Source organism: Diplotaxodon limnothrissa, linkage group LG10 (assembly GCF_057381915.1).
Source record: "Diplotaxodon limnothrissa isolate DT_005_m linkage group LG10, D_limnothrissa_male_GT1.1, whole genome shotgun sequence".
Lineage (NCBI taxonomy): Eukaryota > Metazoa > Chordata > Actinopteri > Cichliformes > Cichlidae > Diplotaxodon > Diplotaxodon limnothrissa.
Genome location: NC_140605.1, coordinates 27,025,106 through 27,140,801, shown reverse-complemented (window position 1 = coordinate 27,140,801; position 115,696 = coordinate 27,025,106). Strand labels below are relative to the sequence as shown.

Here is a 115,696-nt window from a genome sequence, read left to right as displayed (position 1 = left end):
GCCTTTTCCTTTTTTGTTTTCTTTAGGTCACGAGCAGTTGTCCAAGCATTTCACTACATATCGTACTGTGTATGACTGTGTACGTGACAAATAAAATTTGAATTTGAATTTGAATTTGAAAGCACATCTTGTTATTATCAAAATAACTCAAATTAAATTTAAAAAATTTTTTTTTTAATTTAGTCTTTGGTCACTAACAGCACTAGGAGAGTTTGCGGTGAATGTTTAATAAGACTAATAAGTCTATTTTCTATTTAACTTCTTAAGTCTTAGGATCCTACAAAGAGCATCCGTACGATGATAAAGAAAACCTAAACTACTGAAAAACTGTTGTGACGAATAAGTACGAATCAGGTGGGCTTAACATCTTAGACTTTTCTACTTTAAATAACACTTTCAAAATTAATTGGGCTAAACATTTTCTTAAAAACCCTACCTCTATCTGGAACTTTATACCATATCATATTTTCTCTCGTTTTGGTGGCTTTAATTTTATTTTAAATTGTAATTACAATGTTGAGAAACTCCCTGTAAAGCTTTCATCCTTCCATAAGCAAGTCCTCTTAGCGTGGACCCTCATTTATAAACACAACTTCTCACCTCACAAATACCTTATCTGGAACAACAGAGATATTTTATATAAAAATAAATCACTTTTCCTGGTCCAAAATGGGATCCTATTGGTGGCTCAGCTGGTTAACAAAGAGGGACAACTACTTACTTACAACGACTTTATTGCACTATATAATTTTCCAATCAGTGTTCAGGAATTCTCAATGGTGCTTGGTGCCATACCGTCAGGGACTTTAATGTTATATAAAAACACTGACAGCTCAATATCTACCTCAGTCACTCTCCCTGATCCAGCTGAGTCACCAATAGGAAAAATCTGCTTTTCACAGGAACTTGGTAACAGCAATAAGAGAATACGTAGTTTATTCCAAGAAGATATCGTCTCTCTCCCATATATAATATCTTATTGGAACCGATACGTTCCAGATATCAAGTGGAAGACAGTCTGGATGATCCCCCATAAATATTTGATTGTAAATAAGGTGAAAGAAGTCTCATTTAAAATTCTACATAAATGTTATCCAGCCAGTCACTACATGGTAAAATTTAAAAGGGACATAATTGTACTTTCTGTGGGGATCATCCAGAAACTGTGACACATCTTTTTTGGTACTGTTCTCTTACACAGAGATTCAGGAAGGAATTTAGCAGGTTTGTTATTGTCCATATTTTAAGGAAGTTTTCTTTACGATGGGAAAATGTTTTATTCTGTTTCTTTAAGTTCCCCAAGAAGTATGATAAATGTGTTTTTATGATAAATTTGTTAATACTTTTAGCTAAATTTTTTATCCATAAATGTAAGTTTACTAACAAAACACCATATTTCTGTCATTTTTTAAGGATGTGGAAATGTACATACAATCAATATCAGACCCCACCAACAAAAAGGCTCTCAAAACAATATATGTATGTGAATTGTTGCGTGTATTCTTATAATTGTTATTTTTTTCTTTTACCCCTGCCTTTTGGTGTTCATGTTCTGTTGTTTTGTATACTTCATCTGTTCGTATTATGTATACTCATTGTTTGTTAAATAAAGTAAAAAAAAAAAAACTACTGTCTTCTTCTTTCTTTAGCAGCTCCTTTTTAGTGGATCGTCTTCCTCCTGGTATGCTCCCATCCTAGGACAATAGCTGAAACCGAACAAATAAAATAAAATAAAATAAAATAAAATAAAATAAACCCACAATTTAATAACTCTGTGACACAAACTGTGGTTTAAATTGGGAAGAGGAACGTTGAAGCTAATGCTGCACTGACTCGGACATTTTAGTACAAGGAACCGGAAATGATAGGGGAAAAGAGTCCGGGGTTGTTTTCATTCCCCTGGTTTTCAACATGAAGGAAGCAAACATGGCTCGTCCCGTCAGTGTGGGGGATCTACTACAAGCGGAGCTCTTAGAGGACGCTGCTTACCGGGAAGAGGGGCTGTGTGTGGTCGGTATTTTCGGTAAAAGCAACATGCAGCCCGGCGCGCTGAAGGAATCTCTGATCAACACACTGGCGGACAAACACCTTTTCTTGATGTTCGGCGGACCGGAGGACGGCGGCACGCCTAGCAGCCACATCCAGGCTTTTTACGACCAGGAGAACCGGGTGCTGTACCTCCTGCTCTCCTCCGTCTGCGACAGCCGACAGCTACTGCGAGCCTGCCTGTCTCTGGACACCGGGAACGGACACTCGGACGCCCACGACTTCTGGAAGGGCCTGGAGCGGCAGCACTGCCTCCACCTGCTCTACATGTTCTCCGTGTGTCACGTCCTGTTGCTCGTCCACCCCAACCAGACCTTCGACGTGACCTACGACCGGCTCTTCCGAGCTCTGGACGCTCTGCGGCAGAAGGTTCTGCCTCTGATCCGGGCTGCCATCAAAGACTCCCCGGTATCTAAAGAGTGGAAGCTGAACTGCCGGCCCTGCCCTCCACGGCTCCTCTTCGTCTTCCAGATGAACGTCACTCTGAAGGTCTGCTCTCTAACAAGTCCTTATTCGCTCTCATTCATATATGCACTTTATATTAAAACTGAAATATTGATATATGTTTTAGTATAGTTACAGTGCTTTGAAAAAATCGTTTCCCCTTTCCTGATTTCTTTGGGGGTGGTTTTGGCATATTTGTCACACTTACATGCTTCAGATCATTTAAAAAATGAACATTAGATAAAGATAACCCGAGTTGACACAAAATGCCGTTTTAAAGTTATGATTTCATTTATAAGGGGGAAAAAAGTTATCCAAACCTACATAGGCCTTGTGTGATAAAGGAATTGCTCCCTAAACCTAATAACTAATGTGCAAACCTTTGCAGCAAGAACGGCAATCAAGCATTTATGATAACTGGCAATGAGTCTTTAATTGTTTTCATTGTTCAGCAGTGTTTTTCTCCTTTGAAGCCCTCCATGAATGCTATTTTTGCCCAGTCTCTTTCCTACTGTTGAATCATTAACTCTGACCTTAAATGAGGTAAGTGAGGCCTGCAGTTCTTTAGTTGTTGTTCTGGGTTCTTTTGGGACCTGCTGGAAGATTCATTGATGTGTTCTTGGATTCATTTTGGTAGATTCAACACGCCTGGGAAGTCCACCCAGGACTCCCAAAGCCTTAACTCTTTTCAGACAGATAGCCGTCAATGACTTTGTTTCTCAGCTGTTTCTTTAGATTTTGGCATAACATGTTGCTTTTTGAGATCTTTTAGCCTGCTTATTTTTTTGTCAGACAGGTTCTGGTCTGGCAGTAATTCAGCCTGAGTGTGGCTGAAAATGTGGCTAATTGCAGTTAATTAATGAGTCAACAAGGGACAATTACTTTTCCCTTAATAACTGAAATCATGATTTAAGAACTGCATTTTGTCTTTACTTGAGTTATCTAATGACCAATTATAAAACCATTTGTTTGATCTGAAACATTTCAGTGTGACAAACATGCAAAAAACAGAAAATCAGGTCAATATGTTTTGATGGAACTGTTTTATTTTTTCTTTTAACACAGAATCTGGACTTTAAGTAAAATAATGACAGTTCAGTCCATAGGAAATTTTGCAAAAATATTTCAGAAACTGTCAAATCTTTCTTTAATAAATGGTCACGCCATATAAGAACTCAGGGTAGCCATATGAATACAAATGATGTTGTCTTTGTTTGTTATTCTAAAGGTTTCTGCAAACGGCTTAGAGTCAAATCCTGACAAACCAAAGAAGCACTCCCCCAGGCGGAGGCTTCAACACGCCTTGGAAGACCAGATTTATCGCATCTTCCGTAAAAGCCGAGTTCTCACCAACCAGAGTAGCAACTGCTTGTTCACGGTGCCCGCCAACCAAGCATTTGTGTACGTGATCCCAGCACTAGATGAGGACCCCTTAGGTGCATTACTCGGTCAGCTGCGGTCCAACTGCATGTTGTCTGAGCAGGACTCCTCCGTGCCCGTGTCGGGGCCGAGGCGCTATCAGCAGATGCGGCATTCATCTCGGCACCCCAGCAGCAGCAGAGACTCAGGCAGCATATCGATAGGCAGTCAGCTGGTGGACTGCAGCTTAAAGGAATTCCTCTGGCAGCATGTCGACCTGGTGCTCACCAAAAAAGGTTTTGATGACAGCGTCGGCCGCAACCCGCAGCCTTCGCACTTTGAGCTGCCGACCTACACCAAATGGGTCCAGGTCGCCTCCAGACTCCACCAAGTCCTCATCAAAAACACAGATGAAGAAATGGCTGAGCTAGCCACAAAAGTGCAAAGCCAGGTGAAGGTTTTGGAGGGTTTTCTTGACGCTGACACAAAGTTCTCTGAGAACAGGTGCCAAAAAGCGCTGCCTCTGGCTCACAGCGCCTACCAGTCCAACCTCCCCCATAACTACACCACCACGGTCCATAAAAACCAGTTGGCTCACGCTCTGCGGGTGTACAGCCAGCACGCTCGAGGAGTGGCTTTCCAACGCTACGCTTTACAGCTTCACGAGGACTGCTACAACTTTTGGAGCAACGGACACCAGCTGTGTGAGGAGCGAAGTCTGACTGACCAGCACTGTGTTCACAAGTTCCACCTGCTGCCTCAGCCAGGTGAGCGCATCATCTTCCTCTGCACAAGTTTGAGGAGGGCCCCTTTAATGCAATTTTTTTCATTGACTATTTCACATAATTGTCGTAGCTCTAACACTGAAATAAAATAAAAGCCAAAAGTGTGAAATCTGACACTTAATTCCACAGGAGAGAAGCCTGACATGGATCACAACCCACCAATCATGAATCACAACAGTAGAGGGCGCTCCACCAGCTCCTGTAACTGTGGACGGAAGCAAGCTCCCCGTGAGGATCCTTTTGACATCCAGGCAGCAAATTACGACTTCTACCAGGTCAGGATTTACTCCACATGGGTCCTGCTGAGGACCACAGAGGGGCACAGGCTCTCTGCTCTGTCAGTATTTCTACATACAGCTGTGAAAGACTCAGTCAGACACAAAATTTTGAGGGAAATGTCTCACTCTGTAGCTGATAACAGCTCCTTTATCAGCTCAGGTAGTACGCTGTGCCCTTTTAGAGATTTTCTTATTGAAAATTGTCAAAAATGCCTCTAAGAGCCACGAGAGTGAAGCAAAAACAGAAATGTCATCCGGTTGCAGATTTATGGTTCTTCACTACGAGATTATCCCTCCACATTGTTCAGTTTTCTCGCGTCATTATAAAAACACTGTGTTTTTAAATTGTATATCTAAAACACAACATCTAATCACTCACAAGTATTTGCTTGTTAACTGTCTTTTTCCTGAGTAGATGCTGGAGGAGAAATGCTGTGGGAAGCTGGAGAGGATTGAGTTTCCAGTGTTCCAGCCCAGCACTCCTGACCCGGCCCCGGCAAACCAGGCTCAGAGAAACCCCTGTGAGGCTTCAGGATCGGGTGATGCAGAGAGGTTGAAGGAGCCCAGCACTGCCCAGAGCCACACGCCTGGAGACACCAGCCTTAGCCTCGCTCTTAGTCTAGGCCAGTCTACAGACAGCCTGGGGCCCTACGGGGACGGAGACGGAGCCGAAACACAAGTCCAGCAAAAGAGGCCGAGCCTTGTTGACCGGCAGCCTTCCACTGTGGAGTACCTTCCTGGAATGATGCACTCTGGCTGCCCTAAAGGTCTCCTCCCTAAATTCTCCAGCTGGTCACTGGTGAAACTTGGCCCAGCAAAGTCGTATAACTGCCACACGGGCCTGGAGCAGCCAGGTTTCCTCCCTGGCTCCTCATTCCTCTTGCCGTGGGACTTGGTGATTCGCTCCCGATCGGAGGAAGATACAGGACTAACGGAGCCTTTGGACGGAGGCACGTCCTCGTGGCCAGTGCCCAACAAGACCCTTGTGGGAAAGCGAGGCAGCACCGGTGGGCTCGGTAGGAGTCGCAGGAGGGAAGACATGGCTCGCATCTTCGTGGGGTTCGAGTATGAAGACGGCAGGGGGAGACGCTTCATCAGCTGCGGGCCTGATAAAGTAGTGAAGGTGCTGGGGCCGGGGGGTGCTAAAGATCCTGCCACCAGGGTGCTAAACACCGACATGCCGCTGCACATCCCTTCTCCCTCCCAGGGCCGTGGCCTGAAGCCCCACTTCGCCCAGTTGACTCGCCTTTTTGTTGTAGTGCCTGACGCCCCGCTGGAGGTGACCCTCAACCCACAGGTAAGCAGCAGGAGGAGACTCCAAGTCATCTCCAAACAGGGGTGCACCTGATGATGATTTAATGGACTCTTATCTACTGTTTATTTTCTCAGATGTTTTTCAGCGACGTAAACAAAAACTCTTTTAAAAAGGGGGATTCATTTTCTGTCTGTTTTCAGTGAGTCAGCTAATTCTTTCAGCAATATGTCCATGATCACTATGTCTGGGACTCTGTAAAAGCTAAAGTTACAGTTCAAAGCTAAACTTTTAATCTTTTTTTTCCCCGCCTGGAAAAGGTTGGAGTGTGCAATCTAAGTCGGGGACAAATTGCCACGAAAAGTGGAGGAGTTTAGGTGTCTCAGGGTCTTATTCCCAAATGAGTGAAGCATTAGATTGACAGACGGATTGGAGCTCTGCCGGTCCGTTGTAGTCTAGAGAGAGCTGAGTGTAACCTATAGTTGCGAGCGCTGGGTAGAGACAGAAAAAATGAGGTCGCAGATACAAGGCGTGGAAATGAGTTTCCTTTGAAGGGTGACTGGGGTTTCCCTTAAAGACCCAAACCAAGCAAGAACCTATTGCACTGTTCAGTTCATTGTTCAACAACAGGAATGTATCACAAAATGTGCAAAGAAAAGGTTAAGATATCTGCAGCATGTCACTATTTAGGCAAGTATGAAAACTAAAATGAGCATGTCACAGTTTTAACAAAGACAAACCTTCAGACTTGGCTGTAGTTGCAGATTCTGTTGCCCTTTAACACATATATGGTGCATATATATAACAAAGAGGAGTGAAATCTGCCAAATGATTAATAAAGGCAACTCAAGCTGCTCTGCATCATACACTAAATTGCCTCATCCATCCATCCTGCTCTTATCTGAGGTCAGGCTGCAGGTCATTCCAGGCATCCTCAGCTGTACTTTCCACTTTCTTCTGGGTGATCCTAGGCTTTCCCGGCCAAGATCTTAGTAAGTTCTGGGTCTGCATCAGGGTTTCCTCCCAGTTAGGAGGCATCCTAAGCAGATGCCTAAACCACCTCAGCTGGTTTCTTTTGACACAGCTCTACTCCAAGCCCAGACACTCAAGTGAATAAACAACTTTACTCTTTTGGTCACTACATGCCTCATTCTTGACCAAAAAAGCAGCAAAATTTCCCATCTCTCCATTGCTGCCTCCTGTTTGAACCTCTCCACTACCCCAGTATCCACCTGTAACCTGTCAAAGTGACAATCTTGAAGCCTAGATTTTCAGTTGTGTGGCTAAATTATTAGGGTTCAGCACTGAATAACATCGTCTTTTGTCCTCTGCTGTGATTTCAGGTACAGCCAGGCCCTCCTCCCTGTCCGATCTTCCACCCAGAGCAGACTGAAATATCGTTGCCATCTGATGGCCTTTGGGTGCTGCGGTTTCCTTATTCCTACGCCACAGAACGTGGTCCCTGTTACCCCCCCAAAGAGAACCAGCCCCTCAACAACTACAAGGTGCTGCGAGGCATCCTGAAAGCCACCACCGCCACCTCTCCACAACAATAACCCTTAAGGTTTTATTCAAGACTCCACCTTCGCAGACCCTCCCAGTGTTGTTTCTGTACATTCTGTATATTTGCAGACACTGCAAATATTTCCTTTTTTGTTGACATCTTTTACTCTGGATTTCAATGAAATGACATGCGGGCGTGCATGGTCTCCACAGATAAGCATTTGCACACATGCTCTGGTGTATGTGAGACCGTATTAGCTGCTCTCTAAACCATGTTTAGTGTCAAATCCATTCATGCAATACTGTGTTGCATTTACCTCTCCCAGTGCAGACGCAAATGCTGGTGTGGTCGAATGTTTCCTCACCAAAACCACAGAGAAAGTTTGTGTTGAAGTGGGCTATTTCCCAAGTGTGAAAAATAATTAGATCTGTCTCAAGTGAATATGTGACAACAGCTTTGTACACCTACAGATTTGGACCACTGGTTCTCAGACTGTGAGGCACATTTAAGCACAGAAAAAAAAGCCTTTAAATTAAGACTTGGATTATTTTATATTTTTATCAGTAAACAAAAATTGCAAAATGTGATTTAAAATAACTTATTTTCACTTTTTTTTTGCTCCCCAGAAGACAGATCAATGTTGCAGTGACATTAATCTTCACATTTCAAGCTTGAGCACAATAATAGCACCAGGAAAAACTTCCTTCAAAGTTAACATGAGGGGGCGTGGATCCTGTGGTAGCTGTTTGCAGCTAAGCTACGCTAAATTTCCAGTACCAGCATCCCTGCACATTCACGCTGGCAGGCTTTAATAATGATGTAAATTTTCCTGTCACTGGTCAAACAGTGAAGCTCTCATTAGAGCAGAGACTAGAGTCGACTGTGTACGTCTGAACTTGTGTTTCTTTTGTTTCAGTTTGTAAAGATATCACAACACACACTATTGCTCACAAACAAAGATTTAATACACTCGAACTAAACCGAAAGACGTTTTTTGTTTTTTCTGTGTAAATAAAAGCGACTCGGACATTCTGTTTCATGTTATTGGAGGTGATTTTTTTTTCCTCAGTGTTGTAGATGTCAAGAAAGCAAGTGCAAAAAAAAAATCCTCAGTTACACTTTGAGAAGTATTAATTTCCTCTTTTGATGTCAAAACAGAACTTCTTGAGTCACCTGTAACTTCTTTACAATTCACCAGGAAAATAGGTGAAAACATTCTAAAGGAATTAAATAAGGTAAAACAGAATCTGTCTAAATTCTAAGATTGAACGTCAGTGTTTGTAATGACCACATTTATTCTTCAACACAGCCTGAACTTTCTTAGGGAAGCTTTCCTGTAATTCCTTTAAGCAGTCTTCAGGAATAGTTCTCCAGGCTTCTTGAAGGACATTCAAAGCTCTTCTTTGAATTTTGGCTGCCTTTTGTTGGCTTCTCCAGCCCCCCTGGCGACCCTGAAAAGGATAAGCAGAAGAGAATAAATGGATGAACGGATTCATCACTCCATCAGAGCTGTTGCTGCTGATTTTCAGTCCAGCTCTTGTGTAAATTCGCATACCTCAGACTTTCCCTGTTTCCCTTTCTTAAGAATGGCTTCTTGACAGCCACCCTTCCACTGAGACCATTTCTGATGAGGCTTCAGTGAACAGTTGATGGATCAGCTAAAGGGCCAGATGTATCTCTCAGGTCCTGTGTGAGGTCTTTGTTGGATTCTTTTTCCTGTTTCAAAAGAACACGACTTTCAGACACTGTTCATTTTAAGCTTGCCACTTCTTTTTTTGGTCCTCCACTTTTCCCATTTCTTCAAATTCTTTAAGGACACAGTGCACACCATGCCGAGATATGGAACATTTTAACGCTTTCCCTCATAAAAATGACACTTGACAACCTCAGTATTATGTCAAAGGGAAGTGCATTAGATCACAATATTAGAATAGTTTCTGGGTTTTTACAATGTTAGCTGCATAGGCAGAGACCACCCTCACTAACTTCTGATACTTCATTTTGTTTTATAAGCAGGTCTGAAATATAACAGAAACCTGACAGAAAGCTCAGAAAGGAGCTTCAAAGATGACTCCTAGCTGGCTTTCAAGGGGTAAAGAGTATTAAATTGATGAGAAAGGCTGTCTCCACGGAAGCAAAATATAAAGAAATTAGACTTTTGCACACTACTGATATGATAGATCATGTCAGGAATACCACTAAGACTAACATCTTTAGAAGAGAAGCTTAATTTTCCAGGTAGGTTGTGTTTGGTTTCATGAATAGCAGTACACTTTACGTCCACTAGGTGGAGCTGGATTCTTTGGGACATATTTTCACTTAACTGTAGGTTCCCACACATTAAAAAAAAGCGACTTGGACAATTTATGTGCTTCATCTTACAGAAGAATTTAGGACGTCAAATCCATAATTTTCTTCAATATACGTTTCTTTATACTTTTAACTATGTTTTTTTCCACACAGTTCAAACTTTACAAAAAGAAAACACGATGTGCTTATAAAACAGAGACAGCACACTAGTATAATCAGACCACTCGGCTTCACAAAAATCAGTGCATAGTTTGTGTCCTTCAACACATTTTATATGTTTGTGAGTTGGTAGTTGTCAGAATGCCTTTTAAATGTTTCAAGTGGTTTAATTTAAATCACTCCCAGACACTCGGACAAAAGTACGAAAACAGGTTTGTTAATTAGTACTTAGAATTTTCTTTTTTCTTTTCCCAGTAATCATCACACAACCTCTGAAAATGATCTCATGGCCCTTTAGGGCATCATGCTGTAGTCTGGTGGACACAGAAGTAGCAGTAAAAAAAGCTTCTTAAAGACAGTTTTACATGTGTTTCTGACAATATTTCTGTATTTAAACTTCACAGAAAGAATGCAGGTGCATGCAGATGACAGGTTAAAAACAGTAGTTTTCTTTGTGTGTGGGAATCTCATCTGCATTTGAACACACTTTGATTCTCAGATTTTCTCTTGGATAACAGAGAACCAGGAAGTTAATGGGCGATCTAGCTCACACACATAACCTTCAGGAATGTGCACACTAACAGGGAGGTTAATAATAAAGCCAAAGACGCTGATTCAAGGTCATAAAGACTCAAGGGAACACTCAAATCTGACCACTTCAGTTCAGTTAAATTTTACATTCACTGACACATTAACAGATTTTTACATTTCAAGTGACTCTTAAATTTTTTTGCTACTTTTAACAGTACCTTTTAAACTCATCTCACTGATAACACATCAATTGAAACTAAACACAATTTTACTTTTTCTCTCTTTAACCGACACCTAACAACCTTTCAGGACTTTCTCTGTCCTTCTGCTGTCTCACTTTTTAACTCACACTTCACCTGCTTGAATTTTGATTGGCTATTAGGTCATAACAAAGTCAGTCACCTGAACTTTTCTTTTGATGCAGAGTCAGGCCTGTGAGTATTTTGCTTTTGATTCATGTCATGCCTAAACAGCAGAAGTCTGGTTTCCTTTAGCTCAGTTAACCAGACTAGTGATGTGGTCCCTCAATCCTAAAACTTAAAGAAGCATCCACAGTTTTTCTGATGTCTTCTCCTTTTTCCATATGAGTATGAGAACAGTTGGTCCATCACAGCTGGTCGAATTTAGTGGAAGTGAAGAATATTTCCAAAGCATTTTGATCCATCAAAACAAGACTTGGTACGTGGAGCACATAGACTGTATATAAAAGATAGAAGTGTACGTGGCAGTGCCTTGAAACTGCATTCTTTCTGATGGCCAGCAGGGGGCAACTCCTCTGCTCACAAAAGGGCATCAAGTTGTATCCAAGTCTATAGGTTCCTTTGACTCTCTTACTCTGTGACCTCATTAAACTCAAATGCGATGAGTTTATGATCTTAATCATTAGTTTCAGGTCCTTATTGAGTACAGTATGATGGTTTTTTAGTAAATTATTATGAAAACGTCATAATTTACTACAAAAACGCTCAGCTTGAATGCTTTACTGTGCTTTATCAGTGCGTGACGTGACAGATGCCATCTTTTGTACACAGTCTATGGCATGAAGTCTGGCTCCCATTTATTGAGAAATATAAAATAAATAGATAAATAACTGACCATGAGGATGTGCTACAATGAATAAAATGCCACTATGGCATACTAATTGAAGCTATCGCAGTATGTTTACCTTTAGAAGGATTTAAATTTTTTGAGGGTCAAAAACATTTTTATACAGATTTTTTATAAATTGTATGAAAACGATTTTTGCATCCATATGTTGACATTTCAGATTATGGTTTCAATTTTGAGTCTTTTTTTTTTCAGAACTTTAAGTTGTATATCAGTTGTATTTATGTCAGACATTTGATCAGGAATTGCAGCTAGATGCTGAGACATCCAACATTTACTTTCCATAACCACTGACAGTGTGAGGTGTTCTGCAGTAAACTGGACAAACCAACATAACTGACTCCGAGGCATCAGCATTGCACTTTTTAAAAGTGTGTTTTCTAAAATGTCTTTCATGCTTGATTATAAATTAAAAGTCAGTGCTGTAGTGCAGACATTAGCTCTGCTGCTTTGAATGTACTGTTATTAAAATGTGCAGCAGACACCTGACGATGAGTCACTGAAATGACTTTTATGGAAAACACAAAAAAGCCATTGTATCTGCCAAATCATTAACTAACATTACTGTTGCTGTACTTTTATTATGAGTATTATACTGTAGGAGTAACAAGCTGGAGGTCTTTTACAGTCTATAAAATTCACTTACTATTTGATTCTGTCTCAAATGGCCACCAGTGGAACTGCAGTCTAAGTCTAAAATATATAAGTTTTTATATATTTATATATAAATTTGTGAAGGGAAAAAAGTTAAAACTCATTTTTTAATGTTAGAAAATGTCCACAAGGGGGCACTGATCCATCCCAGGCTGACATGTTTAAAGGTTTACTGACTCAACAGGTGCAAACATTTGTAACAGTTGGATTTGTTTTTGTGTTGCACTACAAAGGATGCGGCATTGGGTTAATAAAGTGACAACAATGTACAACAGTTTTCGCTTTGACGAGAGTATTACTTATTTGACAGCCACTTATTATTAATTGTTTGCAGTATTTTGACATTTCTGCACTGTTTTAACACAAGCTGATTTGGTGTCAAATTTCCTTAGCACTATTTATTTTCAGTTACAGCCTGAGGGCTGGATTTAGACAGACCACCTTTTATTCGTTTTAACTGAAAATGTCTTTCAGAGAAGTTCTGCGAGCAGTAAATCTGGGTATGTGTGTAAAGCAACAACATACATAAAAGCAGCAAAACAAACTTGAATGTTGTCCTTACCTGCGGACAGGTAGAGGAGGCGGACGAGGGGGAAAGGAAAAGCCAGCCCACATTCAGATCACAGTTAACAGCCAAGCTTTGTCTCCCATTTCTGTTCTATCACTGAAAACCACTGTGCCAAAGTTCAGATCTCACAGGTGGGCACAATAGGCGAAAGAAGACACTGAACTACATGTTCTCGGGCAGCTTCATCTTGCAGATTGTGTCAGAGACAAGTGAAAGCAAATATCTGGGACTATTCAACAAGGCAAGACAAAAGGATGTGAGTAAAATACAGATTTATGAAGTAATTAATGATTATTTAAAGTTATGGCAGGTGCTCTCTGGCTTCTGTAATGGTTTACTACCAAGTTAACTTTCAACCTTGTCTAGCAGTACTCTGTAATAGCAGCATATTATTATACATCATGTGGGGTTTTAAAAAATATATGTGTATTCCATTCATTAAATGATTATTTTGTCACATTGTTGGATTGTACTCTACTGTGAATACAAATTATGCTTAACTTTCAAAGAGCATACCAGGGTTTTTACATGCTTTGCCTTATGAGACTAACTGAGTCCATTAATTAATGTAAAACTGTATATTTTTGAGGAACTGGAGTGTTTTTGTTATATTCTCCTGTATTTCACAGCTACTCTTTCATTTTTACACTTGTCATGAGACTGTTTTAAATATCTAACACTTCCTTAATGATTAATTATGTAATTTTCCCATTGAGACTGACCTCTATTCAGACTAGCTTTCAGCTTTAAAGTAGTTAAATTAAAACCAGTCTTCGCAATCTGTTTACCTTTGACTCTTAATACAACATCCATTGATAGATCTACTTCATTTATGACTTGATTAGGTTCGTCTGCTATTGTTACGTGACTTTTTCCACTTCAGTCGGCTATTCTTTTCCCTAATTTATACTTATATAGATAAAAAAATATCTTTTAGGATAAGGGTTTCAAACAATAGGACCAATCTGGCCCATTTGATGGCATTAAAACTGTGAAGGAGGGAGTAGTCTTTTGACTTTTAACTATATTTTTATAGTTTTACAGCTTTCGCTTCTGATAAAGATCATCCCCATGGCCATCCATATTGCACCAAATAAATTATATAATAGATGAAATAACAGAACACTTCCTTTTTTCTTCTTTCTTGAATTACTACAGTAAAAAAAAAAAACAGCACTGTGAATTAACAAAAACGTTGTGTTATTATTACATTCTGGACAAAAACTATGATATACTACTGACATTGCACTTCTTTTCCTTACATTAATATACTATCTCAGGGATTAGTTGTGCAGTTAAACATCTTTACACTGATACAGAGTCGCCTGGTCCAGTCAAAGTGGGCTGTATGTGGCTCACAATGAAAAAAGTTATCTTTACATTTTCTTCAGAATGAAAAAAAAACTAGATGTGATCAATGATCCAAGTCAGTTCTTTGCCTGCAAATTATTTTTTAAGAATAAGCAAATGACTATAATTCTGTGTCTGATTCTTTTTGCCTAGAATTAGGGCTGATAACAGCTTCTTATTTGAATGCTAAATAGATAGTTAGCCTAGCGGAGAAACAGTTACCTATCTCTATCTAAACGTAAAAAAACAAACAAGAAAAAAATATTAAAATCAACACATAAGATTCTTATACAATCTGGAACATGAACTATCTATGCTATATTTACTTAGACTTGGGTAAAAAGCTGTGAGTTTCATATCTATATGCGACACATAGCCATAGCTTAGCTTAGCTGGGATTCAGGAAACTGAAAAAAGCTATCTGGTTACTATTTTACTGTTAAAAAAGTCATTTTGATTATTAAATAAAAAGATAAAAGGTGATGAATTACTTAAAAGTTACATATATCTAATTATCTTATTTCTGAGTAAGTTCAAATTTTAAGTTCATAAATAGAAATTTAAAGATGCGTAACTTGTATCTGAAATTTTTAATGTAATAAGTTTCTAATCCAACTTTTTTGGATAAAAGCTTGAAATAAATGGCTTCACCTTTAGCGGTTAATTATTTACATTTCATATTTGTGTTATTTTACTATAACTCCAAACATAGGCTTGCAGATCAATTTTATTTTATCTGCAGTAAAGTTAGGGTGTTAAGTAGCATGAAATTAAAATTAAAGTACCTCAATTATACTTACAAGTACTTTACCAAATGCACTTACTGGCTGTACCACAACTAGATAGTACTGAATGTGTTCCCTAACTATATCAACAGACCACAGTGAAGGGATAATTTCTTTTGGAGTTTTATGTTAGTTGATACTTAAAATATTAAATGTTTAAATCATAAATGGATATTTGTTCTTTAATCAGTTCCAGTCAAAACCTGGTGACCTGTACAGAAAGAACACTGTGTTATTTTTAGCGAAACTTAGAAGTACCAACAGAGGCCATAAACTCATTAAGAAAGTGTGTGCTAAGGCCATAAAACAACTAGAAGATAGAACCGTTCTATCATAGACTTCAATACAAGCAGACTTTACATTGGCCTCGCTTTTCAGACCTGGAAGCTATGTCAACCTTTTATATACTGTCAGTGATAACACAATTGGTAAAGTATAGCTCATAAAAAAGTATAGACATAAAATCTCAAAAGCTTTACAGTTGCTTTGATAACAACTCTGTACACCTTATTATCAAGTTCTAACACATAAGCGACCATCAGATCGCTATGATACTCCCTCTAAATCTAAATAAAACTGAACTGAAAAATTATTTCAGTTGGGTTTTGCGCCGTTCGAATTTCCTTGTGCACACTGCTGCAGCCAATGCATCTCACAAGGCACAACTTTTTACTTTGAAGGAAAACATTCTCTATTTCCAGTTTTACTACTGCTCAACATCTTTTTGCAGACAAGTCGGTGTCTTACGTGCTAATTATGGGTAACTGTGGCAATCTCCTCGCAAACAAAGGAGTATTGAATATCCCTTCAGGATTTTACAGCAACCACTCTCTAGCTTGTCAGAGAACACACTTTTGCCTAGCAACCAGGTTGCCAGAGCATCACTGAAAGGTCCAAAGGCTTGCTTGAATGGAGCACTAATGGTGACTACCAGAATACTCTAGCAACCACTTGCTAGCTGGTTAAGGAATACACATTTTTCCCTTGTGAATGGTAGATGTTAGATGGTTGCCAACTGGTCTTTAGGCTTTTGTAACTGAGGAGTAAGACTCACCTGTTAACTCAAAGCTGTTCTAGGTGCCACTTTCATGAGGCAGATTAGGGCAAGAGGTCAAGACAACCTGGCTGCTTTAACAAGCCTTCAGGGGTTTTTACCACATTACAGAAAATAGTATAAATAAGTAAAAGCCCTTGAATTGGTTGCCATCTCCACTGATTTGACTGGTGCTACAGCTCAAAGTGAGATATTAATTAATATCTTTTATCTCTTTTGCCAGACCTTCAATTGGCAATGCCAAACTAAAACCTCAGACGTGACCTTCAGTTTGAATTGACCCAGAGCATCATGGCTAAAGGGAATAAAGATTTCCAGCGAAGGATTGTGTCCAAGGATGGGCACAACATGGTAAGGATCGATAACGTGGAGGGCATGGTCAAGCTGTACCTGCACGACATTTGGACGACTGTGGTGGACATGAAATGGCGCTACAAACTCACCTTATTTGCCTCCACCTTTGTCATGACTTGGTTCATCTTTGGGGTCATCTTTTACTTCATTGGAATGGGCAATGGTGACTTTGAGCCAGATTTAAATTCTACCCACACTCCATGCCTGATGAACGTGGAAACGCTCACTGGAGCCTTCCTCTTCTCTCTAGAGTCACAGACCACCATTGGTTATGGTTTTCGTTACATCTCTGAAGAATGCCCTCTGGCCATCTTTACTCTGGTGGCTCAGCTTGTCATCACTGGACTGGCTGAGATCTTCGTTACCGGTGCCTTTCTGGCCAAACTAGCTAGACCCAAGAAGCGAGCAGAGACCATCAAGTTCAGCCAGGTGGCGGTGATCTGCAAGCACCAAGGAAAGCTGTGTCTGATGGTGAGGGTGGCCAACATGAGGAAGAGCCTCCTGATCCAGTGCCAGCTAACAGGAAAGCTCCTGCAACCCTACGCGACTGAGGAGGGCGAGAAGACGCAAGTCCATCAGAGCTCTGTTGATTTCAACATGTACTCCGGTGGCGAGTGCCCCTTCCTTATCCTCCCTCTCACCTTCTATCACGTCCTAGACCAGCACAGCCCGCTGGCAGGACTGACGGCAGAAAACCTCGAAACGCGTAGGTTTGAGTTGCTCATCACCCTCAATGCCACCATGGAGTCGACGGCAGCCACGTGTCAGAGACGTACCTCTTACATCCCTGACGAGATCCTGTGGGGTTATGAGTTCAAACCGGTGCTGTATAGCACCCCCAGTGGACGCTTTGTGGCAGACTTCAACTTTTTTGACAAGGTGCAAAAGAGCAGTGATCCAGACATCCACAGCGACAGTTCAGAAAAGCTGAAACTCGAGAGGGAATTCAGGGAGGAATAGAGGATCTTAATTACTGTTAATTGACCTGAGGCTCAGCCACTGTGTTAATGTCCCTTACAGCTATGACCTTTGATTTAAACACGTAAAACGTTTATTTTGAATCATATAAAAGTGATTTTTTATCTACACTTTTAAGAAGACTAGAAACCTGACATGTGTTCACTGTAAAATTCTGTTTATTCGTTTAATCATTATGATGTTTTTTTGTATTAATATTCAAGTTAAATTAATTAAATGTAGGGGAGACCGGGGATAGTTGTAACGTGGGTCAGTTGTAACACTTCCAATTTCTCCAATCAGGGCTAAGTTTCAAATGATGTGACTCATCCTGTGCATGCCCAACTCAGTTCTGCTATCACATGTGAAAAATCAGCACATTTTGTCAAACACAGACAATTTAACATGAAAAAAAGTAATTTGTATGCCAAAAAGTAAGTTTTTCTACTTTATTTCAATTTCTAATAACATCATCTGCTTTGCAGTTAAACTCATCAAATTTAAATGATGTTATTTGTATGTCTATGGGGATATATTCTGCGTAGGTCTTTAGTGCTAATGTTTTAGCCGTTGGCTGTAATGTTAGCTAGTTCGTGGCTATAGGAGTCTGGGTCAGTTGTAACAGCAACAGTCTGGGTTAGTTGTAACAATAATGCAGATGTTGCAACTTACCACACTATTACTTTAACTTATATTAAACAAGTTGGGGCAATGACATCAGCAGAGAGAGGTTCACTGGTCGCATTTGTATATGCGGTTAATGCCATTGGCAACACAATTCCTCCACTGTTTGTGTTCCCACACATACATTATGCAGACCACTGTGTCAGAGATGGACCAGTAGGAAGTACTGGTAGTGGAAATAAATCAGGATGGGTGCAAGAAACAGATTTCCTCATCTTTCTGAAGCACTTTGCAAACCACACCAAGGTAAGCCATGATAAAAAGTAATGGAATTGCGATGCTGGTGAACAACTACATTTTTTCAGCTTCATTGTTATGTTCAAAATTGGTGCAAGAGTTGTAGGCTATAATGCCCACTGAGCCAATGAGGCCAAACTCAAGGAAGACCAACCAAAATTAATGAAATATTCAGTTGCAGAAAATTCCATAACTTGTCTTTTTTGGGGGGGGGGGTTGGAATATGTTCAAAAGCTAGATTTCTGCATTCTGTCACACACACACACACACACACACACACACACACACACACACACACACACACACCTACATAAATGGATGTAAATGCATTCATGTGTTGAATAAACAAAGATTACATGTTAATGTTTTGTTAGTACCCTTTTTTCATTGTGTTACATTTTACCCCAGGATATGTTACAACTAACCCAGACTATGGGGTTAATTGTAACATTTCACTCTTCGTGTTTGAGACCATACCATGCAATGGGTAATTGTGCTGCAGAGAAAATAGCTGCACTATTTAATAGCAGAGACATGTAAATACTTTGCATTACATTTTGAATCCACTACCTTAAAAGAGCTTCAATTTACAGACAGAAATGTCAAAAATGTTACAACTATCCCCGGTCTCCCCTACCAGAATGAAGGGCTAACAGCCCTGTATGATTCTTTCATTTGGGTTTTAATAATGGGAGCAGAGATGGGCAGTAACGCGTTACAAGTAACTGTAATCTGATTATTTTTTCAAGTAATGAGTAACGTAAGGGATTACTATTGCAAAAAAGGTAATTAGATTACCATTACGTTCCCGTAAGAACGCTGCGTTACTGCGTTACTAAAACCGTGATTCTTTTGTGAGTGTCTCATGACAATGATGTAAGCAAGTGCCACGTTCCTGGCAACAGCTGTGTGCAGATCAAGAATGAATAATATAATGAGTACGGGAGAGAGTATGAGCATGCAACGTTTAAAGCGTGGAAGTACTGACCTTACTTTGAGTTTGATTCCTTAAAAAGTGACAAAAACATTAGCGTCCGCTGTTCACTGCATGGGAATAAAAAATTTTGCAGCAAAAAACCCCTTAACTTCCCAGCAAGCACCGAGTACGCTACGATGTAATGGGAAATTCACAGAGAAACTCGCGGATTCTTCCACTGACCGCTGCGGCACACCTGCACCAGAGCAAATCTCCGCCTACCCCACTCCTGCTATACAGGTGAAAATAGAGCGACTGGACCACTAGTCTTTGATTTTATTTATTTTCTGCTGTGTTTTACTTGCATCTATTTGAAAGACTGAGTGTAAACACAAAAACCTATTTTATTTTATGTGCAGGATTGTGCAGAAAATAGGTAATTAGTTACTGATTACTTTTTTCAAGTAACTTGAACAACACTGAATGGATCTCTTTATAAATGCTTTTGAAGACCTTTTTAGAATGAATAGAATGTTAAGTTATACACCGATAAAGTAAGAGTTTAGTATTTAAAGACGTGTTTTGGAGAATTATTTTATTATTAAGATTTAGATGAAGTAACTGATACTTCTTTCTGAGCTGTACTTAAATATGAAGCTAGAATAAGCCATTGCTTAGCTTAGTTGAGATGGAAAAAACAGTGCTCAAGTAGTCCTGTCAAAATATTTCTCTAAACATCACTACTAACACTTTACAGCTTGCTTTCTAATCGCTCCCAAAAAGCGAGGTGTAAAGATGTAAAATATCCCAGATTGTTCACTTGTGATTAAAACATTTCCTGCAGCGCCCCCTAAAGATCATGGCAAGAGTTTTCACTTGCAGGACTAGTGATGACACAAACAGCTCATAGTGTTTGCGCATTTCATCTGAACAACAGTAGATCCGAACAAATTTTTTAGTGGAAAACCACAAAGACTCTCATATGATAAGCTTTTTACGTAACCACCAATCGATAATTGCTTGTTTCAAGTTTTATTTTTAAAATTGTTGTTACACATAACAGATGTTTTTAAAATTCAGAAGACATTTACAACTCAGTTTAGAAATTTTGCAAGCATTGAGAAATAGTTCCACAAAACAGTAGTTACTGAATATAGCTCGTGTTCTATGAATGTAGGCCCTCCTAACAGGCTTTCAGCACTGGGCTGATCAGACCTTCCTGTGAGACCAGATACAATGAAAGTGACTGAGCTGGATATTAGTGCCACAATTTAGACTGATCCACTCATTCTAAGCATACCAGGCAAAGATACATAGAATAAAGCAGAGATTTTCAAAGTGTGGTCCTAGTGGCCTGTGAAGGTACTACATGTAGCCGTGCAAGAAATTAAAAAAATAATAAAAAATTAAACCAATATGATACCAAAGAAAAATTTACTTTTATATTCAGGGCAGGGTGACCCCCAGATTTTCTGATTTTAAAATGGCTCAAATAAAGGGATGTAAGTGAGTGTGAATCTGGCTTGTAGTATAAAAATGAGTTGAGTGGTGTATCAATACTAGTCTGTTTACCACAGTAAATGTGCCTGCTTTGGTACAAATCTTTGAATCCTACTGCTGTGCACCATCTCTCTCGCTGACACCTGCTGCAGAATTGTATTTATATCATTATGGTGACACATCAGTTTAAGTTATTATTGGCTCAAAAACATAAATATGGGCTCTACAGTGTATCTGGCACTATAGTGCCACATGTATTTAAACACAGCAGTAGGTGAAGAAGAATTAGTCCTAAATGCTTCATGTAACGTTTCAGTTTCCATAATATCTGCAGGGTTTCGATGTTGTGGCCGTCAATACATAACTGGATTAGACAAACACCACCAAAATAAATTTCAAAGAAAACTTGCTGTGATCTTTAGTCGGCGCTATGATTTCTTCTTTAAATAAGGAGTTCCTCTGCAGCTTGAGTAATATTGCACCTGCCAGAGGATATTTCTACATATGTTTGAATCATCAGAAAAATGTTAAAGCTTATTACACATTTACAGTTGTTAGTGTATTCGTATGACTAATGTTGATTGTGTTATTCTTGGAAAAAAACAAATGTTACCTTTAGTTGTTGTGTTTTAGACATAAATATCATTATGGTATCATAATAATAAATCAGGGATTGTGATACAGGGGTATGTTATGTAAAAAGTAATAAAAACGAATCCCTTTTGTTAGTGTGTTTCTTTTTAGCTAAAAACAAAGTGTTGTGTTTAAATCATCCACTGCTTTCACCTCCCCCCAGCCGCTGTCCTCCCCCATGGTGGAATAGTGGAAAGTATATTTACTCATTCAGTACACTGTAAAAAAAAAAAACGTTGCTAAAACTTAAAAACTCAAGGCAACCGACTGCATTTACGTTTTTAGGTTCTGATGGATAACTTATAATTTCAAGTTTAGGAGATAAGTTGCTTTAGCTAATGTTTTTGTGTTGACAAAATTAATAATTGTCCTTTTTCTCAACTCATATTTTATTGTTTTTGCAACGTATTTCCTAAAGTTTACACAAGGTATTAGTTTTAGTTTCGGCAACGTATTTCCTAAAGTTTACACAAGGTATTAGTTTTAGTTTCGGCAACGTATTTCCTAAAGTTTACACAAGGTATTAGTTTTAGTTTCGGCAACGTATTTCCTAAAGTTTACACAACATATTTTTTTTGTTTTGCCAATCAATTTCCTAAAGTTTAGAAAAAGTATCTTTCATAGTTTTCATGAGGTGCTCCCTGTTGTACCAATGAATGTTTACACAGTTGATTTTCAAATAACTTTGTGTTCAAACACAACTGCACCACTGACAATGTTGACTTTTGAGATCAGCCATTTTTAACATACTGACAACATTCAGCCACAAATAAAGTCCTTCCAAAAACACAAAAAAAATTTTGTAACAAATGTTACTCATCCAATTTTAAAGGTGGTGTTGTCAGACAGAATATCAAACCTATCTTGATAGATAGTCACTAACAAACAGATTCAAAACATCAGATGGCAGGATGTGAACAACTTCTATCTGGTTTCTTAGCCCTGTTGTGTGATCTGCTGAGGTGAGACTTCAATGCCCCTCGTGTCCTGAACGAACAGACGCAGTCACTGTAAACACAGGGCAAATGAAATCCTCTTCTATGTCGTAGCTGGTGATGTCTTAAGAGTACTTCTTGGCTTGAACAGACAAAAGAGCAGAACTGGCACTGCATACAAAAGCTATAATGAGAAGAGAGGAGAGGACAGTGTCAACAATTCAAAAGAAACCTGAATTAATCTCAAATTACCAAAGTTACATTACCTGATAATGTGTTTGGGGCGGGGGGGCAGGCACTCCTGTTCTGATTCCTCTCCTTACCAACTCCTCATCAGTCCCTCATAAATCAGGACAAGCAGTGGTCTGGAGTTGGCTTTTAATTCTCTAAATAAATAAAAATAGCAATTAGTTTTAAAATAAAATGCCAGCTTCCTGACATTACTTAAGAATTTTTTTCTCCTGTCCTAATTTTTTTGGCTCACTAAAGTGAGCTGATTCTGCCTTGTAAAATGCCATGTGAAACACAGTAAAACAAATAATTTACAAAACATACATTACATCAAATGTTTAATTTATTTAATTTATTATTAACAAATTGTATTCTACATGGAATGCACCAACAGTATACTGGGATGTATTATGTAAGCAAAGGATAATTTTGTGTGATTGGTTTTACAACTTAGAATGACAAACATTGGATTGAGAGTATGAGTGGGATAAAACTCCTGAAGCATCTGTTTAAATTATCAGTGCATTTATTAATGGTGCTCCATAAATAAACCAAAACAATGTTGTTTTGTGCATAACAAAAAGCTCACAATTGTGCAGTCAAAATGTAAAATAAAAGATGCTGAGCATAATAACAAAGACAGATTTTGCAGCTGCTCTGTTTCCAAGTTCTACTGCGCAACTGACAGCCTGGAGTTTGAAATCCTCTTTGTAACCGTGTCTCTTACAGGTGCCATTTATGGTCCTTACACACATAATATGGTAATATTACGTTGAAGCAGAGTACGTATCACTCGTATCAGCCGTAATGCTCCAACAATCCATCAAGCAGTGCAGCTTCATAGCTTACCAAAGTCGTACCAAAACATTTGACATATTTTTTTAAGCTGTGTACCACATAAAATTGGTTCGAGGTCAGTAAGCACAACCAGAATTCATGCATAAGGCAGACTGTCGATTTTTGAGATGAAAGGATTTTAGGCCGTGCGTCAACGCGTTAGCCCGGTTAGCTCACTAACGCCACCCAGCCCCACGCACGGGGTGATCCGCGGTAACTAGTTAACGGAGATTTGCCCCGTTAATGCAGTTATGGCATTAACTTTACGCTGACAGCACTAAAATAGTAATCTTCAAATGTTTTCTTTTTACCGACCAGCTCCTCTTTGATAGCTGCCGTGTCCATCTTGTCGTTGCCTGCAGGTGAAGCGATGGGGGAGGGGGAGTTGTGTTCAGTGAAGGAGAGAGGCGGAGTAACACAGCGTAGAGACAAAAGTGGACGAAAGAGAGGCAAACTTGCGGCTCCACGAGTATAATTATAATGTAACATAGACTATATCGATATAAACGATATTGTCACATCTCATATTTCATTTAGTGGAGCTCGCTGGCCATGAGGACTCCACCACCCCGTTCACACAGAAACTAAAGCACACATTTTATTGGCTAGATGTGATTCGAACAAATTAAACGACATGGCAGCAGGCGCCCCCGAATTTTATTTTATTTTATTTTATTTAAATAGTGGCGGGGGGTTGCTGCCGTTGGTCATGAGTGAGCCAGCCTATTTTGTTTCGTTAGGTGGTATGGCGGCCACAGACTGCACTTCATGAAATACGCATAGGGGGTGTCGCGGAGGCTTGTCAGATATGAGCGCGCCTCTTTAGTAGCGAAGTTTGTCGGATTTTCATTGTTTTGTGACATGGCACGTAGTTTGTGACATGGAATCTTAAATGATATAGTAAACACATACCCATAAGCCACAAGGCCTCTTAGCCAAGAAAGTAATGCTATGCTAAGTTTCGGAAAAATACGAAGAACTTCAGTTGTGATATTTCTAAAAGACAAATTGAGACTGTTCAAACATATACTGTCTGATATAATAAAAGAAACATTACTTGCCTTTAGAAACTTGAGATGAACGATCTATCCAGCTCCTGGTATAAAAAGCCTCACGTTCTAAGGCAGACGGCCAGGTGGCTTTCAGTCCTTGCAAAAGCGCAAAGTAGACCCCGTAGCATCCAAAAATATGAGATGCACATGCGTACTCAGGCACAGAAAGGCGCCAATAGCTTCAACTCATGTAAAACTTGAATTCATTCATTTTGCCAGCAATAAATTTCATCTGAGACCAACTTTTGCTCCAAAACGTTAAATGATTAGTTGAAACCCTTAATGTATTTGAGTTTATGGGCCAACTGAACTTTTATTGTTGAATTGTGAAAGAAATGACTGTAAGCTCAACAACTGCAAGTTTGATTTTTTACAGTGTATACACAACAGTTAATTTGACTAGTTGTTATATACAAGTAGTTATATATAATGAATGGAGAAAATGCTTCTTCTTTTTTTTAACGTCAGGGCATCTGTATAATAATAAATGAATGTGGGAGTTCTCTATAAAAAAAATACTTGCAAGCAAATTTGCATAGCGACAACTTCTTCACTGTAAAGAAAGTAGCACTGTAACTGAAAGATGAAGGGCTAAAGCCTTTCAAAGGACGAATGAGGCTCAGCCTGCACACAGTTGTCTTTAGCTGTCAGCCTTGTGTTGTGGCAACACTGTGGAGCAGCCACTGAAGTTGAGATGGCTGGTGGCGTTTGTGTCTGGTCCAAACAATATGGTCCAAAGTAACTAATATTTACTGTAACAGACAAAGCAGTAACATGTCAGCAGAATTTTTCTTTCAGCTTGAAAAGCATTAAAGCTGCACTCAAGATGTCAAATAATGTGAGAACCATTCTGGAGGTAACTCACAACCCCTGATGCAACATCCCTTCACATGAAATAAATGTTGAAGCCTGTGTTTGCAATGCACACACAGGCTCAATGTGAGCTGATTTGAAATGAAAGTTGAAAATATAATGAGCCACACACTAAAACACAAAAGCCCCTGTTAAAGGATTTTATTTGCTGTGACATCTTGTGTGATGTTTTCTGCCTATAATCTGAGATGTTACAAGTATCCAGTTCCAGCTCCAGTAAGCAAAGAGGGACTTTATTTTCATTTTTATTAAAATTAAGGGTTTATTCACTTTTATTTTCTTAAAGAAAAGCAGTTTTTTGTCATGAGGTCTAGTTCCTGCCTTTTCTTCTTTTTCTTAACCTTTTTGCTTTTAGTTTTCCCAGGACTCACTTGAGAGATTATATCTTTCAGCTTGCAGTGCTCCACAGGATAAGCCGGAGGAAGTGACTGGGTAGAGGAAAGTCTGTGCTTCTCTGCTTAGGCTGCTGCCCTTGCAACCTGGCCCCAGATAAGCGCAAGAAGATGGATGTTTGTGGTATAAAAGGGGATTTATATAAAACAAATAAAACGTGTAACCTCATTCAGAATTACATAACTTTGAGATTTGAGAGATATTAAATTTTCAATAACGGACTTTAATTGTTTGGTTTGTACAGAATATTGACAATATCCGCACAATAACACCTGTTACAAGTGCATCAAATCAAAAAACAAGGGACAACCTCATATATCTCATTCTGAACAATTAAAATCTAAACGTAAAGATAAGATTTTTATGTATTTGTTTTGTGTAAAGTAGCCCAATGTAGCCATCTAATGGTAAAATCTAAAAGTGACTTTAAAATTTCCAAAATAAGAAGCAACAAAAAGGTAAACACTGTTAAACACCAATTTACATTAAAAAAAAATACATAAATAAATGCACAAATTTAGCATATCTAGTTCAGTTGCTGCTGGATTAAAGAAAATGTGTCCAGGTCTACAAATATTCAACATATATGTTGGTGATTGGCTAACACACAAAACCATGAAAGTAATTTATCTCAATATTAGTCTGAAGTGATGTCACTTTAAGACATCCCGATATGCTCCAGTACCAGTTGGTGGGTCACCTCCACTGTACTGTTCTACGCAAGCTGCAAAAACAGACCTGCGCACACAAAACCAAAATCTTTTTTTCTCTCCAGGCACCAGCAAAGCTATGAAGACAGTGTTTTTGTTTCATGGAGAGTGCTCCATAGAGTTTAACGTTGTTTTCAAGTTTGTTTGTTTTTTACCCTTTTGTAAATTATTTCTCTCCCTTTAGATTGTTTCGGTTTTTACTTTGAATCATTTGGACCGGAAATCCCCATCGTCTTTCGTGTTGTCGCTTTATTGTGAAGGATCGGACCGACCGGATACGGTGTTGTTGTTAGTCCAAAACGGAACATGAACTCGGCTAACAGATGTGAAAATTAGCGCTTTTAGTGTGTGTGTTTTGATTAGTAAGGTGGAGGCCGGAGAGGAGGTAGCATTTTTTTAACTGACTGTGTGCCGTGTAATGATCAGAAATGAGCGTCACGTTGGATATAAGGCTGAAAAGAGCAAACAAAGTTTATCTAGAAGGGGTAAGTTGCCACAGCTAGCTAGCACCAGCAGCTTCTGCAACCTCGTCAGCTAACGTTAATAATACAGTATTTTTCTTTATTTATGAATAATGTAGCTATGTAACTGCTACTAAACCAATGTACTGTAACAACCCGAGCTAGTTATTTAGCTACCAGTCGCCGGCGTCACATGATCGGGCACCTGACTGTCGGTGTGACGGCGAAATGTGTCTGTTGTGAGGTTCGCCACAGAAATCCTCACAGATTGATCAGATATATACACATAACATCGTAGTTTGTGATGGAAAATATAAGTGAAACCTCAAGCAGAGACTAATGCATCTACATTTTTAGAAGCCAAAAGTAACTGGACGTTTGACTGCCAAGCAGTTCCAGCAATGATGGAGATAGTTATGGTATGGGTATGATCATGTGACTGCTGATAGAAGCAGGAAGATGAACTGTGAAGTGTTTATGGTTGTATTCTCCATCAGATTCGGCAAAATGTTGCTAAAATGATCTTAGTTTGACCAATTGTTTTTGAGCCTTTGATAATGTGGGACTGTGTATATTAAAAAAAACTGATAGACTGTAGCTCATCCGTGTTGCTTGGTGTGCAGGAAACAGTGGCTGGTGTCATCCTGCTGGTTTGTAAGGAGGCACTGCAGCATCATGGCATCTCTCTGAGCATGGAGGGAGTCGTGAATCTGCAGCTGAGTTCCAAGAGTGTCGGTGTCTTTGAGGCTTTCTACAACTCTGTCAAGGTGAACGTCTAAGATATTGTTTTAAAATCACTTTGAGTGGAGATAAAGACTAGTAAAAGGGTCATTTCCTTTACCATTTGACAAAGAAGTTTCACCAGCATAAATATGAGACAGAAGTATTTAAAAAAAAAAACAAGAAAAAAGTAAATAAAATCATCATAAATTAATCATCCAGAAGTTTTATTTACCTGAGCTGAACTTTCAAACAAAACAAGACTATTATAAGCATCAGTCATGCCTTTTGTTTTGAAATATTGTATTAAGTAAACGTTTAATTAATTCAAAATATAATTAACAGACTCTTAATAAGCGACATAAACTGTTTAACCCATTGTTTTACTGTTTGAGTCCTTACTTTTCATCAAATAGTGTTTATCTGTCATTGATTTTGTGTTATATTTTACCTACAGGATACAAGTTTCACTTTATACGTTTATAATCATTGAACTCCTGGTTTAAAATGTTTGACTGCTAGGTCAGACTAACTGCTAGTCAATTGTTCCTAATAATAATCACATTGAAACATGTTGCAGCCCATCCAGCTGATCAGCAGTAACATTGAAGTGGCCAAGGCTGGAAAAATCCCTGGAGGAAAGACTGAGATTCCCTTTGAGTTCCCTCTGCACACCAAAGGCAACAAAGTGCTGTACGAGACCTACCACGGAGTCTTTGTCAACATTCAAGTGAGTGTGAAGAACATGGTGTATGTCAGGGTTTTCTGTTGCTTTCAGGGCAGCAGTGCAGTTTGTTTGGTCCAGACAAAAGAAAGAAGAACATGCGTTTTTATAGCTCTGGACCTTCGAAACAGACATTTAACTCAGTGACTGGACACTTGGAGGGAAAATATCATGCATCGTCGTCAGCTTTACAAAGATTCACATGGGTAAAAAAAGTTTTGTCCCTTTAATGAACCTCACCAGATTCAGTTCAAAGAATGGACAGACTCCTACATATCTTTAAGACATCACGCTGCCATGCTTCTTTTAAGTAAACCTTGTAAAGAGTATAATGTCGTGGCATCCTGGCTTTAAACCTTTCTGTTCACTCCTCAGTACACCCTCCGCTGTGACATGAAGCGCTCCCTGCTGGCCAAAGATTTGAGCAGGAGCTGCGAATTCATCGTGCACTGCCAGGTGAGTGAAACACACCTGGTTATTGTTATCTGATCTGCTGTGTGTGAATAAGCTTACAGCAAACCTTTTCCATTTTACCCTGTTTCCATCACTGATAGGTAATAAAACATATCAGGTCAAATATGGTAAATAAATTATTTAATAACACTTTTATGGATCAGAATTACCTTTGAATATTTAATCATAAATATTTGATTGTCATTTCTAACTTTTTTAAATCATAATAAACTTTCATTGGCTCACCTGCAGCGCTCTCTCAGTGCACCAGGGGGCAGTAGTCCGTGCTTTGGGAATCACTGTATTAACGGGACTTTTTTTAGGACTATACTGAGTCATTTAAAAGCAGCTGGATGATGATATTTTGTTTCTATAAAATTGACATATTGGTAGCCACAAAAGAAACGACATTTATACCAACAATTAGTTTCTCTCATTTTTGTGCCACTCACTTGTTGTTACAGACTTATTTACATTAAAAAAAAAAGCTAATTTAACCTTTTTAATGCTCACCAATGCTCTGTAGCTCCTGTAAAATCTGTGCTCAGGTTGTCTTTTGTTTTGTTTTGTTTGTTTGTTTTAAGGAAGAAAGTATCTGCATCTAAAAAAAGACTTCTCTGTTTCCTCACCTCCTGATTTTGTTGAAAAGTTATCTTTTCTTCAGCTTTGTTAAACTGTGTCACATCATTTTCTGTTTGACTTCCAGCCTCAGAAATCTAAAGTCATCCCCACACCGGTGAACTTCACCATCACTCCGGACACTCTGCAGAGCCGCGAGGTCAGAAGACGTGTTAAATCTCTTCATTTTTATTTTATTTTTATTTTTTTGCTTGATTTCTTAAAGTTTAAAGCTCTTCTCAATGGATGAACTTGCTTTGTGTTTTCAGAAAAATTCACTTCCCAAGTTTCTCATCCGAGGACATTTAGATGCCACCAACTGCGTGATCAGCCTGCCGCTTACTGGAGAGGTGGTGGTGGAAAACTCGGACGTCCCCATAAAGAGTATTGAACTGCAGCTGGTACGGGTGGAGACCTGCGGTAAGTGCACGCTGTGAGGCAATCAGTCTAACTTTCATTGGGCAAGGCCCAAGGTTTTATGAGCATCTGCTGTGTTCAGGCTGCGCTGAGGGTTACGCCAGAGACGCCACAGAGATCCAGAACATCCAGATAGCTGAAGGTGACGTCTGCCACAGCCTCGCCATCCCCATCTATATGATCTTCCCCAGACTGTTCACCTGCCCCACGCTGGAGACAACAAACTTCAAAGTCGGTCAGTAAAATCCATTCCTGTGATTCTCACACAAACAATTTACTCCAAGGCTCATTTTAGTTTTTTATTTACTAGACTTACTGGTTAACAAGCCTGTGGCTCTTATTTTGAAAGTTCAGCAGACTAATTTTATTATAGTTTAGCATTTTTAACCACAAGTTCTTACTTTGAACGTTTAAATCTTTTCAGATCTAGAGAGTGTTTGCTCATGTTATTTACAATGATGACATTAAAACAATATAAAACACTCATCACAAAGAGACACACTATATTGCCAAAGTTATTCATTTGTCTGCCTTCACATTAATATGAACTTGAGTGATGTCCCATTCTTCATTTAGGGGGTTTAATATGATGATCATTAAGAGGTCCTTTCACTTGAACTAAAGGGGCCGAACTCCTGAAAAACAGCCCTGCATAATAATCCCCCCTCCACCGAACTTTACACTTGGCACAGTGCAGTGATACCGTTTTCATGGCAACTGCCAAATTCAGTCTGATCCATCAGATTGCCAGATAGAGAAGTGCTATTCATTTCTCCAGAGAGCTGGTCTCCACCTCTTTACACCGCTGCAAATCGCTCCACTTTGTTATAAACCCACTAACAGTTGAACCTCACTATGGGGTGTTTTATGTTCTTGTTTTTGCTGTTTTATTGTATACACTGATAACCAGTTTCCACAGCTTTCTGATTTTGTATACTATCTTTTTCTGCCACTGGAAAAACATTTTTTCCCCCATCTAGAAGTCTCTTGATAAAACAGAATTTCAGGGCATTTTGACTTCTGCTTCCATGTTCAGACAGGATCACGACCATGTCAGTCTCCATCTGCAGCAGGTGGAGCTAAACAAGGACTATGGCCTGCATTCTAAAATCATAGTTAATCTGCAGGATGAGATTTATTGGACTGGACTGGCATTTGTACAGTGCTTTAGACTACAAGTCACACTTTATTCATGTCCACAACCAATTTGGAATCACCAGTTAACCCAGGTAGCACTGAGGGATGCAAACTCCAGACTGAAAGGCTCTAGCTGGGTTTCAAACAGTAAACCACCTTTCTGTGTGGTGACAGTGCTACCCACTGTTCTACTGTGGCATCAGTGTTCAGGTAGTTGGCATATAAAATGCTTACATTAAAGAAAATTAGAACAGGAGGCTTCTTTTTCAGTGAACATGGGGGTGAACATTATACAGAGGCCTCTGTCATTAATTGTTTCTGCCCCTCAAATGATGATCAGGTAGGTGAGACAGTGTTATTGTTGGCTGTTCTGCAGGACGCAGTTGTAAACAAATATCAGATCTAAAGGAAAAAGTCCTCACTGCTGCCAGGAGTTAGGACATTATGTGCTACTGTGGAGAACTCAATGAAACCCCAACTTAAATTTGACATGCTCTTGATAAAACAAAAACTTCTCTGTGCAGTGCGATCATGAGTGTTTCTTTCCTTCAGAGTTTGAAGTCAACGTTGTCGTCGTGCTCCATGATGATCACCTGATCACAGAGAACTTTCCTCTGAAGCTGTGCAGACTCTGAACTTATCATTTCTGAGAGAAGCTCAGAGACCTTCACACTTCTCATCCTGCAACAAACTCGTCTGCCTGAACAGATTCTTCAACATGCAACTGAAGCTGGAGAAATTATTCAAACCTTCAGAGACCTCCCTAATAATACATCATGTTAATGTGACCAAACTCTTTTCTTTTTAAAGTTTTATTTCAGTTTAATAAATTTCTCTTTTTAAACTATTTCATATTTCCAAGTTGTTTTTTTTAAGGATGTGCAGCATCACAGGGACTGTTCTTTCAGGACCTGGTGGTTTAGAAGTCCAGCTGACATCCAGTCAGCTGCAGCTCTGTGGGTCTAGTCCTGAAAACCTCAGAGCTGCAGCAGAAGTCATCTGAGAGTACAGCTTGATTAAATGAGTCAGTCAGAATGCAAGTGGGATTTATAACTTTAATGTTTTTTTTTCCCAGTACAGCTAGTGTTTCAGCTCTAATGTCAGCATTTCTGAGTCCAAACCAACACTTTCCTCTTATTTTATTTCCAGAAGTCACATAAGAAAGACATAACCAGCATTTGGTTAGCACAGCTTTGCACGAAGATAAAAATAGAGAAATTTAAAAAAGAAAAATCCCAAACATTCACCCTGGTAGCTGCTCTGAAGCTCACAGATGAAGACTTGTTTAATCAAGTGAAAGCGGCACATTGTGGATTTACCGGGACTTCCTCATTCACCAGCTGCAGGAGTCTCAGCAGCTGTCCACAAAATCTAAAATAACCCTTGTTTTATGGCAAATTTAGCCACCATAAAATAATCCCAAGCAAAAAAACACGGAACAGTTATTTCTTTCAATTACATGAAACCTTTCATTTTAAAAAAAAAGAAAAGTCAAAAGCCTTTTTAGATTTTAATGCAATAAGAAAAGCAAAAAGATAAAAGCGTACACATGAGTAGTGAGAGGAAGCAAGGTTAAGACTTCATGGAGCTGGACGTCTCCGGCCAGTCAGCATGGGGAAATCTTCTGGCAGCAGGGCGTGAGTCCTGCAGGTTGGACAGGTGCTCTGCTCCTTCAGCCACGATCTGATGCACTGAACACAGAAAACAGCACTTTAAAGCCTGAAACTAGACCAGACGCCACATCTGGATGCTTTTCACTAAAAATCCAGTGTGTGGTGTTAACGCTTTCTTCCATTTCCTAGGCCTTTTTATAAAAACAAAACCAAGCTTAGCTCGTATTACATTGTGCAGCCACAATAGTGCAGCCACAATATTACAACCAATTGATGAAGTGAAAATCATGCAGTTCACATGATTTAGCAGCAGCCCTCTTTCTTTGTGGGTTAATATCCCAGCGCCTGTGCAGAACATGGTTACACCATCCTCTAGTTGCCTTCTTTTCCTTGACCTCAGTGGAAAATGATGTGGAGGAAAATTCCTCAGGGCTAGGAAAAGAAGCACAGTGCTTCTCCACTCAAGACACAAGACTCCTCAATACTTCAGAAGTTGAGAATGTCCTGAAGATGGACTACAACAACTTTCATAGGCCACATGAGAGAAAATATTAGTTAATAACCAACGTCTGGATTTTAAATAAACAAGAATAAACAGACTATAAAGAAAAAGGACATGTTGCTTATCCAGCTTGTAACCCTGCCTCTATTCAAGCTTAATTAATGATAACACCAATGTTGGCAGTACTACAAAGGATGTAACTAATGCCGACTAACTCATGACAGACCTTAAAATTCACTTTAACAGGTTTTTATATGTAAATAAGCTTTTAACACAAGGAAATAACTTGATAAGAAGATGCATTATGCTCATAGTTAACCTTTGGGTTTGACGTCCTGTAGCCAGCAGTGTGTCCTCTGCTAAAGGAGGCAATAAAGGAAGCACTGAGGTACCCTACCTTTTTCTAAACACTAAGGAAAATAGCTCCTGTTGTGGCTGCCACACAGATACTGTGCTACAAATCTCTCCAAGCAAAACTCAACTATTTATCTGCTGCCATATTTTGCACCTTGCTTGTTCCACACCTTAGACCCAACAGTTTACCGTGAGTCTCTGGTATCGCTGCTCACCTCATTATGGAAGCTGTGTCTGCACTCCAGCACGCAGGTGTCATCCGGGCTCATTTCGTCATGACAGATGATGCAGGGATCCTCCATGTTCAGCTGCAATCGACATGCACAGTCAGGCCCTGCTAAACGCTCACCCAACCCTATCAATGCTGCACATACCAGGCTGTATTAATTAGCAAATGAAACTAGTTCTCAATAAATGCACTCCTTTTGTTTGATGTTTGCTCAAAGGAATCGATTTTTTTAAAGTAAATTCGAAGATTTACTGGTCACTAGAAATGAGTTACAACTCTGATCAAGGCTTACAACAGCACTGCAAGTTGACAGCAGGAAAACAACACTAACAGTGAAATGATGAAAATGTGCAGCTTCAAACTTGAACACTACTAAATTTTTGGACTCACAGCGTTGGAACTTCTGACTCTCTGTTGTCCGATTGGCTGCCACACCGGTGCTGGGTTTATCAACGGAGGGGTAGCACACTGAGCTGGACTCCTACGACCCAGAACGCTGGATCTGGTCGAGTTAAACCTCTCCTGAGAGGAAGAAATGAAGTCAAATAGTCAAGAAAATACTTTCTGCAAGCCTCCGCAAATCCTGGTATCAGTCACCTGAGACGGGACCTGTGTGATAAAGTAGACTGCAATATGCTTTTTACTGGTTAGTTTTAAAAAGTGTGAACAGGCCACCCTCTTCTGGCTGAGAACCATGACCTCAGAGCTGGAGGTGGTAATTCTCATTCCTGATGCATCACACTCGATTATGTAACCATAATGACTGAAATTATTCTATTATTCAGCTCTCCTTCTCTTGTGTTGTTCCTTCATTTGCCAGAAGCCGTTATCCTTACTCACATTGGTCAGAACAGTCCAACAATTTTGAGATGCTAGTCTTTCTATCAGGGCATCATGATGGTCCAAATATACCATTGGTTTAGACAACAGATCAGTCCATAATTGGACAGATATGGTGTAGTCTGAACCCAGTATTTGCATCATCTCCCAATTTGAGCTTCGACCAGGAACCTCACTGCAAACCCTTAAAACCACTTTAAGAATGCGTCTACCTGATGGTCCAGGATCAGTTGGGTCACACCTCCGACTACATCCTGTAAAGACATGCTGCTAAAACTTCCACCGCTGGATGAACGCAGCTCCTGAACAAACTTCATCAACTCCGACCTGAGCACACAAACACAGTTAATACATTTTATTAAGTGGGTTTGAACACTATGGTCTAAATGTGAGTCTGCAGCAGGAGGATGACACTTTTCTTTTTAAACAGCTGCTCCAGTGTTACCTTGTATAGTCAGGGAACATGGTGGACAACGTCTCCATGGCTTTGCCGAACACTGTGTTTGGCTGCTGTCCTGGCTCCGATGTCCTGATTGGATGTTTGTGCTGAGAGGGCGGGGCCGGTGCCTCAGCCGCAGGGGGAGCAGAGTGGTGGATGGGTGGAGGAGTGCCGCGTGAGGCCTGAGCTGAAGACTGAAGAGTAAACTCTTTGGCTGTTGCAGAAAGCTGGAACATCCACACAGAAGAGTAGGAAGAGTTAGAAATGTAATGTTACAAGTGAGCTAACAGAGAGATCCTGATCAGGACGTTCAGCCCTTTATCCAGTTCACCATCTGACTGTTAGCTGAATGTGTAATAAATATGAAGTAAATAAATGCTGTCTCATTCAGTGCAAAGGAAGCAAACTATTTTTGACTTCTATTTGATGCACAAAAGCTAAAGAGAATTTATAATAAATGAAGAATAAATCAACATAATACACATACAGCTGCAAAGCTGCTCATGTGATCAGCCCAAGTTATTGATATAAATAAAGCTCAGCTGAGTGTGTAATTTTATTTTTAAAATATATATCCTAGAGAGAAAGCTCTGAGTGCTGTGAGTAAACTAACTTTTTGTACTGGTTTTACTGGAGCAGCTGCAGGTTCAGGATGGCTGTTGACCGCATGCATCTCAGTGACTGGCCTGCCGGTGTTCACCTGATCCATCTGATCCTGGTACTGCCGCTGTGGACCGCGTGGAGACAAAATGTCACAACATCCATGCAGAGCCTCTCATAAACATGCAGACGGTCAAATGATATCAGATTATGTATATTTTGCCTCCTCCTGTGTCTTATGTTTTACGGAGTCGTGGCTCTGTGAGGACATCCCGGACTGCGCGCTCAAGCTGGAGGGCTTTCATCTGCTGCACGCGGACCGGCAGGCCTCTCTCTCTGGTAAGACCAAAGGTGGAGGTGTCTGCTTCTACATTAATAGTGGCTGGTGCACAGATGTAACAGTGATTGCTCAGCACTGCTCTTCCTCTCTGGAATACCTTTTTATTCACTGCAAACCGTTTTATTCTCCGCGGGAGTTTGCTTCATTCATCCTGGCCGCTGTTTACATCCCGCCAGATGCGGATGCGCAGGCAGCTCAGTGCGCACTCGCGGAGCAGATACTGCACATGGAGCGGACATTCCCGGACTCTCTCATCATTGCTCTTGGGGACTTTAACAAAGCCAACCTGAGCCATGAGCTTCCCAAATACAAGCAGTATATTAAATGCCCGACCAGAGAGGAGAGGACATTAGACCACTGTTACAGCACGATCAGCGGGGCCTATCGTGCGGTGCCCCGCGCTTCACTCGGACTTTCTGACCACGTCATGATCCACCTAATCCCCGCGTACAGACAGAGGCTGAAGCTCTCCAAACCTGTCGTGAGGACCAAAAAACTGTGGAGCAACGAGGCTGTGGAGGAGCTTCGCACGTGTTTGGAGTCTACAGACTGGGACACAATGAAGGCTGCTTCTAACAGCTTGGACGAGTTTACGGACACTGTCACCTCCTATATCCACTTCTGTGAGGACAGCATTGTGCCATCACGCACCAGGGTGAGTTATAACAATGACAAACCCTGGTTTACTCCTAAACTCAAAAAGCTGTGGCTGGAAAAGAGAAAGGCGTTCAGAAGCGGAGACAGGGACTGCTACAGAGAGGCCAAGTACAGGTTCACTAAAGAAGTGGACATTGCTAAACATCAGCACTCTGAGAAGATACAGCAGCAGATCTCAGAGAATGACTCGGCCTCTGTGTGGAAAGGTTTTAGGAATATCGCCAACTACAAGCCTAAAACCCCCCACTCCACTGATGACTTGCTCTTAGCCAACACCCTTAACGACGTTTTGACGAGCCATCAGGCAGCCTTCACACCTCCAACGGCCCCAACAATAGAGACACTTTGGACACTCATTCCCCCACCTCTCCCCCCTCCACAGAGCCATCACCACCTTCAAACACTTCACCTACAACACCCCCCTCCTCACCCCACACAAAAGAGGATTTCACACCACCTCCTCCCACCACAACTCTTCATATTCATGAAGCAGGTGTGAGGAAGAAGTTTAAGAGTCTGAATGCTTGAAAAGCTCCCGGCCCAGACGGTGTGTCTCCTGCCCCTCTCCCCTCTTCTCCACCACGGTCTCACTGAACTCTGTCACACACACACACACACACACTCACTCTCTGACGCACTCACTGGCCTGCTCCAGTCACTTTGTGGAGCATTGGACTGCTTAAGCATTGGACCTCATAAGACTTTGTTGTTACACTATCTCTTACCGTACACTACTAAATCTCCATTTGCACTATTTGCCTATTTTGCACCACTATGCCCTCTTACTTGAATATTGTATATTGTATATTGCATAGCTTTTTTTTTTGTTATACGTAAAATTGTATTGTATTTATTTAAATTTTTACTTTTTAATTATTTTATTTGCATTTTTCTAATCACTAGGGTTTGAGAGTAACGCAATTTCTATTCTGTGTATGTCCTGTACATGTGGCAGAATTGACAAATAAAGTTGACTTGACTTGACACTGTGCAAACGAGCTGGCCCCAGTGTTTTCTGGCATTTTCAACTCCTCACTGCAGGCATGTCACGTGCCTGCCTGCTTCAAGTCCTCTACCATAATCCCTGTCCCCAAGAAACCTAGGATCACTGGACTAAATTACTACAGACCCGTGGCTCTGACATCTGTGGTCATGAAGTCATTTGAGCGCCTGGTTCTCTCCTATCTCAAGACCCTCACGGCCCCCCTCCTGGACCCCCTGCAGTTTGCATACAGAGCCAACAGGTCTGTAGATGACGCCATCAACATGGCCCTACACTTCATCCTGCAGCATCTGGACTCCCCAGGAACCTACGCCAGGATCCTGTTTGTGGACTTCAGCTCTGCCTTCAACACCATCCTTCCAGACCATCTCCGAGACAAGCTTTCCCAGATGAATGTGCCTGATCCCATCTGCCGGTGGATCACTGACTTCCTGACGGACAGGAAGCAGCATGTGAGGCTGGGAAAGAATGTCTCGGACTCCTGGACCATCAGCACCGGCTCCCCTCAGGGCTGTGTTCTTTCTCCTCTGCTCTTCTCCCTGTACACCAACTGCTGCACCTCCACCCACCAGTCTGTGAAGCTAATCAAGTTTGCAGATGACACCACCGTTATTGGACTCATCTCGGACGGGGACGAGTCTGCCTACAGGAGGGAGGTTGAACGTCTGGTGTCCTGGTGCAGCAACAACAACCTGGTGCTGAATGCCCAGAAGACAGTGGAGATTATTGTGGACTTTAGGAAGCACACAGCCCCACTCCCCCCCCCCCCCCCCATCATCCTGACTGACACCCCCATCACCTCTGTGGACTCATTCCGCTTCCTGGGTACCACCATCACCCAGGACCTGAAGTGGGAGCCCACCATCACCTCCGTCATTAAGAAAGCCCAGCAGAGGATGTACTTCCTGGGGCAGCTGAAGAAATTCAACCTGCCAACACGGACGATGATGCAATTCTACACCGCAATCATCGAGTCCATCCTCACCTCCTCCATCACCGTGTGGTACGCTGGAGCCACTGTCAGGGACAAACAGAGACTGCAGCGTGTTGTGCGCTCTGCTGAGAAGGTGATTGGCTGCAGACTCCCATCTCTGCAGGACCTGTACACCTTCAGGACACTGGGGCGTGCAGCTCGGATCTCAGCTGACCCTTCTCACCCTGGACACAGTCTGTTTGACCTGCTCCCCTCAGGCAGGAGGCTCCGGTACATTCGCACCAGAACCTCTCGCTATAAGAACAGTTTCTTCCCCTCTGCTGTTGGACACATGAACAATAACCGTATGACTGTTCCCACCACTAACACATGACCCTACGCTGTGTTCACTGCATCGTTCCATGTTTGGCACTGATCACCACCTGCACTCATGTATATATCTATCTACTTAGCACTTTTAATTCTTATTTTTATTTTCATGTCTATTTAAGCGTAATTTATGACAGTATGTTTGCACTTGTAAACCTGCTCAACATTTGGCAATAAAACCCTTTCTGATTCTGATTCTTTTAAAGACAGACTGACTGTGCGTGGTTTTATTTTATCAGGCTGTTCTGGAGTGTCATAAGGTGTGGGATGTCATACGGTGATCTCTCCACACAGGTAAAATATAAGCTGCTGCGTTAAATTCAGTCCACCCATAGAGGTGATGGGCAGGACTGAAGACCTCTCAAGCAATGACAGCTAAACATTTGATGGAGACATTTTTCTAAATGACTGTATGAGGCCTGAGTTTAGTATCGCAGTTATATGCAAAATCTTTGTCGAGTCCTGCTGCTTATGAAGCTGCCCGATCTTACACCTGCGCCACAAACATACGTCTGATCTGAAGGGTTCTTGTACCTCAGCAGTGGAGATTCTCTTTTCCACTTCTTTGATCTGGTCTCTGCAGCTGTTTCTCGCCGCTTCCAGGTCTTGATTTGGGAATCTGCAAAGAAGTCAGATATCACACATAAGCCTGAAAACATCTGAGCTATATCCGGTCCATTCCAACATCAACACCGGCCACTGGGAATATTCACATTCCCAAAGCACCAAGACCTTAATAAGATTCAGCTCACCGAGGCAGAGCCAACCACTCTCCACTGGCTCAGTAGAATGACGGTGTAGGAGTGCATACCAGGCCGGCATGCAGTCTGGTCTTATGGCACCAGACATAGCCCTACCTCACTCCAGTGCTTTAAAGAAAATCCATTTAGTTTGAACAGGAACAAATTCCCATTCTTTTTAACTCACATCACTGCTGCGAAAAGCTTCATAAAGAAATTTTAAAAAGTAATTTTCATCTGGTGCATGCAAAAAATAAAAGAGTGCTGCAGACTTAATTTATTTTTGCAAACACTGGACCTTTAAACACAATATAGTATAGTCCCTTTTGTTACTTTACTTAATTACATGCATTGTTTGACTGAGCAGATTTTACTCAGTGTCTTGCTACAGATTAGGGCTGGGCGATATGACCCAAAATTCATATCTCGATATTTTTTAGCTGGATGGCGATATAAGATATATATCTCGATATTTTTTTTTAAGCCATAAAGTAAGAACAAAAAGAGTTCTTAGTCAAAGCTGTGTCCCAGATGTCACACAGGCACTTTTATTAACATACAGCACAGATGTACATGAAAAATTACTCAAAATTAAATTATGAGCATTCATTAAATAATAATGCTCCATAAATAAAAGAAAACAAGGTTGTTTTTGTGCTAAACAAAGAGCTCACAATTGTGCAGTCAAAATGTAAACTAAAAGACGCTGAGCGTAATAACAAAGACAGACAGATTTTACAGCTGCTCTGTTCCCAAGTTTTACTGTGTGACTGATAGCCTGGAGTTTGAAATCCGCTTCATAACCACGTCTCTTACAGGTGCCATTTATGGTCCTTATACACACACAATACGGTAATATTACGTTGATGCACAGTACGTATCACTCCGCGAAGCTCCTCGGTAGCCGTAATGCGCCGACAATCTATCAAGCGGTGCAGCTCCGTAGCTTACCAAAGTCGTACTCAAACATTTTTGACAGATTGCTGAACGCCGTGTACCACATAAAATCGGTTCGCGGCCACCAAGCACAACCAGCATTCATACATAAGGCGCGCTATCAACTTTTGAGAGAATGAAAGGATTTTAGGGTTAGCGCTGTTAGCTCGTTAGCGCGGTTAGCTCGTTAGCATGTTTAGCTCGTTAGCACGTTGACGCCGTCCAGCCCCACGCATGGGCGATGCGCAGTAACTCGTTAACGGAGATTTGCCGTGTCCGTGTTGTCGCTGCCTGCACGTGAAGCGATGGGGTAGGAGGGGGAGTTGTCTTCAGTGAAGGCGAGGCGGAGTAACGTTGCGTAGAGACAAAAGTGGACGAAAGAGAGGCAAACTTGCGGCTCCACAACTATAATTATAACGTAACATAGACTATATCGATATAAAGGATATTGTCACATCTTATATCTCGTATAAAAATATATCGATATGTTTTAAAAACTCGATATATCGCCCAGCTCTACTACAGATTACTTTTGGTACTTTAAAAACAGCAAAAGCACTTCAACGTTTCGAGGCCAACTCAGGCTGCTATGAGGCATTAGTTCCGTTTCTTAAATGACTTGGCTGACGCGTACTCTTTCCTGCTCTTACCTGTGTAGTGCTTCATCCAGTTTGTTCAGCAAAGCCTTGGCGTCTGCCAGCTCTTTGTAGAGGCCGTGCAAGCTCTGATCCCGACTGCTCTCCATTAGCGACAGCTGGTGAAGTAACACAAGCGGAGGATGGGTCGTCATTATTTCAAGTCAGTTTTTGAGTCAACAACGTGCCCCCAAAAAAACCTCTACCAGCAATAAATAATACATTAAAATAAACATTTCTTGTTGCTAAAAGAGAGCTGTGAGGGACTTGAAAAACATCAACATATGTAGTCAGAAATAAGATGTATCAAAGTGTAGGCAATACCAGAGCTGTGTGAGACCTCCTGGTGGCCGAGCTAATCAAGGCTTTACATCGTTTGATCTCATCCTCCAGACTCATCTTTTCAGCTGCTAACTGATTACTGGAGGGAAAAAAAGGTGAGAGAGAATCTTAAAAAAAAGAAGAAAAAGAAACTTTCACTTTAAGTTTCATTGTCCTGTCTTACCTTAGCTCCAAGAAATCATTCAGCTTGGCTTCATAGCTGGTTTTCTTCTCCTGGATGCTTTGGGCAAGTCTACAAATAAAAAGACCACAAAATTGAGGAAATTTAGAGATTAATGTAAGAGCAGCCACGACACAGAGAATGATTTAAGATAAGATTTAAAGTCTTACCTCCCTTGTTGCTCCAACAGTTCTTCTATCTCCTGCTTTAGGGACCTCAGTGCTTCCTGATTGGCTTTCTTCTCCTTCTGGTCCTTCTTCACCTCATCCTCTAGCTTCTGCTGGAACAGCGTCAGCTCCTTATTGGTTACCTTGATGAGAGAGAAATTATCAATTAAAATACAGACACGTTAAGTTTCAGCTAATGACATTTGTAAATGTCAAATGTATTGAAATTACTTGAATATTGGCTGTGATCTTCTGCACTTCCTCCTGTAGTAAAACGACGTCTTCTCTCTCGCCTACATTTACTTTGTCATTTGTCATTTTCTTGATCTGCTGCTCCAGCGACCTGTTGCTCTTCTCTTGCTTGTTGATGTCACCCTGGAGAAAATATGAACAGTAAACGACAACTTACTGTAAATACTGAAGTAACACTAGTAAATCTTCATATTTTACATTGAATCCATGCAAGTACAGTGACTTATAGTCTCTCTCAGTGCGAGACTGGAACAGATGTTAAGCACTTATAATTTGTGCAGTAGATAAGACTACTACTACTATTATTATTATTAATTATATTTACTCACAGTATAATTATTTATTTCTTTGTTTTCTGTAACAACTGTCTTGTTTTCTAGTGTACTTACCTTTAAATATTTGTCTATTATTATTTATAAATATACCTCAAAATTACATTTAATTACAGGGGATTTACGCTCTTAGTCTTAGCCATATTGTAAAGTGTTACTGAATATTTTAAGCTTCAGTAAATAAAACTCCACTAACAAAATACTTGCTATGAATCACATTGCTGGAGGCTTTCCTTTTATGGGAAAAACTGTGACTGACCTGGGATTTCTCAAAGCCCTCATGAAGCTCCGTATTCACCGCTACACTCCTCATGGCCTCCTGGCATGTCTGAGGCCACAGCAAACACAACATTTCAGACAGACACATAGCAGTGTGTATTTAATTAAAAGAAACAAATGTGTTGGTGTTGACCTGCACTGCTGCATGGCTTGCATGGCTCAAAAAGATCTCATTGGTTGTCACCGATGTCCCCAAAGTTGCATTAGTTTCCCAAACTCCACGGTTAAACTCAGAGGGATCAAGATACAGATCCTCGTAGCCATTGGGTGAAAAGTTATTGTCTGGCTCCTGATCATCACCGTTACTCCAAGCAAAGTAGGACCCAATCACTGGCTGGTATAGGGGCTGAAAACCAGATGCATAAGGATTTGGGAGCACTGTATAGCCTTCAGTCTGTGCAGATGAATAGTCATGCATATAGCTTGTGAAACTAGTTTCATCGCCTGTATACAAAACAGGAGATTCAGAGTTATCGTCCAGATCAGCTATTTCGTCCAGATCGTCCAGGCTGGCTCCACGTTCAGCCTGCTGCAGGGACACTGCATGCTTCGCCAGGCCAATACACCTCCCGATCTTTATGAAGCGAAGGGAGTCCAGGAGAAACGGCTCGAAGCCCCCAGCTGCTTCGATCTTTCGCTTAGCCTCAGAAGGGAAATTTTCAAGTTCACCCACCAGCAGAGGGTCTTCAGCTACCAGGGCACCATGTTCGTCCAAGATCTGAGCAAAGTAGCTGCAGGGGGACAGACAGTCCAAATATTACTCGCACTTACATATGCTCACATAAGAAAGCGTAAATGTAACCTCTTTAATGTGTTTGCACTTACTCATACAAACTCTCTTTTGTTGAGTCAGGGTTGTTGTCCAAAATATGTTTATAGTGACTTCTGTGTCTCCTGCTGTCATACTGATCCTCAAATTCCGCCACTTGGTCTCGAAGGTGGCTCGGCACAGTGAACGAATCGAGCGTGTCAAGGAATGATCTGTAGACAGAAAGCTTGATTGTTACCAACAAGTTTCAGCTAAAACAGTCTCTGCATGTCCATGAAGACAAAGGAACTTACAAAGAATCATCTTCAAAAAACTCTTGGTCCCACTCATCCCTTGGATTAACACTTCTCATCCCAGACAAAACAATAACACCCTGAGAGGAAAACAAGGAAGAAACATTTTAGTGTGACGCTGCATAAATTAATTCCTCTTACATGCAACAACTAATATTGCAACCTCTGACCTTTGGCTCTTTCTGTTTCTTTTTCCGGCCTCGACTCTTAGCTTTGATAGGAGAATTCTGAAGGAAGAACAAGTGTGATGAGCATAAAACTAAAGCTCCAGTTTGGTGTTGTCTACTCCATGTTTGTTACTGAGAAAAATCAGTTCACTTTAAAAGGAATAGTTTGACATTTGAGGAAATTACTTGTGTGGACAAACCAAGTTGAAGGTTTCAGCCAAGACTTCCAATAAAGTGCTGTATTTACCTCTTTAAATGCAGCATTTACCTATGACCAGGTAAATACTTAATTGTACTACTACAAATGTGCTCCCAATTCAATTCAATTTTATTTATACAAAGCCGAATGATAACAACAGCCGCCTCGAGGCACTTTATATTGTAAGATAAAGACCCTACAATAACAGAGAGAAAACCCCAAAAATGAGCAACCACTTGGCAATAGAGAAAAGGAAAAACTCCCTTTTAATAGGAAGAAACCTCTGGCAGAATCACGCTCGGGGAGGGGCAGCCATCTGCCATGTACAACTGGAGGTAAGGGAAAGGAGACGGGACAAAAGGAACGTTGTGGCAGCCATTACTCAACCGTGCCTCCAATTGAGTGTGTGTGATAGTTAGAAAGCACTCAAAGGTTTAGAAAAGAAAAAGTTTATATTAATGTGTATATGAGGCTTATGGCGAAAAGTCCTTGTGTGCTCATTTTGAGAATCCACAACTAATCCCTGCTCTAAATCATCTATGGTGATAGTACTAAGTAAAGACCTCCTTAATATCGGACACACACACACACACACACACACACACACACACACACACAGGAGTCCCATCTGCTGTTTAAACCTTCAGTTTGGGAGGGGTAGCCAATCAGAATAAATCAGGTTCAAAGGGGAGGAGCTCAAATGTACTGTTTTAGGCAGAGGACAAACAGGCCTTTTGTCCCATTTACCCTCCCCTCAACTCCAACTGGTCATGGCAAATGTTTGCCCCTCCCTGAGCCTGGTACTGCCAGAGGTTTCTTCCTGCTAAAAAGGAGTTTTTCCTTCCCACTCTCACCAAGTGCTTGTTCAAAACACCCTAAAATATAGTTTTAGTACTTTCCTCACCACCAGTGTATTTCTGAAAACGTCAAACTAATCCTTTAAGTTTATAGACCTGCAGCCAGATATATTTTAGATTTCCAAAAACCTTACATTTTGACTTTCATCTGACTTTTTTAAGACCGAACAATGCCCATCTGAAAAACAAACAAAATAAAATCATGAGGTAAAATGAAGGCTCTCCCAATCAAAAGTTAGTCGAGCGCAAAATACTCACCCAACATATCAAAATATTCATCCAGAATAGTGTGGCAGGAGACATACTCATCCCTATGCTCGTCCATAGTCCAGATAAAGAGCCTCATGTCATGTGGCGGGGCCTGTTTAAGGTATTCAGTCACAGTTAAGCCAATGCTTGAAAATAACTCCGGGCTCGTGCCCAACTTCTCTATAATCATATCCTGCAAAGGTCCAAATTTTAGCAGAAGAGACAAGTCCAGTTGCTCCAAGCGTCCTGCGTAGCGTTCAATGAAGCTCTGGGCAGCATTCAGACCTGCAGAAGAAACAGTAATCCATTTAACAGTATGAATACCTTAAAAAGCCACTTGTAATGCAACAGAAACTCTTCTGACACGTATTTCAGAGTATCAGATTAAGTGGATAAACACCAACCTCCATCATTGAGCCGGTGCGCCCAATTGCTGAGTTTGGGATTTATGTTCACACAGCTACTGAGCTCCTGGATAAATACACGAGCCAAAACCCGGTTGTTCCTCTCCAGCAGCAGCTCAGCAACTTGTCCTAAAGTCTCTAGCTGCTCCTGCTGCCAGTTCAGCATCCTTCCAGCTAGCTGGTTCCCCCTAGCAAAGTCCAGCTCCAACCAGGGTTTCAGACTGCTGAAGAGAACAGAAATATGGAGGCCATTCTCCCCCCTCAGAAGCTCCACATTCTGGTTGATCTGCAGAAGAACTCGATCTCTGTACACTAACCAGACTGAAACAAGGGAAACAGACAAAAGGTGAATCAACAAGTGTTTGGGTTGAGAAAAGTCAAAATGTTAAATTCTAACTAAAGGAAACCTTTTTAACAAAAATTTTAACAAAAGCTACAGGAGGCACCTTTCTGCTGACTCGGAGCTGCCGAGTCTTGCTGCTGCTGCAGAATCTGCTTATCCTCCTTATCCTGAAAAGACACTTTATGCTGCTTCCTCCTTAGCTTGTGCTCGTCCTTTGATTTTAACTTCTTCAGACTGAAAAACAGCAAGAAGTAGTACAGATTTTCAGAAAGCAGCTGCACGTGAATGTGAATCATAAAACTCCGGTCATGGTTCGATCCCCAGGTTCTCCGATCTGCTTGTTGAAGTATTCTAGGAGAGAGAATCAACTCCGAATAGTCCCTGATGCATTCACTGGAATTTCATTGTGCGTGTGAACATCAGGCCAAGTGTTAAACACAAAATAATAAAAATACTGGCGACGGCCAGTGTTCACTGAGACTCAAACCTGTCCAAGATTTTTTTAGTAGACACACTTAACTTGTAACTCCTACACTGAATCACACTTTGTAGCTGAGCCGTTTGAAATAGAAGAGCTCTGCAGATACTGTGACGCAAATTTTAAGAATGTCAGAAAAAACAAATCAGCACACCGGTCTCACACGTGACTGAACGAGCATCTTTGGCAGTCATTGCAATTTGGGTGTTTAAAAGCCCTTACTGGTCAGGGAAATCTTTGAGCTTGGCTTTAAGTGAACACACAGGACAGGCATGCAGAGGAGTCAGCTGCTTGTAGGTGTGAGACGGACACACTGTCACTTTATAAATTCAAGAGGGAGTTACCGAGTCCCTGCTACAGCCAAAACAGCTGCTGACACTAAAGTATAAGCAAGAGTGTGAAATAACCAGAACATCTAGCTGGTAATTATTAGCTAGTAGCTACATAGTTGTTAATTTTTTCTTAAGTTCACAAACATCTAGAATGAACTCTGTAACTTCAGCCTCACCTTGTACATTTCTGATTCACCTTTGGCTTCTTCACAGTCTGCGGTTTGGGGACTGCAGCTTCAAACTGAAAAGACAGAAGAACTCAAGTCAACAACAACTCTGTGACTCATGACCAGAGTTTCTACGCCACCCCCTCAAAGAGCTTTCGCCTCTCACCTTACACTTCACCACGCCCGTCGGACAAAAGATTGTTATACTACAGATCTGACCGATGCAGTCTGGAGTCAAACAAGCTTCTTGCAGCAAATCCTGCAACACAAAAACAAGTAGGTTTGTTCACAGCTGGAAATTGTAGCTTCATGATAACAAGAAAGCAACAGAATACACAGAAGGATGATGTAACAAGGTCTAAATTCACCTTTTCACTCTTTTCTGAGAAGGCTGATGCTTTCAGGGTCTTCCAACATGTGACGTGATATTCAACTGTGCAGTCCTCACAGCAGCATATCCGAATGAAGCCCTTCATAAAGTAGAAAAAAACATTATGGTTTCCATCTTTTCTATCTTTCTTTAAACTGTGAAAAATTGACTGGATGCTGTTTACTTTAAAATCTGGGTCAGTAAAGTAGATTTCAGCTTTCACTGGGCAAAGACATTTGTCAAGGCGACAAATGGCATCAGGAAGGGGAGGAAACTTGCACAACTCTATAGCATCTTCCAGAATTTTCTAAAACGAAAGAAAACATGAGCAATGCTTGATTCACATCACACATTTGTTAAAATATAAAGCACCTGAGACTCACCTTGAAACAGTCTGGCTGTGTTTCTTTGACAATCTCTTTTGTCAAAGGCCAGGTGAGTTTACCAGGTGTTATTTGATTCTTGACCATCTGCAGGGAATCTAAAAACTGCTCCAGAGCTACTGCAAACCTGCCAGAAGCAGAAGAATCCACACATTGTACAGTTTGAAAATCCAAAAGTCAGAATCAGTGGCAAAACTGCTGTTAACTGATGTTAGTTGTGTACCTGTTCTCCCTGAGATATAGCTTGCCAAAGGCGTAGTAAACTAGACACTGAAACGTCCTCTCGTCGTATGATTTGATCTTCTCCAGCAGTTTTTCTGCTCCTGTCAGTTCCTACATATGAACGACAACCACATATGAAGTGAATGCAACAAAGTCCACCTTGTTCCACTTTGCTACTGAAAATATTTCCTGCCTTAACTGCTTTATCTATCAATCAGGACTTCTTTTTGCAACAAGGATGTACGGTGACTTAGCTGTAGTCCCTGGTGCAGAGTTGTGCTTCTGACAAAAAATAAAATTTGACCACTTTGCTTAAAACTTACCTCCGGCCGGCCGATCTGTATCAGGGCTGACGCATGGCCAAACAGTAACAACAGCTCATCTATTGTTGAAAGTCCAAGTTCCTGAGAAGAAGGAGAAGAAAGGACATTAATCATTCTGTTGAAACTGTAAATCACCTAAAAGGATTAAGATTAAAACCTTTACTTAGTGCTTCAAAAGTAATTGTTTGTACAGCTTAGGGGAGCAGAAACTTAGTTTCTTCCTCACGAGAAGAGTTGAATAATCTCACAGGTTCCTATTGGGTTTTTCTTCTTCTTAAATTGTTTATAATGAAAAGTGAGAGGAAGCATGGTAGAAGAGGAAGGAAGTGACTCGCCAGAATAGGCTCCCTGCTCTAAATCAGCAATTAACCACAGTGAACAACTCACTGGGGCAAAATCTAAGAACCTCGACCTAATTTCAAACAGAAACTTTTCATTTTTAATCCCAATTTAAAAAAAAAAAAAAAAAAAAAAGATAAAAAACATTTATTATCCTCAATTTACATCTTAGGCCTTTTAATTTTTCTGACTTTTACAAAGACAAAAATATTTCTCAAAGTTTTCTGCAAGATTTTATTTACTGCCATCCTTTTTTTCTTTTTTAAAATCTTGCACTTTGACGGACTTTGGTCTGTATGTGCGTATGAAGAGTGCTATGTACATAAAGACAAATAATCCAGTTAAGTTTCGTTTCAGTGTTATGTCATCATCTCTAGAAAGGATCAGTGTAGTCACGCCTGCAGTTAGTGCAAAATGCGGCGGTGCGATTTTTAACCGGTAGTAGGAAATTCGATCACATCGCTCCGGTTCTGGCTTCCTTGCATTGGCTTCCCATTGAATTTAGGATTCGTTTTAAAGTCCTTTTATTGGTTTTTAAATCTTTAAATGGTCTGGCTCCTGTCTATTTATCTGATTTGCTGAAGCCACATGTTCCTCCTCGCTCGCTCCGTTCAGCTGAGCAGCTGCTGCTGTCGGTCCCTAAGTCGCGGCTGAAATGCAGAGGAGACCGTGCCTTTTCAATTGCGGCTCCGATGCTCTGGAATAACCTTCCCCTCCAAATTAGACAAGCGTCATCAGTGAAGGTCTTTAAGTCCAGATTGAAAACCTATTTTTATTCCCTGGCTTTTAACTCTGTAGGAAACTGACACCTTCTTATTTATTTTATTGTATGTAATGATTGTATGGTATTTTTAATTTGGTTGTTTTGATCTGTGTTGTTCAGCACTTTGGTCTGCCTGGTGTGTTCGTAAAGTGCTATACAAATAAACGATGATGATGATGATGATGATGATGATGATGATGATGATGATGATGATAGTGTGAGAAATGTGGAAAAAACGAAAATTTGTACACAACACTGCAAATCTGCAGACAAACTAAAACTATTGACACATTTTTTTGTATTTGGAGTTCATTGGGATTCATACTTTAGCCTTTAGCATACTTTAGTTTAGCCACAGTAAGAACTAATATTACCTTGGTTGTTACAGTTTCCAGTAAGGTCAGCGCCCTGCTGAAGGCCTGCTCTGCGTTGCGGGTACGGAGGTCAGCCATTGCAGTGTGAGCATCTTCCACCAGAGATCTGAACTCTTTCAATCTGTCGGCTTTACCGTCAACCACTACCTGGCTCTGAACAGAGGATGGCCACTTTATGTAACGGTACTGCTGATGACTTTGAAGCAGTGCTAAATGTGAGAAACTTACCTGTTTTCCAGGATGACTAGTTTTGCTCTTTGATTTCTTCTTTGCTGTGGCGTTGGACTCTCCCTTTTCACTCTTTGAAAGCGGCTCGCTTCAGAACACAAAAGTTTTAAATTATGCTTAAACATTTCCCCTGCTGAAGTTGTTTTTCTGTGCTTGACAGTACTGTCCAATGGAGCCAAAGGTTGTGGTAGAAAAGTGAGACAGTTTTTATGGGTTATTAATAGTAGTGTTTTCACCAACCTTTTAGATGGTTTAAGGTCTTTACTGTTGCTGTTCTTCTGTGGAGTCCTTTCAGTTTTTCCTTGGGAGAGAATATCAGACTTTAAAGTGGACCTTTTCTGCTTTTTCCAAATTTCCTATCTTACACACACAAACTCTTACAAAGTTCATATTAAACATACAAAATTCTAACTAAGGCCATCAGTGTTTATACAGGTAATCTCTGAGTCCCAGAGCTCAGTGCCTCAGACTGCTTTAAACTGACAGGGACAGAAAGGGAGTCAACAAGTTTGTTTCAGCCAGAATATGGACCGAGTGGCTGCAGCAAGGCCCAGTTTATGTTAAATAAGGAATATATTCAATTGTTACTCAAGTAAAGCCTAATCTGATTTCTGATCCTCCTAAGAGGAAGCAAAGTTTCACCTTGATTTACTCATGTGAATGCAGTTATGTTTGAGCAGCTGAGTAACAGCAACAAGAAGAGATATAACTATATTCCAGATATCAAAACATTTATAAAAGTGACCAAACGGTCCTGTAACTTTCTTCACTTTTCTCCAAGTTTTTTTTTAAAGCCAAGTTGAGCCAGCTGCCCTCGAACACCATCAAAAAGGCCTCAATTTCTGATTGTGAGTGCTGTCAGGAGTTAATCAACAGTCTGTCAGAATCACAGCTGATGGGTTTCACTGATTTGAACAACAAATATCTGAATTCACAGCAACTCAAATTTGATTCTATTCATGTCATCAACTGCAAATAAGCCTAAATTTGTATCACTTCATGGTCATCATACATATTCATGTCATGTGGCAATTTAGCAATAAACTTCAAAATAAGCCTCAGAGCCTCAAAGGGTTAGTTTTCCATACTGGAAAGTGCAACTATATGATGAAAGATAAAAACCAAACGGATGAAAACACACTCACTTGTTTGCTTGTCCATGTTTACTACCTGTTAACACACAAATAAAATATCAACTCTAAAATTAAGCAACAAAACATGAGTCATACTTTTAAAATGTGACAAAACTAAAGCTGCAAATTTTCATCATCTGAATGTTCTTTTAAAACCACCACCATTAAAATTTAAATCGATACCAAAGAACATCTATAGCTGAAGATCATGAGACCATAGTTATCAATACATATACATTTACAAATATGCATAAAAAGGAATTAATAATCAATCGTAGAATAAAAAAAAAAAGGAAAGAAACAGAACACTGAAATAAGAAACTGAAACAAAAACCGAAATCAAAGTCAACTTAAATGTAAACGCTTAAAACAAAAACTTAATTGAAAGAAAAAAAACAAATAAACATTACAAATACTGTTACTCATTTTCTTTCTTGCCACTTCCATTTTTCTTTCACATATAAGCTCTTCTGTATTAAAATATCAATATTTTGACATTTCCCCTTTTATCTTAGACAAACAGACTGAAAACTAAAGTTTGATTACAAAATACAAAAAAGAACCTGAATTAAGGTTTTGTTCAGCATTTTTGATTGAAAACTGGATTATCAGAATTACTATTAATCGTTTATCAATTAAACCACTCTATTAAAGATTTAATTCACTTAATATTTCGACAAAAATACTTAAAAATCTTATCCTTACCTAACAAACTAATTTATTATTCTGCTTTACTGACAACCTCAAATGATGCGTTACAAACCTTTGGGGACGTGCTGGCAGCTGGATGACTCTTATGAGATGGTGTCACGAGGCCGAGTCTTAAACTGTGAAGAAAAAATAAAACTGCATGAAATAAGAATTTTACTAGCGGTTATTACCAAATGCACAAAGCACATACATACCTTTGACCTTGCTCTAGTGGTCCAGCTGAAATCAGAGAACAGAAATATCAGTTTGAATTTGGAGGGATATGACAGATTATTTTTTCACTAAAACCAATAACAGGATCTTAATTGGAAGGTAAAAAGTGGAAACATTCAACAACAAAACAAAAAAAGAAATAACCCTTTGCCATTAGCCACTGTAAGAAGACAGGGTTTTTAAGTTTACCTGAGACATATCCTCGAGGTGGGCCTGGATGAGCCATTGGATGTGTCGTTGTGTATTTGCAGAACTGCGTTTCCAGATCTTTGACTCCCTCGTGGTCATCTTTACAGAGCATCTGGGCCAACTTATTTGCTTTTATTGCCATTTCATAGTGTCCCAAGGAGAACAAGGCCTCACAGTAACGGTAGTGACCCTGTACAAAAACAAGAAAGAGGATTTCTTCATCACAGCAGCTGTTTGCTCACACAGTTCACATAATAATGCTCAGTGTTGCTGTTCAGATAAGGTACTGTACACTAAAGCCAAACACAAAGTTACAAGCATGGTGGGTGGCAGTATAATGCTCTAGGGCTGTTTTGCTGGTACATTGCACAAAGTGGATGGAATAATGAAGACGGATGACTACTTCCAAATTCTTCCACTTTACCTCAAATCAGCAGCTAGATGTTTGAAACTTGGACACAGCTGGGTGTTCCAGCAGGACAATGTTTTGGAATGGATAAAGCAGGCTAACATTAAGCTTCTGGGAATGGCCTTCCCAAAGCCTCAACCTCATCTCCATTGAAAATGTTTGGACTATTCTTAAAAGCCGGTACTGTGCCAGGAAACCAACCAATCTAAATGAACTCTACCAAGAGAGGTGGTTAAATACCCAGCCAGAATTATGCTATGCACTTGTTGATGACTACTAAAGGCATCTGGTCACGGTGCAACTTGCAAAAACAAAACTAATCCAAAGAAAAGTAATCAAAATCTGTTGTGACACAGACTTCAGTCTACTCTAATAACAGAAACTCAACAGAAATGAAAGCAACAGTGGAGCAGAAATTTATTTTACTGAATATGAACTCAGAACATTACAAACAAAGATTATAATTAAGACAAATACCTTTGCCCACACAGGTTTAATCAGAGTGGCACGTTTTCCATCGCCAACCGCTTTTCTGAAAAGTAAAAATAAAAAGTTTGGATCGAAAGATCCACGAGCTTGTGACTTGCTCTGCTTCGCAAAAACAATCTGCAGTAAAAACACGCCTCAGAATGGGTGTGGCGTAGTTTTACAACAATCACAGGTGCAAAGTGAAAGCATTTATGACAAGTTGTTTTCAGTAAGTTTCGGGCACAACTTCAACTTATCCAGGTACACAGAGAAGAGGATCAAATGTGGAGAGGTTAAAGCTCCAGCAACGCTGGTTTTACATACAACAACTTGTTTTTAAAAAATCTGATGAATGTGTTTCTGCGTGTGGTTGTTATGCGTAAGTGCTTCCAATACTTTTTGGATAATCAGATAAGGGTAATAATGTCCTCATGTGTATTTGAACTAGATGGATGGCAAACCTTTTAGAACATGTCTGTTTTTTTATTCGCTGAGAATAAATAGAAAGTCCACTTATTCTTTGGTTTAGGTCACTTCTGTCTTGGTTGAAGACAAAAGTGACTTCCTACACAAAGAAAGTTGGTATTAAAACATCTGTCAGCCTAACAGCTTTTTAAAAAGGCCAGTTTCAGTTAAATATTGACTTTAGCTCAAGATTAATTAAATAGGGTGCCAAGTAGGCTAGAAAGTACACAAAGACACAAAGATCAACAGGAAACGTACAGTGCTTAACAAACCTATTAGGCCACTCACCATAAAAATAAGAGCACAAAATATATTAGAAATGAACCAAATTCATATTTTTATACCCAAATTTGAGCCGGAGCGCTGGATATCTCTGAGGAGTCAGAAATTAATCAAGCAAAACATTCAACCACTGAAATTATTTTTCTGTTCAGGGATGTAAGTGAACAATTAAGAAAAAAAAAAAAAAAAAAGGAAAAAAAAGTGTTTTAATATCCTCTCAGCTGTTTTGTAAAACAGAAAATTTAAAAAAACGATTAACAAAAATTATGTTTTAGCATTAATAATAAGATTTTGACTAATGAGACTGCGCACACTTATTGATTAACTACTACAGAAATATAAAAATTCCCAATGCTGTTAATTTAGGGCAGCTGTGAGTTAAAATTTACAACCTTACATTGGGTGGTGGTATAATCAATTTATTAAGCATTGCTTTTTCTGCTTTTTATCAAACAGAACTGTGGCAAGTGCTCCAGAATGAGTGGTACTTACTGATATTTCTTACACCTGATAAAGGATAGGGCTCGGTTTCCATAAAGTTTGTGATTGTCAGGGCTGGGAAGAGAAATAAATTAATTTCAACTACAAAAGGCACAACTTTTCTTTTTAGTGGACAGATATGTAGAACATGTTTTTTGACATATTTCCATGGATTAAATACACTCAGTGACAAGCAACATATTTAGGCTGTATTAAGAAATGTACAGCCACAGTCACATGGGCTTAATGGCCGGCCAACAACACCCTGGCAACCAGTGGTTGCCGGGGGGGTGCATTCCCACACTGGTTGGACAGTGGCTACTGGAGGTCACAAGGTAAAAATTGGTGTCAACAGCCAGCAACCATTCACCAACCAGTCAAGGTGAATATACATTTTTCCCTAGAAGCCGGTGGTTACTGAACAGTCTCTTGGCATATGTGACCGACACCTTATCCATCTCACTATGATGGTGCTGCAGTGTATCACAGTTGTCATAAGGTAAAGGCATGGCACTAAAATGTAATGTCAGAGAAGTATTACTTACTAATATTCGATGGCTTTAGAATAATACTTCACCGCTTCTTCATAGTGCTGTTTCTCAAAGTGCTCGTTTCCTTTCTTCTTCATCTCTTCACTTTTCTGGGGGAGGAATATATTTATTTCCACTGGCAGTAGAGAAATGCATTCAAACACAGGAAGGAAATTTTTTTTTTTTTTTTTTTAAACAGCATTAAATCCATTGAGGAAGCACTTTAAAGTTATTGAGCGTCTGAGGTTGTTTTCAAGCATGTTACAACAAGTAGACTGCCTGCTGGGCTCTACTAATGAAGCAAGATTTGTAGCTGAGCAAGGTCACGTGAGGACACGCATGCAGCACATTGGTGTCCTGTATGAAATAAGTTCGACATAACCAGGCTTCTTTTCTGTTAGCTGACTGTTAGCTTGACATAAGTTTAAATCCCAGTCAGAGGTAATGGATATCCATTTCTATATTAACCAAGTTTCAGTTTCAGATTACCTTTAATTCAGTGTCAGCTTATTTTTAAGCTTTTTGATTTTTGTCCCCAATCTAAATTATTTGATGTTTTACTTGCTATGCCACAATATGATCAACATTCATTGTGTTTAAAGTTATAAACTTGGAATAATTATGTGCCTTTATGTCCATGTTTGAAGATGGATACTTATCTTTAATGTGTAGCTTTTATTCAAACTGTGAAGCACTCGGATACTTTTCAAAACACCATAAAGATGGAGTTAGAAACCTTGTTAAACTATTACTACTACCACTAAATTTTTTAAAGAGCAACTCACTGATGACTGTAAAAATTTAACAACGTCAGAAATCTGCTTAGTAGCAGCAGCTAAACAGGCCCAAAAGAAGTGGGGCAGGGAGAGAGGGTAGAAGTGACCTGGGAATTTATAGTCTGACCATCAATAGGTTTTAATCTGGGTTTCAAGTCATTTTTTGCATTGTGGTCTTTGGTTCTCCTTTTGTTGGTTTGCAAAAAAATATCCTTGATATTCCAAACCTGTCACCTCTCCTGGTAAACACTGTCAAAGTATCAGAAGCCCCTTTCTTAACTGCACTACTGTATAGCTCTGTGTAAATAATCATTCTGTACATTCGATAATTTTTAATCCTACAACTGTTTACAACTTGCATAGTTCCCATTTCTGTATAGCTGTATATCCCAGATTCTGTAAAGTTATTTATTTCATATTCTGTATAGTTTTTCATATTTATATCCTGTTCATATCCTGTACATAGCTTGTACTCACTACAGCCTGTACATACTTATAGTTATAGAATATTCACAACATACTTCATACCGTGTACATTATAACATACCATAATAGACCCATTTCTGTAATATACTCACATATCTATATTATTGCTAATATATATTGTAATATATCTATATCACTAAAGCACTTCTGGATGGATGCAAACTGCATTTCGTTGCCCTGTACCTGTGCATGTGCAATGACAATAAAGTTGAATTCTATTCTATTCTATTCTATTTATCATTACTACCTAATCAGCTCAACTCTACTCGTTCTTGGTCATTATAGCAACGCAACCGAAAATCCCACGACGTCATCTGAATGAGATACAAGTGGCAATGGAGGATGTCGAATCGATGGTATAAATACTGCTCACTTTCTGGCTTTTTGTCACACTCTGGGTCCAAGGTGTTGGTTTTTGTGCAGCCATGTCTCTCATGGCCGGGTTTCAAAAGCTCTCATGACTCATTTAGTGACGTTATTGATTGCCCAGACAGTGGCTTGCAGACTGTTGACATCACATTTCCAGATTGAGCCATCTTCCTTGGAACTTCGGCGCAAGAAGGTACTTAAAAGTATTTGGTACCAAGTACTACCACTTAATGAAAAACCCTAAAAAGCGAGTCCAGTTGAGCTGAGCAGGCACCAGTGGGGGGGGGGGAAAAAAAAAAAAAGACTATGAGAAACAGTGTGGTGGCTCTTACCTCAACATGAAAGTCCAACGGTGGAGCCATCAGCTCCTTCATCCTCCTATCTTGGCTGCCTCCCAGATCCTGAATAAGCCTGGCATCTGAACAAAAGACAAGTCTCAGCTTTTAAAACACCACCACCGAAGTCAAAGAAAATTATCAACAAACCAGTTCACTGTTTAGAAAAGGGAAAAAAAAAAAAAAAAAAAAAAAAAACTATGAATATCACAGACTCAACACATAAAGATACCCACAGGAATTACTAGAGCTGAGCACTCAAAAGCAGATACTGTGTCTTACACTCTGTGAAGATGAAGTGGAGAGCTGTGAAGCAGGTGTGCCCAGAGTTGAGCTCAGTTATTTGCTTTTGTATATCAGGTTCTCCTGTTCGCAGCAACCAGCGAAACGCATCATCCAAGACCTCCGCACTGCGCTGGTTTCAAACAAAGTCAACACACCATCACACATAAGCACTGTTTGTACAGCTGCATTACATTTGTACCCATTTTGGACAAAATAACAAAAATAACAGAAAACACACAGGTAATCAGGTGAGACCCTGCTACCAAAAATACATTTTTGGTGAATAACTCTGACTTTTGACATTCACGTGTCAGAAATCAAATGAAAAACTGGTCACTTTTTAGAGCTCTTCATTTCCAAACTTACCAAGTTAAGCCTGTTGCTAAGTAGAACAATATATTTTGAATCATTCCTTTTTACCTGGGAGAGAGAACAAACAAGCACCTGTTAGAAAGAAAATGAGACTTACAGACTTATCTTATCTGTGTCTGACTGACATATTTAACTTACAAATCCTCTCTCCAAGGCCCTGAAGATTGTTTCTACTATTTCTATTCTTCTTATGTGCTTTAGATTTATATCGTTGTTTTCACTGAAAAGAGACCATTACACATTCTATTAACAGTTTAAACACTGATGATGAAGAGGTATTAACTGCAGGTAATTATAACTGTGCTTACTTTGCGCTGATTAGACCTATTTCAATAGCCCAGCGAACAGTACTGCACTCATCACGCTGCAGCAGAATGGGAAGCCAGAAGGAACAAATTTTCATCCTCTGCACTGCTTCTCTTTTTTTGTCAACAGGGATATCATACCATCGATTAAAAATGTCCTCTGGAAAAAAAACACATGGAGAAAACAATGCAAGGTGTTAAGCAACAGCAAACAGAAGATGGCACATTATAGGATGATTATTCTATTATTCTTAAAAGAGGGAAATAAAACATTAAAAAATGTTTTTAGTGATTATTACTGTTTTTGAACAACTAAACTCAACAAAAATACTTACTTCACTGTTAAATCCAGTCACAACTAATGCATATATAAGAGGAGTTTGTAACCAAAGTTTGTAACCAAACTAAAACTCACTCTACAAAAGAAGTGAGAAAAAAAAAGAACTCAGAAAAGTACATGTAACAAAATATATCTACAGTAATTGTCTAGGTCACAACATAGGACTACAGTGATTGAACTTAATATATTATTAAAGCTTCCTCTATCATTCTCATTGTTACATCTGTACTGGAGACACTGCTTTATACAGTCAGATCCACAAATCTTTGGACAAAAACTTTGTCATTTTGCCTCTGAGCACCATCGCTGTGGATCAAGCAATTAAGATGTGACAAAAGTATTGCATTACTTTTTTATATACAGGACCTGATTATCACAGGCTCAAAATTACTTGAACAAACTTCTGAATATGTGTTGTTTTCAATACTTGTGTAAAATTCCTTTGCAGTCTGTGACTGCCTGAAGAAGATTGTTTTCTGGCACTCTGTGGCTTCGGAAACTGAAAAGCTCCTCTGTTGAGCTGAGATCAGGTGACTGACTTGGTCAGTATAGAATATCCAATTTATTTTCCTTGAGAGACTCTTGGGTTGCTTTTGCACTATGTTCTCGGTCATTAGCCATTTGCACTGTGAAGCACTTCCAATAAATTTTACAGCATTTCTCTGAATCTGACCTAAAAGTACAGCCCTGTACTGCTACTTCTATCAGTAGTCACATCATCGCACACACTAGTGACTCATTTCCACTGGCAGTCACATGTGGTCAAAACATAACATTGTGTCCATAATGTTTGATAGACAATGTGGTATGCTTCAGATCAAAAGCTGTTTCTCTTCTTTTGTGTACTCTCCAATTTTCCCATCGTTTTGGTACAGGCTCATCCTGCTTTCTACTATCTAAAGACAGAATTGAAGACTACGACACCAGCAGTGTTTTAAACATGCAGGGCGAGGACTCAATGGGGAGCTACATGATGCAAAGTTGAGGCATCTCGCCCTCAGTTTGAGTCATCCACCCACATCAGCCAGACAGCTGTCCTGATAGCATCTCCTATCTTATCCTAGATAAATAAACTGGTGCAAACTGTAACAGCTGCATCGGGGTATATAATTTCCGGGTATATCACATCACTCCTCTATCTGAGAAAACATTGTTTCTATAGGCCTCCAAATCTTTCTATGAAAAACTGAGGTGGTCAGGTGGGATGAATTTGCTTTATTCTACAGTAATTCATCAAAGGAAGAGTCCTACAAATGCATATAAGGGTCAGTGTCAAATCACCTGTGTTCATTCTTTTCAGTGACAAAACTAACAGTCTCTCTTTAGTAAACAGCACCCTTTTAACACCAAAGAGGCTATGTGCAGCTGCAGACCAAAGATGTGACCCTTGCTCTAAGATTAGTGCAATATGCAAGTGAGTCAAAAAATGTAACTGCATGTTTTTACTTACGCAAGTAAAAACATGAACTTTATTCATTAGCAATGATATTATACATTTGAGTTATTGCATAAGGTGTCATTTAAAAGGGTTGCTCAACATTAAATGTAATAAATTACTGATTGTATATGACAGCGGTCCCCAACCCCCGGGCCTCGGACCGGTACCGGTCCGTGAGTCGTTTTGTACCGGACCGCGAGAGTTGAGGCTCAGTTGTGAAATGTATGGTTTTCAGGGTTTTTATCGGTTTTCAGCGTTATTTTGTAAATGGCCTGTATTTGTATAGCGCTTTTACTAGTCCCCACTAGGGACCCCAAAGTGCTTTACACACCCAGTCATCCACCCAGTCACACACACATTCACACACTGGTGGGGGCAAGCTACAGTTGTAGCCACAGCTGCCCTGGGGGAGACTGACAGAAGCGAGGCTGCCATATCGCGCCATCGGTCCTTCTGGCCAACACCAGTAGGCGGTAGGTGAAGTGTCTTGCCCAAGGACACAACGACCGAGACTGTCCGAGCCGGGGCTCGAACCAGCAACCTTCCAATTACAAGGCGAACTCCCAACTCTTGAGCCACGATTTTGTTATCGTTTTTATCGTTAACTCTGTTTTCCTGGTCTTTTCACGTGTGTTATGAATAAATCTTCTTTTTTTTCGGTACCTGTACTAGTTTTATTTTGTTGTATTTATCCGCGACATCTTAAAGGCCGGTCCGTGAAAATATTGTCAGGCATAAACCGGTCCGTGGCGCAAAAAAGGTTGGGGACCGCTGGTATATGACATGAAAGAACACAGTTATTATCAGATTATTATGATGACCCAGTATGTAACGTTAATTCTAGAACACCAATTTGCAGTTCTGAAACATTACCTCTAATGTTACGTATAATTTACTTGATAAAACACACTTCCCATAAAAGTATATTAAATTACAACAATACCTGACAAAAAAAAAGTACTCATTTCCCCATGTACATTGTCACAAAAAGAAAAAACAATGAAAATCATGTGGGTGAAAAAAAATAAATCACTCAACATTAGTATTATAGGGTTAATTCCTTATAACTGTTTGGGCAGCTTCTTACCTGATGGACGAAAGGTGATGACCATATCTTCCATTTTCTGAGTGACCAAAGGGGGGGAAATGTTAATCAGTGACATAAAGGAAAGAAAAATAAAATAAGTAAATCATTTTATTAAAAGATTTTTAACTCACCAAAGGTGGTCTGGTGCTGCCCAAGACACCACTATCAGAATCAGAGTCTGAATCTGACATTTTGTTCAGCTCTGTAAAAACATTCACATCAACCACCAAAGCCAATTTTACAGTACATGCTAAAAAGATGTAAATACATTTCTGCCGATGATTTGAATTTACTTCAGTGAATGCAAATCAACAAGCAGAAGCTTCTGTCTATATTACAGTGAAACTACAACACAACTGACCATACAAGAGAAAATCTAGTTCAATTTAATGAAGCTTGGCTCCACCTCTCTGCAATAAAATGTTCAAACTATTTAGATATTATGTGAAAAAAAAAGCTCTTAAAAAAAATAAAATCTATCACACCATAACCTGCAATCTCACTGAATGTCAGCTGCCTTTTGTTCTGTTCTCTGTTAAAATAATCCCACGCTGTCTCAATGTGGTTCGGGCTCTGGGAAGGCCAAACTGGCAGACTGATAGAAAACCACAAAGTGAAAAACTATCCAGGTATATTTTTACAGCACTGGCAGTGTGTTTGGGATCATTGTCATACTAAAAAATAAAGCCGTTGCCAATCAGATGTTTTCCAAGACTTTCAGATATTCTTCATCCGCTATAGATATATTTTTTAGGCTTGCCACTTCTTATTCCACTACTTAAGTTGTCTCAAATTTTTGGTGGTTGGTTTTTGGTGGTTCCATCATGCTGCGGGGCTGTGTGGCCGGTGCAGGGACTGGGAATCTTGTCAAAGTTGAGGGACACATGGATTCCCCTCAGTATCAGCAGATTCTGGAGACCAATATCCAGGAATCAGTGACAAAGCTAAAGCTGCGCCGGGGCTGGATCTTTCAACAAGACAACAACCCGAAACACTGCTTAAAATCCACTTAGGCATTCATGCAGAGGAACAAGTACAACGCTCTGGAGTGCCCATCTCAGTCCCCAGACCTGAATTTTATTGAAAATCTGTGGTGTGAGTTAAAGAGAGCTGTCCATGCTGGGAAGCAAACCTGAATGTACTAGAGATGTTTTGTAAAGAGGAATGGTCCAAAATACCTTCAACCACAAGACTCTCACCTACAGGAAGCATTTAGAGGCTGTAATTTCTGCAAAAGGCAGCTCTACTAAATATTGATTTCATAAATTTTTTTGTGGTGCCCAAATTTATGCACCTGCCTGATTGTTTAAACAATCATTGCACACTTTCTGTAAATCCAATAAACTTCATTTCACTTCTCAAATATCACTGTGGTCAGGTACAAGAACTGGACTGAATATGAGTGAAAAAATAATCCAAAGAAAAACCTGGAAAACTACTACTCAAGACAACTCTAAAAATAAAAGTCTGGTTACCAGCAAAATAGAAATGAATGAGCGGACTTTTTGACAATATTGTACTGTCTCTGTCGCCATCCCTGGCTGAGTTTGCCCTTTTGTTTGCTCAGTAAGATTTTAAACACCACACCCACACATACAATTGACAGTGTTATCTAACAGAACCAGACTTCCTCGTGCAGTCTCCTCTCAAGGATTCATTTTTTACACAACTTGGGAATATACTGAGAACCAAACTGCAGTTTCCAGAACATCCAGTTACCGGGTGTGGTGAACTAGTCTTCCATCATAGTAAGGCCATTACGCAGAGAGCGGGCATGTAAGACACCTGAAAATCATGAGGTGATGCCCAATATATATGCAGGCAACCCCAGGTACAGTCTGAGTTATTACTAGAAATGCTTGAAGCTCATGGTCCCCCGACCTAAAACAAAAAAGATGGAGGACTGTCCTACTAGTTGAAACCTAATCTCACAGGAATTTGCCCCAATAACAATGTTAGCACTGTAGCATATGAGCTAACCTACGTAGTGGCTTACAGAGCCATGTTAAACGGCTGGTAGCGGAAATATAACACAATGCAGTAAGTGTAAGCAACATTAGCTTTAGCTTACACATACTTTCTAACAACGTGGCATACGTTAATGACTGTACAACAACGTTTTGACACTTTTTCTCCTACTTTGTTTTAGCGCGACACCTCCCAGCATCAGCCTCAGCCAGCCTCGTAGTGTAGCTGGGTGTTGTTTTTTTACTGGGGGGGGAAATAAAATATTATGGACAAATAACAAACAGCAGAAATTCAAACACGTACCTTATGATAACTGCTGTATGGATGCTTCACAGTAACCCTCGTTGCTCCTGTTCATGCTAGTGTACGGAAATGAAGGCGCGGTTAACACACGCATGCGTCAAAGTAGGCGGATCCCGCGAATGAATTGCGTAAATTTCCTGCAACAAACATTTTTGTTATTTCAGGGTTTGTTTGGTTTTTTTCCTGATTTGGTGAAAGAGCTTACGAAATTAAATATAATTATTTTAAAAATAATTTTTTGTAATAAAATACCTGTTAGGGAAATTAGCATTAGCTGAATCATAGCGTCTTACAAGCAAAACCGGTCATGATATTATAATAATATTATGAATACTATGCTTACATAAACTAAACTAAAATGTGCACTTTTTTTGTCTAGAAGGAGAGAAAAATCATTTTACCCGTTTAGCTGCGTTCACTACTATTCACTGTTGAATAGCGCCTCCTGCTGCATCCGGAGCTGAACTACAACTGTACAATTGGAGTGGTGATGCCCCTCCACAGATGTACGCGCTGTTATTAATTTATATTTTTAGGTAAACAAATTACGTTAAAAATAAAGTAACTCAGTAAATGATAATGAAATTTCACACTATCTTTTTCAGTTTTATTTGCGTTTATTATTATTAATTGTTAAGTTTTGTTTTTAGTTCAGTTTCATTTCAGGTAGTCTCCAGTGGGAAACTGCTCATTGAAGTTCAGTTTTAATTCTAATTAAATGTTAAGTTTCAGTTTAATTTTCTCGTATACAATGTTACGTTTTGTTTAGGTTAGTCTCAGTTTCATTTATTACAATGTGTGCTATATTTTTTATTGTCTTCTCTTTGGATTACACTATCTACTAGTATCTAATAGTTTTGCTTTTGTGGTACAACTTGTCATGTTTACTCAATCCAGCAATAGAGCTGAATTAAAATTGCATTTCCATAGTTTTTATGATTAAGAATTTTATGAATTTTATGTTCAAAGTATTTTACATAGTTTGTGTTTGCATTATTGTGAAAAATAATCAATACCATTTAAGAACTGTCACTAGTTCTTTTTTCCAAATGTGAGGTTTTTTATTAGGGTCTGTTCAAATTTGAAATGACATTTGACATTTGATGACGATTTGAAGAAAACACTTTCATTTGTTTCCTAAATTATGTGAAAAATTTCATACTGTTCATGCGAAATTTGTATTGAAAGGGTCTTATATATGTGGTAACTGACCCAGTTTAATACACTGGTAGAAAATAGGAAACACAATTGTGCTTTTCTGGCTGTAACAATGTTGTGTTAGTTTTTGTGGCTGACTAATCAGATATTTGTTTTTGTCTAATTTGTCCTCAGTTCGAAGTCATCCCTCTGCCTTAGCAGGCTCTGAAAAACTCCGTCAGCATACAGGAAAAAATTTCTGTTGCTCTCCAGGTCCTGCACGTTGATTATTCGAGTCACCAGAGCTTCTTGTATGGCTGGAGACTCACAGGGGTGATGCTGCACACTGTGACTCACGTTTCTCGAGGGCTCGATGACTAACAGTCCAAGCATGCTGCCATCCTCCGTCCTGCTGTATCTGGATGAAGTGTAGAGGGTGTCTCCTGTCATCGTGGTGTCATTGCTTCCATTTAGGACATTAAATCCAAAGTCTCCACCTGCTTCATCAGTTTTACAGCCTCTGTTAATTCCTGCAGTTGAACTGGGTGTGGCAGATTTATTACTTGGACCAACCTGGCTACCATTAACAAGGAGGCTGTTGGAGCATGTCATATTGGTTATAGTAGATGTGTTAGCATGTTTAGGTCTGTTGGCAGCATTGGTTCTTGGTTTTTGTGGACCAGGAGCTGGAGTCTCCTGGATGTTTGCGCGTAGGTAGGCTGTATAGCCCCGAACCAGGTGACCTAACCCCGTCTTATAAGAAATGCGCATTGATTCAACTGATCCTAATGGCACAGACTGCAGACGGGCCTGTGGGAAGAGGAAAGTGCTTTAAAATCAACTCAATACCTCCCACTCAAAGCTCTCTGTAGCTTTGGTTTTGTGCCATCATCTAAAGGGAGAGAAAGAACCTACAATATGGGATGTAAACACTTACCTACATACGAAGCAGATTTTACAATGTAGAGGCGTACCGATGCACTAGAGTAAACACATACTATCATAACCTGAGCTGGACGTGTTTTCATCTATCTGTTCTGACCTGGTGGATTCTCATGTGCAGGTGAATTGCAGCTCCTGTCAGCCACTGCTGCATCGACGCTGAACTCATTCTCTTCCTTGTGGTCATCCTATCATAATGGTCGAGAAGCTCAAATTTCAGCCAGTTATCGTAGAGCTCTGTGGTCTCAGCCATCTGATCCTGGTTGTTGGCGATGCCTGGGATAAGGGTGAGGAAGCTGTGGATAATCCAGCCGATTCTCGATGAGCTGCTGATGCCAAAAATCCTCTTAAGCCGGGATGGTTGAGTTAACGAGGGACCCTCTGTTGATCCTTGTGCTCGGACCTGTTTGGAATACGAAGCACAGTTTATAACACAAACTGTCACGCTGGCCCAAACACGGACAGAAAATGAGGTAGTATTTGTGTCAATAGAGTACTTCAGACATTAAAGAAAGACACCTCATAACTCCAAACACAGAGAGCCAGAAAGAGGGAAAATGGGAAAAAACACAAGGCTTTTTTATTTCATGAATTTGTGACTCCTTGGGTACGTTCCAGTAGTCCATTTTGCTTAGAGAGGTTTCTAACAGAGTGAAATGACACCAAAGTATCTGCATGGCAGTCATCATTTGAGCAAAGAGTGACACACATTCTCCAAATGCTTAGAAAAGGAGCTTCCATAGAGGATACAACTCTATCCACAATCACTCTCCTTCGTCCTCAAGATATCTTTTAGGAATTGAGACATCTGGTGCAGGAGGGAAATAAAAATACTCTCCAAAAGTAGATGTAAGCCCCAGAATTTGAATGTTTGTCCCTTTGGAGATGCCACAGGTTTTAGAACAGAACCTTCCTGCTGCAAGACCATTAAACCACTGCCAGTATATTTATAGCTAACTCATGTAAGTAATCTAATTACACTATCAAGCACATAAGGTTGGTTAGTCCTCTGCTCACTCCCTGTTTAGTCTGCGGTCCATTTTCTTCCACTTATGCACTTTAGGGTCATGGGCTGGGTGGCTGAAGCCAGGCTGGACTGTTAATCGGGCATACCGGCCATTTGCCCAATGGGTCAATATAGTTGTTTTTTCTTTTTCGATATAACTAAACATGCTGCAGGCCGGCTGCTGTGCACCCACCCTACAAGCACTGATAGCAGCCCAGTGGTTCATTTTTATTACTGACATGGGATTGCCTGATCAAATCTCTTAAAACAACTGGCGCTTCCCCTTTTCCCCTGTGTGCTCAGGGTAAGAGGTAAGAAACTAGATGTAGGGACAGTTTTTAGGAAGGAAGAAATTCAAGTAAAATGAATAGCTACTTTGATCATGAGCCATTTCTAAAGTGCAATGGTCACATATTGCACTACTGTCCAACTAAGATGTCCTAACCCAAAATAAAATGTTTTTCATTTTATGTATTTATTTATTTATGGTGGGCAAAACAAAACTGAAAATGTTAAACTATAATCCTAAAAACAAAACCTAAAATTTTGACTTAATACCTCAAAATTTCATTTCATTTTCTTGTTTTCGAGTCAGAAGTTCCATTTAGGAAGTCAACATTTGTAATTATGTATGACATAAAAAAATATATGAATAAAATAAAGTTTTGTGGTGGAAGGAGGGTTCTATAGTTGTACAAACAGTGAAATGAGAAAGGATGATATACCAAAGAGACAGAAGGATGTAAAAGGTATAATATTGGGGGTAGTGTAGGAAGTAAAAAGGCAACAAAACCACATGAAGATTGGACCTTCAAACTAAAACAGGATGTAAAGTGAAAGTGGGAACACAGACACAGCAAAGAGGGGGGAAAGTGATGATAATAAAAAATAATCTCACACTAACATTAGACAAAATGCAACAGTTTTACATACCTGTTGAGCAACCTGATCAAAAAGCATGGACAGAGCTAGAGCAACAACCCCCACTCCTCCACAGGTTACCCTGCTGCCCCCCAGCTTCGCCGTCAGGTTGAGGTTGAACGTGCTCTGCTGCTCCATGCTCATGCTCCGCTGTAAGAAGTTGTACTGATGCTGCAACGCTGCTGACGAATCCAGCGACAGGAAGGTGGTGAGAACAGGATCCAAGGAGATATCAGGGATGATACTGGCATCCTGAGCCACCGAGAAGAGCTCCTGGACGGTGGCTCGAGAAGGAAGACACAAACTGCGGCCCGTCAGGATCATGGCTGAATCTGTCTGTGTGTGCTCAGTGTTATCAGTGTTTCTAACCCACTGTGTGTTTATTTGACCCAGTCCGAAGGATGTTATCAGCACGGCCAGTCCTATAAAAGAACTCATGAGCAAAAACACTAATGAGCGAACCATTTGCTCAAATAAAACAAGGTTTTTACACACATACATGTAGCTGCACAAAAAGCTTTTTTATGTTGGTGCAAAGCTGTTTGAGTCAAACAGTGACTCTCTTGTGTGCTTTTTAATTTCCTGTCTCTAAATGTGCAGAAGTAGGAGTGGAACAGCAGAAGCAGGTGGTTTGGTGCTCATTTTAGCATCAAACTATTTCTACAAAGAAAGCAGTTTCTGTACCCTTAAAGAGAAGCATAACAGTGGGTTGGTTTCACTTCCCTTCATCCTTGAAGATTTTGAGTCTGGTTCACCTCAGTAGTCAGATCACTCTCATCATGTTCAGTCAATCACTGAAGTCAAAAATCTTTCATAGATTTTATTGCTGGGGCAAAAAGGAGAGAAGCAAGGAGTCCATACCTCTCATGGTTTGTATCTAAGATTTGTATGATCAAAACTCTGAGGTTTTTGTGTCTTTTGAAGAGCTGAGGTATAAATTCAGTATAAAAAGAATAAGTTACTTTAAATGTGATTTTTCTGTATATAATGTTCTGCTTGAGCTGTTTCTCTTTTATCTACATACACACAGTATACTGTATCTCATTTCTTAACATTTTGCTTCCTTCAAAAAAAAAAAAACTTTGTTCACATTTCTTTAGTTGAATCTACAAGAAATTCCAAAGATTTGACATTTGACAGGGATAAATTGTATTTTTGGACTAGCAAGGTGATTCCACAAGATCTGTTAGCTCATATCCTATGGTGTGCACTGTGTCCCTAAAAACACTTGTGGAACCTGGACAAATGAGGGACAGAAGAAGACATGGCAGCAGTAGAAGAGTAGAGTAATATTTATTAAATGCCTGTCAGGGCATCCCCACCGAAAGTGGGGGCCTAGGTAACCCTCTACCATCCTTTCATGTGTCAATCAATCATACCCTTCACTCTCATTGGTAGTCTCTTCAGTCACTTGCCTCAAGGCAGAGGAAAGTTTATCTTTTCTGTAGACAAAGAATAGTTGAATTATTTTTATGTTGGAATCAATGTGGTTAAAGCATATAAGCCAATAATTTCATTTTGTTATGACATCATCCTGCTGTGCTTTATACCAATATCTCATTAATATTCTTTAATAGATTAGATTACTTAAGTGGATGTCATGCCGTGTTTATCTCACTGTTGGAGTCTGATAAGGCTTTATTTTTCTGTCCATCTGGTCTTGTTTTAGCTTCAGATTGGGTCTCTTTTTCTCTTTTTCAAGACAAATATTTTTAAATTCCTTGTACCTGACTGCTTTGTTTGAAAGTGCTGAAAATGATAAAATGCCTGAGAGCTTTGATAAACTTAAATCTAGCCTTCCAGAAGTCAGAAGTGCCAGGTTTATTTAAAGGTCAATAAATAAACGTAATCAAAATCTGAGCTCTTTTGTAATTAGATCGACATTTAGACACAGACACTGATCATTAACCTCGATGTCAATAAACAAGGTTCACTGGGATGAATTTACTGTGCTGCCCTTCGGCAAAGTCTGAGGCTCAAATAAAAGACCATACCAAAGACCACCAAGCTCATTTTTCAGTCCTAATATTTAGCTAACAGCACTTCTTGGCTGGGCCTAGGAAAGTGACAACAGACTCTTGCCCATTTGTTTAAGCTCCTCAAGATTCTGTTTATATTTTTTATATACAGAATGAACAGCATACTTTCTCTATACAGTCCGTACATTAAATTTCTCTTCAGTCTTTCCGTTTATAATATTCAAAGTCTTGAGTTTAAAGTTTTTATGGTACTCTGTGCAGTCCAGAACCCAAATGCAGGACTCCAAAGTAAACAAGATAAACAAAAAAAACAAACCTTTATTAAAGATCAAAGGTAAAAGTCCCAAATACACTTCTCCAGGGCAAAAGCATGACTGTTGAGTAGGGACACACAAGAACAACAAGCAGGGTAAATTAAGACACTGGCAAGGGGGAATTAAGGGCTATTAATAATCACAGAAAACACTTAAGGTTAATCCGGACGATGAAGCACAGCTGGAGAACAACGGACAGGTGAAACTAATCAAAGACAATGAGACATTAGAAATAAAATTGAGGACAAAGTGGAAGAGAGATCGTCTGTTATCTCACTTCCCATACCAAAATAAAATGGGAAGTGAGATAACAGAGGAACAGTATAAGAGCTTTGCATTGAAATGCTGTGGTTTTCTCCAAATATGGTGCTGTACATTATGGCCAAACATCTTCAATGGTTTGGCCAAGAAACCCCACGACGTCCGGTTTGCTCAGATGTTATGATGTACTTTTTCGAGAGAAGAAGCTTTCTTCCAGACAAATTATACATAACAGTTCCACAAGCATGCAGAGTCTCGTTTCTATATTGAATTCATATTCTATTCAATTTTATTTTTAGAGCTCCAAATCACAACAACAGTTGCCTTAACGCGCTTTGAGGCAACTGTTGTAAACATGAATGTAAACGGTTTCAGACGTGTACCCCAGGGGTCTGCCAAGTTCAAAATGTTTAGTTTCAGATCTGTTGTTAACTTACAAGAACACTTTATGTGAAGGTTTTGCGCCTTTCTTCTGGGAGGTGTAAATTACAATGAACATGTAAGGACGAGAGAGTCAATGGGTGCGCGAAAAGTGAGAAAGTCGAAACTGCATATTGTGTATGATCTCAGCCTGTTCATCAATATGACAACAATAACCCATCCTTTAAAATAAGTCCTCCATCTGAAACCGAAGGCACTCTAACCACAATCCTTGGTTAGGAGAGTCTTGTACGTTTCTACTTCCGCTCTGGGTAGTTAAAATGAGATATCGCGTAGCTGCCGGACTTCCGTGTTGTCTGCGTGATGACGTAGTCGTCCGGACCCTCACGGTCTGGTCAGCATACCGGGCACAAACGCATCGGAGGCGGAGGTCTGTTTCCAGCTCCTGGACAGTGAAATCACAAACAGGTGAGTACCTGATCGGCACAGCGGGCACACGGCGTGTTCAAAAAGTAACAAAACAAGTAATATTTTTATTTAGCTGCCTTATTTTCCTGCGACGGCCGTTAAAACACAGCTGGACTGGCTGCTCGATGACCTCCAGACTCCAGAAAAATTGAAAGGGAAACCTGATTGAAAGCTTTAAGGACTTGAAGGAGGGCTGAAACTTGTTTTGTGTGTATTTGCGACGGTCTGATCTGAGCTAAATCGACCACCCGTGAGAGATTTGGGTGATACAAAAATACAGGGTAGCGAAACATTTTCATAAGGCGGGTCATTCTTCACTGTTTGAACTGCTCGGGAGCTTTAAATCTGCCCTGAAGCTGTAGCTGGAACGTAATAACGGTTCCAGCTACAGCTGCCCTCAGGGAGAAGGTACAGGTCTATACAGGCCAGAACATCCAGACTGGCCAACAGCCTGTATCCACAGGCTGTGAGGCTCCTGAACTCTCTGCCCCCCTCTCACGGACAATAACCATATCCAACTTCTTAATAGCAATGAACTGGTCTGCATTGGTGCATCATATCTTTATTCTCTTCCCCCTCCTGCCCCCCCCCCCCCCCCCCCCCTTTCTTAAATAGATAACTATCATATCTGATATCATATCTCACAGTACAATAATATTGAATGGGTTGCATTGTTGTATTTTGTCATGTTTCTCAGGTCTTTGTCTGAATTTCTACGAACATTATTGCTAAGGATTGTCTTATTGCATTGGAGTCACACTGGGTTAAATATGTACACTTGGGTTTTAAGGGGTATTTATTATTTTCTTCTTTTTTTTGGGTTGTATGGAAGCCCCAAACGCAATTTCATTGTTCTTGACAATGACAATAAATAAATAAATACTAATACTAACAAACCGTCTTTTGGAAGCTGGAACAAAGAAGCAGCTGGGGGGTGTCGGGAGTTGCAAGAGCGTTCATGGCCCTCTTATGGTTGTAATGGACAGGGCAGCGCCCAGGATCACGGCAGTGGGGGGCCCACAGCAAATCAAAATGCTTGATCAGGAGAAAAACAGATGTGGAAACCGCTGCAGCCCTGTGTCCTGCAGAAGAGTTTAAACATTGTTTTGTCTTGAATAAGAAGTGGATGATCTGATATCGTCGCGTTGGTGTTGATCCTGGAACAACATAGTAAATGTTGTTCCAAGATCAATATTGCAAGTGACTAATCTCATTGTTGTGACGTTATTCTTTGGCGTGCCAAGCCATTCGTGCATTTATGAAATTCCAGTGTTGCAAGGACAATATCAATTCTGCTTAGCGTTTATTAAAGGGTTAGGGTCAGGGTCCGTTGATCAGCGGACAGAGGCGGTTTCTCGCAGCTTAAGTACAGTTTTTTGTTTTATGGCGGTTTTTCCTGAAGTCGCAAAAGTATGACGTCACAACATTCTGACTGGTCACTTGCAATGTTGATCCTGGAACAACATTTACTATGTTGATCTGGGAACAACACCAATACCACGATATCAGATCGTGCAATAAGAAGTCCAGTAAAAGTCACACCCTGCTAATCAGTCTTAGCATCAAAATATACTTAAAGAGTTAAAGTACTCATTCTTATTAGTAGGTCAATATGATTTATTAATTTGTGTGTACACACACACACTTTCAACTTGGGACTTGGGACACTTACATGTGTGATGTGCTATAAATAGAAAACAGCCTCAATATAAAAGAAAAGTGGGAGCTTGGATTAATGATAGGGTGGGGCTAGGTTTCACAGCGGGTTCACCTGAAACCTTAGCTGACTGTGACCTACACCCATTTTCACACCTGGACTCCTGTGATTCAGTAGAGGATCAACAGGGGGCCCATGTCTGTCTTGGGGGGACACTCGCATAGGGCTTTAATCTGGGACTCTCCACCATTTGACCCTAGAACTGAAGAAGCTTCTTGGATGAGAGGTGAAACGTCTTCAAGCAACTTAGAGAAGTCCAGACGCTTTTCTTTCCAGCTCCTTAGACCCCGAGCTTGGATTAAGTGTGTCCACTGAGGACAGCGCCCGGGTGGACATGTGTATGAATTGTCACAAAGGTATTAGTAGTAATCTATGGGAAAAATTTTGATTGGAAGAATAAATTAGAGTTTTTAGAGACTCTCAGGTCTCAGCATCAGATAAAGATTGGAGGAGCTGCAGGTTCATTGGGGATCATGTATTCTGGGCCTGTCCAATAATCCGGGGATATTGGCAGTTGTTACTATGTTCCTATGGTGTTTGTACTTCCTCAGAGCGCTATAGGATAACTGTGAACTGGAGGAAAACATCACCACCAACAATAATCCAGTGGATGCTTAGACTAATATAGATAATTGAGTACATGACATCATAGGTAACAGTAATTCTGATGTATTTGAATGCTTGCTCAGAGGACTCGAACACTGCATTTTTCATTAGTTTTAATTTTTATTATTAAAATCTTTGCTTTTACATCTTCTTAGTTTCAGCTAGGTTCTGTGTGAGTTCACGTGTTTCACTTTAGTTTTAATTTAGTTTGTAGTAGTTTCTGTATTTGCATCATCTGCTAAACGAAAAAAAACCCAAAGAATTATTTCCTATGCAGAAATAATTCAGGAAACACAGCGATCCCATTATCATTTATTACTGCTGTTCATGCAACATTTATAGAATAATTATGAAGTTAAATTGAACAAAGTGAGAACTGAAACAAATAAAATTGCTGTAATATGTGCAATATTCTCATTCTCATGTTTTCAGACTGATGTAATTCAATCAGATGTAATAATACTGGTTAAATTATTAAATTCCACTTCCACTTAGTGCTATTTGGCCTGCTGTGCCATTTGACTTAACTGACAGTAATGAAGAAAAGCTAACCTATGAAGACGAGTTTTTAGCAAGTTTAACATTCCTGATAGAACCTGATAGGCTGAGAAAGGCTGTTCCAAAGTTTATGTGCTACAACCTTAAAAGTGTGATTGCCTTGCGTGAGCACCGCCTAGTTTAGTAGATAATGTCAAAAAAGCAACAGAACAAAAGGCAGTTGGTTTAAAAAAAAAAAAAAAAAGAATGAATAGATATTCCACTACAATAGATTCCTACATAGCAAACAAAACAGCCTGCTTTGATGAGTGTTTTTCCACTTTGCTGCATATTGTCATTTGCAGCCATCTTTTGCCTGCAGTGTCGTGTTCCCTGCATTTTGGGAGCTCATGATTCTTACTGATTCTGAGAACCTGTCATTAGAGCCTTGCATTTTAGGTTCACCTTTGGAGTGGGTCGTCTGTATATCTATGCTTTAGGTCAGTGTTTCCCAACCCTTTGGAGCCACAGAACATATTTCACATTAGAAAATACACACGGCACACCACCAAACAATAATATCACAAAAAGCATATTGATCATTTTCCCCCTGCGCATCAGGTATAGCGGAATTGACTCGGTTTGTCTCCAGTATACCTTTTTGTTTTTCTTTTGACCGCTACTCATGCAAAGGCCTTCATCTGGGTCGGAATTTCTCCAGGACCCAGGTCAGATTGACTACTTTTTCTTTTCAAATATTTATCTATTGCTATTACACGCTGTGCTGTCTCACTCACAGCATGACTATTATGTAATTTCTTCTTCATCTTCTTCAGTTGTGCTTCCCTCTAGTCGAAGACAGTGTAATTGTTCTGCCCATTACTCACGCCGGTCGCTTAGAGCACTAATCAGGTGGAAACAGCACACCTGATCATTTCTCATGGCACACCTATGTGCTGCAGCACAGTGGTTGGGAAACACTACTCCAGGTAGTACTTAATTTACTGCTTGTAGAGTTGTTGCTTTAATTTAGTTACTTGTATCTAGAAGTTTAAATGTGTTTTTTTTTTTTTATTTTCTGATCTGCTCTTTGGGCTGTTTATGGTTTGAGCTACGCTGTATTCTTACATCTGTTTAGACTCGTTAGCTTTAGTTACCTGTAACTGAGGGTCGTATTCAGCTAGTTCCCATTTTGTGTTTTCATTCACTTCCTCCTTCTCTCGTCTGTTTGTCTTTTGACTTTAGGCGTTCCCCTGCCTTCCTCTTTCTTCGTTCAAGTCAAGTTAATCTTATTTCAGTTTTATTCTCAGTTTTCCTTTGTTGTGTCGTCTGTGTAGCTTTTTGTATTTCTAGTGATTTCTGGCTTTCCTCCTTGTGTATTCTCACATTTTGTTCTTTATAATTCTCTATTCTTTCGCTGCATTAGATGCTGACTAAGCTTGTTTTTCACCTGCTGCTCTTGGAGCTGTAAAACTATGAATAGGACATGCAAATCTTCATACTGGGGAGCAGGTAACTCTTAGGTCATAGTTAGAGGTAATAAACAAGTGAAACTGGCTTTGTGTTCTACAGCGTCACAGACCAAAGTTTCTTTTGAACAATGCCATGAATTAAAGGCAGGTTAGGGTTTATCTGCTGTCAGGATCGCAGGTCCTAAAAGTGAAACTCAATTTTAGACTGATTCCCATCAAGGTGACATGCAGAATATTTACTTTAATTATTCTGATACATTCTGAACTTCTTAAGAAGTTCAGAATGTTTTACTATACAAACTCAGGCACCAACGCCAACCCCATTATGGTTGCCTGCTGCTTAGTGCGAATATACATTGACTATTTAAACAACAAGCAGAAATGTGTACATGCTGACATTTGACACATTGATAGTCACTCAGATCCATCATGGAAGTTGTTACAGTGGTAAATGTGGTATGTGTCCCTTTAGTCACACCTCTTGAGTAGCTAATCCCCACTTAAAGTCTCGGTTATAGAAAATCTTTTCAAAGCACGGTCTGAAACCACACTGCAGTGAAAAAATAATTAGCATTCATCCAAGTCAAGGCTTTTATTCTCTGTATCATGAATAATAATACTGTTAGATAGACGAGTTTGAGACACAGATTGCAGGTCATGCTGGCTGTTAGAAGAGCTGCAGGTTTAAGGCACTCTGCCATAGGGTTCAGGTCCATCTTTTATATATAGTCTATGGTTAATTGCATAAGCAAATACTAATCAAACAGAAAATTAAAAATAATGCTTAGAAGTTATTATATATGGGTAAAAATAGAAACTGTAAATTATCAAAAATTCACCAGAGGGTGCTAAAATAACTTTTCATCCTTTGATTTCTCTCAACTTTCCTGTGATGGACTAAGATACAGGAAAAGGTGGAAGAAATCATGGATGCTAGGAAGTAAGGAGAGGAGAAAGACAAAGTGAAACTGAGTTACGAAGAGTGTGTATTAAGACTGTTTTTATTTTAGTCTGTGTCTGAGTGTTACGAAAGAACTCGATAATTAGAGCGTTCCATTTTTATTGCAGAGTTTTATTAGTGTAGCGCTGCTGGACTGGCATGTTATTCCTGCCTTAACTGTGTGTGTAAACTGTTTAATAATCTGAGCTGCATAAGCAGGCAGCAGCGGGGAGATGGGTCTGACCAGCAGCGCATACAAACACACTAATAAATCAGATGATGAATTTTTCATCCCGTGTCGTCCAGCATTATGAGTCAGCGGACGGAGCGACGGGGGATACACGTGGACCAATCAGACCTGCTGTGCAAAAAAGGATGTGGTTACTATGGCAACGCAGCCTGGCAGGGCCTGTGCTCAAAGTGCTGGAGGGAGGAGTACCAGCGGGTACGGCAGAAACAGATCCAGGATGACTGGGCACTGGCAGAAAAGTAAGACCTTTAGCAGTCCTCAAACGTCTCCAGAGGAAAGCAAAGTGTGAGAGAGGCTAAAAGCAGAAACACAGAACATTGTGCTAAATAGCTCCATTAATGAATGAACCACTTTATAAATCACCAGGTGCATTCATTTGAAAAGAAACAGACGTGCTCATTGCAAGCTTATTGTTTCCCCTCTAATCAACTTTGCTTGGTTCCAGGCTGCAACGAGAGGAGGAGGCAGCGTATGCCAGCAGTCACGGTGTGCAGACTCAGTCCACAACGCCCCCGCAGCCTGGACATGCCTCGCTGGGTCCCTTCTCCAAGTTTGAGGAGAAGAAAACCAATGAAAAGACTCGGAAAGTGACCACCGTCAAGAAGTTCTTCAGCCCTTCGTCACGAACTGCTTCTAAAAAAGGTATCACATTCATTAACATCAATGTGTGTGCACTTGGGGTGCTTTGTGAGTGTTTTGTTGATCAACTCGCAGCTGCATGCTTTAGCCTGAAATAGTCAGGGGTTGGGATTAGGTGTATATTGGTGTTAGTGTCTTACCACGTCCATGCCAATAATAAGCAACTGCAGGAGGTTGTAAAAAGAAATTACGGTGGAAGGTTGTGGTGATAACAGCTCTTCAAATGAGGATGGTTACTGATGATAAGTCATCAGTGGTGGTTTAATATACAGCTGGAGGTCCCAAGAAAAATGAAGACTTCGGGAAGCACATGCTGACTTTAGAAAGTGGTTTCTGTCCTAAGAACAACATCTATATTCTTCCCCTGTCATCAGAGCACCCAGCTGCTTGCCACATTAAAAAATGTCTTAGTTTGCATAAAGCTTAGTTTGCTTTGGCTGCCAAAGCTGAGGAGAATTGCTGTTTTTCTCAGTCCATTCAGTTAAAAGAACCTGAAAGTAATATTTAAATGTTTATAGCTTTCCTTTGTTTTTAAATCTTAAGGTGGAAACAGATGTTGTTGTTCTAGGGGTATCATGCAGTTGTTGGTCAGAGGATAACAACAACTGAAGTTCAAACCAGGCATCAGAAGGATGAAGAAAGGTGATTTAAAAGATTTTAAACGTGGGATGGTTGTTGGTACTAGATGAGCCAGTATTTCAGACCCTGCTGATCTGCTGGAAGCATCTCTAGGGTTTAACAAATATAGTTTGAAAAGGAGAAAATCCTGCAGGAAGTCAGAGGAGAATGGCCAGAGTGCTTTGAGCTGATAAGAAGGCAACAGTCACTCAAATAGTTATTGTAGAAGAGAATCTCTGAGCTCACAGCATGTGGAGCCTTGAAGCAGATAGGCTGCAGCAGCAGCAGAAGACCACCTTGACTGCCATTTCTCTCAGCTAAGAGCAGGAAGCTGAGGCTACAAATCACATAGGTTAACCAAAATTTTAAAAATAGTAGATTGGAAAAATGTTATCTGGTCTGTGAGTCTTGATTTCTGCTGTGGCGTGTGGTAAGGTCAGAATTTAGTGTAAACAACATGAAAGCATGAACCACCCAGCCCTGTATCAGTGGTTCAGGATGTGTCCGGTGTCCGGGATATGTTCTTGGCACACATTTGGGCTCCTTAGTACCAACTGTGCATCATCTAAAGCCCACAGCCTAGCTGAGTATTGTTGCCAATTACTTCCATCCATTCACAGTCTAATCTCTTTAAGTTAAGTTGTACTTAATACAGTGTTCAGTGAATGGACATTACAAGTGTCCTGAGTTCCTCTGATGGTGTAAGGGGGGGCACTCCTTCATCCACACTTGATGTTGCACAGCATTTATAATAACTTGTGACAAATGACAAAAACATTTTTTGATGTTTTGCTGTGAAATTTAAAAATTTTGCTCTGAAGAGGTAATTCTTGCAATTATTTAGTGGCATGACAGCTGCGTAGGGAGTTATGTGTCCTATGATGAGAGTAAGTAATACATGTTTATCTGAAGTACCTACACATATACACCTATTGGGGGGAGAATTATTGTTTTATTTTAAACTTGATTTTTTTTTTCCCTAACTAGAAACCCAAGAAGGTAAAACCAGTCCGTCCATCAGCCGCCACGCAAGCTTCGATACGGACCAAGTGTCCAAAGACTTTGTGGACTTCCTGAAAAACCTCCAGAAGCCCGGCCGGGAGATCCACAAGCAGTGCCGAGTCTTCCTCGTGAACATGTCAAGCAAGAAGGTGCGACGTACTCTGACGCTCATTGACTCAATGACACCAGTCGTTTACTTTTGAATGTTTCCATGACTTTCCACGCGAAGAACCTTCTAAGGTCTTTTGTCAACAGGACCTGGGTGCCGATGAGCTGTCAGAGTGCGTTCAAGATTTCTACCAGAATTTGGCCGACCGCCTGATGACTCACTTTAAAGGTAGGATTGCAGAAGTTGCAACTTTACCTCAAGTATTTAAAACAATCATTAAGACATTCTCAACGCAAACAGTCTGAGAAGCCACTAGATGGCAGCACAAGCAGTATTTTATATGCTCTAATGTGCCTTTGTTCACCAGGCTCCTCTGAGTCTGTGGAGCAGGTGATGGACCAAGTGGAAAAGTACATCATGACTCGTCTGTACAAGAGCGTTTTCTGTCCAGAAACCACTGATGACGAGAGGAAGGACTTGGCCACACAGAACAGGATAAGGTGGTTCTTCCTGGACTGAACAACTCAGCACAGCCTGGTGTTTTTAGAATATAATATTTTATGTCACATTGTCATTTTTGTGGATTTTCCTGGATTTGGCATTAGATTTTGTGCAAACATGGGGTTTTTATGTGTAAGCTGTGTGTGCCTGGTGAATAGAAAGCCTCAGTGCACAACGCTCGCCTTTAATCTTCATCCGCCTGTGAAAACGTCAGTCTGAATGCTTTCTGAGTCTGTGCAGTTGATTACACAATAGCCATTTTTAGCTGTGTTTTTCTTACATTTGGAAGCACAGTGGCAGCTGCTGACTGCACGTGTCTGATGTGTTTGTCACCCTGGAGCGAAGTGACTGTAACAAATGTGTATGGTTACATCATATGTAGACACACAAAATACAAAAAATAAGAGTGTCAGGCTTACGTGAATGAACACAATGTTTGTATGCCTTTTTTTTGTCTCTGATTCTGATTCTCTGTGTTGCAGGGCTTTGCACTGGGTGACCATCCAGATGCTCTGTGTGTCCATGGATGAAGAAATCCCGGAAGTCTCTGAGAATGTGGTGAAAGCGATAACAGGTCAGCGAGCGCTCAGACGCGCTGTTTGATTGCGCTTGATCCTAGCGGTGCTGTCGTTTTGCAGTTTTGTCGTGAACTTCACAGAGACCAAAATCTGAGTTAAAAAAGAGTGAATGTTTTACTCCATCAGATAAATGATTGGTCATGAGTATCACTGCTGTCCTCACTTGTTTCTGCCACACACAATGTGTCCTCATTAAAACAGTTTCGGGGAGTTAAAAATCCAAGTAAAATTGTACAGAAAATGGTTACAAACCACAGAGTCACTGGGTGCTGGAAGTCAAGTGGACATCTGTCACCCGCCTGGTACATGCTGTTGGAAACCTAGAAATGACTCCCAACCCTTTAAAGACAGTGGCCTACCCCAGAAAGATAATAGACCCCGCCATTCTGCAGAAAAATATTGAGGAACAGCTCGAGAAACACAATGAAGAGCTTCCAAGCTCCCAGAATTGCAATCCATCCATCTCCAGAAGCGAAATGTATAAATCCACCTGAATATGGGCCATCTCTCCTGTAGGGATCCGTTGCAGTCAAAGGCAAAGGCCTTGACGGTCTGAAACCCTGCTACTGAAAGTGATTGAAAATGTGAATTAGAACCCCAAACTAAAAACTGCAGTTCTTCTGATGGCCACTTGAGGCTGGCTCCAAAAGTGGCTCTGTCCTCATAGACTCCCATGTTAAAATCTTAAAAGTTAACAGCATTAAAAACCATATTTACAGCCACCTACAAAACATGGCTTTGACCTCTGTGAATTATGCCTTTTTATAACATGTCTATAACTTCACACACAGATGTGCCAGCAGTCCATGAGGGTTCACCTTCACTGCTTAGACTCACTTAAATTTAGTTTGACTCATTTACTCCATTTATGAGTCTTTTATTAAAATTGTAGGTGATCCAGCATGGGAAAAGGTGCAGACTGAGAAATCCTGACTGTGCACATCTTTACATCAATGTCTGCAAATATTTATCAAAATTAGGGGCAGGGATAGCTGAGTAGGTAGAGTGGTTTGAAGGTCGGGGGTTAAAATCCACTGAATGGCTATCCTGAGGTACCCCTGAGCAAGGTACCGTCCCTACACACTGCTCCCTCGGTGCTGGATTGGCTGCCCACTGCTTCGCTAGAGTGAATGGGTTAAATGCAGAGAGTAATTTCTATACAGGGATAAATAAAGTATACATTATATTACAAAATTATGTCAGAAAATATAGTTTATTGAACATTTTAACCATTTCTGTTGTTTAAACTCCAAATAAACAACATTTTGTCCCGCTCAGTGCATCCACACACATCTAGAAGGGCGATAGGGTCAGTGAAACTTGCCCCCTTTAATGACGCTGGCAACCTTTCCATCTTGGGCCTGAGGCAATAATGCTGTGTGCATTGCAGTTGATTGGCTGTTCTTGTAAACCTAGTGAGTTTTTATCTGAAGTTTAATCATTTACTAAAGTTCAATAATCCAAAGAACAGAGACAGTTTCACACAGTTAAGTTAAGCCTATCAGCCACTGCCTATCTACAGGGTCCTATCCCAACGGATATGAGCCACAGGACACCTCCTGATGGTTTTTGTAGCCCAGAGGGGACATAGGCTGTTTCAGGCAGGTGTTCTTAATATTGTGGAAAAAGAGTGTATATCTGCTCTTTGTTCTATGTTCTCCTTTGAGAAATAAGCAGCCTTTTGTCTGCCTTTGAAGAGGTTTTTCTTGTCTTTGTAGTCTTTAAAACTGAGCTGTATGGCTTTCAAACAGTCGCTCCATCCATCCTTCATGTGTAGAAATGAGCTTAACTTGCTAATGGATTTGATCTGGCAGCGCCGTGCGACGTCTGGTGCTGCAGATGGTGAAGACAGACGCTCTGCTGTGAATATATAATGTTCTTTAAGTGCCAGGATGGAAATAAGTCATTTGTAAATCATCCTTATATATATTTTACCTCCAGAGCAGAACAAATAAGTTTTACTTAATAAACGTGTGACCTGATTAGCTCTTTGTTTCAGCCTTCATGAGCGAATCTTGGTCTGTTCCAGATATCATTGAGATGGATTCGAAGAGGGTTCCTCGGGACAAACTGGCCTGCATCACACACTGCAGTAAACACATCTTCAGCGCTATTAGGATCACCAAGAACGAGCCGGCGTCCGCCGACGACTTTCTCCCCGCGCTCATTTACATCGTGTTGAAGGCTAATCCTCCACGACTTCAGTCCAACATCCAGTACATCACCCGATTCTGCAACCCCAGCAGGCTGATGACCGGAGAGGATGGATACTACTTCACCAACCTGGTCTGTTTTTCTTTCTTCTTGTCCTACTTCAAAGCCTGTTCAAGCTGATGACCTGGGGTCCAATGAGGGTAGTTTAACATGTCTGTAATAGTGTTTCTCCTGCCTCACCAACAGATTTTGAGGGGTGATTGTTCATGAGAGCACAATGACATCATGCACGAGAAAGGCAATGAGTCTGAGCTGCTTTACTTGAAAGAATTCAGTGCATTGAGTAAATAAACCCAAACTAACAAAAAATGCACAGAGAAAAAAAAGTGTTGTTATAGTGTCGGTAATTTCCTTCCAGGATTCATTATAAGGAATCGATTTGTGTTGTTTTACCTAAGAAGTGTGTTTGCTTCAGGTGGCAGAAAAGCCGATTTAATGTGTTTTTGTATACTTAAGCTAAATTGGCAAACATTATGCATGAACATTTTTTGGTCAAAGCTTCTAAACTGTGACAAATTTCTGCTTCTTCCTGTTGGATTTTTATTGTGAACGGATTAATTATTTATTTGTAGTTTTTACTTGAGTCTCTGAAAGTTAAATTTGGAGGATTCTGAGAGATTTTACAGTAAAAATTGATAAATCCAGATAATGAAAAGTGAAATAAGTTTTGTGTTATAACTGTAAAATCAGAGTAAAGATTTCAGTGGTTATTTAGCAGCCAACACATGTTAACAAACATCAATACACCAAACCTAGCAAACCTGCTAATTTACATAACATAAGACCACTGTTCAAGATGTGCCTTAAATGCTGGGAATGTGGAGCGCCTCTTTATTGTCTTTGCTGAGCTATTTGTGCACTTAGTTCCCTTTACTGACGGCACAGTTTGTCCAAATGTAATTAAACCCCTTAATGAATAATATCCAAATATATGTGGGAGTATGGAGTATTTAATGAGTGTTATGTCATAGACAAATACATTTTTCAGATTTGAAGGGCTTAAATGTCTCTATCTGCTTTTTTTTTTTCTTTTAAAGAAACAAGCATTATATAAGGTTATTTCTTATCTGCCAGTTTTAGAGGCACTGATAGGTGCAATCGCATGGCCTTCAGACAGAGCCACACAAGCTCTTCCTCACTAAGCTAAGCAGAACAACAAACACACTCAAAGGCCACTTTATTAGTTATACTTTGCTAGGATCCCATTCTTGCATCTTCACGGCATAGTAGGAACAATCCAAGTGTTACAGCAGAAACCGAGATTCATCAGACCAGGCAACATTTTTCCAATCTTCTGTTGTCCAATTTTGGTGATCCTGTGTGAATTGTAGCCTCAGTTTTCTATTCTTAGCTGATAGGAGCGACACCCGGTGTAGTCTTCTGCTGCAGTAGCACATCTGCTTCAAGGTGTGATGTGCTGTAAATTTAAAGATGCTCTTCTGCACATCTTGGTCGTAATGAGTAGTTATTTATGTTATTGTTGCCTTCCTAACAGCTCAAAGGAGTTTGGTCATTCTCCTCTGACCTCTGGCTTCCTCATTTTCTCCCAGAGAACTGACCGCTTCCTTTGGCTGTGTGGGAAAATCCCAGCAGATAATCTGTTACTGAAATATTCGGGCAAACGACCATGCCACGTTCAGTTTCTCTTATGTCATGTTTTGTCCTTATTATGATGCTTGGCAGGTCGACTACATGCCTAAATGCACTGAGTTGATACCATGTGATTGGCCGATTAGATATTTGCATTAACGAGTGGTTGAACAGGTGTATCTGATATTGTAGCCGGTGAGTATATTTCCGAGTTGGTTTAATTTTCATGTGTGCTTATACCTGCATCCTAACAGGCTTTAAATGAGGCCTGCAGAGACGTTTATGTGACTCTTTAGAGAAGCACAACTGTCACGTCATGGCACTCTTGTTCCCCAAAATGTTGGACTAACCCTTGTAACATAAGGCCATCTGGCTCTCTGTGACTCAGTTTGACGTGCTGTCAGAAAATCATCCATGATTTCAGTTGGTTTTCTTTTTTTTTTAATTAATTAATAAATTTTTATTTTTTAGTGCTGTGCAGCTGCCTTCATCGAGAAGTTGGACGCTCAGTCTCTCAATCTCTCCCCGGAGGAGTTTGAGCGTTACATGTCGGGCCAAGCCTCGCCAAGATGCAGCAGTGCAGAGGGCGAGTGGCCCCACACCGGTCCAGGAGCTGGCGTGGCTGCCACCAACCCTGTCCTGGCCCAGCTCAACCACAATCTGGAGCAGCTGTCGACCATCAGCAGCCGGCAGGAGAAGGTGATGGAGGCCGCTCAGAGCCTCCAGGCTGACCTGCTCTCCTGGACCGAGAGCATCCAGCGGGAGGTGAACGACATCCTGGAAAAATATCCGCTGACCTGCACAGTTTCTGCCATTGATGCCAACAACATAGACAACGACAACCTGCCGCCGCCGCTGACCCCCCAGGTGTTCGCAGGGTAGTAAAGTCAGTAAAGGGAGAAGAAGCATTTCGCATGCCATGAAGGTACTTTACTTTGAAAATGGGAGTTTCCCAGTAGCCCCTGCACCTTAAATTTAAAGTGAAGTCATTTCAGTCAGAAAAAGGAAGAGAGAGGGGTGAGCTACAGGGAGAAGCTGCTTTTATTTGATTATTATTATTATAACTGTAACTATAAAAACACACTCCACGTACAACTGTTAACAAGGGATGCATGAGCTATGGAACATTTCTTTTTGTATAAGTTAGTTGTATTTTGGGGCATTTTACATGGAAGTTTATGCTGACAGTCTCCATTTATGAGACTGCCTCATGTGGCCATTTATGGAACTGCAGGAACTGTATTTGGCAGCTCAGTTTTGGCTTTTAGCTGTCGAGGTTTCTGCAGTTATGTTGCACAGTTCACTTTTATTCAACACCAAATGGACAAAACAAAGCAAAGAAAAAACAAATAAATTTGAAACAAAATTTAGTAGGTTCATCAAAAAAGGTGTGGTCAAGGGTCATTTTAGAAGAAAATAGGAAATTTATTAGGGAAAAAAAACTTTGTAAAGTGGTGAGAAAAAACAGGCTGGTTTGCATTAAAAACTTATGAGGAAAAGAAATGGCTAATTTCTCATAAATAAATGGTCAAATTACAAGGAAAAAATTGTCAATAAAAAACAATTTTTTAAAAGAGTTTTAAGAAAGAAATTCATGAGAAAAACTGGACAAGTTTGCAAGGAAAAAATAGCAAATTTGCTGTAAAAATGTTTATGAAAAATAACAGGTAATTATGTAACCAAAAACAAACAAATTTATGAGAAAGAAATGGCAAAAATATAGCACATATTAAACTCACCAGCTGCTGTTACAGGCAGATGATGCTGACAGGCTGGAGAAGAGAATACTCGTGTTAGTACTAAATGATGATATGATATGAAATAAACGTACCTAAATTTACATAACAATTAAAATAGATTTTAAGTGCGCAAATACAACAACCAGCTTCAGACGACTATCACTTATTGTCAGCTGTGATTTTGATTTTGCTCTTATTAATGACAAAATAAGCTCCTAAATGATAAGCTTGTTTGCCCACATTTCTTTACATGTTCACTCTTTATTTCACTAAAAAGCGATCCCGCAAGAGAAATAAATTAAAAAGCAGACTACTGCAGTTAAACGTGTGTGTGTGTGTGTGTGTGTGTGTGTGTGTGTGTGTGTGTGTGTGTGTGTGTGTGTGTGTGTGTGTGTGTGTGTGTGTGTGTGCGCGCAATTACGGTTTCCCTGTAACACCTTCAGCTGCCATTGTTATCTGCCACAGTCTTGAATTTTTTTTGCCGTGGAAGTTTAAACATCTGCAGGCCTGCAGATCGATGTTTTAGTCTGAGGACAGTTTCACGTTTGTCATTTTGTGGAGAAAAGAAATTCAGGTCTTACACATTTCTAACACAGAACCGCTTACAATTATCCTGCAAGCATGAATTTACCCTGAATACACACTTCAGGTTTTGTGTAATTTATGTTTCAATATTGTACTGTGTGTGGTTTTTTTTATTTGTTTTTAAAGATTTACAGTGTTTGTCTGGCTTTCTGCACCACATACCGGCCTCAGTAACAAACCATTGCAAAAATACGCATGTTACATGATAAAAAATACTATTACTAATGTATTTTAGATTTATTTTTTTTATTTTTTTAAATCTCATTTTGTGTACTGTATATTGTTAAAACAGTCCAGTGTCTGCCACTTTAAATCACTCCTGGTCCTGTTTCTGTGTTTATTTATTGACTGAGGATCTTTTAAGTACTGTCAAATCCAATAACATTGCTAGTCGCTGAAATAAAAGCAAAGGGATCGTATAAAAGCCTATAAAATGTGTGATTACTGTAAATTTACTCAGCTGCAAAAAGCATCTCCATTTGCCACGTGTGGCTTGTTTAATCCTCAGTAACAACCGCTTGATCTTGAAAAGGTTTTTGCTGTACATTTCTTTTTCTCTGTGCCACAGAGCTCTAATATCGGAGCGACATGTTCAGGCAGTAGCAGCAGCGCCAAATGTGTATTAATCCACAGCTGAAATTAGTCCCATGCGATTTCACTATTCACTCTAAGCTACAGTTCCCAGCTATTTCATATAAATTTTATATGTTTGTGATTTTAAAAAATTGATTTATGCCTTAAGATGTAACTGAAATATTTTGAGTGTGTATGAAAAATAATGAAATCTGTTGAATTGAAATTGAAAAACAATGTGTGATGAGCCAGACTTGTGAAGTAAATCTGCTACTTTAACTTTAACTAATACTTAACTAAAGTTTTAAGTAAATTAAAGTGAAAACTTCAGATGAATCACATGAAAAAATTAGCACAGTTAATAAATATTGGAGTGATGGATGATGTTATTTTGTTTTTTTTATTTTTTGTTTTTTTTTCTGAGTGGAATAAAGAAAACAAAAACAAATGTTTTGGTCTTGTTCCTTATTCCAGGGTTGTCAAACATATGGCCCAGGGACCATGACAGGCCCACCAAAGGGTCCAGCACGGCCCACTGGGTGACTTTGAAAAAAATAAAAATTTAATCGGTGAGGAAATTTTGACTTTTAATGTTATTTGTTGTAAATAATAGGACATAAAAACAGCTGAAATTGTTAATGAATTCTGAGCCAGAGGTTTAAATCATTGTTAGTTTTACAGCCGCCCTGCGACAGACTGGCGACCTGTCCAGGGTGTACCCTGCCTCTCGCCCTATGACAGCTGGGATGGGCTCCAGCGCCCCCCGGGACCCTGAAAAGGATAAGCGGAAGCGAATAGATGGATGGATGGATAGTTTTACAGCCACCATACTGACAAAGACTTCACCGATGGCGTGTACACAAAAATGTTAAAAGCATTAACCCTGTCAAGACTGAACCATTAAATGATTACAAAAAGTAATCATTTAATGGTTAAATCTGGAGCGTTTATTGAACAATTTGGCAATTTAAAAACAAAAGAAACATCAATTTAAAATTGTATCATTTTGGCCAAATCCAGCTATTTTTGTGCAGTTTCAGATTTATCAGCAATTTCCTTTACAGAGGTCTCATGTATCAGAGATCAGGGTTTAAGTTTTTGTTCCTAGTATTAGCAATGCATAAAATAACAATGCTGGTTATTTAGTTTTTCCAGTGGAGCTGAACACAGTTCTGCTCAATAGTAATTTTATCTCTTCATATTTCTTCATGGGTGCAGCCCTCCACAACAGTCTCTGTTTCTGTGGCCTCTGCTAGATGAACCGTTAAACGCCAGAAAATTCACACAGTAAAAAAACAAATAAAATTCTCTTTTAATTATGGGTCATACTGCAGGTAACGAGCTGCCAGTGTCAGTATGTGTGGTTAAAAAACAGGCTGTCCATCATCAGGTAAAAGGAATAACTTTACACACTAAAAAGGTTATTAGGAAAACAACAACAATGATTTTAACACACCAGACTTTATCTAGTCTGTGAACAGGAGCAGAAATACACTGTACACCTCCTTATCTGCTCCTTAATGCAAATATCTAATCAGCCAATCACACGGCAGCAACTCAGTGCTTTTTTTGTAGTCGTGGTGAGAATTAGAGCTGCAGTAAACAGAAACTAAACGGTTAATTTAACCATGAAATATGAACCTAAAATCTGAATTCAAAGTAAAATTACATTTCTCATTATTTTTACTTTAATATTGCAAAATCAAAAGCATTTACCTAAATTACCTAAATGTACATCTACAAATTATTTTACTGTCTCGGGACAGTCGAATCTTATGTTTTGTTGCCAGTTTGTGGTCAAAGTCAGCTTTTCCACATGTGCAAGTGAACAGATGTATGTCAAAAGGAAAAGTTTTAGAACACCTTCTAGTGATGTTTACCTTCTCTCTCCTTTGCTGCAGAGAAAATGTTCAGTAGGGTTTAAATCTGGAGCCTGAAGTGGACACTTTATTTAAGACTGAGGCTGATAAAAGCTTTGGTTGCACCTCGGTGTGGCTGGGGGGTGGGTGTCACTGTCTTGTTGCAGGATGAAGGTCCTGCCAAAATAATCTTTACACTTCTAAACAACACCTGCTGCTCCCCCCTGCTGTCATCTGTTCCTCTGTCAGTGAGAATGAATTATCCGAGTCTGTCGAGGATGACGGTTTTTGCTGCTGTGTGCTTCGCTGAGGAGCGGGAATGATTTGAGTCAAGGGCACTTTGTGGTTTTCTTCACACTGTTGGCTTTCCCTGACTTTGGCAAAGGTTGCATTTATGCTCTCATCTGTCTCATAACTTTGCTTCAAGGCCAATTTTGGGTGCACAACACAAACTTTTTCATTATAAAATCTCCCCGTCAATGTCACACTTGTTTTGTGGTTATTCTTCAAAGCTTGGAGGATACAGTTTATTTTGAAGTCCATCACTAGTTTCTTTTCTGTTTTCTGAGCTTGATGTCAATCCTTTACTTTTTGTTTCCTCTTCTTACAGATAAGTTGTTTTTCTGTCATGTTCAGCTCTTTGGTCTTCATGCAGCCTTCTGGCTCCAACTGATGCAAGATGAAAAGATGTGAAATAATGAAATGAAGGCTGGACGCCCACTGCTCTCACCTGCTGTGAAGAACTGATTCAAAAGGAAACACCTGGGCAGCGAGTTACACCTGCCACTGTGTTGCTTGCTAACTTTTGCACAAAAGACTCCAGCCTCTACTTTTGCCAGTTTGATCTCAGATTTAAAAGCCTGAAAGTACTAAAATCAACTAATTTTGATGTACTGTTTACACACGTTTGAAGTGCTGTGACAGGGACATTCATATTTCATCTTCTGTCAAGTTACAAACTAACAAAGATTAACCTTACAAACATACAGTACAGCACTTCAGAGTCACACTGCTAGCGATCGAAGATTTATATAAATTTGACAAGCTGAACGCATTCTGTACCGTACAGGAGACACTGCATGGAGGAGATTGGACAATGGGCTACAGGCAATCAGGACGCAGAACACGATGCGCTGTGGAAAAAAAAAAAGAAATCAAGCAAAATTGCACAATAAAAATCAGCAAGGCGCGTTATCCGGTCGTTAAGTCTGACGTCACTAGCCGTGTCTGGACCTAAACTCCGCTGTACGTCCATATATCAAACGATCACTATGGCATTACTGAGAGTTGAAAAACTGTCTAAAGTCTTTCATCTTTAATAAAATGATCAGCGTTCTGCTCTACCAGGTGTAACAATTGAGTTTAACATCCAGGCATCCATGAAAACGGAATTTATGACATTTAACGGAGTTAGAAGTTAGCAGGGAGTTAGCTCGCTAGCTTCTATCTAAATACAATATAGCATGTCCTGACTGCGGGGTTTTGGAAACAAATTAAAACGTACAGCTCTGTTATCACTTCCAGCATAAATGAAGACAGAAAACTAAACAGCAGTGACGTTTGTACAGTAGGGTTACTGAAGTTGGGCTAGCTGGAATATAATGATGTGCTACGTGACCGCTAGCGACACAGCTATGTTAGCATAATATAAACAAGCTAACTTTTTTTTCTCCACTCGATAAAAGTTACCGTGAGTGTTCTCGGTGGTCAGGAACAAATGTAATCGCATGGCAGGATGCTGTAAAAGGACCAAACTTCAGCCAGGAGAACAACTGAGATAATCCATCCACAATACGAGGTTAGTCATTCATATACTGCTGCATGGGCTGGGCTGTAGTTACATCCTAAGGTTTTAAAAACTGAGCTTAAATAAATGATTAGCGGTAATAAAAGCCGAGGGAGGTCAACAGTGATCACTGACTGTTTTAGGAGCTTTTTGAGATCAAATAGAAGAAAATACATAACATTAAACATGTTAACAACACAAAAGCCATATTAAACGCAGACTACTTTAGACCCGGAAGTAGGATTCGTGGCGTCATCACTGAACAACCGGATAGCGAGGGACCACTGTATGCAATTTTAAGTGCAAATTTCAGAATTCGTAAACTTATAGGAAAAGCAGACAAAAAACAAAAAGGTGTCCTGAAAGTACGTCAGTAGATTCTGGATTTGAGTAAAAGTGTTACAAAAACAACATCTCACCAAGTTCATAATAAGCAACTTACTGTTTATTTATTGATACTTTTAGGTGACAGGTGAGTTATTTCTGGAGACTCAAACAGTCACTAACCTTCATCAGAAGACTCCAGTGTGCAAAAGTGACAAAATGCAGTTTTTAAAGGGCCATTGTCTGAAGTCAGTTAGCTGTAAACAGCAAGTCATGGCTTCGTGTCGTACTACTTTAAACGAACACTTATCATTGGGGAAGAATCTTTCATTGGTTTAAACTAGAGTTTGCATCCATTGAACTGTATGTGTTCCTTATAACAATAATAATAATAATAATAATAATAATAATATCATCATACAGTATATACAGAATACAAGATAAATCAACTGCAGTTAATGTTTATACATGCTTATATATTCCTGAAAAACAAATAATGAAAGCTTTATACATACAGTAAGGCAGAGAATATATACAGAACTAACCTAAAGGAAGTAGTATCAAACATGTGTCAAATACTGCAACAAAACAAAGAATTTAAAACATTTTGTAATATATACAAAAATACTTAGCAAATGCCCCTAGGAATATCTTAATAGAAAAAATAATAGGAATCTTGTCAGGAGGACATCACATTATATTTGAAACATGCACTTGCCGCAGGGGGTTTTCACTCCAGCGGTGGGCCACATGTCTACGTGTTTTCTCGTTTTTGGGGTAAATGTAAATCACTGAGAAAAAAGCAGTTCGTGGTGCAGGGGTACTTGGTCTACTGTGCTCATTGGTCCTCAATGGGTGGCCTTCCTCGGCGGGAGACCAACAGTACAGTCCATTAATCTCGTTTCGACTTCACGCTTGCCTCTTGCCACGCTCGCTACACTTTGGACTCACTCTCTAAATTGGCAATGTCCCCGTTCCTCTCGGTCTTCTCACTCTTCCCCTGCTCGTCCAGGTTGGTTTTGGTCTCCTGACCCTCCTGTTCAGACTCTGGCAGCCCCTGCTGGCTCAGCTTGCTAGCCAGCGACCAAGTTAGGGGCAAGCGGGCGCGGTTGGCCATATCAGCGAGCTCTTTGGCACTGCAGGTGGGTGTGTCAGTTTCGTAGATGTCGTGGAAGCTGTTGTAGTCCACCTCGTAGAAGCCGTCCTCCAGCGTCAGGACGGGCGTGAAGCGGTAGCCCCACTTGATCTCACTGCTGACGTAGGAGCTCCTTGCCTGGCAGGTCATACCTGGAGAGACAAAACAAAGAAAACCATTAGAAACTGTGGGACTCGTGTAGTCTTAGCAATCTTTAGCCAAAATGGGAGTCCTAGTCTATTGCAGTAATTTATCTTTGGCTGTAAGGCTCCAAAGAGCAGCAACAGACACAGAAAATCTAGCATTAAACGCATTGGTGGAGGTGGGTTGCAAAGCAGCTTGCAGAGGCAGCATCAACTTTATGTACGCTAAAGCAGCTTAAATAGCACACCCCATCAGAGAACTGTCAGTACGAGGTATAGAGCGTATGGACTGGTGTCATTGTCCTTTTGTACGACCCAATTCCTGCCAATTTTTAGCTGTTGGACAGGTTGTTCTAGAATATTTATACAGACGCAGTGACCTTAATCATCCCTCCACCACCATGCTTCATATTTGGTTTGAGTGTTTGTGCTGACATGTGGTGTCATCTGTCCAAAGGGCTGTTCAGTTGCGGTTTTGCAAACCTAAGCTGTGCTGCCATGTTCTTTTAGAGAGAAGAGGGTTCCTCCTGGTAACCCATCCAAACCAGCTATTTGTTGTTCAGTTTTTCCCAATCGTACTGTCACGAACTTTAACACTGAACGTGCTGACTGAGACCTGTAGAGGCCAAGATGGAGCTCTTGGGGTTTTTGCAGTTTCTCTGAGCACTGCATCGTCTGACCTTGGGTGAATCTGCTGGTATGGTCACTCCTGAAAAGATCTGGATGTTTCACACCAGTAAACTGCCAGAACACTTGCTCTTATAGAGGTTAACCAAGTAGATTTATATATATATATGGTTTTTTTGTTGTTGTTTTGTTTTACAGTTTTACAAATTGGCACCATTTAGTTTGCTGTAACAGCAACTATCACAAATAACTGGATTATTTAGACAGATTTAAAAAATGTGACAGTTCTCAGGCAACGTCGGCAGCTATAAGGAGCATCTTTTTTCTATAAACACTCAGCAGATTTATGGCAGGTTATTTGCGATAAACAGCAGGAATAATGATATCCTCGGAAAGTGTAAATTACTCAGGGAAAAGGTGTGATTTTTTTCCCTTCCCTCCCTCTGTCCACTGTCATCACTCCCAGGGTCCCGTGGGGGTCTTCACAGCTCAGAAGCAATAGTAGATTTATCCTGAAGCCTCCCTGAGGCTCCTGTCATCACCCTGCGTCACCATCCCCATCTGCCAGATGCTGCTCACACATTTTATCTTCCACAAACAACCCATTTGCTTCCCTTTGAATTGCTGCGATCAAGTGCATTTTAAGTGCTATAATTCCCTCTGCATTACAACTACAGTAACTAACTTTCTGTTATTTTCAAAGCTCCTGTCCCTTTCACCTTACATTTGCACCTATCTTTGAAAAATCGAAGCAAGAAGTGACAGCATATTCCAGTTTCCCGCTTTGTTGGGCAGAAGAATGATTTCTGAAAAATGGGCATTGGTGGCATTTATTTTCTCCTGCTTGAGCTGTGCTAACGATGGTACTAGCAGGTAGAGTTGGATTTAAATGAGGCTTATCCCTCAACGTTCCCCTGGATGTACAGGCGTGTTGTTGTAATCTTTACAGCATCGTTACTGCAGGTGATTTAAACACACTTCCTCTATGGTTAGTTAACTGTAACCAGGAGTGGGTCCTAATCACTTTCCAGCAGCGTTTACTTGTGTTTTCATATTCATCAGTGAGCTCTTTGGCTCAGCTGTCTGCAGGAAACAGAGTCCTCAGTGAGCCTCCAGCAGCTGTTTCAAAACACGTCACGCAACGATTATGTAATTGGTTCTTTTTGTTTCATTGAGTCTGAGAGTGAGACAAATGATCGAATACCAGTTCAGAATTCAGGCATTTCAGCAACCATCTCATCTAACATGATGATGTGAAAATCGAGTGATTTTTGGGATGGTGACGCAAATCGTTGGTATCTCCCTCACGTCTCCTACTGCCCATCCAGATGTTTTGGTCATCCTGCTCTCGGCTGTGCAGCTGTGCTCTGCACAGGCCCTCATCTTTTTAAATCTAACTCTAACGCTTTACATCTGTCTTTATATACATCTCTGTTAGCGTTTCCTCATCCCGGGGGCCTTCTTTAAGATAGACGATGATGATGTGTGTCTGAATTGAAAACATAGCGTAATTAAAAAGAGCTACATCAATTGTGTTGACTGCTGCGGCATGACTGAAAGGAAAATTGGGACACATTTTAAAGTAGAGGTGGCACGATACCACTTTTTAATGTCCGATACCAATTCCGATATCATAAGTTTGGATATCTGCCGATACCGAGATGAATCCGATATTTTGTAATCAATAAAACTGTTTTTTTTTAATAAATATCTTGCTGCATTTTGTAAAAGTTCATAATCAAGTTTTAAAAAACAAGAGACTGAAGCTATTCTGTCATTCCTGTATGCAAAAAAAACACTGCACCCAAAACATTTTATAGTTCAGCAACACTGAACTATAAAATAATAACTTTAAACCTACACCATCCCCCCTATTCTGGTATTTTAAAGAGTACTTAGTGGAAATATTAAGCAACCTATCTAATAGGGTTGCCAACTCCCAGCAAAAATATTAGGGAACCACCCCCCGCCCTCCACCTCATGATGCTTAATCGATGTAATCAACTTTAATTTAATGCAAGTGTAAGACAAATGCACAGAAATCAATTCTTTTTCTACAATAATTAAATAGATTCAACATCTTTCTTCAACAGAATTGCAGACTGCACAGATGGTACCTTCCCAAAGGAAAAAGTACTATATCTTACTAGGGTATATATTAGACTTATTACTTACTATATACAATAATGGATTTCTATACATTTAATCAGATGACCACTTTTGTTGTAAGATTCAGATAATTATTTATTCAAAGTTTTTAAATGACATAACAAAGAAAAGTATTTCTTTGTGCCCCCCTTTCCCTGTTAATGCCCAACCTGGCCCCTCTGGCAAAACTTTGCTAGACCCGCCCCTGCACAGTTACCAGCCGTCAGCTACGTAAAAAAGGATCCTGGTGTTATTTGTCTCTCGGAAACAGTTCATAACTTTCCTTTAACTCACCCGTTCAGTAAGGACATCTCCTGGTTTCATCTTCATGTTTCACTCTCGCTACATATCCAAACGGATATCATGACCAGCAGCTTTTACAGCTGTGGCTCCAGCAAACCTCAGCTTATACTAGAAAGTAATATTAAATACATTCTAACAACAGCTTATCACGCTTAAACGTGCTGGTGTTGTTTATCCGCTGGTTTCCTCTTTCTAGCGCAAAGTGGGCGATAAACAATCAAGACAGACGGGACTTGCGGCAGAAAAGCCGATCAGCTGATCATTGATCAGTTTCATGTTTGAAGTAATAACAGGAGAGGAAGGGGGAGTGAATGAGAGAAGTAGATGCAACTGCGCAGCAAAGACAGAATAACTCCAGCTTTGTGTCTATTTTTTAATTCTAGCTGAAGTACGGGACAAATCGCTTCCTTTTCACCTCAATATGGAACTCGATGGCCAGTCCAGCTGTGGCTTAATATATCAGTTGTTAAGCTTAACGTGGAAATACTATGCACACATTCAGGGATGAACTTACACACTTGCTTTATCACGTGACACATACTGCTCTGATATAATATGAGAAAAAACACTAATGCTGGACATATACAAAATTGTGTTGCACCTCCTGTTTGCATATGTGGTGTGATGAGGTTAATTAAACCTTAAACAATGTTGCAAAAACTAATTTTTGTGCACCACATAAAAGCAGACCACATGGAGACCAAAAGATGGCTAAATACCTCTGAAAAGCGATCTTGAAACCACTTTCTATCCCCTGTCTACTCTTTAGCATTTTACTGGCTTTATAAAAGAGTTATCCGCATTAGTAAATGACAAGTGGCATGTGGAACAGGAAGTCTTGTCCCAGTTATCTCCTGCCACCCTAAAATTATCTGAGGCTGTCGTCAGGCTTACTGATGGGTTCCCAGATTGACCCTGTGGGAGACGTGTGCACCAACTTTCAGTGGAAATCCCTTCAAAATAAGATTCCTTACGGTTGTGCCAGAAGAAGAGTCAGTGAAACTTAAAAATGTTACAGTGACTTAAAAATGAATGTATTTCAAAGGACATTGTAGTGCATTAAAGCTGCAGAGTGCAAAGCAGTATTTGATTCCCCTCCAGTGTCTTAAGGTAAGATGTGGTTCATTGTAGGTCAGCAAGCTCTGACTACAGGTGAGCTTTTGTACTGAAGTCCACTGCCTTCTATGTATTACAAATCCAGCAACAATACAGTAAATCCAAATAAACTTGAAGAGATGTTTTTTTGATAACATTCTGAGATATATGAGAAGTTGTGGCCAGATACACTGGTGTTCTCTCAAGATGTGCCTTTAATGGCAGATCCAGCGTAATGGCAGCCAGTTCACTATTATCAGAAAAAAGCTGAAATTCTAACGGCAGATTTAAGTATTTTAACAATTATTATTCAAACATACATACTGAAATCCAGCACAGCTGGTGGCATTGGTCAGGCTGAGCACTGAAAACATGTTTGTAATCATTTTGTTAAAATTACAAAATTAACTGAGCACTACTCCAGAGATATGGTGAAGCAGTTCTCTGCAATAAATAAAGCATTAGAAAGTCATTGTGTGACATTAGATCCAATAAACAGCAATTACTGTACACCTTAACCTCTGAGATTTTGAATCTGATGACTCACCTGTGGCCTCCACCATCCCCTCGAGGATCACAACAATTTCCAGCTCCTCCTTGGACAGGTGGGCCTGTGAGATATCCCAGAAGGGGCTGTTTTGATTGATCTCATGGCAGATGATGAGTGGCGATACCAGGAAGAGCCTGTCATCTCCTGTGTTGTAACCCACGTTTATATCTGTCTGGTTCAAAGGGATGAACTCCCCCTCCTTGGTCTGCTTAGACTTGATAAGCTTGGCCCTGATTGAAGCCTCGACGATGTGCGAGTTTCGGAGGTCTCCAACTCTGAACATCAGGCACAGCCGACCATCTCTCATGGAGATGACCGCATTGGTGGAAAACACTAGTGTCTCAGCCCGTTTCTTGGGCTGTGAGATCTTAACAAACATGCAACCCACCATGAAGGCATTCACGATAGATCCCAGCACTGACTGAACTAAAAGCAGCACTATTCCCTCGGGGCATTTGTCCGTGATCACTCTGTATCCATAACCAATGGTGGTCTCTGTTTCAATGGAGAACAGAAACGCTGATACAAACCCGTTGAGGTTATTGACACACGGAGTCCACTGGTTGTCTGCTATATGGTCCAGATCACCCCGGAGGTAGGCAATAAGCCACCACATGAAGCCAAAGAAGAGCCATGTCACCGTGTACACCAACACAAAGATGAAGAGGTTAAACCTCCACTTGAGATCTACCAGTGTGGTAAAAATGTCTGTCAGATAGCGGTATGTCTCTCGGACGTTTCCGTGATGGACGTTGCACTTCCCATCTTTCTGGACATACCGCTGAATCTTTTTCACCCGGTCGATTTCTGCCAGGTGTTTAGGCAGGTCCTCTCTGGCCTGCTTTGGCAACTTGGGCTTTCTGATTATTGGGCTCTCCACATCCTGCTCCATGGGGTTTCTCGGTGGATTCAAGCCTGCAAGAGGAAGAACACAGCAGTGATCATGAGTTAGCAAGTGCAGGAACTCTAAGATGATGGTGACACATCTAGACGGTTGTTCAGGATCTAACTTATTAATATTTCAATACAATCAATACGATGGGTACCTCATTTGGCGTTATTTTACTTTAGATGCAGTGTGGTGTTTTAGAGAATAATATTTGACAGACAAGGAAGTATAAAAACAAATCCACATTTGGAGCGTAAAAGAGCATACCACCTTGGTGTTTTGTAACCACATGTGATAAGTGAACTGCAACTATGACTATCAAACCACATGCTCAGACTGGATGGTCTAGATGGTCTGGATGGCTAACAACTTGTCAATCACATGTCATTAGTCTACAGCTACATAAACTAAAATATATCAAATCAAATGTTTATTTTTTTTCCAAACAATCATTAATTAAGGAAAATATGCTGGTTATAAACTGAATGCATTCCAATCAAGAAATTTATTTGACCAGGTTGCATTAACTTCAATGTTTCACAGTGTAAGTGTAACAAAATCACGCAGGAAATTTACATGTAAACAAATTACTTAAAGTCAGCATTTTGAGCATAAATAATTTGAGATGTATTTGTTTTTTCTTTTCAGAAAACACACATATAAAATAACAAATATTTTACAGTTGTTTACGTTTGTAATTGGAACTTAAATTTTAAATATATTAGATCTGTCTAATTACGGTGAAAACAAGATAATATGAGCCTGCACAAGTCATTTTTTCACACTGGGTTTTTCACCAATCAGCCATCTCCAGTTGTTCAACCCTTCCCCCCTTCAGTTTCCTGGAGCTGCTACGACTCGCCCAAAACAACATCATCACCATAACAAATTGTACTTGACGTGGAGCAGTGGTGGGCTATTTTCACGGAGATGTCTGAATTAGTTTGAAAGCATAAACAATCGAAGAATTATGGTAAAAAGAAGAAAGCTCCTCTGGCTTGGTTGGCACAGAGGGTTAATTATTTTTTTCATTTGGACATGAATTATCCACACTGTCAAGAGTGGGGCTTTTAATGAAAATGCCACCCGAACAATACGATTCAGAAGTAGCTTTGGAAAACACGTCACTCAGCTCAGATTCATTATGGAAAACAATTACAACTAAGCAATAGTATATTGTTATTCCCAACGTTAAATGGCTTTCACTGCTGTGCGTACATCAGTGCTGAATTCATACTTTTTACTGCTTTGGTTAGATTAGCAATTTAAATTTAATTCCACGGCGCCATCTGCAATAACAATGAAACCATTTGTGTGTGGAAATTAGCGTTCCTGATCGTATTTCCGTTGACCTCTGCCCACAAAGAAACTAACAACAAATTAAATGAATGCAAGTCGACATTTTTGTAATGCATATTTTCTTCCGTCTCACTTCCCAGACTACTACAGATTGTACTAAACAATACATTAATCAACACTTGTTCTTGAGCTGCTATGCTGCCCCGATTAAAACCCACAAACTGAATTTAAATGTACAGCTTCTGTCATAAATCTTACCCTTAAATGGACATCCCAACTGCATGTTTTCTTTATTGGCCTCTACTATAGTAGCTTTGCATGATTCATGGTTTAAAATAATCTTTATTTCTATTACTGGGCTTTGGGGCTTTAGCTCTTCTCCCTTTAATCACACGTTGCTCGCAAATAGAGGCAGCAAGTGCATTTGTGCATTGATGTGACCATATTAGGGATATCCCCAGAAAACATCATATAGAGCCAATAGAAGAAAGCAGTCTGATGTCTGAGCTTGTCTCACAGTTTGTTGAATGCAAGACCCAAAGAGCAGGCAGAAGTAACAAAAATGCACCTTTTATTAGGTTAAGTCCACAAGGGAAATAAACAGAAAAATCCAGAGTAGGAAGGTAACACAGATGCTTTGATAAACACTGAAGTGAAGGACTGGACTATTTAACCACATGGTAATGATCAAAGTGGAGGGAGCTGGGGAAATGAGTCACAGGTGGAGACACTGAGGACACTCAATGTCCTCATTGTCAAATCAGTCACAAAACACCTGACAAAATGAAACAGGTAATAAGAAGAGAACTAAACTAAGGAAACTCACTGAACATGGGAAACTGTGGCAGGTATAATAATAAACCAAATACAAAGACCTAACTCAAATATCAGACTCCAAAACGCTAAACTAGAACTTACACACTACAGAGGACTAACAAAAAAAGACAAATGTCTCAGTCACACTACAGTGAAAATAGGACAGAGTCATCCTTCAGACTAAATCGGTGGTTGCACTGAATTTTTCACGCTCAGAGACAGACTGAAAGTAGCTATGGTGATCTAACTGGACACCCAAAGGTCAAGCGTGCACCAACGCTCAACCTCAACCTGTGCAATCACATTCAGGGTGATTGTGCACATCACTGAGTGGAAGACAACCTGTCTCTGAACAACTCGGGTTTGACTTCTGCTGACAGTAAAAAAGTTGCAAATAATTGTTGTTGAATTTATAAATGCAGACAGATTGCCAACACGAGGCCAGAGAGGTTCAGTAAGTAACAGCCATACTCGATGAGTCAGTAAACACTGAGGCTGTTCTATAAATTCTCAACTGCAACTCTACCAAATTAGATGCGGCAGAAATGAAACACAACAAAACGCTACATCCAGTTTAGTCACAGTAATACAAGGCAGGCTCTTTATCGAGCCTCTCAAAGATCACGTCGAAGTCTACAGGTTGTCCGCTCTTTACATTCTCTCAGTTGAAGCTGCTTTTGTGAAAAAGGAAAATGTCTGGAAGGAGTGCTTACAGATGCATTTACAAATTAAACCAACTTAGTGTGGACAGTGTGAGTGGCAGCTACACAAACAAGGCACGCATGCAAATAATATCATAAACAATAGACCTCCTACTCTGCCATTGTTTAAAGCCTAGTGCGCAGATTCACCACCGCTAATAAACAGGCTCAGCGTGAATCCGTGCAGCTTCGGGTGCAGCTGAGGGAAAACGTGTCACCGCCTACGCTGCCAACAGCAAACTACGCTTTGTCACAGTAACTCATCCAGTGCAGAGCAAGTGTGTAACACCGAATTCAGGTTGTAATTCAGCTCCGTGGGTGCTGAGGAGCTCCCCGGCAGCCACGAGGAAGCCATACTGCGAAGTGAGATTGAGAGCCATCACCCAAACTCACTTCGTATCCTGACAGCCCTTTTAAGACGGCACTTTTAGCTCAGGTTGGAGATTTAACTTAGTTTCCCAACAAAGCATTGTGTACAGTGGAGTATTCTGTGTGTGCTGTACTGTTGTGGCAAAGAGGCTTGGACAGGAAAACTCATGCATGTACAAAATACTCATACATAAGTTTTTAAGCAACACTTTTAAAGTTGGGCACTTGTTGGGATTTTTCAGTCATTGCAACAGGATAGTACAGAGAAGACAGGCATTAAATAGCCTCTGCATTAGTCTTATGGCAGTGGGTCACGTAGTCAACCCAGTGAGCTACACCAGAGACCATCCAGTCTCTTTTTTAACTAAAAGCTTGGAAAACTGTGTGTATGTGACATGAGAGTTGTCAAATGACATCAGAAAAACTGAAACACTCTTTTAAGAAAATGAGGAATTTGTGCAGCTGCTGCAATATTGCTATTATAAAATAGTTACACCATTTGGATCATGACATTTCCGGCTTTCAAGCGATGTAAAAATAAGGTGATGCTATTTAACCTCCGCTATTCATAGCTTTTTAGCCCTGCCACTTCTTCTTTTGTCTTCCACTTGTCCAGCTTCTTCAAAAGTTTTAAGAACAAACCGCACAGCATGCTGAGATATGCCACCGTTTGGAAATCATCTTCTTGGTGCAAAAATTGAATTTTATGTCTGTCAAACTGTTACTTTTGGCATTTTTCAGAGATTCAACTAAAGAAACACTAAGTAACAAAACACCTAAAGATACCATAAACTCAACACTGGTTCATCCCTTAAGTTAGTTGTCTTTTTTATGCTTGAATGATTCATAGGTCAGCATTAAATGGCTTACGAAACAATAACACAAAAAAATATTCTTCTGAGTGAAAAAGGAGCCAATGTCCAAAGACAAACGTTGGACCTTCAGGAAGCCTGGAGAAATAAGGAGTGGCTCAAGACTGAAGCATGAAGAATAGATTCAACAAAATCTAACTGAGACTTTGGAGTATATTTTAAAATAAAGCATCAATATGGAAATTCAGATAACATAGGGTCACATAGGGAGACCTCACAAGGTTAAATTAGAGCAGAAGAATTATCACTCGGTTCATGTCAGGACCTCTGAGGATTAGGAGAAAAAAGGGGATCTATAGCCCGAGTCATTTTGTTTGACAGACATTATTAAGATATTAATGTCATTATTCACTCTATCCATGGGTCATGCTCTCGATATCGAATCTCTTAATGATCCCTGATCTGCTTCCTGCAGCCTACACATGTTGTATGATCTCTGAGTATGAACGCTAAAAAAAGAGCAGAATAAAAGGCTCGCATGAGACTCAGGTGTCCAAAAAGCTCCGCTGGCTCGAGTTTGACGTCATTGTTATGAAATGCACAACTGTCAGAAAAACATGCCCACATTGACAAAAATAAATAAATTGAGCTCTGAGGACAATTTGGAACCAGTTCTCAACTGAACTGGTTCTTTAATCCACACTGTGGTTGCACAAAATTAACTCGGGGAGTTATAAAGTTGGTCCTGCAAGGTTAAACTTCACATAAAAATAGAACTTTTAAAGACACAGAAATGAAAGAGTTGCTTTGTTATTTCATTTGCTCGCTCTGAAGGTGGAGTTTAGTTAGGAGGAGTGATTCTGTCAATGTTATTGAACTGCCCTCATCTAGCCTATAATTTAAGGCCCAATCATTTAATTATTTTACACTAGTTTGGAATTCTTTTCTGGTGGTTTATGGTAAATATTGTGATATAAAATCCATCCATCCAGTTTCAGGTCATGGGAGAGCTCGAGCTTATGCCAGGCAGGGCAGATCCTGGAAAGCTCGCCATCCTATCACAGGGCCCTTGAAATAGCCATGGCAATTAAAATTATATCATCCCAATTTTTTGTACTTCCTTGAGGCTGTGCATATTGTGTTTTTATAGATGTAAAACAAATTGTGTGAAAAAAGGTTGACTGCTTGGCCAGAGAGTGGTCTATAATACGATATCCAGGACAAATGTTGAAATCGGGCCTCATCATCATCCTTTCGGACAGAGCTGCAGATAAGAACCGACACTAATTGCATTTGGTTAAAAAAAAAAAGAAAAGAAAAAGAAAATAGGAAAAAAATAACCTTGAGTCAGATTTAAGGAAGGCTGCACTCTGTAAACCCCTCAGCCTCTTAAACTTCCTGAACCTGACCTCTCCTCCTTAAAGGTCCCTGCTGCGCCGTCCTGTCCGTTTTTGTTCTGCGTGTGGTGCTGAAAACTGAACACAGCGGGGCTTGTTGTGTGATCCCTCTGATAAGTGTGTCACATTAGGAGTTTCTCCCCCCGACCTCCCACACCTCCCACCCCTCCGCCCGAGCCTGCGCCTCGGACTGTCCTGAGATCAGCATTGATTTCCTTTACTCCGCACATACGATCCTAAGCCACCACCATCAGCGTTCCTACCACTGGAACAAATGGCTGTGCTGAAGCCGTTCTGCTCTCCATTCACGGGGGAATATTATGAGCTTGAGCAGCACTGGTTTCCATGGCAACGCACAGCTCAGTCTACCAAAGTGCTCACAATATAGCAGGAATGTACTGGATGAGGCCACGGCGTTGGATAACATTTGTCTGTTTCATCTCGTTTCAGCGGGGCCCGAAGGAAGAACAATGTGCTGCATGTGCTTTGTGCACAGAGCTCCCATTCATGTGACATCTGTTTTTTTATTCTAATGCTGAATATCTGTGAATAAATATCTGATAACACCGGCTTATTAAGAGGATGTTTGGCACAGAAAACAATAAAACCCAAGATAATGAAATAAAAGTTTAGTGCTGCCAAGTCTCACGGGATGAATTTTATCTCATTTGTGTAATCAATAAGTAAATATTGATAACAAATTACAGCAGCTGTTATCACTATACTGCTACTCGGCCCCTCAGCTCAGTGGAGCTTTTCAGCATCTTTGAGCTTTTGGTTTCATAACCCACCACTTTACCACTTTTGATTCTCATGGCTCTTATAGTCTCCAAGTAGCTGCTGTAAATATCTCTAGACAAATGATGACTTAAATAGCTATTACATACATATTAAATATACATATTACATAATATACATATTAAAAACTGAGTGGTGATGGTGCAGGAAACTCTGACAAAGGAATGCTTTTTTGGTGAAGCTCACTGGTTCCAGAAAGGCTTTGTGGTTATTATCTGTATAACAGCTGAGAGAGAGAGAGAGAGCTGGCACACACGAAGCAATCTCTGTAAACAAATATCTGCTTATGAACATTCAGAATCTGTGATTACGGGAAGCGGTTTTTAGTAACAGAAACTTTCTGGTTCTCAGGCGTAGTGTCTGGATGCTGCTGACCAATCATGCTTGAGCGGGCTTTTGCAGCATGCAGGTAAACAGACGGCGTGGAGAACAAAAAAGGGGTTAAATTTTCCAAAAAGGAAAAAGCTGCTGCTTTTAGGGATCACCATAGCGGGTCATCGACCTCCATCTCACCCCAGCATCCTCCCCTGTCACACCAACCCTCTTCACTACAACCATTAACCTCCTCACAGGTTTTCCTCTTTTCCTTCTTTCTTCTTCAAGGCCTCCTCTGCACATATCCAAAACACCTCAGCCTCTCCTGTCTATTTTTTATATTCCTTCTGTCACAAATCACCCTGAGACTCATCTCCGCCTGCTCCACCCTGCCTGCACTCTCCTCATCTTTACCTATCTTGTACACCGTCCCTTGTTTTAAACCTTCACTACCTCTTCTCCTTGCAGCTTCCCTGTTACACCTGCCTGCCTCTCCTTCACACACGTGTGCTCTCTTGCTTCTACTTTCATCTCTCTTCACTACAGAGCATACCTCCACCTCTGCAGCCTTTCTTCCACCTGCTCCCTGCTCTCACTAGAGTATCATCTGCAAACATCATCCACCGTGACCTCATTGGTCATCCCGTCCATCAGGACTGCAAAGAAGAAGGAGATCTGACAGCAAATACATTTTCTACAGTTATTTATAAATGAATCAATGACTGGTGCATGAACCAATAAGCTGCTATGTAGATATTAAGACTGAAAGCCTCCAAATACTGTCTGTTGCCCCTAAAGGCTAAGTCAAGACAAGCTGATGGGCTCACAGCTGGAAAAGGAAGCAAACTACGTGCCAGAAACTGCAGTTCCTCAAGTGGCCACTTGAGTGTTCAGTGTGCTTCAAATATGTTCCCGTGTTAAAATGTTAAAACTTCACAACATTAAAAAGCATGTTTACAGCCTCTGTGGATAGTCCCATCCAACATAAATACACTGACGGGGGAACATTTATGTGTGCGTCCTCATCAGCCTGCAGATTTGAGCTGATTATTAATGAATTATTTGTGTTTTATTGAACTCTAGGATTTTAAGCTTCAAAGCAGGAAGTCTGTTCCTCTCGTCAGAGTTATTATAGCTTTGAATTTTCTAATTAGTTTTTATTTTTATTTAATTTTGACTTCTTGTTCTCAATTCATTTTAGTTTGGGTAAGTTTTTTTATTTTAAAATGTTTCGTTTTTATTAGTTTCAGTGTTAGTTTTAGTCCTTATTTTATTAATATCTAAAATATTATCTTCTATGTCATCAGTAATATTTAGGAAAATCAACACAGGTATTACACACGCAGTCTTGTAGACAAAGTCTCAGTAAACATGTAACAATTTTTACCAAACTGACACATACTTAACGTTTGTCAATATTTAATATTTCGTCTCTATTTTTATTTTATTTTACTTCATTTTCAGTTAGTGTTAGTTGTAATTTTTATTTTATTTTATTTATAATATACTAAATTAATAAATTTTTTGGGGGGAGGGGTTTAATTTAGTTTTAGTTAACTATAATAACATTACCCTTCGTATACACTGTGCCACCCCTCCCTCGAGGATAGTTCATCCAAATAAGGCTTCAGTCAATACAGACTGGTTGGTGACCCCCAGATGACCTCCGGTTGCCAGGAAAAATGTGTTCTTTGGTTGGTTGGAGACTGGTTACTGACATTTGCTACATGGCATCACTCACAAAGACTGTGCTGCACCAAAGACCTCATCCTGATCGCTTTCATTACTGGCAGATTTCGGTCGTGGTCGCTGGTTTGGATGGTTTATGTCTCAGTTTTCACAGTCTCACCATCTCTTCATGAGTAGTTTGCAGACAATGCAAACTATGGGCAACCACTCACAAACTGGTTGGAGAACCCTTATTTTGAAGACTGCTGGTTTTACAGGTGGTTTCAAACTGGTCTCTGGGCCCCTGTCCTATTTGAACCTTAATATGGTGAACCTTTGGTTGTAGGCCGTCTATCTGTACACCCACAGATTTTCAGTTAAACATTAGGCTACACGTGAAATTAACAAGCCCATCTATAAACCGTATATGGCCTCATGAGGCCTAAAGGTAGATAAAGATGACTTTTACAGGAAAGCATCCCCCAAAACAGCTCATCCCACCATATCCCGCTCATGAAGCTACAAACGGTGCTAAACTGAAACACTGGAGGATATTACACACAAGATGGTCCGTTTCACAGATGGTTACACAAGTGCAACGATGCTGAACATCGTTTGTTGGCCTGCAGCAGGATGCATGTAGACGTGCTGTGTAGGATGAACATCGACTGATGACATGCGTGAACACAACAGCAGCAGCAGACAATCGTGTTATTGGTGCTTCAGCTTCTTTCTGTGTCTTTGCCGTTTGGGGGTGATTGTTGACCAGGTAGCAACATCCAGATGTGGCTAAAATCCGGCAGAAGCTGCATGGGGACTCCAGCTATTTTTAGCCACACAAACAGCTGAGGACAGGCACTATAGACGTCACATGCAAATAATTTTCACATCCTAGCACAGATTTGATCTGGATCTAACCTTGTGTGTTTTAATTGAGCTGACTCTTTCACAGAAAATGTGTGGGCCTGGTCAGTAAGAATGTTCAGGTATATCAATTTAAGGTTATTCATCAAGTCTGCATTAATCACCAGAAGTCATTTGTAAAGGCTAATGGGTTTGTTCATTATTGATAAATTGACTTTTGTGAGGGCATCACCACGTGGGCTGAACTCTGGGTGTCAGTCACAGTTTTTTTTAAGGATCTTTATTAATGGGTTATGAAATCCGCAAAGCCTTTAGTAATCTTAAAGTAAGCAAGTTTTGAAACACATTTTTAAAAATGTGTAAATGTCAAAAGCTCCCTCAGGCTTTGAAGCTCATCTGTGCAAATATTCATGTGCACATTTTGATCATCGTTGATATGCAGCCACCCAGAAGTCTAGGCTTGGTGTCTGTGTGTGTTTTTCTGGGTATTACGTCGCTTTGATGTTCAGTTTTAATAGTAGAGTGTGCGTAGTATTTTTTTTCCGGCCCTCGGTTTTGATTTTATGTATTCATTTTGGGTTACACACCACACATGCATGTATTCATTAAAACCTGACATCCTTTAAAGATGGGCCAAAAAACACCTTTCATGTTTGAGCAAACGTGTTCATGCTCACATCATCTTTGTTCTCATAAAGAATGTAAGACTGGTTTTCTGCAGGGTTTCTGCACACAACAACAGAACTAGACTTTTTTTTTAGATTTTTAAAATGTTTCAAGCATAAATTTTTCACCTTTCTGAGCTATTTCGTTTCATCTATGTTGTTTTTTTTAATAGAAATTTCCAAATTGTTAGGGTTAACAAAACATATTTCAATTGCATTTTATGCTTTATTAATCAGTTTTACATTTGTTCAGCATCAAGCCATCCACAACTGTACAAGTTCCATGTTGGCAGCATGTTACCACAGTTCCCAGAAGGAAGCAGCCTTTTGGGAACTGTGGTAAGAAGGTATTAAGCAATCTGGCCATCGCTTAATATCTTCATTTAACCTGTGCAGCTTGAGAAAAGAATTTTAGTGCAAGAGTAATTCTTAAACCTGTATTTTACTGTTAAATCAACTTCTCTAAGTAATGACTTTTGTTAAAGTGCAATAATTTTAAAAACAGTAATCGCATTAAAATTGCTAACTGAGTTTCTAGAGGCAGGACACGACAGCTACTGGGCAACAAAAAGCTAAATTAGAGAGTTTTACTGTAAACAGCTTTTGTTATTGTCAGTATTTTCAGTGTTTCTCCATCAAAAATGAAAAAACAAAAAAACAAAACACAGACACCCATCGTAAACTTTATGCCAGCAGCAAAATGCTTTCAGCCTCCGATGGCAGCAAAGCAGCAAAAATGTGAAGCTATGCTGAAAAACATTGATAATATAACATTATTACTTTATGAACCTCAAGTCATTTCTTCTTCTCTTCCTCTGTCAACCAGCTGAGGCAGTATGCTACGACTCTCTGAGCCTGGCTCTGCTGGAGGTCTCTTCTTGTTAAAGATGGAGTTCTTCCTCCCCACTCTCACAGCAGAGGTCATTGATCGCTGGGGTTCTCCCTCTAATATTATACAGGCTGTTGTTGTAAACAAAAAACAACTTATTACCTTCTTTAACATGTTACCTAAGGCCACTTATAACTGGGTTTATAGTGCAACCTTTCGATGCTTGTTCCACCTACACACTGCTGCAGACCTGCACTCTCCAACAGCAGCAGCCTCCTCCACCACAACAGCATCTTCTTCTATAGCACTTAGAAAAAAACTGCTCAGGAAAGATAAGCCAAGCTTATGGCCTGGTCTTCAAACTCCCGAATTCCTCCTCCAGGCCTCAGCGCAGGACATGAAATAGTCAGGAAAAAACAGTCATGGGCAGGAAGTATATGTCCATGTCTGCAGCATATGTTGTGTCCAGGCTCTTCAAAGGCAACGCATCACCCTAGCAACCAAGAAACAACTTGGCAACTATATTTTAACCCAAATTGCGACATATATAAGTAGCCAAGTAGCTTCTTATGATTGGAAATGCTTTTAAAAAAACACAACCGAAGTGAGGAAATCTAAATGACTTCCATCAGTTTCAGAATGTGGACTTTTTCACCCTTTAAAAGGAGAAAATACTGATTTTGAGCACATTGACAGAAAAGCAGCACACGTGCCAAGAGAAACTAAATAATAGAATAACAGTTGTGACTATTTTAGAAACTGCTGTGAGACTGAGGTGGATTCTAATATGATGTTACTTTGGATCAAGCTCTGAGGCCTCAGCCATCAGGACCCACAGGATCTGCTGCCAACGTCCTGATGCCAGCCACCACAGGACAGAGGGTCAGAGCTGCTTTGGCAGCAACAAGGGGAGAAGGGGTCTGCATGTTATTAGTCCGGTGGATTGGTCTACGCCACAAGAACAAGAATATTGTTACTAATGACCTGATTTCTGATATTTTGACATGTCTAGCCAGGGTGGTAGTCCAGGGAAGGAAAATGAGCCTCAAACAAAAAACATACATTTTATGCAGACAAATGCAAAGTGACTATCAACAGAACAGGATTGAGTTAATATCAACTGAGACACAGTATCAGCAGGAAAACAAGCACAGAGTGAATTCTGCTGAATCGTGTTACCAGCACAAAAACGGCGTTACTCCAGAGGAGGACCACAGAGTGGAGACTGGCAGGAGCCTCAGGTAACCGACTTAAATGAGCAACACAGAAGAAAATGTTTTTTTAAAGGAGGCTGGGATCCAATGTACTCACTGTCTATTGGATCAAACTATTTATACTATGCTATTTCATAAGGAAAAATCACTGCAGTTGGAAACTGTGAGTCAGATTTACACCTGAACAGATTTTAATGGCAAATATCTTCATAAAAAGAAAGAAAGAAGAAAGAAATCTTCATAAATTCTACATTTTAAGGCTTTAAAATGAAAGTGGTCAAGGAATTACCGGTTTCATTAACTGCTTGAGATTACAGCCGTCAGATTTATAGCCCTAAAGGACTTCAGTGGACACTAAATTCCCATTCACATTATATTTTATAACAGAAAAAGAAAACAGGCTGTAGAAGTTGCCAAATCATGTCTCTCTTCTTCTCTTTTACATTGTGCAGGGTACAATCCAATAACTAAAGTGCCGACTGCCCTAAAAAGCTTTATTATGTGGTGTCGCCTAATGGTTTTTGTCCGTTGTGGTTGTGTTGCTGCATATTTGTTTGCTGCTTGTGCAGAATTATTAATGTTTCTCGGACCACCCGATTAAATGACTTATAAATAATTAATTACACCACTCCATTTGAGTTAATTATACCCCGGCAGAGCCTGCTTTTCACTGCATTTCTTTTGCATTTCAGCGCCTTTCTGGAAAAACCTCCAGCACATCCCAGTTTGCCCAGTTTATAACCCCTACAGCACATTTCTAAAGCACGACTGAAAGGAAATGAACCATTTCTGGACTTCGTGCTTGCTTTTGCACCATCTCAGATTTATAAATGTTTCTGGACACACATCTTAACCTGGCTGCCTTATGAAATTAAGTTAATGAATGAATGAATGAATGAATGAATGAATTAGAAGGGGCTGTGTCACGACCTGAGGTTATTCAAGTGTGAGGAGCTGTTAGTTTATAATTTATTTTTATCATCATTACAGTTCATTTCAGTTTTATATGCGAGTATAATTTCTGTTTAGGGGAAGTTTCAACCTTTATTTAAAAACTTTTATATGTATTAAAGAAAAACACGAGTGGGCTGGTTAAGGGGAGGTTTAGCTTCACCTGTAATCCAGGGAAAAGTGAAGTGAATATAACAGCAGGGGTTTTTATTACGACCCGGCTAAATGATTTCGAGAGCAAACCAAGCAGGAGATATTTCCCCCGCTGTCACGGGTGTGGGGGTGTGTAGGTGATCGCGATTATAACAGCAATAATAATGATAATAATGATGATGACGATGGCCTCCTGTCGTTGCTTCATTTGCTGCCTTTATGTGCTGCAGTGTGGCTCGTTTATTAGCCTTATCTGTGTCCTGTGGTGACGTGAGGCCTGCAGGCGCTCACAGCCTGCAACATTTTCTTCAACACCTTCCAGTTTCTTCCATCCGAGCGGCTGCTTTCCTCTCCTTATCATGTCAGCGCACAAAACAGCCGCCGGGAGCTTCCTCAGTCAGCTTCCACCATCTGAGATGCGCCTTTCCCCCTTATCTCTCTCTCCCTCTGTGTGTCTGTCTTTCTCTTATGCTGATTATTATTGTCTTAATCTCTGATATGCACTGTTATGTAACTATCCACCCCCACTGCCCTCCTCCCCCCCCTTCCATATAAAACACATGATTACATTTAACAAGCCGATCATCAGCATCGCCGCAAGGAGCCGCGCAGGAAGGAGAGGCTCTTACCTTGTGCAGCAGATCAGCGATCACTCCCCGGCTCATTTTAAGCCGTTTCGTTCCCATGAAAAATCTCCGCTGAGGCTGCTGGTCTCTGATTACCGGGACGCTGTTGCGAAGACCGAGTGAAGAGGAGCCACTAATTCCCCCTTTCCTCCATCCCCTATCCGTTTAAAAACCATCGGCCGTCAGCCTCCACCCCTCTCAGCTGGGAGAGAGACATAGGTGGGCAGTGAGGGAGAGAGAGGGAGAGAGCGAGAGAGGAAGAGGAAGGTTGAGCAAAAAGAGAGAAAGAGTAAGCAGAGAGAGAGGGAGGAGAAGGAGGGGGACTGGAAATATGGGAGGTGATACAACACAGTGCGGATACACAGTGCATGGAAACATCAGGAGAAATAAGCAATATATCAGTAAAACAATGCAAAGTAAATGCAGAAGCCTTTCTGACATCATTGTTAGACTCGTGAACGAGGTCGCTTTAAATTTCTCAGCAGTTCGTTTGCCAATAATTCAATAAACTTGAAAAAATAAAAGAGGCATCATTACAGGAGCTGCAGTATTTTGGTCAAATAAAAAGGACGTCATTATAGGACATAAGCTATACCATACATACACTTGACCACTTTATTAGCTGGACCTTGCTGGTACCGGGTTGGATTCCCTTTTGTCTCCAGAATTGCTTAAATTCTTCTCAGCTTATATTCAACGAGACGCTGGAAGAAGAGAGATTTTGGTCCATGTTGACATGATAGCATCACGCAGTTACTGCACAACAATGATATCAATCTTATGTTCCACCACATCCCAAAGACGGTCTATTGGATTGAGACCTGATGACTGTGGAGGTCGTTTGAGTGCAGCGAATTCACTGTCATGTTGAAGGAACCAGTTTAAGGTGACATGGCACGTTATCCTGCTGAAAGCAGCAATCAGAAGATGCTACACTGAAGCCACAAAGGGATGAACAGGGTCAGCAACAATATTTAGGTGGGGCAAGGAGCGCCAGTAAAATATCCCAACACCATTATATCGCCAACAGCCTGAAACACTGATACAAGGCCAGATGGATCCATGTTCTCATGTTGGTTATGCCAATTCTGGCATTACATACTAGCTGCTTACATAGATACTTACCCTACATGTGAATATCACAGCAGAAATCAAGACTCATCAGACCAGGCAACTTTTTTCCAGTCTTCTATCGTCGAATGCTGGAAACCCGTGTGAATTGCTGGGCTATATCATAAATAAATGCTCAGTTTGAGGCAACAAGGACTAACAATCCTCTATATATTAAATGAACATATAGTAAGAGGAAAAATGTAAATATATTTTGCTAGCATGTTGATTTTGTTATTTTTACACTCAGGATGTATGCCTCGGTGCTCTCCATGGTGCTGAACCTGGATCCTCCGGGTCTCCACTCGCATTGCTGGAAAAATCCAGGCAATAACTCACCATTGCTGGCAGGATTGAGCTGACTTGCTGAAGTAGCATCCAGTAGTTTAAGGTGCTTGCCCTCATTCCACTCATCCTGGACATCAATATCGTGGTAATTTTGGGCTGTTAATGATTTCTGCAGCATAAAAAGGATTTGTTTGACATCACTGGACTGACAAATACTCAGATTAATGAGAAAGTCCAAGGAACTCTGAAGATCTAAGAAGCATAATTGAAGTTATAATTATATAAATTTACCTGTATATACCTATATATTTGACATGTCACCATATTGCCAAGGTCTGGAAAAAGACCAAAACTGTCACTGTCCACTGTGATGGACTGAGAGGCCAAGCCAAATGCCTTCTGCAGAAAAGTTTTATGGTCAGATGAGACAAAGACTGAGCTATTTGGTCACAGTGACAAGAGGTATGTTTGGAGGAGAGGTGAGGCTTTCAAACATAAGAACACTGTACAAACTGTCAAGCATGGTGGTGTAAACTTCTGAACACAGCTGTGTAAGAACATTAAAAATGTTATTCGCTCTTTTATAAATACAATATTTTATTTAACTTTATTCCTACAAATCTTCACCACAGAATGGTCAATAAAACAGGAACAAAGTTGTGGATGCACTTAACAGTTTTAATTTTACCATAAATAATAAAAATGACACATTAGTCTTTCACAATACAAACAAACTGAAGTCGACAATATATAACCAGAGCTTCCTGGAAGCTAACAGAAACAGATAAGAAACCAAATAAAACACTATAAACAAACACAATGTTGTAAAAACAAAGTTACAAGTAGTGCTCCAGGAAATAATGTAGCATCGCTCCTGCATAATCAATAAAATAAGCATGTTTGCATTTCTTAGTAAGGATAACTGAAGTGAGGCGACACTGAGGTGAAACTTGGAGATGTCAAACTTTCAAGGTGCTCTGACTTTATAAAGTACAGCAGTGTTAAAAGAGGTGGAAAAATAACAACTGAGGTTGTTAACAAATATTTCTGAATTCTAGACAGCTTCACATCTGCTGCATTAACTACAAATATTCATTAGTGTGCAATAAAACAAACTCCTTCAACCCACACTGTGAATGGCAATATGGATACAGCCCCAGCTTCCTTATAGCTTTAAAAACTTGCAGCTTAATGAAAATATACTCTGTCTAGATTACACCTGAAGCAAGTTAGTCTTAAAATATACACATCTGACTTCAGTTTAATCACAATATACAATATCCACTATAAGGGCATGTGTTCAAATGATGGCTCTGGAAATGTGGTGGGTCATGAACCCTGACACAGGTCAGACCAAAGCTACAGTCAGACTGATAAATCAGGAAATGAATTAATGCATAAACATACATAATGGTACGGTTAGAGCTGGCCTTTAAAGTCGATCTGTGGTTACATCACAGACGTCTTACTGACTTCTTACAGCTTGTCTGCTTAACCACAGCACTGCTGGTGGCTCGGACACAAAGTCATCATAGATATACACCAACAACCTTCAAACTTAAATCACACATTTAGAGTCGAGATTATCAGATTTTAAATGGGGCTGATTTTCTATAAAACCATGGCATTCCTGACCTTCTTTAACTCCTCTGTACATGGTGGATAAAGTCAGCTAATGATTCAAGAAATCTCTGCATGTCCTCAACTGTTTTTAAACTTGGCGGGTAAATTTCTGTGGACCTGAGTAAGTACAGTGCTGAGTTTCAGCTGAGCTAAAATCACGCAGCAACCTTTAGAGCTGAAAAATGAACCAAAAACATAAAGTGGAAAAAAACTGTAGTTCCTCAAGTGGCCACTTGAGGCTGCCTCCAAAAGGCAAAAAGTCCCCATAGACTCCCATTATAAAATACCCACTTTCACAGCATTAATATGTTTACAGGTTGGCACTAACTGTGGATATTTCCCTCCTTCATATCAACTGTACAGGGCGTGGCTTGACCTTCACTAAGTGTATTCACTGAACTCGACCTCTTAAAGGTCTTTGTGTTGTTCTAGAGGCTTTTGGAGCATTTTTAATAGAATTAAATAATCTCTGCTAATCCAAGACCGCGTCTGGGTTTTAGATTTGGTGAGTGAAATTCTGCTATCTTTTAGGTCGTCCACACAGGAAACAGTTTCCTCACTGTCTATCGCTTTGTAGCTGATGGGTGATAACAAGGCTTCAGATGCTCCCTGTCACAACTAAATCAATGTTATCCCTCGCTCTCATTGAATGTCAGTGACTTTCTACATTCTTATCCTGTGGGGACGCACCTTAATCGAGTGATATATGTGTCCTAGAAATATAACTACAGGTTGCACAGATGCAGACTACTGTAATTGGCGCCTTAACTACCAGCATTTCATCCTACGTTTTTTCCCCAACGTCTTTTTCTGTTGTAAAAGAGAAACTTCATCCCCATACAGTGTTTGGAAGCAAGGCTGCAGAGAACGCGAGGGGCACCGTGCACAAGTAAAACTGTTGGTGGCATAATTGGGAAAGTGGTGACAGGCTGTCCTCACATGGATGCAGCTGTCGCTGAGGAAGCACTGACAGGTCTGTGCTGGAGTGCAGATAGGTGATCACACTATATGCATAATGTGCCCGAGTGCAATGATGGCTCACTTACTTGCACCTTGGCACAGCACGCAGCAAACAAACTGGACTCACCCTCACCTGGTGTGAGTACAACAGGTGTACTTGTGACTTCATTGGCTGATGTTTCCTAAAACTGTAAGTCTAACAGACAATGCGGCAAGCCATGTGGATTAAATATGAAGCGATCAGCGGTTTACATCAGAAGCAGCCGTACTTTCAAATTGATCCATGTTAGGAAACAATGCTTTTTTTCCTTCGGAATCCACCTGCTCGCATGCTACATGTGCACAGCTGATCGTGAAGCACTACTGTTTCTATTTTTCTATGTTTAATACATAATTGTACATATTGGTCTCAGAGTTCCTGCATGACTTAAATGTGCTCCTTTTTAAAGGTAGGTTGATTACTTTAGTCATTTAAAGTGAAGTGAATCTTTCCATCAGAAAATTTATATCCATCCATCCGCATGTGTCTAACAGAGTAGATATGCTTCAGCTACACAGGTTGCCTTTCACCCATGCCATTTGTGCATGATGTGCATTTCCTTCATCATTTGTTAATAACTCTGAGTATACATGCAATAAACAATAGGTATGATGTATGTGGCCAAAACATTTCCTGCTTTGACATTTAATTAAATACATTAACTCCAAAAATGACCAAAGTGCAGGTTGGTGCTACGATGGTCAGTGCTGCCACCTGAGAGCAACCTCACGGGGCCTTTTGTGTGACATCTTCATAGGTGTTCCAGTTTCCTGCCACAGTTCAAAGACAAGCTTGTTAACTTAGCTGGTGATTCTAAATTTGCTGTAAGTGTAAATGTGAGCATAAGTCTCTGTTTTATCCCTCTGATCCACTGACTGCCTGTCCAAGGGTACCCCGTCTCTCACTCAATGTTAATGCTGAGACCCTCGGGTGGGTTTCTCAGAGTAAAGCTACTACTCTACATCAAAAGGAGCCAGCTGAGATGGTTCCAGCATTTCACTAGCGCCTCCCAGGTGAGGTGTTTGGGCATGTCCAACAGGCTGGAGGCCCCGGGTCAGACCCAGGACAAATGGAAGAGATTATGTCTCTCGGGTAGCTTGGAAAAATCTATGTCCCCCCAGGAAGCGCTGGAGGAGGTGGCTGGGAGAGAGGTAGGTCTGGGGATGTCTGCTTAGACTGCTAGAAACAGCCTAATTTAATTTGTGGATAGTAACCTATTAATAGGCTGAACAGTAATCTAACTGATCTAACTGAAAGCATCACCTCATCTTGAAGGCTAATGAGTGTATCACACGTGCGCACCTGTGGTGATCTATTGCAGCACACCTGCACACCAGTGAATCAAGGTAAGAGGTTAAACTAGAG

The 115,696-nt window shown here is 40.2% G+C and overlaps 7 protein-coding genes across 8 annotated transcripts; 4 read left to right on the top strand and 3 right to left on the bottom strand.

Moving 5' to 3' along the window:
* Positions 1–1,911: 1,911 nt before the first annotated feature.
* Positions 1,912–8,684, top strand: smg8 (SMG8 nonsense mediated mRNA decay factor). Its single transcript, XM_085364031.1, has 5 exons — positions 1,912–2,535; positions 3,719–4,616; positions 4,764–4,909; positions 5,328–6,209; positions 7,508–8,684. Exons 1-5 carry the CDS (start codon positions 1,912–1,914, stop codon positions 7,718–7,720), a joined length of 2,763 nt encoding a protein of 920 aa, XP_085220157.1. The 3' UTR covers positions 7,721–8,684.
* Positions 8,685–16,477: 7,793 nt separating this feature from the next.
* Positions 16,478–17,555, top strand: kcnj15 (potassium inwardly rectifying channel subfamily J member 15). Its single transcript, XM_085364030.1, has one exon. It carries the CDS (start codon positions 16,478–16,480, stop codon positions 17,498–17,500), a length of 1,023 nt encoding a protein of 340 aa, XP_085220156.1. The 3' UTR covers positions 17,501–17,555.
* Positions 17,556–26,772: 9,217 nt separating this feature from the next.
* vps26c (VPS26 endosomal protein sorting factor C) lies at positions 26,773–31,816 on the top strand. Its single transcript, XM_085364029.1, has 8 exons — positions 26,773–26,983; positions 27,583–27,726; positions 28,260–28,409; positions 28,779–28,859; positions 29,563–29,634; positions 29,744–29,894; positions 29,974–30,126; positions 31,581–31,816. The coding sequence occupies exons 1-8, from the start codon at positions 26,927–26,929 to the stop codon at positions 31,661–31,663; spliced, it is 891 nt and encodes a 296-aa protein (XP_085220155.1). The 5' UTR covers positions 26,773–26,926; the 3' UTR covers positions 31,664–31,816.
* Positions 31,817–32,076: 260 nt separating this feature from the next.
* ttc3 (tetratricopeptide repeat domain 3) lies at positions 32,077–63,496 on the bottom strand. 2 transcript variants are annotated; one of them, XM_085364679.1, is made up of 46 exons: positions 62,956–63,496; positions 60,816–60,886; positions 60,685–60,721; positions 57,823–57,979; positions 57,653–57,734; positions 57,509–57,562; positions 57,140–57,272; positions 56,855–56,940; positions 54,907–55,001; positions 54,374–54,436; positions 53,144–53,198; positions 52,258–52,447; positions 52,050–52,074; positions 51,908–51,971; positions 51,157–51,181; positions 50,252–50,312; positions 50,012–50,099; positions 49,784–49,936; positions 48,308–48,388; positions 47,986–48,095; positions 47,763–47,889; positions 47,564–47,686; positions 47,378–47,479; positions 47,176–47,268; positions 47,019–47,083; positions 46,136–46,266; positions 45,690–46,010; positions 45,295–45,570; positions 45,171–45,214; positions 43,984–44,040; positions 43,814–43,893; positions 43,577–43,732; positions 42,885–43,482; positions 42,732–42,800; positions 42,120–42,263; positions 41,892–42,031; positions 41,725–41,793; positions 41,544–41,640; positions 41,235–41,338; positions 39,443–39,527; positions 35,619–35,732; positions 35,012–35,232; positions 34,779–34,893; positions 34,117–34,248; positions 33,713–33,805; positions 32,077–32,719 (listed from the first exon to the last, which is right to left on the bottom strand). In XM_085364679.1, exons 2-46 carry the CDS (start codon positions 60,873–60,875, stop codon positions 32,609–32,611), a joined length of 5,286 nt encoding a protein of 1,761 aa, XP_085220805.1. In that variant the 5' UTR covers positions 60,876–60,886; positions 62,956–63,496; the 3' UTR covers positions 32,077–32,608. The 2 variants fall into 2 exon arrangements, with proteins under 2 accessions (XP_085220805.1, XP_085220806.1); XM_085364680.1 differs by lacking the exon at positions 60,816–60,886.
* A 516-nt stretch (positions 63,497–64,012) lies between these two features.
* On the bottom strand, positions 64,013–67,303 carry LOC146624593 (uncharacterized). Its single transcript, XM_085364028.1, has 3 exons — positions 66,974–67,303; positions 65,135–65,437; positions 64,013–64,902 (listed from the first exon to the last, which is right to left on the bottom strand). Exons 1-3 carry the CDS (start codon positions 67,283–67,285, stop codon positions 64,273–64,275), a joined length of 1,245 nt encoding a protein of 414 aa, XP_085220154.1. The 5' UTR covers positions 67,286–67,303; the 3' UTR covers positions 64,013–64,272.
* Positions 67,304–74,113: 6,810 nt separating this feature from the next.
* On the top strand, positions 74,114–84,578 carry rabgef1 (RAB guanine nucleotide exchange factor (GEF) 1). Its single transcript, XM_085364026.1, has 9 exons — positions 74,114–74,153; positions 75,883–76,065; positions 76,272–76,468; positions 78,071–78,234; positions 78,341–78,422; positions 78,562–78,694; positions 79,178–79,269; positions 81,303–81,559; positions 83,549–84,578. Exons 1-9 carry the CDS (start codon positions 74,116–74,118, stop codon positions 83,957–83,959), a joined length of 1,557 nt encoding a protein of 518 aa, XP_085220152.1. The 5' UTR covers positions 74,114–74,115; the 3' UTR covers positions 83,960–84,578.
* A 6,299-nt stretch (positions 84,579–90,877) lies between these two features.
* LOC146624591 (G protein-activated inward rectifier potassium channel 2-like) lies at positions 90,878–96,836 on the bottom strand. Its single transcript, XM_085364025.1, has 2 exons — positions 95,942–96,836; positions 90,878–91,230 (listed from the first exon to the last, which is right to left on the bottom strand). The coding sequence occupies exons 1-2, from the start codon at positions 96,834–96,836 to the stop codon at positions 90,878–90,880; spliced, it is 1,248 nt and encodes a 415-aa protein (XP_085220151.1).
* Between the last annotated feature and the right edge of the window lie 18,860 nt (positions 96,837–115,696).

What these genes read in the sequence shown, in the direction of transcription:
- kcnj15 (XM_085364030.1), top strand. Translation starts at nt 16,478, where the DNA reads ATGGCTAAAGGGAATAAAGATTTCCAGCGAAGGATTGTGTCCAAGGAT.
- LOC146624591 (XM_085364025.1), bottom strand. Translation starts at nt 96,836, where the DNA reads ATGGAGCAGGATGTGGAGAGCCCAATAATCAGAAAGCCCAAGTTGCCA. An exon ending in GGGGATGGTGGAGGCCACAG is followed by an intron (nt 91,231 to 95,941) that starts GTGAGTCATCAG and finishes TTGTCTCTCCAG; the next exon opens with GTATGACCTGCCAGGCAAGG.
- vps26c (XM_085364029.1), top strand. Translation starts at nt 26,927, where the DNA reads ATGAGCGTCACGTTGGATATAAGGCTGAAAAGAGCAAACAAAGTTTAT. An exon ending in GAGTCTTTGTCAACATTCAA is followed by an intron (nt 28,410 to 28,778) that starts GTGAGTGTGAAG and finishes TTCACTCCTCAG; the next exon opens with TACACCCTCCGCTGTGACAT. An exon ending in AATTCATCGTGCACTGCCAG is followed by an intron (nt 28,860 to 29,562) that starts GTGAGTGAAACA and finishes TTTGACTTCCAG; the next exon opens with CCTCAGAAATCTAAAGTCAT.
- LOC146624593 (XM_085364028.1), bottom strand. Translation starts at nt 67,285, where the DNA reads ATGATCCTGACGGGCCGCAGTTTGTGTCTTCCTTCTCGAGCCACCGTC. An exon ending in TTGATCAGGTTGCTCAACAG is followed by an intron (nt 65,438 to 66,973) that starts GTATGTAAAACT and finishes TATTCCAAACAG; the next exon opens with GTCCGAGCACAAGGATCAAC. An exon ending in TGCACATGAGAATCCACCAG is followed by an intron (nt 64,903 to 65,134) that starts GTCAGAACAGAT and finishes CTCTTCCCACAG; the next exon opens with GCCCGTCTGCAGTCTGTGCC.
- ttc3 (XM_085364679.1), bottom strand. Translation starts at nt 60,875, where the DNA reads ATGTCAGATTCAGACTCTGATTCTGATAGTGGTGTCTTGGGCAGCACC. An exon ending in CGTTGGACTTTCATGTTGAG is followed by an intron (nt 55,002 to 56,854) that starts GTAAGAGCCACC and finishes TTCCTCCCCCAG; the next exon opens with AAAAGTGAAGAGATGAAGAA. An exon ending in TCTAAAGCCATCGAATATTA is followed by an intron (nt 54,437 to 54,906) that starts GTAAGTAATACT and finishes TTCTCTTCCCAG; the next exon opens with CCCTGACAATCACAAACTTT.
- smg8 (XM_085364031.1), top strand. Translation starts at nt 1,912, where the DNA reads ATGAAGGAAGCAAACATGGCTCGTCCCGTCAGTGTGGGGGATCTACTA. An exon ending in CCACCTGCTGCCTCAGCCAG is followed by an intron (nt 4,617 to 4,763) that starts GTGAGCGCATCA and finishes TTAATTCCACAG; the next exon opens with GAGAGAAGCCTGACATGGAT. An exon ending in AGGTGACCCTCAACCCACAG is followed by an intron (nt 6,210 to 7,507) that starts GTAAGCAGCAGG and finishes CTGTGATTTCAG; the next exon opens with GTACAGCCAGGCCCTCCTCC.
- rabgef1 (XM_085364026.1), top strand. Translation starts at nt 74,116, where the DNA reads ATGTGCTGCAGCACAGTGGTTGGGAAACACTACTCCAG. An exon ending in GACTGGGCACTGGCAGAAAA is followed by an intron (nt 76,066 to 76,271) that starts GTAAGACCTTTA and finishes GCTTGGTTCCAG; the next exon opens with GCTGCAACGAGAGGAGGAGG. An exon ending in ACGAACTGCTTCTAAAAAAG is followed by an intron (nt 76,469 to 78,070) that starts GTATCACATTCA and finishes TTCCCTAACTAG; the next exon opens with AAACCCAAGAAGGTAAAACC.